Raw genomic sequence first — 123333 nt, 5'->3', positions numbered from 1 at the left:
CGACGAAGGAATCATTAGGGTGCATGCACGTGTAATGTGCCTCCTTGTTGCAGGACGGATTTCCACCGCTCTTTTATTTAGTGCTGCATCACTGAGACGACTTACCGAAGGCAAGTAAGCAGCCCCGCCCGAGCCATTATACTGATACGGGTCAACCAGTCGTTGCACTATCCCCTTCATGCTGAACGCCAAGCGAGGAAGTTACAACTTCCTCTTTTAAAGTCTTAGGTGTGACTCGACCAAGGATTGATCCTGGATCTACCGGTCCCGAGCAACGAATAGACGCTCTATCGAATTATGTGCTTGTCGGCCATGAAAAAGACAATTGTTTTTATTAGTGAACTCAAGTTCAACACTAGCTGTTCGCTGACCTAAATGGGGCTAATTATAATTTATACTTCTACCGTTGGCCTATGACTAAGTTATGTTTGAGTGAACATGGCACATTATCTGGCTAACCTTTTTTCAGAGATTCGAGCGCCAGGGTCCTCGCCGGGAGCTGGAGGTGATAAATAACATAGAGCTAAAGTTTAGAGAACTACAGAGCACTGGAACTGTTATATCTGAGGGCTAGACACATTTTGATTAGGCCTACATTCCAAAAAGAATTCATTACCTTTTAGCTATACTTGACATTTTTATGCCAAAATCTTCTTCAGTGCTTATTTCATCTGGGTTAAATTCGCTAAGTACTGGTAGCAGTATTAAATTATAAGTTATTATAGTTTACTATATTCTACTTCAAATACCGCATGTACATGTACCAGTACGTGTAGTATTTATTGTATGCCGTGTGCACTTCGTACTACTTGTCGGCCTATGTCATGTACTTGTGGGGTGTAGATTATTCATTTATTTACGGTATTTATTTATTTGGTTGGTGTTTCACGCCGTACTCAAGAATATTTCATTTATACGACGGCGGCCAGCATTTTGGTGGGAGGAAATCCTGCAGAACACGGGGGAAACCCACAACCATCTGCAGGTTGCTGAAGGCCCTTTCCACTTACTGCCGGAAAGGAGGCCAGCATGGGCTGGACTTAATTTAACTCACAGCAACCGCATATGGTGAGAGGCTCCTGGGTCATTACCTTGTGTTAGCGCACTGACCAGCGGGTGTAGATTAAATGTTTTGGAAAATATGCCAGGCATTTCAGTTGAAATGTATGTTTAGTACTCATAGCCGTGAACATCCAGGTTTCCTCGCAAGGACCAGGAGGCGATAAAAAACATGGAGCCGGCTAAATGGGCGAAATTCTGATTGTGGATTTATGAAGTTTAAAGTACTATATATCTATGGCAGTGAAACTAGCATATTTGAAGGTTCAGTCAGGCACATTATGATTATTTTTCCAGACTAAAATTCTTACCTAAAATTTATATTTCTCTTTTTTTTTTATGCTAAAATCTTCAATCTCAGTCACTCGGGTTTAAAGTTTGCTTTGTTTTCACCGCCACTACTATAGTCACGTGACCAAAGGGTGTGCTGATAATTGGCTCAGAGCTGCTATGACATCATTGCAAAACTGTGAATATAGGCTACATGTGGGATTAAGATAGACATCTATCTTAATCTACGTGTAGGTCTATAGGTCACATGTAAAGGGCATCACATGTCTAGCCCCAGGTGGCTATTTTAACTCCTCTATTTATACTTGGCAGAGTTTTATAAACTACAATATGCCAGTCATCTGTTGGCTGGATTGTACTATGTACCTGTAGGCCTACAAGCTCCAAAACGTGATGTAGGCTGATATTTTATTCAATAGTTCAGTGAAGGTAAAGTCGTCATTTTGAAGTTGTTTGATGAAAGTGAGGGGCCTTCACATCTTCTTGTCAGCAAGGTTGATACTTGCACTAGGCTTTGTTTATTTATTTATTTATTTGATTGGTGTTTTACGCCGTACTCAAGAATACCTCACTCATACGACGGCGACCAGAATTATGGTGGTTGGAAACCGGGCACAGCCCGGGGGAAAACTCACGACCCTCCGCAGATTGCTGCGGACATTCCCACATACGGCCGGAGAGGAAACCAGCATGAGCTGGACTTGAACTCACAGCGACCGCATTGGTGAGAGGCTCCTGGGTCATTACGCTGTGCTAGCGCGCTGACCAACTGAGCCACAGAGGCCAACTACTAGGCTTTGTAATCGTAGATGATGTTGGACACACAAATAACCAATAGAGGAAACTTGTTTCTCACCTGGGGCCGCTTGCACCCTTAAGTTGATTGTAACTCACTAAAATCTCCATCCTAGCCTAAGCTTCACACCCTCAACTCTCTCTTGCACCAACGAATTGTAGCTACGATAGTGTAACTTTCAGTCGCAAATTAATATCAGGACGACCCTGCTGTATATACTTACAATCTCCCCCCCACCCCAAATTAACGATAAGTACAAATACTTATCTTAGCCCAGGAAGAAAGTACTTTTCAACTCGTTTTGCAAAGATGTGCAATGTAACTGTCTCAAAAAAGATGTTATAGGCCAGGAAGAAAGTACTCTTCAACTCGTTTTGCAAAGATGTGCAATGTAACTGTCTCAAAAAGATGTTATGAGCCAGAACGAAAGTACTTCTCGATTCGATTTGCAAAGATGTGCAATGTAACTGTCTCAAAAAGATGTTATGAGCCAGAAAGAAAGTACTTCTCGATTCGATTTGCAAAGATGTGCAATGTAACTGTCTCAAAAAGATGTTATGAGCCAGGAAGAAAGATCTTCTCGATTCGATTTGCAAAGATATGCAAGGTAACTGTCTCAAAAAGATGTTATGAGCCAGGAAAAAAGTACTTCTCGATTCTATTTGCAAAGATATGCAATGTAACTGTCTCAAAAAGATCTTATAGGCCAGGAAGAAAGTACTCTTCGACTCGATTAGCAAAGATGTGTAATGTAACTGTCTCAAAAAGATGCTATGAGCATTTTTAGTTGTTAGTTGCTGAATCATTATGATGTAAAATTCCTTTGACATTGAAGATCAGAAAAGTTATTGACTGATACATTGTCCATTTACACATGCCGCCTTTATCTACAAGTCAAATTTAGCCTATGATTGTAACTTCAACAATTTACAATCACCTTACAATTCTTGTGTGCAAGCAGCACAACTTTATTTTTACATTTAACTGAAAACTCATTTGTAGGGTCTACACGCGATTGTCGCTGCATTCTCTTTCGAGCATGTCTTTGTGCAAGTGTGTCCAGGTATTCAAAACCCCTCAAGGAAACCATCTATCTATTCAAAAAAAAAACAAGGAAACCTTATTTCACCAGATTTTCACAAAACCTCAAGGAAACCTTCATCTCGCTAAGTTTTCACAAAACCTCCTGGAAATCATCGTCTAGCCAGGTTTTCACAAAACCTTATGGAAACCATTGTGTCTCACCAGGATACCACAAAACCTCAAGGAAACCATCTGTCACCAGGTTTTCACAGCCTCAAGAAAACGATCGTATCTCACCAAGTTTTCACAAAATTTCCAGGTAACCAAGTATCAAACCAAGGAAACCACTGTATCTCTTCACACATTCAAAAACCCTCACGAAAACCATCTCGTCAGGTATTAAACCAATCTTAAAGAGCTACTTTGGTGTCAAAACATTTGTCTTAAAAGCAAGGTAAATTGATAAAGACTGGGATAGTCTGAATTGCTGTCCTAAAGTGTGAAAATATTGCAGTGAATTAAAACCAATATTGTGCACTTCGTCACAGTGTATGGAAACAAAATATTTGTCCCTTCCACTTTGCATGGTGTGACGTCACCCACGAACACATGACGTCATCAATCGCTGACATATATCCACACATGACGCTGACCTTTCAAATGCTCTTGACGTCATCCCAGCATAAATGCCTTACTCAACATCACATCTGCCTGATTCAACGTCATACAGGGAATATTATCACGTCACATCAGGAAAATTTTACGGACACAGCTTAAGATTTTGTTTTTTAAGGAATCTTCAGTTATATGGGTTAGATAGTGTTATTCATCAAAATCCTATTGAAACATAGTGTTAAGCTTACTCCGTAGAATTTCTTTCATATTATTGTAATATTTCTACGCAATTTGTATTCTGAGCAGAGTGGCACTTTAAGGAACCGTTATATCTCATCGAAAAACGCATTGGCGGTAGAACAGCCGAAACTGCAAGAGCTGGATAAGAAAAAGCCAGCTTTGAATGTGTTGCATTCAGAGAACCAACATTTCATTCACAAGCAGAAGGTCACTAAATACCACACAAAACATTCTGTTAGTTTCCATAGTATATGTAGTGATACATGTAATGAATGTATGAATGAATGCATGTTTCGAGTTTAAAGGAGAAGAAAATTTTTTTAAATGACACGAAGGCTGAAAAGAGCACATTTTTTTTGTATCTGGTGGTGCCTGTTGCATAATTTTGCGATTTTTCCTCTCCATACACGTAAAGCCTGAAAACAGCAAGGCTAGCATAAATCGCGTCCTCCATCATTAAGACCCTGTAATTTCTTGTGGAGGTTGCCTCTCAGCCAATGCTGAAACTGCCGGCTTGTTCGTGTGAACTCGGAACCTACATCCAACATTCCGGTTTCCCGATCGTCAGGCGGAAAAATGAACTGTACTGTTTACTACCTTCTGGGAAGAAGAGTGTTACCGGAAATGTACGAACTGCACTACGGCGGTTTCCGACGGCAATTCTCCTAACACTTCCTGAAGACTTCAGGACTAGTTTAGGCAAAATGTAGTCGCCCACTGCAGATTTTGGCGCTGGCCTTATTTATAATTTATCAACTTAAGGTACATATTCGAATTTTTTTGTGACATGCACCTACGAGGAAATACATACGCTTTTCAATGGCATTTGATTGATATTTAAATTTTCTTCTCCTTTAACGTTGTGCTTAACAAATTTTCAGTCAAACCAGGAGTCGTCGTGATTAGATACGTGAAGAGGTCTTCTGCGACAGGGCGAGTCCATGCTGCCAAAGTGCTCCCGCCACTGAAGTATCATGCCAAAGACACCAGACAGCACAGCCCACCCATTATACTGACACTAGGTTAACCAGTACTATTTTCCTTCGTAACTGAGCACCAGCTAGGCAGCAACAAGTACCATTTTTAAAGTCTCTTGAATGTCCCAATCTGGGTTTGATCCCGGGTCTCCCGTTTTCGACGCGGATGCTCTAACCATTTACAAGCCGCTGTGGGGTACATGTAATACATTCAAGATCATCACAATGTACACTGGCATCACATCCGCACACTGGAGAAATTAGGTGAAACTATTCCTGCAATTGCACAATCTGCAGTCGGGTGTACAATTAAACAAAACGAAGAGAAAATCACCACCCTCTGCCAGGTGCCTGTGCATGTACTTGCCGACGATCATCCGACCACCACACAGGCAGACAAACACACAACCAGTGGAAGCTGAATTTGTGCAGTGCAAGCAGCCTCCTTGGGACAAGGTCTGACTGACAGCATCTTATTCAAATCTGAATTGAGGCCAACTAGTAATTCAGTCTGAGGTATATGTTCAAGAATACTTTTCGCACAAAAATTACCCAAAGAAAAAAGGATAAGTCAATACAACACAAAACAAATCAAGCTGTTTTTTGATATTTTTTTTTCTTTATTACACGACAGGTGTTCACAGTGCAATGTTAGCAGTTCATGAAGTTTACTGTGATTGTTTGGCTGCCAGTCTCCTGTCTCTCTCCTCAGCGATAGACAGCCGGACTCCCTTACCACGGGGCAGGGACACCCACGGTTTGCTTCCTTTCCCGATCACAAACACATAGCTCAATCTGGAAGACGGAAAAAAATCCGAACATCAAGATATTTAAAGATTTATGAAACGTCTTAATATGACAGATTACAATTACATTTTTCAGCCTTCTTTTTAAGGTGTACAAATAGTTTCCAACATAAGCCCTCACTCCCTCTTAGCTCTTCAAAACCTGGAACATGGAGCACAAATGCATTTCTCAGCTTACAATTAGTTTTGAAGATAGAACTTCATTAGCTTTTAGCTCTTCAAAAACTGTAGGAACTGGAATGCTAGGTATGCACTATATCAACAAAGATCTTGGGTACACAAAAGGAATTCATATTTATTTGACCATACTGGAATGTTTAGTATATTTTATACCTGATAAAACCAACCCCCCCCCCCCCCCCCCCCACCACCTCCTTTTTTTCTGTACACAGTAAATATTGCAAAGTTATTGTCAATGGTGACTGTGGCCAGCATTATGGCAGGACGAAACCAGGTCTGGGAAAAATTGTGGTCAGGCTTTCACACGTACAACAGGAGAGAAAGTTGGCATAAGCCAGACAACCTCACAGCAGTCTTATTGGTGACAGGCTCCTTGGTCTTTGTGCTGTGTTAGCATGCTAACAACCAGCTCATTGTCAATAAAACATTTGCACTTACCTGGTAGCAAATGAGTGTCCCAGACTGTCCTTGACATGAACAATGTCAAATGATCCTGGATGCCTCTCTCTGTGGGTGATAGTACCCACTCGTCCCAAGTTATGACCGCCAGTGATCATGCACAAGTTTCCTGAAAATGATGAATCATGGAAAGATTAGCTATAAATGATTCCGAATGGCTCAGCCATCAAACTGCACTTAACAATTAAACCATACAAACCTCTTCTGCATAAATTTGACAACGAATTACATTACACCGAATCTAGTGTATGATTTCTTTGATGCCTTTTCATAAGACTTGTAACAACATGAGCAAATACTAACTGGTGTTTTATGCCATACTTAATACTGCAACTGACCAGAAATTTGGTCCACGACTTAAGTTTCTAATTTTTCCTGATTGTGAGGGTTTTATATACCCAATGCGTCACAGATTCAGCACCAAAAATATTTCATGGTCATTATTTGCCTTTAAAAAGGCACATTTTTAGGGCAAAATGTCCAAAACAGTGACACAGGACTTGTCTACCATGACCTTGGGTGCAGGAAACCTTATACCTTACTATGTGATACCTTACTACATGCCCGGCATAAGTACTGTAGTAGTCTAAAAATCTCAACCGTAGCAACAGAAGTCAAAAAGATCATGTACACCTCCATAAATAAGTTTTTTTGGTTTTACACAAAATCTGCAATATAATTTTCACCTAAAATTTACTCCCAGAAACCTAATTCCCCAACCTTTTCACACAAGACAGAGCAACTTTCAGTGCAATTTATGCACATTTTTAATTTAATTTTGGCGACAGAACTACATTGGTCAGATTGGCCAGTTTCAGGGCCTCACAAAATGTACAACTGTACGAGTCAAATCAGAAGAATGTTTTCAGAATATGGCTTGAATAAACACCTTGCAAACAGTCTGAATTTAGTGTTGACCTGAAGAATCGGATAGTTAAATTGGCATCATGATTTTACCTGAATCGAACTTGATGAAGTCCTTGATTTTGCTTGTGGCAATGTCCAGGAGAACTGTGTCATTGACCTTGATCAGAGGGTCGGGATAACGGATGGTGCGCCCGTCGTGGGTGTACAGCAGGGGCACTCCCTTGGGGCCAGTCTGAACACGCCGAACTTTACACAGCTTGTACTGTAATAAACAGGCAAGAAAACAGTGTTAGTTTTCATGCTGAGGGAAGCCAATCAGTTCAGTTTTAAAGTATTTGAAGTGCTACCTGAGTCCTACACGAAACCAGGCAGAAGTATTAAAATGATATCCTATGGAAAAGAGTTAACAGTAGCACCATGGTTCAAAAAAGATTTACCATGAATAATAACATCTATCACCTGAAAATGAAGAGTCTTGAAAAACATCCATGTCAGTTTCCGAAAAATTTCCCTGATGTGATGTGATAATATTATGTTACAATAAATCTCACAGATATGACAAAGAGTAAGGCAGTTACGCTGGAGTGAAGTCATGCATGTTTGCAAGTATGAAGTCATTTGTGTCAGCCATGTCTTTCTGCAGGACATCACTTAACCCTGTTTTTAAGACATACAGGTCTCGATGCTAAAAAAAAAAACTCTAACTTATGCATGTTATATAAAGAACTTGATTGACTTTTAGTGGTGCCTTGAGGAATTCAGTGTATACCAAATACCTTTGGCTACATGTATCCGGGTCATATACAATCTCCTAACGATTCTTAGGCATTACATGTAGTTCAATGTTTCCTGAGGTCGTTAATAGAGTTAATGGGTAAAGACTACGTCACAGCCCAGGTCCCACAAACCTATGACTGGATAAATTTTTCAAGATTCACACATCATTTCACACCACCCATTTGCTCGACGTTGTCATTTTATTTTACACCTTATTCAAACCTTATTCACCTTATGACCCCCTAATGTTTATTAGGGGTCAAGGTCACCCACACAACCTCCTCCAAAAGCTATGACCTGAACCAGGAATACACAGGCTGTGCATCTGTAGCTGGGCTATTTAAACAGGGTCACCAGAGTTCCTTGTAAATGATATAGTAGGCCAAACTGAATCAACAGCTCAAGCAGTGGAAGAAATATTCTTCCATTATGTCCAATTTCCAAGAAATCTATATTTATCACTGAGGCCTTCATTGCCGAAGTCCACAACTTTTATCTGCCATAGGCTTCTGCTTGGACTATTATTCGGAAAATACCTTCAGCATTAGAGAGCTAGAGTAAATGTGTCGTTGCCTTGCCTTCCAGAAAATTCGCAACTTTTCAGATCAAAAAAAAAAACATAACACATAGTAAATGATTAACCAGAAGCTGGTTTTCTTCACATCGATGACTGAAACTCTGACATGGTGTAAATTCCCCATAATTTTGTCCAGAGCCTAAGTAGACCATTTTTATGGATTATGGTTAGACTTTGCTGGGCATTCTAATGGAAAATGCAAGTTTCAACGCCAAAAATAACATCTTATAACTTTCAGGTGCATATAAAAATGCACATATTAGGGTAAACATTTAGAGGATTTACAGTAATTAAATACTCAAAATTGAACGTTCACACAATGTATGAATGAAGAAGTCACAATTACCTTTGCCTCTTCTGGTTTTATTCTGTGAACTGTGAATCGTCCTTTCACGTCGTAGATCAATCTGAAGTTCTCTGCGGTCTTTTCAATGGTGATAACATCTGAAATAGATTCATTACCATCAGACACAATTCACAGTCTCATAAGAGTAGTTGATGAGTTTAATGGTAAATTGAGTTTACTAAGGTGTGTGCAATATTACATGTGAAATCCTTATTAAATGCAAACCTAATGCATGGGTACTATATGTATAGCCCAAGAGAATAATACATGGCCACGCTACACCCTGTTCGAGTCACATCTGCTCTAGCTCCAACTTTCCAATCACACCAGACAGGATGATTTTTCACATTTTCATTAATCTCTTAATCATGATCTGTCACGTTCATATTTAATGTTACCATGTCCATTGCAAACTAGATAGTAAGTATTACCACATGTAAATAGCTAGAACTGTATCCCTCAGTATGTATGCCAAATGCGTATGGTAAACTACATTTAGCGACCGTCTGGAAGGAGTTGATATTGGCACAAGTTTGACCACAAAATCTACAGACAGACACCATGGCTTCGAAATGTGCCAAGAATTTATGTATTTGATAAGCACTCAAGAATATTTGACATATACAACACTGGCCAGCATTACAGCGGGAGGAAACTGAGCAGAGAAAAAAGGAAAACCCACAACCATTCACAGCTTGCTGGCAGACAGTCCCACGTGCAGCAGGAGAGGAAGCCAGCTTTAGCTGGATTTGATTTCACAGCGACCTCATAGGTGAGAGGCTCCTGGATCATTGCGCCACACTGGTGTGCTTACCCTCCCTCCCCCCGCCTCCCCCCAGCCAGAATTAAAAAAATATCAATGTTTGTATGCTTGGAGACGACTTCTACCACTAAAGGGAGAGATGCTGATTACTTCTTTTCCATTTTGATACTGTTCTCATAAAGCAGCTTATTTCTACAACTCGTAGATTCAGATTTAGTTAACCTAATCTTAATGGTAAAGCATGCACATGAAGAAATTCATACAAACCAACAAAAAAACTAAAACATGGGAACAACTTTTGGGTAAAAACAATCATAATAAAAGGTATCCGTGTTTCTTACGAATGAAAATAGTTATTGCACTTTTGACTTCAGCCTGAATTTTTGAGGCCTCAAAATAGTCATGAAATTTTCCAGAAACCTCCAATATTAAATAGTGTCACTGTACAAGAAATTACCCATAAATCCACCAGGAAATCCCATATCAGTGCGGACCTTGCCGTCAACCTTGATCAGTCTCTGTTTCACAATCTTCTTCACCTCAGTGTAGGTCAGAGCATATTTTAGCCTGTTACGGAGGAACACAATCAAGGGAAGGCACTCCCTCAGCTTGTGTGGGCCAGTGCTTGCTCTAGGGGCCTGTAAAAACAGAATCAAAGCGGTGATTATCAAGTATCAAGGGTTGTTTTTTGGGGGTTTTTTTAAGGGTATACAATCGTCAAATTTTCCATTATTCAAATATATCACTCGCATGCTGACTATGATCCCAGAAGTGGTAACTCACATGTAAGAGGAGATTTAAAACTTTTTAGCCATAATTCAGTAATCATTTTTAAAGCAAAAATCTGTGATACTTACAAAAATTATGAGCAAAGGGAACACCACAAATACAGTTAAACAAAAAATTCTCAATACATGGAAATTAAACAGAAAAAAAAGCAACTGTTTCAACCTTTTTGTCTGCTCTATACATATGAAGTATGTATATAACGACCGTATAAAGAAGAATTTCCTCTTGGCAACAAACGTCCACAAATGTCACTTGTCAGACAAAGGTGGCTTCACAAGTGCCTTTTAGAATTTTTTCAACTCTGGGAAAACTGATCAAGGATTGAAGATATGACAGCCAAAACAAAATAATTTATTTCATTGGGCTTTAATTCAGTACTTTAGGCTTTTGAAAGTTTTTACTTCAACAACCACAGCTAGGCTTACAGGTGGAGGAAACCAAAAACCTGGAGGAAACCAAAGAACCTGGATAAAACCGAAGAACCTGGAGGAAATCAAAGAACCCAGAGTAAATAACTGCCTTTCACCTGGTACCTGAATCCCTCGTGAACTGAAGTCGCACACACATAAGTAGAATCGGAATTTGAATAACAGGTCATACATATGGGTAGATCCATCACGGCAAGAACGCAATCACCATACCTTCTCAATAATTACAAACGCATTTCAGAAACTGTATACCACAGTCCCTTGCCAGGTATGTTGTTTTAAGTAGTAAACTCTCTGCGGGGAGTAGGAGATTACCGGTAGTCGCCTCAGTGAGCCTCACCAAATTGGCAAGAGGGATCACATTTTTCCACACAGGACACAGAACATATATGTATGATTTTGCATCTGGAAATGATTTTCCTCCCATAATAAAAGTATAAAGCCTGTTTTAGCTAATTTAACGACATATATACATGGATGTACATGCACTACTAACTTGTCTTGAAATACCTGTGGTAATATGTTACAACTATCTTTTTTAATTAATCTAAAAAGTGTGTAGTCCTCTTCCCTCCTCACTGAGAGTCAGGTATCAGATTAATGTAATGTTAACGGCAAAGTAGACACATGGTCACTAAAGAACCTGTCTACCTACAAGTCGGGACACGCGAGCTTCAGGTGTTTCATCCACATCTGTAAGGCAACATTGTTAATTCAATAATAAAATGCATACCATCCACGTTCCATTCTTACATGGGCTCAAAAAAACAAAACAAGATGGTAGGAAGACTAACAATCATCGATTCAACACAATCCTGCGGATATAACACCTAATGCGACAGGGTGTTCAATGTTCCCCTGTAAATAACGCCACACAACCATCGACTTAACATCAAATATCGGATAGCATAGTTTATAAAACACTGCTAGGAAAAACGGCATGGTGGAAGTTTTGAGTAGAGAAATGGCAAAAAGATATTTTCACTATGTTGATGTCCCAGTATCAATGTTTTTGTCTTTCATTTTTCTTAAACAAGCGAGTATACTGAAAAATGAGTATACTGAAATCATGAGTTGCCGTGTACAAGTTGTCGGGAAAGTCTGGCCTTACAGGCGTATACTCCAGCTGGGCTAGCTGGCATGTCAATACGACCTGCTGTGAGCGCTTCGTGGGAGACTTCTGTGATCTACCCACTTACTTCCAGTGAGTCTCAATTAGCAAGTGTCTGCAATTATTTAGAAGGTACAGTAATACTTTAGCCGACTGAGCCTGCAAGGGCTAGGCCAGAGCAAAAAAGTATAAATTTAACCTATATTCTTTTCTATTTAAAAACATGTAAATTATGTCGCATTTTGAACACCATAAAGAGGGGCGTATAACTTAACATATAACTTGTGTAGAAAATGCCGTCACGTGATGTCCTCTTAAACACATACGAGGTTCGTAGTGAACACGTAACAGTACGTGGGGATGTATACAGATGCAATACAGAATTTCCTCTCTGATGAATTCAGGGCTATTAGTCCATGACTGTAGGAGAATTCTTGTGTCACCATGTATATGACAGAAAACTGAGCTATGTTTGTAAAGTCTTAAGTGTGTATTTTTTTTTTCAGAAGTCTGAACTTCACTTTCCTAGGATATCAGCTTCAGATATGGACGGGAGACGGGAGATATCCAATATTATATTTATTGATTTATTTGATTGGCGGCTGACGACTTCCATGAGGAGACGTATTTTGGCTTTAATTGATTCAATGGGTGCTCAAACACGCTACTAACGATCTGTCTTATGACATGATAGGACATTAGGTACACCTTTTTAAGGGAGTCCCTTTACTTGCATTTGTGTAATTTTTCAGATTTACCCCATGCCTTCTTTACTCGGCTTGACAGCAAGTGTAATATCCATATGGCTTTGAATTTTTGAACAGAACTTGGAAACTGGTTTATTGCAATATAATGCTTATCATGTTGATACTGTCTGTCTTTCTTTCTCTTTCTTGTGGTGCTGAACAAGGTTATACGTTTCTTTTGCCCGGTAGTTTAGTTCTAGAATTCTAGTGTCGAATTCTTTTCTGTATGGACTTCATGCTTTTACGTTTATCACAACGACCCTGTACTCCGGAGGAACTTTGTAAAAAAAAAAAACAACCACTTGGGGAACTACCGGTATTTAAAAAACACTGGACTATTAGAAATGAACACGGGAAGAACTATTTAAAAAAAAACACACTGGAGGAACTATATAAACCAAACTCGCTTTATTGTGGGATCGATAAGCCGTACCGCCAAATATTTATCTGATTTCTTAACGAAAGCATTACAAAAAGTATTTTTGAAAAAGTAATGCTGTGCCATGCTGAAAAAGTACTGCTGTGCAAATGTAAGCAATTCAGGCGTCAACTGTATGTGGATTCTTAAAATCTCTATATGTCTCACTGAGAGAACTAGACATTCAGATACACGTACAGTATAAGGATATCTCCACTTGGGATTTCTCCGTTCTCTATATTACTATTCCTCACACAGATTTAATTGTTAGAATTTCATCACCAATTATATCGGTGTTAATATATTTAATTGGCGTTTTACGCCGTACTCAAGAATATTTGACTTATACGTAGGTGGCCAGCATTATGGTGGGTGGAAAGACCTGGTTGCTCGCAGACCTTCCCACTTACGGCCGGAGAGGAAACCAGCATGAGCTAGACTTGAACTCACAGCGACTGCATTGGTGAGAGGCTTCTGGGTCATTACGACTGAGCCACGGAGGCCCCATCCAACTTAAAGCATAAACACCACAAATTACACATACTTATCCACCATAATTAAAGATCGTCAATCATATTTTGTCATCACATTTACACAATATTATTGTTACTTACAAAGACACCACCCAGTTTATCCAGCATCCAATGTTTGGGCGCCGTAAGGCGCTTCATATGCTTCCTCAGCCCTCGGTAACCCTGTCAAAAACAAAGCAATAAAATCATAAAACAGAACCTCTCCGCGTATACACACACGGCAACATATGATAACAAATGGCAGTCAAAGAGACTATAATGAACTAATTACGAGTTTTCTGGTGAAGCAGTTTAAACAACACTTTCTGCATTTTCCCTAGCCAACCTATCAGGGTTCAACATTGACAACTGCCGGATTGTCGGAGACAGAACAGGTCAGAATCAAATACGGGCTGGAAATTTTAAACTTGACTAATCCAAGTGGACAGATCAAATTGATGGAATAAATTTAATTTTACTTGTCCCAATCTTACTGAAAATGAAGTTATTGCAGTGATATATATGTACAGGTTCCTAGCTGATGCTCAAAGCGAACATCTGTATTGACAGACCCGGTATACATTTATCTGACAAGGGCAGCTAAATGAATCAGGCTTTTGAACGAAGCACACTCTGACTTGCTTTGGGGCCATCCTTGGCCAAACAAAATTTTGTCAAACCTAACGTCAGCGTAATCCCTGACTAATTGTGGCCATCCAAGATTAAATGGGTCACACCCATTGAAATTTTAGATAGTCAAGGAGTAGAGGCAGAGTATCATATGTACTACAAGTCACATTCGCATTTCAGGGTGCAGCGCCACCACACTCCCAACAAAAGAGCAGCTGTGGTCAAATTAGCAAATCAGTCACAGTCAGTGGCCTTTGAAGTTTGAGGTCGCAGCTGCTTTTCACAACTGATAAACTAGCAACATTTCAAATTAACATTTCCTATTTCCCCTTTGCTTTTTCTATAAGTTACCACGAATGTAGGCATGATTTCCAATGTAAAATTCCAATGAACAGATATTTAATGAAGTACGCGAGCCGGGTGCTTGTGTGCACTGCAAGATTCGGCAACATTTCTGTTAACAAAATGGTAGCTGTCTGAAATGTCAATGTGACATTTTATTTTGTTCTGTTAATCAATATCAAGTGCATGTCAAGTCTCGCTACCCCATTGCAACCCAAAGATCTAATGCATTTGAACTCCTAACTGGCATCTCAACTTATCCTACATGCATAGATTCCTATGGATATAGCGTACGTCGAGAACAACAAATGAATATCGTACGGGCTGAGAAGCCTGAGTTCGAATAGATGAGAGCTCCTTCGACTGCAACAGCAGTTGTGTTTGTGCATATGTGTATGCCTAGAGCTGATGCTTTAACAGTTACTCTGTTCAACAAGCAAAACTGCTTATCGCGTTCAGATTGGTTTTGAATCACTGAAGTAAAGTGCCACCAGTTGTCCGAATGTCCTCTCGTTCAGGAAAACATTACGTCTAAGAAAACGGATATTTCGGACCAACTCTAGAGCTTATTAAAATATTGCGTTTAGTGCAGACTGTAGGTCAGATCTAACCCATTTTACTTTGGGCTTCACAATAAATGTCTAACAACATGCTTGTTTAACACATATCTATCTATAAACTCAACACTATGATTTCAGTCAATCGGCAAAGATAACAGGCTCAAATTGCGTTAAACTGAAAGGGCCGTGTTCTGTTTTCTTCACAACAGCCATTGTGTGTTGAACAACATGTAAAAAGTGTAACGATTACGCTTGATTTTATTACTGACAACCACAGCCTAAACCCACCATCTTGGATAGCTAGCGGAAAAGGGCCCACGAAGGTTCACATAGGTTTTACTTCCGGGTGGATGGTATTCTCGATGTTACAAAGCTTCTAATTGGTTCATTCCAAAACAGCCGTCCAATAGAAATTCTTGTTATATATTTATGCTAACTGAGTCTGTTTCCCGACTTGACAGCTTCTCCTTCAGCATGGAAAGCGAAGATTTTGAAGAGTTGACAGACGAAAATACGACAGAGATGGACCAGAAACCACATGTAAGGAAACTCGAGGAGAGCACAAAGACCACGACGTCATTTAAAACTGTAGCTGAATTCCATTCAGACGATGAAACGGACGGAAATGTCAGTGACGAAAATGGGGGGTGAGTATAACTTAGTGATCCGCCGGTGCGTTTATGTTGTGATGGCCAGCACGTGTTGATTGTTGTCATTGATTCCGTTGGGCTACAGAGAGAACAGCAATCGTGTTAATGGCATTGGTTGACAAGATGCTATAATGCTCAGAGATACTACACGTGAAGCAGACAAACCTATCTAATAAATATGGCTGTCCTGAGGATACCCTACATTTTATTTTGCACACGAGACCAAAGTATATGCACACGGCACATGGTTCTTCTTTGGATAGATGCATTTTCCTACAGACAGGCCACATTACAAAAAAATCTTCAGTACACATTGCATTCGGTTTTGTTCTAGTTATAGTTCACACATTAAGATCTGTTCCCATCTTTGCAGTGATGAAGAGTGGTGTATTTGCCATCATTTGTTTTGGACTTCCATCAGTACTAATGCAAAACTGAAAGTGATATTTCATGGACTTACACAGCAAAGTTAGCTGAGAATGCAGTATTTTGGCAGGTAAATTTATAAAATGTCATAACCTCAGAATCAGATTTCAAATACATTGACTGTAATTTTCACAATGTTAGTCTTGATCTAGCACATTTAGTGTAGTGATGGATTAGACAAACTTGTGCACATACAAGCCTACACAATAAGATTGCAGAGGTTTTTGATGTCATTGCATAGTTCTGTGTTGGCCTCTATGTTTTTTTTAAATCAGGTAGTCACATCATACATGCATACCCACATTCATAGTGTCATAGGATATGCAGTGAACAGCCTACAGATGTCAAACCGAAGTTCTTGCTCACATGTTCTAGCTCTATGTGAAACATCAAGTCCTTTATGCCGATTCTGAGGCATTAGTGAGGTCTATCAATGCATATTCTAATTTTTTTACTGTAGCAGTTGTTCATATTGATTTTGTGAATTGTGTATCTAACTCCATGTATTTGAATTTCAGTTATGGTAAGTAAAATGTTTTTTTTCTTTTTTTACATTCTTTTCATTTTCTTATTGTGAAACTTTAATAGATAATATGTTACTAGAAGTCCTATAGTAATACTTAGTGGCTACCTTTCTCTAACAGAGCATTGATCTACTGTTATTAAATGATTCTTCTACTGTGTCCCTTGATCTGCCATCAACCTGCGGATGGACGTGGGTTTCCCCCAGGCTCTGTCCAGTTTCCTCTCACCATAATGCTGGCTGTCGTCGTATAAGTGAAATATTCTTGAGTACGGCGTAAAACACCAATCAAATAAACAAATACTGTGTCTCTTAGAGGAAGAAGCAGGGAGAAAAGAAAACTTTTCATATTCTTTGATATTATTTTTTAAATGTTTTGTTTTATATTACAGGTATATCCAACACACAATATCAGAGGATAAGATCATGATGCAGATACATCCAGGAGATAATCCCATGCCAGAAAACCCCACATGCACCATTACAATAGAGAGTCATGATCCCAAAACTCAGACTCTGGAGGTCAAAAGGTAAAAACAAAAACAAGAGATCAGGAATAAAAAGGATTTTCTTGTAGCCTGCCTACATTTACTTACTTTAAGGACTTTTGGAGCATTTTAAGGACTTGCGACACATATGTTAATATTAATGATATGTTGAATATGTTGTAATACATACATGTATTGACACCAAGTTGAAAGAAAATCATTCTGAGCAAGAACAATAGTTAAGAATGTCATAGAACAGAAATATGTTGTTTGTCTTGTTGTGATATACAACAATTAAGAGAATCAATACATGTGATATGCAGAGAAAGGCAATATGTATGTTATTGGGGCAGGACCTAGCCAAGGGGTACTTATGCATGTCTTCATATTATAAGAACAGGCAAAGTGTTGGTTCAACGGCAGCCTTGGAACGAAATCAGTGAGGTTAACTCGCCTCCATATTTAGAGCCATTTTACTTCCGGAAATTGGTTCCCAGACAAATCAACCTGGTATTACAACTAACAAGTAAATTGAACAAAAAAAGTGGATAGTTTTTCAATACAAAAGTTTTTTGTTTTTTTTAGTTTTTTAGAATGAAGAATTTCCTTCATTCACAGGCTAAAAAGCTCTAAGAAACCATCTTTGAGTTTCATGTGATACAATTTCTGTATCCACTTTCATAATGTCAACATTTGCACTTTATTTTTCCCACCAGGTTTATGTGCAATTATCAAGGCTGCAGTAGGAGTTATAGTACAGCAGGCAATTTGAAGACCCATCAAAAGACTCATAAAGGTAAATAACATAAATCATTTCTTCAGTGAGTATTTGTTGTTCACATTTTAATGACTGGTCTGTACTACATTTGATATTTTTATCGATTTGATTGGGGTCTAATGAATATTTCACTTACCCTGCATCAGTTTTTTGGGCGCCTGTGCCCCCTTGGGCCCAACACCCATGGTCAAAATGACACAAAAACATGGGAACATTATAGATCCTCTGGAAAGCTTCTTCTACATGTACTTCTGTTAACTCCACATGAAGTGAGAGTTCAAAACTCGTGTTTGACAGGAAGTTTGTGAAGTCGCTGCTTGTGAGGTCTTGGCGACAATAAGCACCCAACATTACACGTGGGCATCTGTGCCAGCTAACATCCATTATAGACCAGATGTCCAGAATCAATATTGTGTGCAGATCTCAATCGCACATGTTGAAAAATTTGGCCAGTTACTTGCATAAAAGTCGATGGCTTACCACAAGCACTCCGGTATCTCCATCGATAATTCTGACTGCTATGATAATTTGAAATTCCTTTTAGTATGGCGTTAAAACAGCATTTAAATCAAACTCGTATCCCTTGAGCACATGTATGTAAGAAATGAAAAAGCATTATGTAGATGTAGATTATATTTTTAAGGATCACTGGAATTTGTTTTTTTAACCTCGAGATGGTTTGTAAATCATCATTTGATGTCACAATTTGGTTGAAGTTAGTCAACACAGATAATGCTGTTTTAGTGTCTGTGCATTATTTTAAGCAGCACAAGTACTTAAACATTCTTTACTTTAGTTTACGTCATTACTTGTGTTTACACTCTCTTTGTACAAAAATTGTATTTTATATTTACCTAGCTCTACATATGTGTATTATACGCTTCTGTTACTCTGTATCTATCCCTGTTATCAGACCTGTAAGTGGGCTCCTGGCCTGTTGGCTCTGAATATTAATAAACCATCAACCATCAACAGTGACAATCAAGTGCAAATCAAATGCCTACTTTAGGACACAGATTAATTCTGCTTTAACGTAATACCAGACCATTATTGTCTTGTTTTAATGTATCTCGAAAAGTGCTAAAATGAACCAAGATTGAAAATGTTTCTTGTTGTCTCAAGCCTGCAAAATGACATGGACATAGTTCGGAAGTGACATCATACATGTAGGTGGCGCTATTTGTAGTAGGCCTAATACTGTGAAAGTGTCAAATAAGCGGAATCTTATGATTTTCCCAATCAGAGCAGAATATAGAAGTTTACTCAGTTGGGGAGAAAAAGTAAGGCAGGATATCTATTGAAGCAAAGATTTATTTAAACATTTTTACCATTTTGTCTGTCTGCGGTCCATATTTAATATCTCCCTGAAGATGTCAGGCACAAAGTCATAGATACTTGACACATTGTCAGGTGCCACTTAAATATTTATTTGCAGACTTGTTGTATAATCTGTAATGTTCACATGGTTACAGGTATACATGTACTGATGTACCTCAAAGTTTTATTTGCTGTGATGGTTTCTGCACAAATACTATTAAAGATTTTATTAACATACTATATATTGATATTTAATTACCTGTAGATATATACACATGTGTATTTTGATGTGCTCATGGATGTGATACAAATCTTGGTGAATCAAAATTCACAACAGTCAGTAGTATGCATGAAGGAGGACTGATGTTTAATCACATCACCAGGATCTCTTCACACCTGACCGTGGCATTCACGGCCATGTTACAGCATTGTAATGCTGGGCAATCTCATGCAGTTCAGCAAATTTCATGTGACTCTTTGTGAGATATGAAACTATAAATGGGCATGAGCATTGTTTCAACCTGAAAAGTAGAACTGAGAGGAGTCATGGGCTTTCGTTGAGTTGAGTTATTTATTTGATTGGTGTTTTATGCTGTACTCAAGAATATTTCACTTATATGACCCCGGCCAGCATTATAGTGGGAGGAAACACACGGCCATCTGCACGTTGCTGGCAGGCCTTCTCATGTAAGACCGGAGAGAAAGCCAGCATGGGCTGTCATTGAAGCCTGTCAAGTTGTTGCATAGGCGTAGATGGCCATGTGCTATTTTTATATCGTACGTTTGTATGCATCCATGTGCACTAATTGAACTGCTCTTTTTTATTACATGCATGCTTTATGTTTATTTATCTGCAAATTTTACATGATATTTTGATGTCAGTTTATCACTTATTCACTTTCTAATCTTTAACCATTGGGCACTGTATTCACGCCACATTAGCTTTTTTTCAGAATGTTGTAATTTGTAGTTCCTGCAAATTTGCACTTATTATCTAACATATCCCATCATACATTTGTCAAATCCGGCAATAATGGTATCATTTATTCATCTTGCATTTTGGATAGCTTTTTGTGTACCATCTAGTTATATACTGAACATCAAAATGGGCACTAATGTTTGAATGTCATACAAATGGTGAGGCAAACTGGTTCCAAAAATTAAAAAAAAAAAAAAAACATCTTGGAGAATGAGTGAATGATCGGCAAATTTTTCTGTTCATCTTTTGTCACGCGTATAGACCTTTGGTTTAAGAGAAGGAAAACTGCATAATTGGATGCTTTGCTGAAGTGCATAATGTATCCTGCATCATTATATGTTTCCAAGTGATAATCTTATTTTATTTTATTGGTGTTTTACGCCATTTTCAAGTGTCATACGACTGTGACCAACATTGTTGTGAGAGGAAGTCCGCTGACCATCCATAGTCCTAGTGATAAAAGGCACTTTTAGCTGAACAAAATATGAAACTAAACTGACCGCAATTCAGATTTTTCATATTATTTGGTAGAGTACATTTCGGGATGCATGTTTAAGCAGTCACTAAAGTCCAGACAATGAATTACTTCCCCGCCCCCCCCCCCCCACCCCCTCCCACCACCACCATCCAATACTCTTTAGGTTATTACACATCTATAAATTAAAACTAGGGCAGCTATGTATGTAATGGCAAGAAGTCCAAGGATTTGGAACCATTGTTCCAGTGGTCTGGTACAGTGCATATCCCGCACATATTTGTGGTATACATGTGTCTGTGCTGTAAACTAATATGTGGAAATTACATGCGATACATCTACATTTATAATGTACATAATAAATCACAAACAAAGAAGCCTGATATTTAAACCAGAACACACCTAAAGCACGTATTTGGGTTGCTCCTGACACTGAATGGATGTGACGAAAGTCAGCCCAGTGTGATTATATATGTCGCCTGCTGAGACCTACGGGTCAGCTTTGTTCAACAAGGAAATGGATCTATTTATTATTAATGTGCTGGCCTTTGTCCTCGTTTTCCTGGTACATGTGTCATGTCAGCCCAGGTTACCCCCCTGTCCCTCCTCCCCTAGTCCCTTCATTAGCCATGGCCATGGTGGTGTTTTTTGATAGGACGTGCTTTTTTGTCGGTGTCACCCCTTGAAGGGACTGTCTTACATGTCTGTGCTGTCTTTGTGACTCAGAAAAAGCATGTTCAAGTGAAAGAAAACAACGTGGGTTTGTGTTAATTTTGCTAATGAAGCAAATGTATTAATTAAAGAGGATTGTTTTGCTGGGACATAGACATTTTCATTAATTAGGCACTAGATGGACATTGACAAGCCATTGATACAGGTAGTTCATCTACAGGTAGTAAAGCTGTCATCAAGTCCTGCATCAAATGGCTGATGACTAAAACACACACATACATCTACAGTGCATGTGACCTGCTAATATACAGAAAAAGTGGGAAATATTGTACATAGAGATCTGTTTCAAATTCAGTGTTTTATTATTTTATTATATAACCCGTCTCCCTCTTTTTCTACATTTTTTTTTTACTCTCCGCTGACATTGTATTTATTTTTTGTGGATGTTTTGCTTTTTTGTTGCAATTATTTTGACAAGATAAACAATATTACTTCCCCACACATCTGCAAGAAAGCAAGCCTAGTTCTAATTGACTGGGAAGTCGGGCGATCTTAAGGTGTATGGCAAAGAGGGGTACTTTACTCCTGGCTCTCCTCTGCATCTCGAGAAACACATTTGTTATGTTTAATAGTGAAAAATATTATCTAATTCTGATTAGGGCATTTTAATGTCATTCAAATTATGGTAATAGGGTGAGTCATGATAAACACAGTGTTAGAATGTTTAGAATGAAAATGTGCATATAGAAACTAAGTTGTCAATGTCAATACGAATTGTTATGTATTGCACAAAATTCAACTCCACAAAATAAACAGAGCTGATTTCTCCAGCTTTTAATGGGTATACCGAGTTACCTCCCTTACATCAGTAATTGTATTCTTGTAGGGGTCCATGCTGGTATCCTAGAGGGACACCTCTTGAAATCGTTCGTATTATTATTTATTTATTTATTCATTTGATTGGTGTTTTACGCCGTACTCAAGAATATTTCACTTTTACAACGGCGGCCAACATTATGGTGGATGGAAACCGGGCAGAGCCCGGGGGAAACCCACTACCATCCGCAAGTTGCTGGAAGACCTTCTGTTGTGCATTTGTGTCTCATTTCATAGCCATAGCAAATGCACAATATGTTCCTGTTGTTTCTAGGTGTTATCATGCATGTAAATTGAACCGCTGTGGTGGCCTAGAGCATCTGTTTCAGAGTCCGGGAAACCTGGGATCAAACACTGGCTGAGTCATGCCTGACTTTAAAAATGGTACTTGTCGCTGGTACTCAGAGGTTAGAATGAGGAAACTGGACTGATTGGTGTCTTCGGCATGATGCTTCAGTGGTGTCTGCACTTTGGCGGGATGGACTTGGATGGACAAGAAAACACAGTATATGTGTCCACACCTAATGTCTCCTCCTCGTCATGTGACTGAAAAATGGTTAACTATGACATAAGACCCCAAGCGTACATACCATATATATATATATATATATATATATATATATATATATATATATATATATATATATATATCCGTATACATACATTGGATATATTTGAATGAGTATTTTTGTGTTTTCAGGGGAGTACACCTTCATCTGTGATACAGAAGGGTGTGGGAAAGCTTTCCTGACTTCCTACAGCCTGAAGATACATGTCAGGGTACACACCAAGGAGAAACCTTATAAGTGTGATGGCTGTGAGAAAACCTTCAACACACTGTACAGGTGAGTCTGTCCTTCGAATGGATCATGCCATAGTACACACCAAGGAGAAACCTTTCAAGTGTGATGGCTGTGAGAAAACCTTCAACACACTCTACAGGTGAGTCCGTCCATCAAATAGATCATGTCATAGTACACACCAAGGAGAAGCCTTTCAAGTGTGATGGCTGTCAGAAAACCTTCAACACACTCTACAGGTGAGTCTGTCCTTCAAATAGATCATGTCACAGTACAAACCAAGGAGAAACCTTTCAAGTGTGATGGTTGTGAGAAAACCTTCAACACACTCTACAGGTGAGTCTGTCCATCAAATAGATCATGTCATAGTACAAACCAAGGAGAAACCTTTCAAGTGTGATGGCTGTCAGAAAACTTTCAACACACTCTACAGGTGAGTCTGTCCATCAAATAGATCATGTCATAGTACAAACCAAGGAGAAACCTTTCAATTGTGATGGTTGTGAGAAAACCTTCAACACACTCTACAGGTGAGTCCGTCCATCAAATAGATCATGTCATAGTACAAACCAAGGTGAAACCTTTCAAGTGTGATGGCTGTGAGAAAACCTTCAACACACTCTAAAGGTGAGGCTGCCCATCAAGTAGATCGTGTCAGAGTACACACCAAGGAGAAACCTTTTAAGTCTGATGGCTGTGAGAAAACCTTCAACACACTCTAAAGGTGAGGCTGCCCATCAAGTAGATCGTGTCAGAGTACACACCAAGGAGAAACCTTTTAAGTCTGATGGCTGTGAGAAAACCTTCAACACACTCTAAAGGTGAGGCTGCCCATCAAGTAGATCGTGTCAGAGTACACACCAAGGAGAAACCTTTTAAGTCTGATGGCTGTGAGAAAACCTTCAACACACTCTACAGGTGAATTTGTCCATCAAATAGATGGTGTCAGAATACACACCAAGGAGAAACCTTTTAAGTCTGATGGCTGTGAGAAAACCTTCAACACACTCTACAGGTGAATTTGTCCATCAAATAGATGGTGTCAGAGTGCGTACCGAGACTGTACCTTAAAAGCACATGTAATACATACTATTTCAGAATGTGAATTTTTCATAACCAGTATACATGTACACCGTCCTGCAGAAATCTGGGTTGTTAACTACACTTAGGATACATGTACATGTACAATAGCATAGGCTGATACATTGCCAAAGAATTCATCTATCTGTCAATGGTAGATCATTCATGCCTGTTTGGATAGAGTTACCTATTTGAAATTCAAATGGTTCCAGGCCTTATTCCTATTCTTTGACAATTTATTTATGTACAAAATAATGATATTGACAGAAAAAGGCATAACAGCTGTGTAATATGACAGTTCCTGATATCCCACCCCACAGAATGCACCATGTTTTTTATTATAACAACAAAAAAAAACAGTGTACGTTTATTGTACCCTAATTGCTCAACCTTTCTGCGTATGAAAGATCAATTTTCGGTGCAATTTTTGCACAATTTTAATTTGATTTTGTGGACAAAACCACATTAGTTGAATTGGCCAGTTTCAGGGCTTTACAGAAGTGTAATTTTTATCAGTCAACATAGAGTAATGCCTTCAGAGTGCTTGAATAAACATCCTGCAAACATGCAAATAGGTTGAAGAATTACAGTAAATAGATCTCCAAATTTGTATGTCGATAGCAGAATTATAATTACCGTCTGGTTGTTTACAAGCAGACATCCAAGCCCTCATAAAGGGAGATAACTGCTGTGGAAGAAGCACACGTTTGTTGGATATTAAAACTTAAAGCCTTGCTGGTATTTAATGACAATGATAAACATAAAGCCTTCATGTATGTGATTAATTTTCAGCGAAAAGGTGGAGAACTAGTATTGAATGGATTTATTGTTTTGCTTTTACATGTAATTGGTAAAAAAAAGAGTGTGAGCCACTGAATGCCTTTGTAAGTTACAAAGTATCATGGGGACTCCATGGCTCACTTGGTTAGCGCGATAGCGCAGCGTAATGACCCAGGAGTCTCTCGCCAATGCAGTCGCTGTGAGTTCATGTCCAGCTCATGCTGGCTTCCTCTCCAGCCATATGTGGGAAGGTCTTCCGGCAACCTGCGGATGGTTGTGGGTTTCCTCCGGGCTGTGTCTGGTTTCCTCCCACCATAATGCTGGCTGTCGCCATATAAGTGAAATATTCTTGAGTACGGCATAAAACACCAATCAAATAAGTAAATAAATGCAAGGTATCATCTCATCTCACTGAAGGAATGTTCGTTGTGTTAAAATTGTACACTGAGCAGTCAACAACTCTTGTGTGTCCATTTCCACACTTGTGTGGCCATTTCCAGTCTTTTTGTAGAGGACTATTTGGCTTCCACCAAATAGTCTACAGTGTGTGTATCGGTATGTTACATGTGGGAAAGTTTGTCAGTAACTCACGAAAGGTTGTTTTTTTTATCCCACTCAGACTGACAACCATTGTATAAATGAATAACTTGTTTAATACTTGGAAGATTTATCTTAATGAAAAGTAAATTGATCTATGATTCTGAATTTCAGACTGCGAGCTCACCAAAGAATTCACACTGGCAATACCTTTAATTGTGATGCAAAGAGTTGTCAGAAGACTTTCACCACCCTTAGTGACCTACGCAAACACTCAAGAACACACACAGGGGAAAAGCCATACAGGTGTGTTTGTTTTTACCTGCTACTAAGCAACTGGTTTAGTTAGATTGGTTCTGTCAGTATTTTTTTTTTATTTACATAATATCTGCTGTAAGCAACATACTCTAAGAACGAGTTAGCAATAGGATTTAACTGTTTTAGATTTATTTCAAAAATTTAACTGTTTGTTGCCTTTGTCAGAATTTGTTACCAAAAGTGCAGCTTGTTTATGTCTGTGGCTCCCATTTAATAGCTAACCTGTACAGACGTACAAGTAGTTTGTGTGTATCTCCTAGCTCAAGCATTTTCATTCAAGCTAAAGCAAAGTTATGGTAAATATTAAGGGTGCTATCTTAACAAATATTTTGACCTCAGGTTTGCATTCATGTGAAAATAAATATTTATAAGAAAAAAATATTGGTTCTATATTTTAGTGGTATAATTGTGCAGTTAAGTTATTTTGTTATTTCCCCTGAAGGTGTAAAGAGTCAGATTGTGGGAAAGCCTTTGCAGCCAGTCATCATTTAAAAACACATCAAAGAACGCATACAGGTAAGACAATGCAGTGTATGTTGAGACTGAAAAGGCATCTAACCCTTGTTTCTTTATTTTATTGTGAAAACCAAGGCGGCAAGCAAAACATTGAACGATGATTTCATCAGGTACTAAATAGTTCATCTTTGTTTCTGTTGTTCTTCTGGTCATCGTGGTAAAAAAAGCAATTGATTCAGGGATTCGTAAACGTCGATTTTAGACCCTGGTATAATGGTGAATTTATATGTTTTACGTTGAACTGCAGTTGATTAAAAGAAGGCTCTTTGAATACAGTGTACAGTAAGTGCGAAAGTTATTTTCTTACATAGTGATAATCCATCCCCCGTTGTTTTAACCTCTGATCCAGATTATGTGGATTAGCATCACTACAGGAAACAATAAAGGATTATAGCCACTATGATAATCTGAAAATTAACTAGTGACTTTCCATGATTAATTACACGACAATTAATTCCAGTGAACCCATCTTTGAAGTAAGCCCGCGAAAATAAATTCCATCCAATAATAAATACTTTACATTATATTCCTCTGATCACAATAAGCTTTGTCTTTTTTGTGTGTGTAGGCCTATATATGACCTTGTTTATTTTCTTTGTAATATTTGTTAGTTTCTTTCTTCTAATATTTGTAACAACCAACAAGTGAAAATGCATGGTCTATAAGTTTCATTATAAGCCTCTAAGCAAGATAAGACTTATCTCTGTTTTTTGCACATGTTTACTTTTGATATAACGTTTGTTAGTTCCATTCTTTCCATTAATATAACAACCAACAACTGAACATGCATCACAAGGGTTTATAACTGTTATTTTACAATTATATATCTCTGATCATGATAATATACTTGTAGAAGGATATGTATGTACCAACAATAAAATCATGATCAGAAGTGAACCTCAAATGAAATTAAACTTTCTCTCTCTCATATATATATATATATACTTTGACCTTTGCAAAATTACCAATCCCTAGAGCAGAATTAAACTCAATACCAGGTTGTAGTTGGTTTTTATAATATAGGTAAACTCAATCTGGACCAGAAAAAACTCAATTTTGAGTTTCCGGTTGTAAAAATTTGGACTTCTATGAATGACAGTGATTTCATGTAGTATTGTGTGAAGTTCATTACCTTCCACCAATATTATGTAATTCACACAAGGAAAAGTTCACCAGCATAACTTGTTGGTGTACTCTTTAAGGTCTTCCACCTATAAAATACATGTACTAGCAGCCATCGAATAAGTGAAACATTCTTGAGTCTGGCAAGTTGAACAGCACAAAACAGGGAAAAAAATTAATATTCAAAACAGTTACAGTTTGAAAGAGTTAAATTCATCACAGAAAGCACCATATTTATTAAGAAAATTGTATTTTAGGTTAATTCATTTCTTTCTGATAATTTATTCATTGGTCACTATGCCATTTAAAAGAGGGGTGTGTACTTCGCATCTTTCCGTTTTGTTACACCTAAGCTTCTATCATGACCCTAGAAACAAAGTTTAAACACATGTTCGAAACATTATTCAGTAACTATTTAAACATCAAACAAATATTAAAAAATAAGTAATACATTTTTTCATTCATGTAGGTGAGAAGCCATATGCCTGCAGTCAGACTGGATGCTACAAGTCCTTCACCACACAGTACAGTCTTAAATCACATTTAAATCGGCATGAGAGAGACAACCATGGTAACACAGAGAAAGGAGACGGGCAGGACATGTCACCAGACAGAGGCGATGCAAAGATGTGCTCCCTACCTATCCCCAACAACACAGTGCTGTCAGCTACGGTTCCTCTAATGCCGCAAGGTGCTGTCCCTTCTGTACCAGTTACTGCTCAACTTGTAAGTATCTGTCCCAGTGTGCAAAGGGCTATTTGGGGAGTGAGGAGGGATGGGTGGTTGGAGATGCGATGGCTCAAACAGTTAAAGTGCCACTGACTGGCTTTTACGATATTAAAGGAATATTGTCTGATAGAAACTCACGGAATGTGCACATATTTTTTGTTTTAAATGGACTTCTTTCTTATGGATGTGTTTCGGTCATGACATGCAACTTTAGCCACTCCATGAACGAATGACTACTGTCATGTTCAGCATAGACCTTATACAACCTGGTGAGGTCAGATTTAAAACATAAGAGGCCGTAAGTGGGAAGGTCTGTCAGCAACCTGCAGATGGTCGTGGGTTCTGCCCGGTTTCCACCCAACATAATGCTGACTGCCATCGTATAAGTGAGATATTCTTGAGTACTGTGTAAAACACCAATCAAATAAATAAATAAATAAATAAAACGTAAGATAACTTACATTTATGGACTCCAGCTATCTCTTCAATTTGTCACTTCATTGTAAATTATATACATACATGTAATCTGTGTCATATAAGTGACTATTTAAGGCACTGGCTCACTTTCTGTCATGCTAATGATAAACGAAGTCACTGTTTATCTGGAGGTTGCCGGCAGAGGTTTCCAATTGTAACTGAGTATGATAGTAAACTACAGTCATTAAATCTGTCAATCAGTAATTGCATCAGGTAAGTTTTTAGTTTATGGGTCTGTAAAGCATCTTGTCCTGCATTGCCTGCAAGTAGACAAGCTACAATGAAAATTTTACACAGTTTGAAACAGTTTGCTTTAATTTTCTATACAATGCTTTAAAATGCCTTCCCTTTTTGCAGACGGCGTCGACGTTAGACGGGACTTGTCTTACTGCAGAACAGTTTCTCAACACTCTCACCAACACCTCACAAAGTCTCGAGCAAGTTCAGCCAATGACAGAAAACTTCCTCACCCTTAACTCTGACTCATACACAGGTGAGTGCAATACAAGGGCATCATTACTAAGATTAGTAAGCTGAAATTGCATAAAGCTACATGCACAGTTTTCCTAAGGCACGTATGACTAGTCCAGAAGTTGAGTAGCCTGCCGTCACTTCATGTGAAAGTTGTAGATTTACTGTGTCAGAATATCTGAAAACGTCTGAATGGGGTGTGGGTGGATGCTTGGGTAGGGTAGGGTGGGTGGGGTGGGATTCTTGCTTAGCTTGTCCTGCTTTCCCAGTAAGTTCATCAATGACATCATTTCCCGCCATTGATCAAAAATATGCATAAGAAAGAGGAGTAATTGATAGATATTAAATATTCCACAAAAATTTTTAAAAAATACAAAAAAAAAACATTATTGTGGCATAACCTTTTAACTATAGTTTTCTTAGAGTTCCTTTCATATATCCTTTAAAGGGTAAAACTTTCAGAATGACAAGTCATCATATTGGCAAGTTGCTTTACTCACATAGCCATGTGGACTTGAGTCGGGAGTGATGGCTCTTGAGCTTGGTGCTAACATTTATTGTTTATACTGTGATTTTGGAGACAACACTGTACTGACTGGATTGGCAAATTTCAGGGTATTCAATGCCTTCAGAAAATGTTTGAATAAACATGCTGCAAACATGTGAAAAAGAATTACAGTAATAAATTTTTAACACAGAAGCTGCGTGTCTCACATCTGCATGTGTTGTTGATTTCAGAGATGCCCAATGTTACAGAGATCATTCAACCAGTGATACCTATAGAGCAGGTGCAATCCTCAACCCATCCACCTCCCAACTCCACCCCAGTTGCCATGACAGTTCAACATGTCTATATCACCAACACTGGGGGCATCACACTGCCTGGAGAGCCTCTGCAAATAGTGATTCCTGGATTACCACAACAACAGTCTGTGTCGCTGACGGCAAATCGCACGCCGTTACAGACTGCGCCTGTTACACTACAGGACAACCAGGTAACCTTGCAAGGGAATGGCGTAACAGTTCAAGGTAACCAGGTTGCTATCCAAGGGAACCAGGTTTCTGTACAGCCCGGCAAAAGTCTTCAGGCATCTCTTCAGTCAACCGGGTCGAACACGACAACACTAACGGTACCCAACCCTCAGATGCAAATACTGTCCATAAATCCCGGTTCAATACCTGGGGCAGGCGACACATGTACATGCACTCTTGAGGCAGCAGATGAACAGTGCCCGATCGGGGTAGCGACAGGTAATCAGCCTTTTCAGACGGTTACCTTGGAGGTGCGTAATCCACCTGCGCAAGGAGTGACGTCGTTGGTGGCCCCTGATCTCCTGCAAACTGCTGCAGCGACCACAATTCAAACGAGCTCGCTACCAGACGACATGGAGAGCTGCCAGCCTGAGATCACACCGTGCTGCGAACTTGACGCGGTCATCAGCCCATTAGGCCCAACCCCAATGGAGATACCAACACCCACCAATACCTCCTCGGCCATCGCTGACCTGAAAGACTCTGCACTGTTGGACAGTGCCACAGACCTCCCTCCTTCTGCTAGTAGTGCTACCTCATCACGTCCCCTTCAGTTGGTCATTTTTTCTGGCTCTGCTGTTGAAGAGGAGGATTCGGGAAAATCAGAGCCTCCTACGTGTAGTGCCTCCCAGACATCATCCCAAATCTCCCTGAATGACTTTCTGGATATGTAACCCATATTACAAGGCCATGCATGTGCATTTTTTGTTGCCATGTTCAACAAAGTGTTTCCGTGACCAGTGTGCTGACCGTGTCAGATTCATGACTACACGGTTCATTTAAAAAGCCTGGAAAATCATTGGGGTTTAGTGGGTGGACCTGGAAAATTTATGGAATTGAGCACAAGCTTTGTATTGTAGACTGATCTATATTTATGCAGGAAGGCTTAAGAACTAAACTGAGCTTAAATCGTATATACAGTACATGTACATGTAGTTCACTGACTTTCTCTTGGAGAAATTTTTATTCCAGCAGCTTGGAAATTGCTTGATGCACTGCTGTGTTTGAAGAAGTTCAGCTAGTAGGTTTATTTTACATGGCTTGAAGCTTGTGCATGCTTAACTGGATAGTAGCCTGGAAAGTGCAAACTTTGGGCCTGAAAACGTTTGGAAAAAGCCTGGAAAATTGAAATCATTAAGGTGTGCGAACCCCTTTCTACTTCCCCATCTATCCAGACCAGCTGTAAATGCTCATTTGATGGGTTAAAAATGGAACATGCTCCATTCACTGTATGTTAACAGTCCGACATACATGTATTTATAGGATTGATGTTATCCAAAGAATGCAATTGCCAATGCAATTGCGGAAACACAGCTTTACTGGGCAGTGTATATTACCAGCTGGCAGCAGGCAAGTAGTGCTGTTTAGCCATAGCCAAGTTACATCTGCTGCAAACTCCTGAGCAGGTGGTTGGAAATAGAATTGACCCAGTTTGTATTTCATGCCTGCTATCAAAGACATCCATCATGACCTTCATCAGAGAAGTGAAATATTTTTGACCATACTGCATATTATGCAGAAATCAAAAAGCAAAAAGAAAAATCAAAGGCACCATCTTTGACACTCAAATCTGCATCAACAGTTAGTAAAATGCACAAATTTAGAATTACGTTGTACAATCAGTCATGTTGTAGAACTGTGTTTTTAGTATATGTGTTGAGGTTTTTTTGTAGCAATCTACAATTTAGTACTGTAAATTACACTGTTTAAAAACAGCTTTGCTCCTGGTGATATTTTACCCTGATGTGTCCAGTTCAACTGGTTCTGGTTTGTTTTGTGCTGTTCTACACCTACGTTTTGATTTTCATCTGTTTGTGTATATATATTGTTATCTATAGACCTGTATAGATGTTGATTTATTTATTCATGATTTATATGATTAAATCAGGCTGAAAAGACGTGAAACGAACTTGGCTGGTGAATCGCCATCCCTGCGGTATTGTTAGTCTGAAATGACCACTATTACAGTATTCAATTTGTTAAGTCTGTAAAATGTCTGAAAACTGTAGCAGACAGGGTCCATTTGAACGATATCCTCTTCACATTTAAGAGTATGTAGCTGTGATGGAAATGTAATGCTTGCCTCACTGGTTGCCATGGAAGTTAAGATCATATCAAAGTACCTGTAGACTGATAATTTTCCGTCTGGTATTACTCACATGAGTCATTCCCAGTCTACATATGTGACATTAACTTTCTCATCATGTCCAGACTGAAATCTGTCGCAGTTTTGTCTACTGTAAAAGCATTCTGCCTGCCAGTCTATTACACTCTCACATTCTTGTCCTCAACTTTCTTCTTTTATCCTTGGGACCGGTAGATCCAGGATCAATCCTTGATCGAGTCACACCTAAGACTTTAAAAGAGGAAGTTGTAACTTCCTCGCTTGGCGTTCAGCATGAAGGGGATAGTGCAACGACTGGTTGACCCGTATCAGTATAATGGCTCGGGCGGGGCGGCTTACTTGCCTTCGGTAAGTCGTCTCAGTGAAGCAGCACTAAATAAAAGAGCGGTGGAAATCTGTCCTGCAACAAGGAGGCACATTACATGCACCCTAATGATTCCTTCGTCGTCATATGACTGAAAAATTGTTTACTATGACGTTAAACCCCAAGCACTCACTCACTCTTTTATCCTTGGAAAACGAAAATGAAACTCTTTAAATGCCATGGCCATGGAAACTTAAAGATGATGATGATCTTGTTTTAGTTTATAAAATTTTCCCATAGTCTTTTTTTTTTATATAGAATTACATGTGTTCCAAGTTTCAGGTGAATTCATTATTGTTTTTGTGTGTTTTTTGGGGATTTTTTGTCTTGAATACATGCATGTACATGTATTGAAAAACAGACCTTGTGAAGAGAAATGCATCCCAGTGCTCTGAAACTGCGCTGAGGTTAGATTGTTTAATGTTTCAGAAGTTCTGTTTCGTATGCATTTGTGTTCTTTTTTAATTCAGCTATATTCCAATTAGCTTACTTTTATTATTACATTTTGTCTTCCCACTGTTAAAAGGAAGGAAAATACTACTCTGAAATTTGACAGATGAAAGACATTTAAACACTGTTCATGGTAGTAGTTACAGTTATCTTTTTGGAACTTAGTAAAATGCATTTGAAACTTTGGATTCTACATGTACTGTTGCATTTTCTGACCATACAGGGATGATGATGCACAGACTGTCAGATTTCATCATTCAAAATACATACATACATAAAAGTTTATAAATGCATTCACAGAAAGGGCCTTAAAACGAGCTACATGGGAATTTCAAGCCAAAAATATAGATGTGACCTCGCTAATACCCTTTTGGTCACCACAAACCACCGTAGATTCTGGATGTGATGTCACTGATACCCTTGTGGTCACCACTGACCACTGTAGATTCTGGATGTGATGTCACTGATACCTTTGTGGTCACCACAGACCACCGTAGATTCTGGATGTGATGTCACTGATACCCTCTTGGTCACCACAGACCAACATAGATTCTAGATGTGACATCACTGATACCCTTTTGGTCACCACAGACCAACATAGATTCTGGATGTGACATCACTGATACCCTTGTGGTCACCACAGATCACCGTAGATTTTGGATGTGATGTCACTGATACCCTTGTGGTCACCACAGACCACCGTAGTTTCTGGATGTGATGTCACTGATACCTTTGTGGTCACCACAGACCACCGTAGATTCTGGATGTGACGTCACTGAAACCCTCTGAGTCACCACAGACCACCGTAGATTCTGATGTTTTAAACCATTTTACTTGTTTGTAAAAATTCTACGAAAAGAATGAATCCAACTATTTTCCTGAACTTTTCCTGACTGTTTTCTTTGAATATACATTTTTAATGGGTGGTGAATGTATGGACAAGGGATGTTAGGGACGTGCGTACATGTAATTTTGAAAATATAATACATAATTTTGCTGGGTTTTCCTAAGCTGTAGGCTAATACAGCCAGTCTGATTGTTCTTGCTGGCTTACATGCACTAGCTATAACAGCATTTAGAAGTCACATACATGTTTTATGAGATACTTGTTTCATATATGTGTTATGAGATACTTGTCACATGACTTCGTTACCTGTACTCATTTTACCTAATTCTTAAAAGTTCTCAGAAAGATGTTTTACGGTTTTTCTTTTGAAAGGTAGGATGATTTCCTATTGGAGTTTAGGCACTAGAAGTAATATTTTAGTGACATTTAAAAACAATTTTTTTCTCCTCTTTATGCAGATTTTAGGGGTAAAACACTGGTGACATGTGTACTGTTGAGATGTAAGGGAATGGACATTGTTAATGACACATTGTTGATATCCAGGTAATTTTATCATATCACAGATTGACCCATTCACAGGACCAAAATGCGATTCAAAAAACTGACTTCAATATGTTGACTTTCAGTAAGGCTCAAATTCATAGATCCTCGTTTATCATTTTTTTTTTCTGTGTAGAGGTCCCTCATCATATTCATGTATGACAGTTCCGTTTGTTAACCTGATATTCTGTAAATCTTCAACCTTTTCAACCACTAAAGCCCTATTTTTGCAGTGCAGTTTATGCATGCAGTTATTATGGCAATGATGCCAAAATTGATTTGTTTGTGTCAGTTAAGATTCAAGCTTCCAAAAAACAGTGCAGATTATTTCCCTGCACCCCATAGTTCTCGCAGAATGTTCCAAAATTATTGATTGCAGACACGCTTGAAAAGGTTGAAGAATTAGGGTAGACCATGATGCACTATATGACCACAAACACATGTAAGTTTGTTTTCTACTAACATGACTGTCTTTGTAATGTATATTTAATATTAGTGATCTCATCATCTGTAATACATATATACATGTGTGTGTAGTTTTGATTAACAGAAATGCAATGGTGGGATATAAAACTCAGTTCGGATTAGCACACTCATCAGCACGGTTTCTCATTTGAAGTCATTATCATTAGACACCAGCCATTTGTAACATTGGCTTCTGGAAATGTATAGAGTATGTAATTAGTCCAGCCGAAATCATGTGTTGTCACCAAAGTGAGCCTTGAGCTTTATTGGAGCAACCATTATAACCAGATGCCTCACACTCGCACAGCTGCAACCAATCCCCCCTTTTATCTCCCCAGTCCACAAATTTATTTGCAGCAATTAAAGATCAAGAGTGATGAACTAACTCTTGTTACATCCATGTTTTGAGACTTATCTTTTTTTCCCTCATGTATATATGGGTTATAATGCACATGTTAGTGATAACTGTGTGATGATAAGTTGAATGATATTTGCATATGCTCACCTGTGTAATTGTCATTGGTTCAGGATTTTAATACATCTTTTATGTGTTCAGAGTAGGCCTAGGGTACATGCAGTTTTTGACCAGTTGTTAATAATGCAATTATCAGTGGACCAAAGTAAATTTGCCAAATGCCATTCAGGGCCCAGTTTCACGAACCTCGCTTAGTGTTACGAGGGTGGCAAATACCACGACGACATAGTGCCAACAGTACTGGATATCGTGGTAGTTAAGTGAACGTAACATTAAGAGTGCTTCGTGTAATTGGGCCCAGGTCTTTAAGCCTATTGAAGCTGAAATACTGCAAAAAAAGAAAAACCCAATGAATTTTTGCTAGTAGTTTAGAACAGCCCTGGCCTGTGCTCATGTTACTATTCAAATTCCGTAATAATTTATTAAACAGGTCCCATTTTTCAAACTTTAGCATCATTTTAAAGACAGAATCTTCATTCTGAGAAAGAGTTGATAGCAAATGTGGATTTTTTTTGTTTGCCAAAAAGCTCTGGTTTATTCTCTCTTCAGTGAAACATTGTTGAAATTGTCAGATCACCAACTATACAATTGTGTCGTTATTATAATTTTTAAAGTCGGAAAACTTTGTGAATGTGAGAAGCCCTTTCTTTGTATTTTGGGAAAATGGCAATACGGAAGTACGATATACTGTAGCACAATGGCAGACTTTTGGCAAAGGTTTTGTCGAAAGGATTTCCTCTGTAAATATGCATCATTGAGCAAAGATTGGATTTCTTACCTGAAGCGAAACATACAGATAGAATAATATGTGTAACACACACATGCATGTAATTCAAGGTTCCACGAATCCTTCAGAGGCTGTTAAAGTTGATTGTAATTACCATCACAGGCTGTTAAAGTTGATTGTAACTACCATCACAGGTTGTTAAAATTGATTGTAACTACCATCACAGGCTGTTAAAATTGATTGTAACTACCATCACAGGCTGTTAAAGTTGATTGTAACTACCATCACAGGTTGTTAAAGTTGTTTGTAACTACCATCACAGGCTGTTAAAGTTGTTTGTAACTTCCATGGCAACATACAGTGTCCATTGTCATGGAATAAATACAGGGATTAAGTCGTAAAGAAGCACTTGCCGTTCACAAATATAAACGCCTTTTTCATTTTCTTTCTTCTTCAGTCCATAATACATCAATATTTGTGATAAATTTAGCCACTGCCAATCCATATTTGTGATTAAATGTTGTCATTTCAGAATAGGAATTGAAAATTTTCTAGCTGTCACCTGGAGACATCTCTTAGTACTGATTTCATTCAGTCATATTTTACCAAATAATAATTTTTTGTACTTCTATACTTCTATTCTTATGAGCTTTGGGTTTGATATTTGATATTAATTATTTCGTTTGGTGGCAATGTATCCATTGCCTTGTGTAATCTGCTGCTGTTGACTGCGTAGATAAAAGAGGAACTTATTCTGGCAGTAATGGATAAAATAGGCCATTTAAGGCACATATTTATTCATTATCCGTTTTCTCATGGTTAAACACCGATGTTTTTTTCTTTGCCATTGAATTCATGACTTTTTTTTTTTACTATCTATACTCCCTACTCAAAATATTCACTCTCATATTTCATTTAAAAAGAAAAAAAAGACTTGCTTTACCCTGCCATAATTCTACAACAGGGAAGCTGTTTATATAAAGTTTACAGAAATGGGATTTGTATTTTGTATGGATAATGGCCTTGTACATGTATGATGCTTGTGTGACCTTATGATTACGCTGAGTTTCAGCTGAATTGTGCTACGTGTATTTTATGATAATCTGTACAAAACAAAAGTTCCCCTCAAAGCATTAAGTGAATTTTATCATGTGTTTATCATTTAATGTGCTTAAAAATCTTTATTTCTTTATTTTGTATTTTTTTGTTTTTTTTTTTAAATTGTAGCTTGTCAAACTTGCGATATGGCATTAGAGTTTGTTATAGCTATCATATGTTGAGTATGATAGCATGTACAGCCGAGTTTTACTGTAGATGTCCTGCAGCCGTTAGTATTATAACCTAGTTATGTAATAACAAGGAACAAGGGCTGTTTTTGGGTGGCAAGAGAAACGTTGGACAAGCTAGGGAGGTTAAGTGTAACAGTGCCCAGCCAACACAATGGGTTATGGAAAATCTGGATGAGAGGAGTTATGATTAGGTCATCAAAGTTATGATGTGCTTGTCGGTTACGAGAAAGCAGAAGAGGCTGTCACTGGGCTGTTGTACTTGACCAGCATAAAAATGTTGCAAGCTGTCTACATGTATTTGGGAGACCAATGTGTATCAGAAAAAATATTTATTTACTGTAGGTGTCTACTGTGTAGGCGCTTGAAATGAAGTGTCCATTTTCACACACAATAAACAAACTGATTTCATATGTAAAGCTGAAGCCGTTGTTTTGTCCTGTCTGAAAAAAAATATGGCTATAATAAGCGAAACAGCCTTGAAAACTTAAATAAGGGCGTGGGAGCGTGTGAGTTAAGACAACATGGTTTTAAACCGAATGTCCCACACATTGGTTACGGATGTCCATTCTTTCTGTGATGTCATGACGTCAGCTGAATGGAATGAAACGTAACGTCACGAGAAGAGGTGGTGGGACATTCGTTGGATCCATCTATTGCTAAACATTCTAGAACACTGGTGCTAATATGGTCTTAAAGATAAGCTCATAACATCAGCGGGTATACCTCAACAGGCTTTCACCTCACGGTGAAAGCCTGCTAAGGTATACCCGCTGATGTTATGAGCGTGTCTTAAAGAGGGAGTTTGTGAATTACCCTGCTCCTATACTGTTTGTTGTGCTCGGTGACAATGAGCGGATAATGTCCATCAGGCAATTTTGCGCAGTCAGTTGTTCATTGAAGACCACTAGCCTAACACCAATAGGTTTGCATGTCTGAATGTATACTACTTAAAGGAAAAGACCTAAAAATTGAAGTAGGCATCACTTAATAGACCACTTAAAACTATGCATAAATATACTTACATTTATTTTTTTAGATTTTTGTGAAGAGAGGTAAAGGGCGGTCAGTCGTTTGATTTCTAAGGTGGGCTTTATGGACCATCCTATAAGAGTGTAGGAACTCTGACGTCACAAGACGTTTTTCCAAATGTATATCACGGCACTAAATGTTAGAATAACTCTTTTTTACCCATGACTAAAATATTACTGAAACAATGTTCACAAAAATTCCTTCCTGGTCAGTGGGGTGACGTCAGAGTTCCTAGATACCGTCAGTACGGCTCATAAAGCCCATCGTAGAATTCAAATATTTGAATGCCTTTCAACACTGTTCAGAAAATCTAAAATTACGCATAGCTTTCATTTGTGTGTATGGTGAACCTTACTTCATACTTTAGCTTTCTTTTACTTTGAGAAAGTTTGTTGATAACTTGCCAAAGGTTGGTGGTTCATGCCAGACACACCGGTTTACTCCGGTAAACTTGCTACCATAGTGAAAGGAGAATTTTGTAATGTCCTGTTTAAGCTGGCTTCCTCTCCGGTCATACACAGGATGCTCTGAAAACAGCCTGCGGGTTGTCGTGGGTTTCCCCTGGACTCTGACCGTTTCCCTCAAACCATAATTTTGGCCGCCGTTGTAAAAGTGTAATATTTATGAGTACGGTATAAAACACCAATCAGATGAATAGTTAAATAAATAAATCAACGTCCAACTGATGTCGAAAATCACGTTCGAATGGTTCGTTATCCTTCAGAATGGGCATATTAAACTAAACTTGGCGGTCGCAGTGACAACAATGTCCAATAACTCTGATAAATATTGTTGGTTATAATCAAATAGAAGACTGAAGAGCCATTGGAAGCTAGGCCCTTGCAGGCGATTCCATATTTCTCATCTCACCTTTAATTGTTACATGGAAGTAACATGGAAATTTGAATTTAAGAACAAAACTGCACGCTGTGCAGTTGAAAATATACAACTACTGACTCGTGATACGTTATATAAATATTACTTAAAAATATAAATGTATTCTTTGTGAATCATTTCATTTCTGATACCTTCATCGGATTCGAACTTCTGAGGTACTATGGAGTATGGAAAAGTTAACTTACATAAATGTATATTCCAAGCATTGACTACATAAGTGGAATTAATTTCGATGAAAAAAAATTTTGCCTTCTTTTTGAACGTATATGCGTATTTAGTCAGTGAGGCATGTAGGCACAAACAAATTATACGAAGTCTGGTTTAATGTGTTTAGGGTGAGTAATTGCTATGACATTATTTGCCGCCCCGTTTGGATCTATATATGCATACGCTCCTACTGAGGTTGTTTTTTTTTTCTTTGTGTCATGTTTACCCGTGACGTACCCGCCAGGGTCACATGTACAGAATAATACACGTGACGGATATCCTATAACTCTATGTCGCTTTTAAAATCACAGTTATTCATCGATATGTTGAAAATTGCAGCAATAAATTTGTTTTATTTTAATATAATTAATCGCCAATTAATCGCTTGATGATACTATCAAAACCGTTATTTATTAAATTTAACACAAACACTGCCGAGCGATGCTAGAAAGTATATCCTGTTATACTGCAGTAGAGTCAGTGAGTGTTTGCGGTTTAATGTCGTACTTAACAACATTTCAGTCATATGACGACGAAGAAGTCCTTAGAATGCATGTGATGTGCCTCCTTGTTTTGCAGAAGGGATTTCCACCGTTCTTCTATCTAGTGCTGCTTCACTGAGACGATTTACCGCAGGCAAGTAAGGTGCCTCGCCCGAGCCACTCACTATCCCCTTAAAGCTAAACGCCAAGCGGGTGTGATCCGACCCAGGATTGAACCTGAATCTACCGCCCCCGAAGTGGACGCTCTACCGCCTGAGCCATCTGGCGCGGTGTATTGCAGTGGGTAATCCTGTCATAGCAGCAGATTATTCTGTTAAATATACTACATATATTCTGTTTAACATAAAAGTTGTATCAGATTATAACAGGACGTTGTTTTGAATACGACAGAGCTTTATGTGGTAATGACAGTTAAGAATACATTCTAGCAACACCTGGATTTTCTGTTAAACTTTAAAAATTATTTTTTTTGGTTTAATATGTGAATCTCATGGCATAAAAAAAGTACATGTGATATGTTTTCTGCTAATAAATACTCATTTAATTTGTTCAGGTAGTGATGCTTGAATGTGTTGTAATTGCAGCAGATTATTCTGTTAAATATAACACTCATATTCTATTAATTTAACATAAATGTTCCATTAGACTAACTGGATGTCGTGTTGAATATGATAGAATATTGTGTTAAAATAACAGAATTGATTTTATCATTACTCAGACAACAGTTAGAATATCTGTTAAATAAAAACAGATTAATTTTTGAGGTGGTTTTGAGGTGGAGTGAGGGTGGTTTATTCTGGGCTCTACTTTTCTCTGTACCCATAAAACTGCATAATTGCTTTTGTAGAAGGGAAAATTTCTTGAGTCTGCTGATAGCTCAATTAAAATTAAAATTACTACAACAACTGATGTAGGCCTAAGGGGACAATCCCCTTTTACATACACGGATTAAAATTCTAAATAAGCACCTAGAGTTTAGTTGTTTGTTTGGAAGTCCAAATGGACAGAATACACGCTCGCATGCTATTAAATGTCCGATGAGTAATTGTTGTTTAGATGACTATATAGAATAACAACGTGTGCTTAATTTATTCCTGGAAACGGTCCGAGTTAACCGATCAGGTGCGTCACTGTTGTATATTTATGAAGAACGTGAGAGTCCTTACAGATTTCAACCGGAAGTAATCACAGATTTATTTAGTCGTTTTAATTAAACAGTCAAGCTGCGTTGTTAAGTGGAGTATCTTCTATGTCTATATAGTAAGTTGATCAGCAGACAAATCGAAGTGTACCTAATGGAATTACACATACATGTACACCGACACACCCCATTACCGTGAATGAAGGAACGCACAAAGTCGACGGCAGTAAACGCGTTATATTTAACTCAGCTAAATATAGACTTAAATGTACATATATAAAATTGTTTTGAATATTTGAAAGTGTTTACACCTTTCTCTTTGAAATCCTGTTTTATGTTTTTAAGTATAATTTGTGAGGACGATTAAGCTGAATACGTGGTACATGCGTTTAGGTAAGTAACATGGTCAGATGACGAACTGAAGCGTACCTTAATGGAAATATACTTGCACCAGTACCCGTGTCATCCTCATACATATGCAGGGACGAGTGAAATCGACGATGAAAACGGATTGTATTTAACTCAACTAAATACAGATATAAATGTACATCTGTAGAATTACCCGTGGCATTTTTGAGAATATTTACACCTCTCTCGCCGAAATCCTATTTTATATTTTTTAAGTATAATATATAAACAGGAATAAAAGTGACAGCACCCACGACCATCGGCAGGCTACTGGAAGACCTTCCCACGTACTGTCGGAGAGGATATATGGTGATAGTTTCGAATCTTATTCCTGGTACATGTCTTTACGATATTCCTGCAACGAATGTATATAACATTCCTTATATATAGGGCTTGATCTTCTTGAGAATCATTCACTGAGAACAATGTTTCCTTGTTGGTTTGCAGGGATGTACCACGTGTTTATATTCTGTATTAGATATGCATTATGTTTATACTTTTATAGGGGTATGTATCTACGTCATTTATATAATGGTATTCACAACGCGTGAATAAATGCCCACATAATCTTAACATCAGCCATTCTCGACAAGAAATTTATTTATTTGATTGGTGCTTTACAATGTACTCAAGAATATTCAATTATGGTGGGAGGCGACGGGGCAAGGAACGGACGAAAATTTCGGTTATCCGCATGTTGCTGGAAGACCTTCCCACGTACGGCTGGAGGGGAAGCCAGCATGAGCTGGACTTGAACTCACAGCGAACGGTTTGGTGAGATGCTCCTGGGTCTTTAAACTGAAAGAAAAGAAGTGTCAGTGGTAAGACTACTGAAAAAACTGTACCGGTACCATTATTTATTTACTTATGTTTATTTTTTATTTTTTTATTTTATTTATTTATTTTGTTTTTTTTTTGTGGATAATTTCGAATTTCTTTTTTGCCTGAATGCATTTAAATTAATACTTGTTATTTTGTGAGGAAAAATTTGACGAATTAACAAAGTGATGTAACTCATGTGTATCGTGTAGAGTTGGATGGATCATCGGAGAAAACCCACCGCCCTTAGTCAATAACCTGCATGGTAGGATCCTCATTTAAGCCCGGCGTACAAACCACTTGGAGCTGTAATCGAACTCGCCACCTCGCTTGTGAAGGCTTTGGCTGTCAGAGCGAGGCGCTTCATACAACACATTGATTTACTGATAATCCACAAAACTGCATATAATTAATAAAACCGTTAACACGACTAAATTCCATTAGATAGAATCAATGTGTCTAACGATCCATCGGTCGTATAATGAAAAAGCAAATAATCTGATCTGATAACGCACCTTGAATACCAGCTTATTTACGGACTTCGCCACATATACTCAAAACAAAACCACATTCCAAATCCACAGCATTTTGACAATAACCTGTCCTGTTTAGCGTTTCTGGTATTTCAGCACATTTACACCAGCACATAGTTCAGACCATCATATAACAAACTATATTTGAACACGCATTCAAATTAGAATCTGAAGAATTTAACAAACTTCTTCGGCAGGAATGTTTGAATTAGCGATGAACAAATTGTAAATGTGTAAAATATAAAATATAATATGGCTTTAGTAAATATAAGGCCTATACATCAATAGCTGTATATATATAGAGATATGGATATATATATATATAGTCTATATCTTTAGCATGTAAATGCGTCCGAATTACACGCCGATATGCATCTGAGCGAGCTATAGCTTTATAATGAATGATATAGCGACGTAAGGAAGTCATGTACTTATAATTGGAGACAACTGACTCATTGTCTATGCAAATGGACTGAGCGACCTGCTCAGGACATGTAAAAGTCTCGCAGACAAACAGAAACCTTACTGTTCATTGACCGCTGTTTGCACCTGCTCGGTCACAGTACACCCGAGGGTGTCCTCTAATATTAACTAAAGCACAGTGATGCTGTGGTCTGTCGTTGGGTAGAGGACGTAAGGATCCGGAGAGGAATCCGCGGAGACCCATCTCTATTGAAGTACGTCCCTAGCCTCAGGTATTGTAACTGTATTTATCTGTGTATGACTCTCAGTCACTATATATATATATGGTGTTTACGCTACACTCAAGATTTTCAGGGTGGGGGAAACCAGACAATGTCACAGCGTGTCTAGTAGTGCCTATGTAGAAATGTCAGACTTGCCATTATCTATAAGCCTGTTGGGAACTTCTCTGCGCATTAATCGCAGCTACCGTACATAAGGATTGTCGTGTATAGATTACATTGCAATTTATTAATATATACATATTAAAGCTTTATATATTAAACTTTAAGACATTATCAAAAGATCTTACCAATAACCTGCCACTTCCTGTGAAGCCTTATAATTGAGACTGTCGTAACTTATCAGCCAACATGACGTCGTGTTCAAGAACTATTCGTGCACACTTACCTATATGTATGAACAACACGCATGCCCAAGCTTGTCTAATTTGCATACCTACTGTATACATGTATAGGTAAAGGCCGAATAATAATCTTAAGAATATTCATGTAATTCAATTGATTCATGGATGACATAATGTATTCTCTTTGTTGCGCTAATTGTAATGTTAATTGTTTCGTGCAAACGCATTGTTAATACAAACCGCATACGAATGAATGCATTATGGTTAGTTTAACCCCACCTTGTGGCGTTTCAGCCATGTACCGTGGCCACACTCGTATACTTATATTGCAGATATGGATATAGCCTGTTGTTATTGTATACATTGAGATGACATGGCAGGAGATAACCCTTGGATAATTAAACAAGCGTTAAAACTACATGTATCAACAAATGTTGCATGCCAGAAATATGAAAGATGAAAATATATAGCAGAAAGACATGACCACGGTTGTCGCATTGTTGTTCCCGATGTTGACCTTTGCATATATTTTAGCACAATTCAGATGGAAACACTTTTTGGACAATGTATTGTAATTTTACATTTCGCTACATACAATTTCCAATGATATTTCCAAAGTGCTTTCAAGCGAAGTTATAAATATCATACATATATACGTACATACATAAGCCTAATTATATATCACATATGTGAAAGTAAATTTTTGAAAACAACTCCGTCAGCAGATGTTATGCTTGTCTGTAATACACATACAATACTATAGCTGCATTCCATTGTCAACTTATGCGATTTCCGTTATACATGTATGTGGCAATTTACCACCGTCATTGTTCTTGTTTTACTCTATATATACAATCTTTGGATCAATATAACAAATAGATCAGTCTTATACTGTAGTCTTTTACATGTAAAACGTTATACTTGTCTTTTTCACATGATATATTATATTCAGACTTATGAATAGCACATTTATATACAATGTAGTATGCTTCAAAGTCTGATTACAAAAATAATTGCATGATAATGCTCGCAATGCATTTGTCATCCATATCAGAGAGAAAATTTGCATACCATGTAGTATTTTAAATCTTCCTTTCATCGTGACAGTGGAACTATGGTATGGAACTTATACGAATAAGCATGAACTTGAATACATTGATAGAGAATCCGACTAAATGACTCACTGTGGGGGTGGGAGGTATAGGTGGGGTAAGCTGTAATAAGACAGACACTACCACGTTTAGCAGCTTGTCTGGTCGTATTACTGGCTCCAGGTTAGTTATTGCTTGTCCACAGGCCTATCATTTGCACCATTTTTTGTTTGTTTTTTTTTTTTTTTTAAGTATTATTATGCCAGAATCAGCTTATGTGGTCATTTTGTCTTGCCATCAGTTATTGGCGTAAAGTTCCAGAGACATGAAATATAATTAAGATGTTCAGCATGGAGAGAAATATCAGAGCAGCGAAGACAGTGTAATAGTTGGCAAATGGTCACACGTAACCGATGAAATACAGTCCATGTCAAATTACCTCAGGCTGTCTCTTATATAATCCATTTTTTACGTCCATTATTACCATCTGACTTTCACTAAATCTTCAAACTCTCCCTAAACGCGATTTAATTATTCGATTGATTTTTTTTTACAACGTCCTCGGGAATTGCTCACTTACACGTTAGGTGTATGAGTGACAAAAACTAATGAGTGCCCGGATTAATATAGTCCTTGGCCAGCTACCTGAGTCATCATTCTACTGTAACTTCATCTGTTGTGAACCGACGGGCTGCGATGGTACCACTTTAGGCCACTGAACCAGCAAAGGTGCCGTACCTATAGTATCAGATTGTTTGTGATTGCTTTCATGCATGGTTATCCTTGCTCCAATATTTACAACAGTTTACCATGACAGTTAGTTATTTTCCAGTCGGTATCTCCGGTTGGTCAGTGTTTCAGTTTCGTCAGGATAATGTTCCCAGAATAATGGCCCGTTGCATGATTGTGCGTGTTCCTAGGTTGACCAGTGCCCTGGTTTGCCTATGTTGCAGGTTCGTTATTCTTTTCACCTTTTTCCAGGTTGGCCAGTGTCTTGGTATGTTTGTGGATGCGCAAATATCTTTTTGTTCATCAGTGTTTTAGGGCAGACACATGACTCTGGTATGTCAATGTTTCAGACTTGCCAACGTTCCTAAATTCTCCGTCCTTCCCAGATGTGCCGATGTCACGGTGTTTATTAGTGCACCCACTTTGGGTAATATCCTCAAGTTTCCCAGTGTTATCGGATGTACCATTGTCACCAGCTTTGTTGATGTTTCCAGGTTGACCAATATGCCCGGGTTTGTCAGTATTCTCTGTTTGCCGTTGTCTCAGATTATAGCACTCTTGGGTTGGTCAATTGTCACAGATTTTCCGAATGTTCCCAGATTTGCCATTATTCCAAATTTCCTGTTGACTTTAAATTAGTCATGCAGTTTATCAGTGTTTCTAACCTGGCCCGTGGTGCTAGTGTTGCCAGCGTTTTACATCAATTACTATGAATGCGTTTTTTCCCCGATTTTACATGGATTTTGTGAGTTTGAATTCGTTATAAACCCTGGTTTTGTCAAAGAATTGGCAAATGTAATGGTTAATACACTTCTCCAGTGTATCTGTGCTTCGTGTCGTGTTTTCTTGAGGCACCTACAAGTGTAAGTATATGAGGCATACACTCGCATTTAAAATGAGACTATATGTATCCTCCAATCAACCATGTACTTCTTCCACTCGACAAATTCGAAGCCGGGCGGAATACATGTTTTTTGTTTTTGCATAGATGTATGACTGGACATGGTTTTTGGAGGTTCTTTACTTAGAAGCGGTCTCTCTACAATGTTTTGGTGAAACATCCTTTAGTGTTACACTTAAGAACAACTTCGATCGTTCTTACCGTTTAACATTTTGCTGCCATGCCGAACGGTTACTTAGCGAAAATTATACCTTTTTATAAGTCACTTATTACCTCTTCCATGTATATGTTTCTAAGGTACACATGAAACAGAGGCTATCATTTAATATGCAGCGTAGGCCTACGACAGATCGACTTAACTGATGCCTGCCATATTTTTACCTGTGCAAATCGCCATATCTGCGTCAGTAATAAATATGTATGTTTCCCAGCTATTTCAGGATGGCTGTAATTGCATGATTAAACGCGAATTATAAATACTCTGATTGTTTGTGGAGGAATACACTATATACGGCAAACACATGTTGTTTTCATAATACGCCCCCCCCCCCCCCCACCGCCCGTAGTGAATATGCATCAAGTCTCCAAGCACGTCATCCACGCTTCGTCGAATATCCTCCAAAATGCACATTTGTTTTACGGATTGGAACCTATGACACACCGTGCGATTTTATGATCTTAACCTGTTTACTGTTTTGAGGTAATTAATGGTGTCAAGGCATTTGCTTAACGTCAAGGCACAGTAGAGAATTTGGTCGACAGTTTTCGTCAAATGCCTATTAATAAATGAACTCTTCAAATGTCATCGATATACTGGTTAATACTCTTAGTGATACACTGTTTATTATTATTTTTTCTAATTATAATCCAGGTAAGTATTTTCTACGAGAATTGGCCGTTTTGACCAGTGTACGTACAAAAGCCATTTTTATACATGAAAGATTTAGCAGCAGCTGCAATTTAAATAAATAACAATGACATACGGAGCTCGTTTGTAAAGGGCCATTGCAGAGTGACCTTGAGTGTACGAGGCCGAAACCCTGACCGGAGATCACCATAAATCCCGCTAAACGTTGTCCTCGTTGGCCCAAAACAACAAAGGTCTTTACAATTTTCCCAACCAACGGAGATTTCGTTTACCAGTTGGATTTATCGGCCCGATGACTCGGAAGAGCGTCCGCTTCAATATCCAGGAAGTTGTATCTTTCTCACTTGGCGTTCAGCATTAAGGGGATGGTGTAACTACTGGTTGACCCGTATCAGTATAATGTCTCGGGTGGGGCCGCTTACTTGTCTTGGGTAAGTCGTCTCAGTGACGCAGCACTATATAAAAGACCAGTGGAAATCTGTCCTGCAACAAGGAGGCACATTGCACGTACTTGCACTGCACGGATTCCTTCGTCGTCATATGACTGAAAAACTGAGCACTCACTCAGTCACCAATTTGACTGAATCTTACCCTTTTTTACATTTTCTTCATTTTGGAATTAAGCAGACCAAGCCACGTGAGTTGACACCTGTTTATATATATATATATATATATGTGTGTCAGAAATTATAGATCTAATAAGTTGTAGTTAACATCACAGCATTTATTAAAACTCATTGTGCTTAATCCGTATTATATGCTTCTATTTGAGCATTAACATGAACAGTTAGAATAAAACCCGATTCTGATTTTACCAGTTATGTACGTGTGATTGTCAGGTGTCACAGAAGCTGTGTTTGATGTACGTCTTTAATTATATTATATATGAACATCGCATACCATAATACACAAATTTAAAGATAATCTACACATATTGTTTTCTTTACGTCTTACTTTACAAATATCGAGTCGTGGTTTTTGCGTATAGAAGAAAATATAATTGAATCATTTTTTAAGTCAGCAAGGCACGTACACGTATAACGCCCAAACTCAAACAGGAAAACATAGAAATCACATTTCTTTTGTAATGTATCCAAGAAAACCCAACTGAACTACATATATATTGATATTTATAACGCAGGCGGAAGTGTGATATTTGGTTTTTACAAGCATCTAATGTTACAATACCTTCGGGCGCATACGTGATCCACGCAAATGCACCTGTTCATTAAAACAATATAACCTGGCGTCACTTGTTATACGGATATCTATCTAGCTTTCTTGCATGCCTTCGACTCCAGGATATAAAAGATATGCACCGCCCTGAAATGTCATTTCCGGGATTAAAATGTCTATAGGCCATATGATTGTATAAGATTCGTCTTGTCTGATACCAGGAAAATGGCATCGCCTCAGTAATCCCTGGTTTTCTTTCAATGTGATTAGGTCAGTGACGGAAAGGTTGCATTGTGGTGCCATTGTGGTGGCATTAAGATTTTGTCTGCATTGTTCTGCATTGTTATTCAGATGATCTTTTTTGATGAGAGACTCCTGGGTCATTACGCTGTGCTAGCGCGCTAACCGACTGAGGCACGGAGGCCCCCAGATGATCTTTTCGAAATCGTTATAAAATATATTATTGACAAATGGTCTGGTAGAAATTCCAGAAGAAATTGTTGACAGACGTACTTGCAGAACTAATTACAGAAAAAAATATTTTCTTCAAGAAATTATTGCAGAAGATATTATCGACACATGCTTTTGAAGAAATTACGGTACGAGAAATTAAGATACAGAAATGCAGATGAACTTACTAATAAAATTAGAAATGACTAATAATGAGGAAACAGAGAGATGCTCTCATGGAAGTTGCAGTATTATAGACGATTTTATAGAGTGGAGCTCGTGTAGAAATTTACTGTGTTGTACTGAGGAAGCAGAGAGAAGTTCAAGTAAAAAGCGCCAAAGGATTAAGAATAATGATATTACAGATAGACAATCGACCGCTATAGATAGGAATAGTTTGAAGATTGAGTTGAGAAATTCTTCTCGAACACAAATTCAATATGCAGTGTGTTTAATTTGGCGTCAATTTTAGACGACATTATGCTTATGGAATAAACCCAGAGATCCAGCTAGATGACGAAAGGAACACATTAACATTTATATCAGCCGTTTTTATCATTTAAAACCATTAACTTCTTTCCAGCTGTAGAAAACAGGCTTGAGAGAAAGGACCTAGTCCAGACAGGTTCCATAACAAGGTGGAAATTTCTAAATCTCCACACATTTCCCTAAATTTCCGAATCAGAAGTATAAATCTTGGTCGAAGCGCCCATAAAGCGTTATTTGGCTATAGATAGAGATAGTAATAACGCGTCGAAAAAGCACTCTCGAAAAAAAGGTCAATTTTTAGCTCAAACAAGGCACTCTTGATTAATTTACTGTATTTACTGAAAGTATCAGGTATGTATTTCTACGTGCTGTCAAAGTCTTGTTTTGATTAACGTTTGTCTTCATATGTAAAACATAAACTTTATAATATGATCAGTTTTGCCATATTTTAGAAAGTTTAAAATCCGTTTTTAGGCAGAAATTTGTATGGCATCCTTCATGGTGCAGTGGACTAACGAAGCTCCTGTGTAGAGAATGGGTACCACCTAGAGTAAGGGTTCGAATATTTGTGATTCTAGTTCTGTATCTTCCGAAAATACTTTTGACGGTATATAGATATAGGCCAGTTTGTATTAAAGAAGTGTTTTCATGAATTAGAATGGATAATTGTTAAGACATGCTAATATGTTACATCTATCGAAACCGTAAGAGAATCCTGCTTGAGGGCACAAGTGGCCGTTCAACATTATCTCGACGTGTTATATGTAATATGTAGCGGAATTATAAGGTTGAAAATTACGTTGGTTATTTACTTATTTTTTTTAATTGGTACGTAACGATGTACTCAATACTTTTTTCATAAAGTTACATTTTTGACAAAATAACGAGGACAACCAGGACTATTTTAGAGAGGCTCATTAAACAAGCAGTCAATAATAGTACACGTTTTTGTTTGTATATGTAGATTACATTGCTTGATGTACTTCCAACATGTACATTTGTTGATAAATGAGTTTCCGAAGCTCTTATCTGTTCCACACGTGATCATGTTTGTAATTACATATTTTTTTATTACCTGTGCAAACGTACGTGGTTGTATTTTGATAATGAATAGAGAGACAAACATTCTTTTATTGTTTTAATAAAGAAATCTCTCTCTCTCTCCTAATTGTTTTTAGCACATGCCATGTCTGCTTGTTTATTAATTTGTGGCCTTTTAATCGTGTGATTGATTTTTTTTTTATTTTCTTCCACTTTTTGGTCATTGGCCAATTCTTTTTGTGCGCAATCTATTTCTGGATGTCACTTGTCTTCCATTAACACACTGACCTACATAAATACATATATGTCACTCTTTGTGGAGCTTCTGTGACAATCAGTCAACAATGCTCGAATTGTCATCTCACTGCTCTGTCTCATGTTTGCTGAAGACCATTGCTTACCATCAATATGGCGTGTAATTCTGTAAATTACATATAATAAAGTTCATCAGTAGCGTGGCTATGGTTTCCTCCGCACATAAAAGTCACTGTCATCGTATTAGAGTAAAATTCTTACATATAGCGTTAAACAACAATGGAATAAATAAATATTAATATATGTTGCAGAAATGGCGACCACCAAGATAGTATACAGCTGCATTGCCAGAGGATCAACAATCCTTTGCAGCTACCAGACTGCGCCGACGCAGTGTAGCACGGAAGCGGAAGCTGCAGTTGTCCTTGACCTTATGATCCCTGACCGAAGGCTGAAGAGACATGGCCGCTGTACATTCCATACACCAAAGTAATTATTGATTCTAGCAATAGTAATTATATTTGAATAAGTAGTTGAAATGACCCACAAATGATACATGTAAAACTATATGAATGGAACTCAGACTTCAAACTACCTTGTTTTGACAGGCAACCTTACTTTGCCAGTACCCTATATTTTAAAATTTCCATAGGAATTTCATATGTAACGACATTATATCCACATCAGGTTAACAAAATCACTGATGGATTTCTTATTATAATGAGAATACGACATTCTAATTTGAAATTTTCCTGTTTTTTCCATGCAATTTTCAGAAAAGAAAAGTGGTATTCATCAATCAAAAAAAAACAACATTATGACAAACCATAGACCCTTAAAAATAAAAAATAAAAAAAGTATTGTTCATTAAAGGAAATCCCTGCTCGCTGCATCCCGAGTGAAGCAGACCGAAGTAGGACACTTCCACAACAGCCCACTGAAAACCAATAATTGTTTTTCCCACATGACAAACACTAATAAATCACACCTATGCTAACGTTTCAAGTGACAGACCAATTATGTCTGAACAATGTATACTTTTCCTCAGACAAATCGAACAGACGCATGCTAGGATTAAATCAATGTTTATAGGCCTATTGGTTACCATAACAAGTTTCCTGTCCGTCACTATTTAAGCTCTTTATCTCCAGAATAAATTTAGACAGAATCACCTCTTCCTTCCGATACGACCCTAACAACACAATTTTGCTCTTTTCCTATATCCAAGAATTCCTTGTTACCTGCAATCTCACTCTCAATATAATTATTTTTACTTACTTTCTTTTCACAATCCATGTATACGTGCCCCTTCTTTCCACAGTTATACTTTCTACTGTGTGGTCAGGAAAGGCATGGTTTACATGTGTGCCTCAAATCCGGAGAGCGAAAAGAGAACGAACTACCTCTTTCTGTCAGATGTAAATATGATTTCTTTCCATGTACTTTGTTATTTTACTTGGTTTTCAAACCAACCAAACTGTCCGTCGATTAATTATTATAGGCTTGGCTTAGAGAACAGGTTTGGTACCCTGCATGTGATAGAAGGTGGTTGTTTTTATATAAACTTCTTTATATACACAGTTTAATAAACGCCTTCATTGGAATTTGTAACGAACTATAACTGTTTAGTCCATCGGCTCGTTTGTTACTTACTCAATTTTTAGAAAAGAATTTAGAATTAATCTCTTCAACCTCAAATCATTTGGTGGTCAAGTAGTCTGTAAGAAATAACTAAAAAGCCAGATCGTTTCCAAAATCACAATTTCATAATCTCTCCCTCCATATGCCTATATATATCTTCACGAATTGACGAAGAGTGTATAGATTTGTGGGTCTATTTTCAGGAAAAGAAAACTTTCATGCAGGCGGGTTTAATGGACAAGGTCTCTGAGGCCACGTCACACTCTTTGGACGCTGTCTTTAGGAACCAGCTGGCTCAACTAACGGTATAATTACTTTTTTTTACACTAAAAAAATTAATCTGTTAATTTTACCAGAAAGTCTGTTGTTTGAGTGACACTAGAATACATTCTCTTATTATAATATAATACTGTGTCATATTCAACATAATATTCCGTTAATTTCCTAGAATCTTTATGCTGAAATAATAGAATGTGCGTGTTGTATTTAATACAATACTCTGTTGCAATAGCCGAATACTTTCTATCATCATTCAGGAAACAGACTTTCTATTAACAGATTATCTTTTTAGTGTAACGGCTCATGACTGCCCCAATCCGTAGAGTGAGTTGTCCCGAAAGTTCCAGGGTCAATCCTGGGTCGGGTCATACCTGAGACCTTAAAAGAGGAAGTTGCAACTTCCTCGCTTGACGTTCAGCATGAAGGGGATAGTGCAACGACTGGTTGACCCGTATCAGTATAATGGCTTGGGCGGGGCGGTTTACTTGCCTTCGGTAAGTCCCCTCAGTGAAGCAGCACTAGATAAAAGAACGGTGGAAATTCCCCCTCCTACAAGGAGGCACATTACATGCACCCTAATGATTCCTTCGTGGTCATATGACTGAAAAAATGTTAATTACGACGTTAAGCTCCAAGCACTCACTCACTCCAAATCCAGCTCTTGCTGATGGTTTAATTGGTGCATTGATTAAAGGGATTTAAGGGGAATACAGTCGATTGGCTAATAGTGGAGATTTTGTATCCCGTTAAAGGGACACCCAATCTACGCCCATTGGCTACGAGAATTTCCTGGGCTACAGGATGCATCCTTGGTCACGCTTGAATAAATGATTAGTACCTTAAATTAACAATATATATACAACAGCCTTAACCTGGACTTGCCTGTCTCTCACACCAGCTTATCAGCGACGATTTTATGTTGTAGAAAAATACGTAGAGTGGTTTATCCTGTCATCTTCATTTCGTTTCCTCCGGACATCATCCTGACGATCGCTGTATACGTGAAATATTCTAAATTGGGTGTGGCCCAGAACGCCTATCGAATAAATGAATGAATGAATCCTTTCACAAAATTTTGTAAAACAAATTTCTGTTAACTTTTTTGGCGAAAATGACATTGTTTGGGTTATAACGTACGCCATAAGACGACGCGATTTACGAGAAAGGTTACGAAAATATGATCAGTGCTGAGCGAGGCAAGAAGAGGCATCATTTTTAATCTACACTGATTAAAGTGTCAATTTTAAACGAAATGTTTTCATTAGTATTTGTTGACTTGTTCTGTTCACAGCTGAAACATTTCAGTATCGGCCCAAGCTTGGAAATACTGCAATCTGATCTTCACGAGGTGAAGATAACAATCGGTCAGAATTTCGACAAATTGATGGCAAGAGGGGAGAATTTGGATTACCTTACAGCGAAGGCAAAGGACTTGGAATCGGCGGTAAGCACAATAAAACTGTCAACTATGTCCACTAAGTAAAAACATGACAAGTCTGCATCAGCCGGTATTTTTGCAATATTCCATTTATATACGCAAACCCTTAATTTATTGCACAGAAAAGAGAATTTTTTAAAATTTTACTGACAAACAAAACTTGATAAGACATGAAAATATAAGAAAGCAGATATTCTGAAACTTTAGCTGGTGGCAAATGAGTCTAAACATTACACAGAAATTTCACGTTGTGAGCATGCTTTTACCGACGTCTTACATAAAGGTGTTCCATAGTAAAAGTGTGAGACGGTCGTCGCAATGATAGTCGTTCCTGTGTTTTGCTAAACTTGTTCTTCACACTGAAGTAACAACGAAATAGGCATGTATAATACAAGGACTTTATTTAGACGAAATTATTCATGGTTGTAAATCTATGCGCCGAAACAGACATTCGTATCCCTGGGGTCAACTAGGTTCCGTTACAGGTTAATAATCGCATGGCCAATTCCCAAAACGACGTAGAATATCAGTTATCGATAACAAAACATGCAAAGTCGCTTACAAATTAAAAGATACTAATATGCAAATATGAACAGCAGGCCTGGCCTAAGAGAAAATAACTGTCGAGCTGTTTTCCATTCTCCTGGAAATCATTAAGACCGATATTCCGGCAATGATGTGGATCCAGTCGGCTTTGCCTTATTGTTGTCTTTAGACGTGTTGCTCTGATCGGAACAAGAACCACTTCTGTCCCAACATAGCATGCTTATGACGATGTGTAAGGTGCGGCGATTAGCGCAGTACGCCAGAAAGATGAACACACCTTGACTTGCGGTGAGTACAATGAAGGTATACCAAAGAATGTCGGAACGAAGAATTTCCGCCATTATCCCGAATACCCAGGTAAATCCGAACAGCGCGGCCAGCTTTATGTAAATGTATACGTAACGCTTGTTGGTCACGTGGGCAACCTCTTTCATGTCCGGGACAGATCGGATTGCTAAAACTGTCAAAATGAAGAAAATGGCGTTAGCGATAAGTGTAATGATCAACGGGGAGGCAAAGAATACGGCGATACAATGGGGTCGTTAATGAAGCACACGTCACCACCGTAGCCCATGTCGAGCTTCGGATCAGATAATACGCGATACATCCACTGACAATGCAGGTCGGCATCAAAATGCAGAACAGCAGTATCTGAGGAATCGAGAGGGACGTCGGTTCTTCCTGTGGTGGGCATAGGGCGTAATTTGGTAAATACCCTGTACATGTGATATGCGGATGTAGTCATCCAAGAGAACGTGGGCCATCCAAAAGAAATGGGTTAAGACAACCGAACGCTTTGCAAACCGTGGAATTCTCTGTTCGATTGGCGCCAACCAGGAACGAGGAGCTGAGACAAAAAGATGTGGAATACTAACGCTGAAGTGTTCATCACCCGGAACAGGTCCTTAAGTCGTTTTATGCAAGTGGTATGTCAAAAATGTCAGAAACAAACAAAGCAAAGACAAAGAGGTACATACAAGGGAGACTATAGACATGGCTACGTTTTGGACGGGAGTCACCTTGGCAAGTGGAGCCCACGCTTTGTCCCGCTGTTCAAGAGCCAACTCACTTCGGATGACTGAAATGTCATCGAGGCAGATTCGAGCAGTTACGCCACAGCGCACAATCCGACTCATATTTACCTTGATCGTTTGGAGTTATTGATTGTTATCGAGCTAGTTTCTTTTGTCGAGGGTAAAATTGTCTCTCGCGAGGTTATACTGCAAGAACGGACACCCTGGGCCCACTGTAGCCATAGTCGGGCGACATAACGAAGTCAGGCATCTGTGGTCGAGATTGGTGGTTGATTGTTTTATTTCTCGTCCGCTCGTCACAACATTGGATGATAAAATCTCTTGTGGGCAAAATTCTGGCGTGGAAGACAGGCTGACATCTTCTCCCCGCCATGGATAGCTCTGCTCCATGGACATGAATTTCCAGAGCGTCTCTTCTAAGGCTTGTAGAGTCTGGTTTGACAAAGTGATTATTTCCACGTGGATTAAAATCTTGTCTGGTTGCAAACTATGTTGCATTCCATTGCGTTGTAGAAAATTCATTATCATCGAACTTATAATTAATGGGTAAAACTCAACGAGCCTTTCTTTCAATAGATTCAAGTACTGTGTATGATCAAAATAGGACAGAAAATCTTCAGATCCATTTAACTGATTTAAGACGACATCGAATTTAAACCCCAAACCTGTTGTGGCAGTGAAATGAATGTTGCATCCGCTGTCTCCAAGTACCCTGCGATCCGGACATTCAATGTTGCGACATGTCATCTGCGAAAAAAAAAAAAATAAAAACAGCAGCTTTATAAAGGTACTATATTTAATTTATGTATTTAGTGTTAGAGCCATGCAAAAAATACACAAGCAAGAGATATGCAGACAGAGCATACATATATGTTTTCTGTGTCTGACTGCCTACCCGATTAATTTTCGGAAAATCTTCATCATACATTGTCGTACCAAAAATTGGTGATATACAGAGGACACGAAAGTGAGGTCATGTATGCAATCACACTGTATACAGGTTGCTATACTTTGTAGCCTCCGTGCTACATGGTCGTCTACATGTGCTTGGTGCTACATGGTCATCCCACACGTGGCGGTTTCAACGTCCTACACGGTCGTCCCACATGTGACGGGTGCTACGTGCTTCAGCGTCGTCCTTACATGTGGTGGGCGGTCCGTGCTACACGGTCGTCCCACATGTGACGGGTGGTCCGTGCTATATTGTCGTCCCACATACTGTGTGTTCTCCCTGCTACATGGCCACTACATCTATCCAAAATATATCTCTTTGGTTACACTACACATCCATTTCCATCTCTTAAACTAATATGAACAGAACTAAAGCTGAAAAATAAAGCTGGAGTGCTTACGGAGAAGGGATCGTATGCCTGAGTGGTGTTGCAGTCGGTTGGTGTTCGGTGCAGAACTCTGGCTGATGGTGCAGGGGGAGGATTGAACGCCAATAAAACGCTCATAGGATGTGGTAAATGCCTGGCGCAACTCGACTGCATCCTACCTTCCTCGTGAGTTCGATTCCATTGCAAACAGCACAAAATATATTTCGGTAAGACACGTACTTGGTCGAGGATCCATAATAGTGAACAGTGTGGTTGTACATTCCACACAGTGTCTCTATTCTCGAATCGTACGACAACCAATTCCCTGTCATGTTACACACCTGTCCATGGGCGCGACACGACATTTTCTTAGTGCAACAACCTGGTGGAGGGTTGGTAACTATCTGACACAGGCTTTCCTGATTTAAAACAACTGCCACAGGTCCTCGGTGGTTTTTACACTTGACAAGTCAGTCATATTTTCACAGATGACCTCATGCCCGCCAACTTTCAGCGAGTAGAACACCGTGGCATAAAGCGCAATATTTATTCCTGTAGGTGATACCTTGAGAGATGCTGGACACAGGTGTTGCCTGGTCCCTGTTTCGAGATGTCAGGATCGTGGCATTTCTCAAGGACCTGTTTTGTTCTTGTTGATGTGGTGAGATGGGCATCGAGTAATCATCATTGCACTGTCTGCTGGACCCCAATTAGTCCAGGCGCCGTTCAGACAAGATACAGACTCTACCAGAGAGGATGGCACCATGGGCGAGTTCCTTAAACAGTATGTCTGGACAACAGTCCCCCAAAATAGTGGCACATTTCGTCGCAACGGGCAAAGACTGCATTCGAAAGAGCAAAGATGCTCGTCACCAATTAAGAGTTCTGTTACAAAAGTAATCTGATTCACACACAAAATCGGTGACGCTCCGCACCAAGAACTGGTTGGAACTGTTCTCTCCAAACACATACACGTCATTGTTGCTTGGGACCGACGTCGTCTTCCTCCGATGTCCTGTGAATTAACGTTAACTGATTCAGTCGTAGAGCTACCAGTTTCATGCGGTAGACCTAAAAATGTTGCTGGAGAAGTTATTTGACCGTTAGCAAATCCAAGAAAAACAGTCATACTGAAAACTATCGCTGCAACAGTCAAACGGTCTAACCGAAAACTGAGCCATAGCACCCCCAAAACTCGCGTGTTTTTAACAGAAGAACGCCTTGATACTTTTATACTTGATCAATTTGATGATCCATTTGGAACTGTTGGTTGACTTGTCGTTAAAGGATTTCTCATGGGTACAACCATGCGCTCACGTTAACTAATTGTTGACATGGAAGTCACTGATCCATCCTCTTTGTGTCGTTTATAACAATTACCATAATGCATATGATTCACGAGTTGATGGGTACACTGGGACTGGATCTGAGGCATCACTAGTTAAATATTCATTTGGGAAATGTGTGAAGTGATTAAGGGAAAGATTAGGTCGCATTATATTAGAGCTAAATATACGTTCACGCGGCTATCAACGCGAACTGATGGCGTTATGGGACATTAGGGTTATTAGGTTCGAAGCAATTCGGTAGCGTCAAAGCAAATAAATACAAACAGAAATAAAGGATTAATAGGTCTACATGTATATATTAACCCTTACTTAGGAATTGCGGATATATAGGCCTATTATTTTGGAAGGCAGAACAATTTTGGATGAATTGAATACCAACTTTTTCTGTTAGACTTCAATGTAAACTGATATGCTTCTATATTTTGACCGCTCCTTAAATAAGAGTTGAAAAATGGTAAAACTTAAAGTGGAAACTGAGTAAAATGATGATGTTTTATAGGTTGATTGTTTTTTCTTATTTGATTCTTATTTGTTTAAATACATGCACTTTCATAAGTTGGAGGTTACTTTTACGGGTGGGGGATGCGAAATGATCTGGGTTAAACAAAGGCATCCAAATTATTTCGAACACTGAAATACATAATGCTGTACACAAAAAATATTTCAATGGGTAAGATCATAAAGGCGTAAAACTTTGCAAAAGACAAATCATCAATTGAGATGCATGAAATCAAGTGTCTCTCTTTTTATTCCTGTGATTTATTTGATAACAGTGTATAATACGTTATTTTAAGAATATTTAACTCGTACAACTACTTTCAGATTTATTGGCAGGGTGCACCTGAGAGCACATGTCGCCAATACTTTAGATACCGCGAGCCGGTTCCATTTAACCCGAAATGAAAGGAAAGAACGAACATTCAGTTTCCAAAGATTAAACATGTTTAGAATGTATAATCATGGTATCTATATGTAGCACGGTCTGTACGTTCACAGATAAACTACAGATCCTCCTACATGTATGAAGCTTGGTTAAGAAACGCCATTCGTAAGACATTTAATTGTCTCAGTTATCCCGTCGAAATTTCTGCATATAATTATGTTATTGTTTCGGACGTACAGTATATAGCATCATGAAAAATTAAAACCATAGCGTAGATGAATTAACTTTTCATAGGTTTCTTAAACATTTTCAGTCTATTCTATATAAGATGCTTTGATGCTAAGCCGGACATTTTTAATCAGCAAGTTTAATAAGGTACATATGTTGGTATATAGACATGTACTATTATACTATGTTCTTGTTCTCCTACACCACAATGCAAAATACTACCAATGTTTCTCTATTAACTATTGTTACATGCTTGTAACTCAGTATAATACCTCAGTTCAGTTTCCGTACTAAATATTTGATCTTATTTTTTTTCTGTTTCAGGCCGAATCCTTCAAAGTGACAAGTAATAACTTAGAGAAACACGGCTGTTGTAGTTTTTACCGCTGGCGTATTTTAGCTGGAGTTATCGCAGGCATTGTGTTATTTGTCGTGATAATGTTTGTTCTCTGGCTCACTGGTGTGATAAGAGACGGGCCCCTTCCCTGGGAACCTGAACTCCCACCAATTATTCCCTTGTTCCCACCCGCACCCCCATCTGAAAATAATTAGTGCTCATCCCAGAAGTATACAATTTGTATTAACAACCTATGGGAACATAGCCCTGTTACAAATAAGATGCCCTTTTTACGCAAGGGCAAATAACCCAATCCCTTGAAAAGCAATGCACCCCAAAACTGTGCGTGTAGTCCTTTGTACACTTTGTCATTTCCCCCAGCCTCCATGCATTCCAGTTTCAGTTATAGTGTATGTACTGTATTTCTTAGCTGAGACACCTTAATCGTTACACTTCAGGCTGTAAATTGTTGACAGATTTGATCATATGTAACACTTCTGGCTCCGGCTGAATCAGTTTAAGTTTGTTTACGTAAACTAAGAAACTTAACAGAAAGTATGTAGTCTGGGATGCTAGAATGTATTCTGTACAATATAACTCAGATATCCTATTAATTCAAAGTAAAGATTTAGTAGACTAACAGGATATTATGTTGAATATAACAGAATATTGTGTTATAACAACAGAATTCATTCTATAGCATCACTCAGACCAACAAACTTTGTGGAATATTAACAGATTAATATTTTGGAGAGTAATCTCGCCCAAGGAAATGTTCATCGGGGAATTGCTTGGACCATGTGTTAATATAAGACCATTATCCTGCTGTGCTTGGTGTTTTGATGAAATCTTGGTAAGAAGGAATGTCCATCAGTTACTTGCTTGTATCAGGTGTTAATACGGCCATTGGTTTATCATAACAAATGTTAAGTATCGATAAAGCTTTTTTGGCAATTCTGAAAATACCGGTATATCATTCACAGTTAACTGAATGTATCATGTGGTAATACGTTACATATTACCATAATGGACGTGGTGTTTTGACCAAATTATGTGCACTGCCATTTCTGATAATCCATCCTGACGAAACTTTCATTTGGAAAATTGCTTTGTAAATCGGATCATTATTTTATCATATATTGTGTGTAGGGTTTTGATGAAAAATTGCCGTGATAGATGAAACATCGGTATATCGGAGTTAGTAGGAAGATTTGAGCAATTTTGAAAATCTCCCAATCAGAAATATCCATTGATTAATGATTAAGTGCCATGTTAATATGGTGCATAAATTATCACACTGGATAAATATAGCGTTATGACAAAATTACGTCCACTGACAATTGTGGAAGGTTTGTTTAGAAAAAAATATTTATCGCATAATTTTGTGTGTTAATGTAGGTTCATTGTTTCTTGCCTGTTGTCTTGAAGGTTTGCTGAGGACATTTTACATCTCTGAAAACTACGTAAAAAGGGATGCCTAAATCAGTTAACTGCTTATATGCTCTTCATAGAATCATTGTTTTATCATAATAGGTAAAGAGTTTTGATGATGTCTTGGTTTTTGGCAACTCTGAAAATGTCCATACGCTAACTGCTTATATCATGTGTTTCATGATCATTGTCTTGTCGTTTCACAAGAAATGTTCATCGGCTAATTGCTAGTATTACATATTAACATGATTATTGTTTTGTCATCATTTGTTGTACAAATGGATTTACAGATCTTTGCCGGAGCAAAAATTCTTCATAATCCGACAGAATTTTCTTCGCTTTTAGCATTCATGCATTCGTTGCTCGACATGTAACATTTGAAGAAGGCAAGTTCGGGATCTTACGGTTTCGTAACAATGAAGTCTTACTTGAAAATTATTTAGCTTCATTCAAAAAAGTAGAATTTGCGTTCTCATCAGATTAAAAGGAGCGTGACCACCGATCTAGTATATGCACAGATGTTTGCTAATGTTGTTCCATTGTACAAATTCACAATTCTAATTCTACTTTTTTACACCTAAAAGCACCGTTATATCGGTCTGGCGAGAACGGTAAAAAAAACGAACCCACATTGTCTGTTTACGTTTACTGTTCTTATTATCATTTTTTGTACATGTGCATTTCACATACTGTATTTCAAAGTAATAAGTATTGGATTTTAACATAATTAACAGATGTATATATATATATATATATATATATATATATATATATATATATATATATATATATATATATATATATAGTATGGAATGCTTTAGTGAAATTGTTGTCTATTTATATCTAACCAACATGCTCTCAGGTATACATGTATTACTGATCAAGGGGGCGTCGTAGCCAAGGTGGTTAGCACGCCAGCGCAGCGCAATGACCCCACAGCCCCGAACCAATGCGATCGCTGTGAGTTCAATGCCCGCTCATTCTGGCTTCCTCTCCGGCCGTGCGTGGGAAGGTATTCCACCAACATGTGGATGGTAGAGGTTTTCTCCTGGGCTCTGTCCGGTTTTCTCCAAACATAATGCTGACCGCCGTCGTATAAATGAAATATATCTTAGCACGGCGTATAACACCAATTAACTAAATAAATTACTGACTAAATTGGAACATGCTACTCGTTATTATGCTCTGTATATAACTATGAAATAAAAAGCTCATTTGTGATACAAATTATCCATATTAAACATATACTAGTGTTATTGTCTAATGATTCTTCCTTGGAATTAAAATACGATTCATGTATTTCATACATTTTATGTCGTACTCAAGAATTTCTCCTTTAGGCCTGTCAGGCTTATGCGTGCAAGAAACCGGGATGACGGAGACAACCACATCATAACGTGAAGCGGTCAGTTGGAGCAGGAAGTGTCGCCAATGACATTATGAAGTGTAAAACCCTACAGGATATTGAGTAAAACAGGTGCAGGTGTGATAACTGGCAAATGGTCACATGTAACCAGTAAAGACGTACAGCATAGAGAGTAAAACCAGAGCAGCGACGGCAGTGTGATAGTTGGCAAATGGTCACACTTTATCGGTGACATACACTCATTTGACCACAGTTAGGGTTTTATTCCAACTGTTAACGTATATGATCAAAAAGTTGCAGCATTCACATCCCAGAACACCATCACTTAAGCAGAATTTGGCAAAAAAGACATACAGTGATGTTAGTTGCAATTCACTAGACGTCACTACACATTTGCACGGTCTAAATGTACGGTCTACCATGCTTAAAAAGGTTTAAAATGGTTTTTAACAGATATATACACACTAAACTATAATCAGACTTTGTGGATCCATGGTAACTTCGTATACAATGTTTTGATTTTCTCACGTATCATGTACTCCGTGGTCTGAATGCAACAAGGAATCTCATCCCGGATGACAAAGGATTGGTACAACCCTTTCTAACTGTACCAATTTCACCAAAGGCACATGGAGCTTATAAAATGATATTCCTGATGGCAGTCCTTAAGTTTTTTCTGATAAGAAATAAATCGAACTTCACAAACAAAATTTCTGAACTGGCCCTATAAGGTGGGTGGATCAGAATCAAGCAAAATATGTCACTTGAAAAAAGCTGGACTTTTGGTGAAATACAGTATATAATGATGGTGATTGGCCTTATGGGTCAAGAAAGGACAGCTTCAGCTGAGCATAAATATGCATTTATTTATTTATTTGATTGGAGTTTTACGCCGTACTCAAGAATATTTCAATTATATGACGACGGCCAGCATTATGGTGGGCGGAAACCGGACAGAGCACGGGGGAAACCCACGACCATCCGCAGGTTGGTGGGAGACTTTTTAACTTACGGCCAGAGAGGAAGCCAGCATGAGCTGGACTTGAACTCACAGCGACTGCTTTAGTGAGAGGCTCCTGGGTCATTACGCCATAAGACGACGCGATTTACGAGAAAGGTTATGAAAATATGATCAGTGCTGAGCGAGGCAAGAAGAGGCATCATTTTTAATCTAAACTGATTGAAGCATAAACTTCAAACGAAAGGTTTTCATTAGTATTTGTTGACTTGCTCGGGTTTACAGCTGAAACATTTCAATATTGGCCCAAGCTTGGAAATACTGTAATCTGATCTTCACGAGGTGAAGATAACAATCGGTCAAAAGGCAAGAGGGGAGAATTTGAATTACCTTACAGCGAAGGCCAAGGACTTGGAATCGGCGGTAAGCGCAATAAAACTATCAGCCATGTTTCTGTCGGTTTTTCGACAAATGTCCTATTTTTTGCGCGGCGTCGAAGTGTCCACTAAGTAAAAACATGACAAGTCTGCAGCAGCCGGTATTTTTGCAATATTCCATTTATATACGCAAACCCTTAATTTATTGCACAGTAAAGTGAATTTTCTGAATTTCACTGACAAACGAAAATTGATATGACATGGAAATATAAGAAAGCAGATATTCTGAAGATTTAGTCAGTGGCAAATGAATCTGAACATTACAAAGAAATTTCTCGTCGTGCTACATGCTTTTGGGTCTTACATAAAGGTGTTCCATAGTAATAGTGCGGGACGATCGTCGCAAATCCGGAGTGTTTTGCTAAACTTGCTTTTGCGTCTTACATGAAGGTGTTCCATAGTAATAGTGCGGGGACGGTCGTCGCAATAATAGTCGTTCCTGTGTTTTGCTAAACTTGTGCTTCACATTGAAGTAACAACAAAATAGGCATGTACAATACAAGGACAAATCCGGAGTGTTTTGCTAAACTTGCTTTTGCGTCTTACATGAAGGTGTTCCATAGTAATAGTGCGGGACGGTCGTCGCAATAATAGTCGTTCCTGTGTTTTGCTAAACTTGTGCTTCACATTGAAGTAACAACAAAATAGGCATGTACAATACAAGGACAAATCCGGAGTGTTTTGCTAAACTTGCTTTTGCGTCTTACATGAAGGTGTTCCATAGTAATAGTGCGGGACGGTCGTCGCAATGATAGTCGTTCCTGTGTTTTGCTAAACTTGTGCTTCACATTGAAGTAACAACGAAATAAGCATGTACAATACAAGGACTTCGTTTAGACGAAACTATTCATGGTTGTAAATCAATGCGTTGAAACAGACATTCGTATACAAGGCGTCAACCAATAAGGACGTTCCAGGTCAATAATCGCAATGCTCATTCCCAAAACGACGTATAACACAAACCACCAAAGAACCAAGAAACTATACAAGGTATGAAATTAGGACGGAATCATGCAAAGAGAAGCAGTCCACAGTTTTCAATGATGTTGGAAAGACCCGAGGTGTTCTCTAGGTGACTGAGTAAAATCAGAATTCCAATCATGTACTATACATGCATGCTAGAATTAGTTGTCGATAACAAAATATACAAAATCGCTTATAAATTAAAAGATATACTAAAAGTCAAGTATGAAGAGCAGGTCTGTCCTAAGAGAAAATAACTGTCGAGCAGTTTTTCACTCTCCTTGTGCCCATTTTAGCTTTTATATATACAAACCACTTGTTTTATGGCGACTAACAGATCACTCGCCTGAATTTAACAACAGCCAAAACCAAGGTAAGAGTCTGTAATCACTCAGTTTTTGCAGCCCAGGTGAATTACTAATCATTAAGGCCGACATGCCGGCAATGATGTGGATCCAGTCGGCTTTGCCTTATTGTTGTCTTTAGACGTGTTGCTCCGATCGGAACAAGAGCCACTTCTGTCCCAACATAGCATACTTTTGACGATGTTTAAGGTGCGGCGATTAGCGCAGTACGCCAGAAAGATGAACACACCTTGACTTGCGGTGAGTACAATGAAGGTATACCAAAGAATGTCGGAACGAAGAATTTCCGCCATTATCCCGAATACCCAGGTAAATCCAAACAGCGCGGCCAACTTTATGTAAATGTATACGTAACGCTTGTTGGTCATGTGGGCAACCTCTTTCATGTCCGGGACAGATCGGATTGCTAAAACTGTCAAAATGAAGAAAATGGCGTTAGCGATAAGTGTAACGATCAACGGGGAGGCAAAGAATACGGCGATACCAATGGGGTCGTTAATGAAGCACACGTCACCACCGTATCCCATATCGATTCCATCGCTTCGGATCAGATAATACGCGATACATCCACTGACAACGCAGGTCGGCATCAAAATGCAGAACAGGCAGTATCTGAGGAATCGAGAGACGTCGGTTCTTCCTGTGGTGGGCATAGGGCGTAATTTGGTAAATACCCTGTACATGTGATATGCGGATGTAGCCATCCAAGAGAACGTGGCCATCCAAAAGAAATGGGTTAAGACACCGAACGCTTTGCAAACCGTGGAATTCTCTGTTCGACTGGCGCCAACCAGGAAGAGCAGCTGAGACAAAAAGATGTGGAATACTAACGCTGAAGTGTTCATTCCCGGAACGGTCTTAAGTCGTTTTATGCAAGTGTATGTCAAGAATGTCAGAAACAAACAAAGCAAAGACAAGGAGGTACATACAAGGGAGACTATAGACATGGCTACGTTTTGGACGGGATTCACCTTGGCAAGTGGAGCCCACGCTTTGTCCCGCTCTTCAAGAGCCAACTCTCTTCGGATGACTGAAATTTCATCGAGGCAGATTCGAACAGTTACGCCACAGCGCACAATCCGACTCATATTTACTTTGATCGTTTTGGAGTTATTGATTGTTATCGAGCTAGTTTCTTTGTCGAGGGTAAAATTGTCTCTCGAGAGGTTATACTGCAAGAACGGACACCCTGGGCCCACTGTAGCCATGGTCGCACGACATAACAAAGTCTCGCATCTGTGGTTGAGATTGATGGTCGATTGCGTTATTTCTAGTCCGCTCGTCACAACATTGGATGATAAAATCTCTTGTGGGCAAAATTCCGGCCTTGAAGACAGGCTGACATCTTCTCCCCGCCATGGATAGCTCTGCTCCATGGACACGAATTTCCAGAGCGTCTCTTCTATGGATTGCAGAGCCTGGTTAGACAAAGTGATTATTTCCACGTGGATTAAAATCTTGTCTGGTTGCGAGCTATGTTGCATTCCATTGCGTTGTAGAAAAGTCATAATCATCGAACTTATAATTAATGGGTAAAACTCAACGAGCCTTTCTTGCAATAGATCGGAGTACTGTGTGGGATCGAAGTAGGACAGAAAATCTTCAGATCCATTTAACTGATTTAAGACGACATCGAATTTAAACCCCAAACCTGTTGTGGCAGTGAAATGAATGTTGCATCCGCTGTCTCCAAGTACCCTGAGATCCGGACATTCAATGTTGCGACATGTCATCTGCGAAAAAAACAGAAAAATTCAACAGCTGTTTTATAAAGGTACTGTATTTAATTTATGTATTTAGTGTTAGAGACATGGGGAAAAATACACTAGCAACAAATAAACAGACAGAACATGCGAACATATCCGATTAATTTTCAAAAAATCTTTAACGTACATCTTCTTACCAAAAATTAGTCATACACACAGGACACGAAATTGAGGCTATGTATGCAATAACACTATGTACGATGCTACATGGTCGTCCCACGTGGTGGACGCTCCGTGCTACATGGTCGTCCAGAATGTGGTGGGCGCTCCGTGCTACATGGTCGTCCTACATGTGGTGGGCACTCCGTGCTACATGGTCTTCCTATATGTGGTGGGTGGTCCGTGCTACATGGTCTTTCTATGTGTGGAGGATGATCCGTGCTACATGGTCGTCCCACATGTGACGGCTGCTCCGTGCTACATGGTCTTCCTATATGTGGTGGGTGGTCCGTGCTACATGGTCGTCCTACATGTGCTGGATGCTCCGTGCTACATTTGTTGTCTGTCCCACATGTGGTGGGTGCTCCCTGCTACATGACCACTACATCTATCCCAAATATATCCCTGTGGTTACCGACTCCATTTAGCAATATGCACTACACATCCATTTCAATTCTCTTAAACTAATATGAACAGAACTAAAGAAGGTTGAATAAAACATGAAAAAATAAAGCTGAAGTGCTTACGGAGAAGGGATCGTATGCCTGGGTGGTGTTGCAGTCGGTTGGAGTTCGGTGCAGAACTCTGGCTGATGGGGCAGGGGGAGGATTGAACGCCAATAAAACGCTCATGGGATGTGCAAATTGTCCTGACTCTATTCGATGGCATTGTACCGTCTTCGTGAGTTCGATACCATTGCAAACAGCACAAAATATATTTCGGTAAGACGCGTGCGTGGACGAAAATCCATAATAGTGAACAGTGTGGTTGTACATTCCACACAGTGTCTCTATTCTCGAATCGTACGACAACCAATTCCCTGTCATGTTACACCTGTCCATGGGCGCGACACTACATTTTCTTAGTGCGACACCTGGCGGAGGATAGGTGTCTATCTGACACATACTTTCTCCATTTAAAACTAACTGCCACAGGTCCTCGGTGGTCTTTACACTTGACAAGTCAGTCATATTTTCACAGATGACCTCATGTCGCCAACTTCCAACGTCTAGGACACCGTGGCATAAAGCGCAATATTTATTCCTGTAGGTGATACCTTGAGAGATGCTGGACACAGGTGTTGCCTGGTCCCTGTTACGGATGTCAGGGTCGTGGCACTTCTTAACGAATGTTTCGTTCTGGTTGATGTCGTGAGATGGGCATCGAGTAATCATCATTGCACCATCTGCCTGGCCCCACGTAGTCCAGGCGCCGTTAAGACAAGATACAGACTCTACCGGAGAGGATGGCACCACGGGCGAGTCCTTAAACAGTACATCTGGGCAACAGTCCCCAAAATAGTGGCACATTTCGTCGCAACGGCAAAGACTGCATTCCAAAAAGCAAAGATGCTCGTCACCAATTAAAGTTCTGTTACAAAAGTAATCTGATTCACACACAAAATCGGTGACGCTCCGCACCAAGAACTGGTTGGAACTGCTCTCTCCAAACACATACACGTCATTGTTGCTTGGGACCGATGTCGTCTTCTCCGATGTCTGTGAATTAACGTTAACTGATTCAGTCGTAGAGCTACCAGTTTCATGCGGTAGACCTAAAAATGTTTCTGTTATTATTAAAAAAGTTATTCGACCGTTAGCAAATCTAAAGAAAACAGTCATACTGAAAACTATCGCTGCAACAGTCAAACGGTCTAACCAAAACTCGGCCATAGCACCCTAAAACTCGTCTGTTTTTAACGGAAGAAGATCTAATTTACACCTGATCAGTTTGATGATCCATTTGGAACTGTTGGCTGACTTGTCGTTAAAGGATTTCTCGTGGGTACAACCATGCCTTCAGGTTAACTAGTTGTTGACATGGAAGTCACTGATCCATCCTCTTTGCGTCGTTTATAACCATAATGCATATGATTCATGAATTTCCACATGACATATCATGCAATATTGTTTTATCTTCATAAAGTGGAACGGTGACCTCATTCTTTTGAGGTCTATGCCCGAATCTCGCTGCGACAGGTAAAACAGTGTAATGATAACGTACCGCAACGAGCACGATTTGAAAATTGTACGTCAAAAGTAATAAATCATTGAACCTGAGCCCTAGTTAATTCATTAGGACATTAGTGTTTATCAAAACTGCTAGCAAGACTGGGACTAGATCTGAGGCATCGCTAGATAAATGGTCATTTGGGGAATGTGTAAAGTGATTAGGGGAAAGGTTAGGCCGCATTATATGAGAGCTATGCTTATGTGCACGCGGACTATCAACGCGAATTGATGGCGCCATGGAACATTGGGGTTATTGGGTTAGAAACCATCCTGTTAATAAAGCAAATAGCTACACCGAAGAAATAAAGGATTAACAGGTCTACATCCATATGTATTAAGCCTTACTTAGGAATTGTGGATTTATAGGGCTAATTATTACATTGGAAGGCGGAAACTACTTTGGATAAATGTAATAAAGCTGTAAACTAACCTTTTTCTGTTAGACTTAATTGTAAACTGATATGCTTCTATATTTTGACCGCTCCTTAAATAAGAGTTGAAAAATGGTAAAACTTAAAGTGGAAACTGAGTAAAATGATGATGTTTTATAGATTGACTGTTTTTTCTTATTTGGTTCTTATTTGTTTAAATACATGCACTTTCATAAGTTGGCGGTTACTTTTACGGGTGGGGGATGCGAAATGATCTGGGTTAAACAACGGCATCCAAATTATTTCGAACACTGAAATACACAATGCTGTACACAAAAAATATTTCAATGGGTAAGATCATAAAGGCGTAAAACTTTGCAAAAGACAAATCATCAATTGAGATGCATGAAATCAATTGTCTCTCTATTTATTCATGTGATTTGTTTGGTAACAGTGTATAACGAACATTCAGTTTCCAAAGATTAAACATGCTTAAAATGTATAATCATTGTATCTATATGTAGCACGCTCTGTACGTTCATAGATAAACTACAGATCCTCCTACACATATGAAGCTTGGTTAAGAAATGCCATTCGTAAGACATTTAATTGTCTAAGTTATTCCGTCGAAATTCCTGCATATAATTATGTTATTGTTTCGGACGTACAGTATATAGCATCATGAAAAATTAAAACTTACGTACTTTTACAAGTAAACACGAACAAAATTGTGAATAATTAAAACCATAGCGTAGATGGGTTAACTTTTCTTAGGTTTTCTTAAACATTTTCGATCTATTACATACAAGACTGTTGTCTACTTATATATAACTAACATGCTGTCAGGTATACATGTATTACTGATCAAGGGGGCGTCGTAGCCAAGGTGGTTAGCACGCCAGCGCAGCGCAATGACCCCACAGCCTCCAACCAATGCGATCACTGTGAGTTCAATGCCAGCTCATTCTGGCTTCCTCTCCGGCCGTGCGTGGGAAGGTATTCCAGCAACATGTGGATGGTAGAGGGTTCCCCAGGGCTCTGTCCGGTTTTCTCCAAAGTTGGTCGCATTTTATTTTTTTTTTTAACTTTGGAATCATTTAAAACTGTAAATAATACAGGAAGGTACTAAATTATTTAGTAAAGGCAAAAATTTGAGCTATTTTTGTTAAATACAGAAAATTTGATTTCAACAGCGAATATAAATTTCTTGCCCAAAATCTCCTCCATAGCTGTAGTCAAAGTTGACACTATGGAATTGGTACCCTTGATGCCCAAAACAGTGAAAAAGAGGTAACATTTACTTGGTTTATTTACACTTTGTACAGAGTAAAAAACAAAACAAAACAAAAACAAACAGGCCTACGTACAATATTGAGGTGACTGGACTTTAATGTGACCTGGTATACAATATTCTCAACTTCTCAAGTATCATGCACTCTGTGGTCTGAACGCAACAGGGAATCTCATCCAGGATGACAAAGGACTGGTACAACCCTTTCTATCTGTACCAATTTCACTTATGTCAGAATAAGGAGAAATTTTCTCACTATATTTCAGCTAAATTTTGGCCTATAAAAATGCACTTTCAAAAGCACATGGAGCTTATAAAATTATATTCTTGACGGCAGTCCTTAAGTTTTTTTCTGATAAGAAATAAATCAAACTTCGCAAACAAATTTTTCTGGAGTGGAGCTATAAGGTGAATGGATAAGAATCAAGCAAAATGTTTCACTTTTAAAAAAAAGCTAAACTTTTGGTGAAATACAGCACATGATGATGGTGATTGGTTTTATGGGTCAGCAAGGGGCAGTTTCAGCTGAGTATAAATATATATTTATTTATTTATTTATTTGATTGCAGGTTTACGCCGTACAAATATTCCACTTATACAACGGCGGCCAGCATTATGGTGGGCGGAAAGCGGGCAGAGGCCGGGGGAAACCCATGACCATCAGCAGGTTGCTGGTAGAGCTTCCCACTTATGGCCGGAGAGGAAGCCAGCATGAGCTGCACTTGAACTCACAGCGACCGCATTGGTGAGAGGCTCCTGGGTCATTGCACTGTGCTAGAACGCTAACCAACTGAGCCACGGAGGCCCCCCACCCCCCCACCCATAAACATACAGTACAATCATGTAATTGAGACCACAAGGTCCTTTCCATTACAATGACACATATACATATGCATGTATTCTACATGACTACAGTGATTTTCATGATGACAAAGGTACAAATCCTTAATCTGTCAGCATCTGTTTTTGATGACATGAAACTTCACCATCAATGTTCCTTGATGACATGATGCAAGCTTCAATAGGCACATTCTTCACTTGGTCCTGATTGGTTGATTATTGATTAACCCCACGTTCAAGAATATTTCAAATTATATGATGAATATCTGTTTGACAAGCTGTCATCATGTACAGACAAGCTGCCTTAGGATGGTGCTAACACCCCTACAGTCGCCGTCAACCTATTCGTGTCACCTTGACCTCCTGTGACCAGGGACTGAATGGGAATCTACATATTCCCTCTCCCAGGCCAGGAGAGGTTTAACTTGTATGCCTCGTGGTTTGGAGTCCCATACCTTAGTCACTGAGCTAAATCTCCCTTTGCTTCTGGCAATCATAGCACATATGCATATATACATGCCCTGTGACTCACAGTACATGATGAGAGGAGGTCTGTAAGTCATATTGCTATAGAGATGTCTCTGTTTCCATTTTGACTGTCCCATGCAATTTGGGCTTAACCAGCGTGACACTCAGTCCCAGTATTTGATGACACCATCCCAACCACATGTGGCTACTTTAGACGTCTCGTGGGGATGCCACAGTACCCCAATACACACATCATCATGTGCCTTGAACTTTGTGTACAGTTTTGTGGTTTTCCAGTCCCAAACATACAGCTTGCCATCAGCATCACCTGAGATAATGTAACTGAAACAGATGCAAAACAACGGATAAGAAAACAGGTCTGTTAACACACTATTTCCGTTTCAAGACAAATCAGGTGGAATCATTAAAATGGTACGAAGGACAAAGCATATAAACCAGATCTAATACAATGCTCCAACAGAATTTACAATGAATACTACTGGTTCACCCCAAGAATTAAACAGTCCTCAAAAACAAAATTTTTGTCAGTTTCTGTAAAATTTGTCTGGTGTGACATGATAATATGCCTTGTTAAGTTATGACATTAAGTAAGGCAGTTATGCTAGAATGACACCATGAATTCTTGCCTAAACCATAGAATAATTTCATTTCCATACGATTCTCTGTAATAGTTTTAATACACTAAATTTTTCACAACTTCCCAGCATAACTCAAGATTATCTTGATCTCTATCATTTGTCCCTGCTCTTGAAACTCAGAGGATCTGACACCGGCTTAGCTCTTTTATGCTAATTCAGAAATAAGTTTATCATGGCTAATTTAGACACAGGTTCAAAACTGTACCCTAGAAAAAATCCCATAAGGAAAAATGAGTAAACCTATACATCATTGCACAAGAGAAAACATTTCTATTACAAATAGTCCAGAAATGTATACGTAGACTACAAAACATAATCATGGAGGGAAATGAGAAAAATTGTATATACCCTAAATGACCAAAAATTTTGTCCACAAAAGTGCATTTTTAGAGGCAAATATATGTCACGAAATATTATTTTTGCTGCTGAAACTTATAATTTTCCAGTAGAATATCGTCTTGTGTTCCAAGCAAAGCTCAAAACACCTTTCTAAACTCAACAGAACTCTCCAGTTATTCCACGTATAGAATTAAAATCATGTCATAAAAGTGCAGGAAACTACATGTAATTATAGCCACAATGATAAGAAATTATCTGTCAAACAAAGGTGTTATACCTTCATTATTCATTTACGTACCTCATATCTGGGGAAAAGTCCACTGTGCATGCGTAACCAGCCACCTGTAAAGAATTAATGCACTGTTATAAAAGGCCCATGTTATCATTTCAAAAATAAACACTTTGCACTTGTTAGGTAAACTGGTGAAAGAAAATCAAAGAAAATCAAAGAAAACAACAAATCACTTATATTTTCACAGGCCAGTGCATAACTCTGAGATAACTTTCATTGAATAACCACACATGCATCATTAGGTTACCTAAATTCCTCAACCATTTTGCATACGAAAGAGTAATTTTCAGTGCAATTTATACACTCGTTGGATGTGCCAGTTTCAGGGCTTCACAAAGGGCACAATTTTATCAGTCAACACAGAATAATGACTTCAAAATATACTTGAAACAATACCTTGCGAAACATACAAAAAGGTTAAAGAATTACAATTATATAAAATTCTTAGTGAAACTAAAAATGCATAGAAATGCCCTGGGAGTATAACTTTCTTCAGTTCCATATAGTGACAACATATACTAAAACATGTTCTTTTAAAATTACATGTCTAACATGACTAAGACAAAGACGGAGGTGTTAAAGACAACAGGGACAAATACAGAAGCACAATTCAAAGATGGTCATACTTACGTAGTAATGCTAATCTTCAACTTGCGAATAATGTTTACGTGCTTGAATTTCATAAATTTTCTAAGTTGAAAGTATTATCTTGAACGCCTGAAAACCACACTGTCACTGCAGTCAAAGCTTAACACCATCTTACAAAGAAATATTAAGCTGAAATATCAATGTTTACTTTCTGTTTCCCTTTTTTCACTTACCATATGCCCTGTGAATCGCTTTTTTCTCATAAATTTGAATCTGTTTAGGACATTAAATATGCAGATTTGGTTATCCATGGATTGGCAGGCCAACCACTTTCCTGTGGAGAAGAGAGCATGTGGTTGAGTGCTTGCTGCCTTATCTGTACAGCAGGATTATTTTTAAAGAAACTGTCTACTTCATAATACATGTATTTTATTTAAGCAATTTCTCAAATGTCACTAATATAAAAAGGGCATTTTGGAATGTCAAACGCACTACCATACTTAAATGATTCTTCATCAGAGGAACATAAAGAGAAACACAGAGCAATATAATAGGCTGCCTCACCATTACACAAACTGCATTTCATTCCTTTTTCAAAGTGTTTTTTCACATCTTTTTTTGAAATCCAGAATTTATGTAAATTACAAAGCCTGACTTCCATGGTCTGTTTTTATACACTGTATTCTTCATTTATTTCAATACTTTACAAGATTTTCAAATTACTGGTCCTTCTTTCGTAATATGCAAATTTTAATCTGATGTAATAACCGTACCATTGTGGGAAAGAGTGACAGCAGGCATGGAGTGCATACTCGGGTCAGCAATGTACTTAAAATCAACAGGTATGTCCCTGAAACAGAAAAGCAGCACATTTGAACTTTTTACAGCATAACTGGCTTATATTATGAAATGCAGACAAAAAAGACAATAGTTTGAAGTTGAGTATAAGTACTGTCTTTCAATCAGTCAACAAAGGTGACAATAATATTACATCTGCTATGTAAACTGATTTGTATAAGAAATAAATCATTCAAGTAAACCTGAGACGATCTAAGATGAAATAATTCCCAACGCCCCACCAAAATACCCAACAAGATAAAATATCAGAGATAACAACAGAGGATAGCATTTCTCCACCGTGTTACTGTGTTGTTGTTATTTCATTAATTTGTTATAAACACATCTTAATTAACCAAAATTGCAAATATGAATAAAAACTTACTTCCCTCCTTGCTATTCAGCTTTTAATTGTTTATTTATTTGATAACTATTTAGTGCCATACTCAATTTATCACAAACATGTATAAGATGGCAGTCAAGTTTATTACTGCAGTGCCCCCCCAAAAACTGCTTTACTTCAACATGTACCTAACAAACCAACTGACTAAGCCACAACCAAACTTGAGGGAATTGGATTTGTTTGCCTGCAATCTCACTGGTCATGGAAAGATTGGCTGTGATGAAAAGAATGCTTTAGCTGAATGAGAAGGTTTAATGCAAGATGACTGGTTTAATGTAAGATGATTGGTTTAATGTAAGATGACTGGTTTAATGTAAGATGAATCTCACCATTCCCAAACTCTCAAACTCTTATCATCAGACGTCGTGACAAATCTCCTGTTTTGGTCAACAAACGTGATAGTGTTCACTGCCCCCAGATGTCTGTCATATTCCTGTACCACTTCCCCTGTGCGAGTGTCCCACTAAGTAAACAAGAAACACACATGCACGAATAATGTCCGCATACATCGGATCAAGGGCAATAACTCACAGTGGTGGGTTATTGCAACACACTGTATTTATCTCCCTTCAATTAACAATTAATTTTTCCTTTACACTCCTTGGGAAAAATTTCTCGTGTAAGCAACATTTTATGATACATTTATTTATTTCATTGGTCTTTTACACCGTACTCAAGTATATGTCACTTATACAACAGCGACCAGCATTATGGTGGGAGGAAAACAGACAGGGCCCAGGATAAACCAACAAGAATCTGCAGGTTGCTTTGCTGGCAGACCTTCCACATACGGCCGAAGAGGAACCTGGACTTGAATTCACAGTGACCACACTGGTGAGAGACTCCTGGGTCATTGCACTGCACTGGCGTGCTAACCACCTTGGCCACAGAGGGCCCCCATTATGATAAAAGCTTATTCTTTATAGACTTAATGATGTAAAAAAAAGTGTCTTTTAACCGAGATTGACTGCTTTACTTACACAAACAATTTTTTTGTCTGATGTTCCTGCTACAAACAAATGCTGCTTGTCATCATCTGGGTTAAATTTGACGCAGTATGGTACTTTTCTGCTGGTGAATCTTGATATACATTCCCCTGGGAATAGAAAGAAATAAAAACAATGGGATGACTGAATGCAAACAACCATTCTGGACAAAGGACCTTACACCAACAAGCGTGCAAAATGTCTTATTTTTAAATTATTTTTCTCCTCTTTTTTTTTTACAGGTATCATTTTTCTTATTTTCAGGACATCTGGTCTGCTCTTTTTATTCAACGTACATGTAACTGTAACATGAATATTTTCGTTTCTTTTTTAATCACATGGTCAGTTCATTTAATGAACAACATAAGTAATGTTTGTCTTAACATTTCTCAAAAATCGATGTAATTTGTTTCTCTTAACACTATTACCATCTGTCCTAAAAATTAGAAGAATTGTATTAGATATTAATTCATTTATTTATTTATTTGATGGGTGTTTTACGTTTAGCGCCATACTCAGGAATATTTCACTTATACGCTGGTGGCCAGCATCATGGTGGGAGGAGACCAAGCAGAACCCGTAAGATATTACCCATTAATAAACATGGATTATCATAGTTTTATTTAAAACAGAACAGAAGAATTTTTCGCTCACAAGGCAGTGGTTAGGTTAGTTTTCAATGGAAACCTGGCAGATCCACGTGAAATCCTGTGAAACTAATGTGAACAGGGATCTGGAGGCGTCAGTCACCAACAAGGAAAACTATCACATTTGCCGTATCTTGACTTAAGGCTGCACTCATGCCATCCAGAGCCAGGATCGAACATGATATCACCGATCACGGGATAATCATCTCTAAGAAGATCCCATTAGATAGATCAGCCAGCAAGAGCTCTTGTTTCTAGATGAGAACTTGTTTAATTAATAAATACCTGTTTCTGTATCCCATAATTTACAATATCTGTCGTAGCCACAGCTGAGGAACTGCTTGCCGTCATTGTTGAAACTGACATCTCTGACAGCTTGCTTATGACCCAGATATGTGCGAACACATCGCCTGTCATTATACACTTCCCAGATCTACAGGACATCAAAACATGTCAATATGAAAACTTGCTAAGAAAAATAATGATGCAACTATAATTTCACTACATGCAACTACTATTTTAGAATAGAATTTCTGAAATGTTTGAAATTACATGTCTTTGGACAGTGAAAGAATGCATCTGCATAACCTGTGTTTGTATTTCATTATGAAATGCATTTATAAAAGCATTCTATCTTTCTACATGTACCAGGACTTGAAGGTATAAATCTTATTTAGACACCATCTTTGGAAAATCTATAGAAAAAGTGAATCACAGTAAAAACAGTGGAAACCTTAATAAACTCGGCGTCACTTCAAGACAGCTAAAACTTCTTGCACAGGAAAAGTCTACCTCATTGTAGCTACTCCTGAGAAAACCCACCTTTATCTTGGAGTCCATACTACAAGAGAGCAGTAGATGTGCAGACCCGGGGAACCAGCGTATGGCTGCCACTCCTTTAGTGTGCCCTGACCAGGTGTGGATGAGCTTTTTAGGCAGGAAGCACTTCTCAGGAGGATCCTCAGACTTCAGGTTAACACCAACATCCTGAGGAATATGCAGGAATGATCTGCCTTGGTAGTCGTAGGCATCTTTAACTGGGAAGATAGAAATGGTGAAATCTTCATGAGACTGTACAGTAAATTTGTAGTTTTTACGTCACTTCAGAAATTAAGAATGTGTTTGATGTATTTCTAGGTAAACACTACCATGCTGTGTTAGTAAGTTAATCTCTGCTCATGCCAGTGTAATGTGCTAACAAAAGCTAATTCATCAGAATTTCATGTGTTAAGAATATTAATAAATGTTCCATACCATTCTTGGTAACCTTACTGTGTAAGGCAAATTCGTCATGTGTATTTGTGTCTAGTACTGTATATTGTATAGTGTACTGTGTATCCAGGTTTTAACCTGGCTGCAGTACTACACCACAGGAAACTTTTCCATGTGCCCTTACAGTGTAATGTAGTCCTTCCTATGTATTCAGGACTTTATTAACCTGGCCGTAGTACTACACCATAGGGAACTTTTCCATGTACCCTTACAGTGTAATGTAGGCCTTCCTATGTATTCAGGACTTTATTAACCTGGCTGTAGTACAACACCACAGGAAACTTTTCCATGTGCCCTTACAGTGTAATGTAGGCCTTCCTATGTATTCAGGACTTTATTAACCTGGCTGTAGTACTACACCATAGGGAACTTTTCCATGTACCCTTACAATGTAATGTAGGCCTTCCTATGTATTCAGGATTTTATTAACCTAATTGTAGTACTACACCGCAGGAAACTAGACCTCGTTGTAGTACTTACTGTGTAAAGTGGTTTTCTCCTCAGCAGGCTTCTCCTCCACTTGTTTGCTTGTTTTACTTCTCTTTGCCAAGATTTCATCAAGCTCTTTCTTTTGTTCCTGTTATATTACAAAAACAATTCAAATGTACAGTATTCCCTTAAAAGAAGTCAAGAAAATCACACACATGTGTTAAACATTGATAATTTTGGAAGAAAACAATCAAATTTTCAGTGATGAAGACTTGTTTTGAGAGCACTCTTACTTTTACTTCTACACTATGTTCCAAAAATTTTCATTCATATGACAGCAGTGAACTTTATTGGAAGAGGAAGCAGAGAGCTGGTAGTAAACCACTACCCTCTGGCAAGTTACTCACAAACTTTCCCAGTGTGTATTCTTCACACTTATGCAGATTATGCAGAATCGTCGACTGCTAAGAGCCACCATGATCCCCCCCCCCAACACCACAAACAACAAGAGCTGGTAAATTTAGAAATTCCCTTTCCAAGGATGGCTTTGAACCCACAAACCATGGGCTACATGGTTGCAGTTGCATTTCCTAACATCTCAGAACCTGATCCTGCTCACCAACTCTTTAAACTTTACAGAGTCAGAGTCAAGGAAATGACCCTGATATTCATTTTACAAAGCAATATTTCATCTTCAGTAAATGACCTAACATTTTGCCCCCAAGAGTGTGTTTTACATGCAAATAAATGTAGTAAATTCTTACATTTCATGCTGAAACATTTTCCCAGGGGGACATGACATTAACTTCCAAACAAACTTCAAAATCATTCTTTTTAAGATCAGCAGAGCACTTAGAATTGGGTAAAAATGTTCAACTTAATTGTAGGCGAAATCTTGGGTTATTAACCATTAGTATCTTTACCTCATCTGGTTTCATTGTAGTTTTCTCATCCACAAACTTGCCCCAAGGCCCCAGGTAACCCTCAATGTCACTGGCATCAGGATTCTTCAGCCTCTTCCTCTTATCTCCAGGTCGGTCTTTTGACGCTTCAAAGACCGTCAGACCTTTCAAAATTAACAGCATTGTAATTATCACAATGTATCTGTGAAGCTGAGGTTTTAATTCTACCCAGTACAGCCTCCATGATCAGACAATTTCTGGAAACTTTAATAAATTGCCTTTTATACTCATTTTTTTTTTTTACTATAACCCGAAGTACTCTACCTGTCATTCACACTGAATAAAAAGTTCCACAAAACCACACCAAATGTATACATGTACATGGATCCACAAAGTATCCCACATAGAGTTTAAAAAGTATGCCTGTTCATTTTTGTGTGGCTGCTTAACCAAAATATTGCAATTCCAAGTAAGCGTTGAGAAAATCAAAAGTGCTGCCACGTTTTAACCAACCATGCGTCAATAATATCCATGACAAAAGAACGCCCCTGTTTCCATTGACGTAACCTAAACGCTGTTTTGACTTGCACCCATGAGTGTTGGGTACGAGTAAGCGAGGGGTTCAGGTTTCTCTGACATTGTGTATCTCATGGTGTCGAAAGATTTCAAGATTACAATGTCAATTAAAGACTTACCAACGATCATTGTGGCAATTTAGGTCTGTTTCAAGACCTCTTTCAAAGTAGCTACAGCCAATTTATTTGTTGTCTTCTGTTTAAGCTAAAGTTGATTTTAAATTCCATGGAAAGATATTTGCATATTGCCTGCTGCCATGGTAGATGCGTGTAAAATCAACTCAATAATAAGTCTACATACATTACAGCTTTGAACAACCTGGACCATAACAAATGATTCATCTCTACTGCATCAACGTAATCAGTGACGCATTTTCAAAAATATGACAAAACATCAAAGTCTTTTCTTACAAAAAGTTACAAGTAACTTCAGAAATAGAAAATACCTTTTGCGTCTTCTGCCTTTGTTACGTCGCCAACAACTTTTTCATTTCCTACACTGTCAACACTTGGGTCCATAGCATAGCCTAATCAGAAATAGAAGTAACACATATCTTCAGTGCCATTCAGCGCAAACACTCATACATATGCAACAGTTTCATTTAATATCAATGCAATTATATATTAACTACGCATTATATTGCTGATCATTATTCATATCGTAACAGGGAGATTCAAATATCAACCATACAAAATTCCAGATTTAACTTTGCATATGATATCTATGAACGGTACCCGACTAAAACAATAAATACTGTCTGTCTGTCCACAAAGCAACAAAAAGGAGAGAGAAGAAAGTCTGGTATGTCAGAACAAAAAGAAATCAATTTATAATTTGCCTCAAAAATGAATTTTGATGAATATCTTAAAATCGAAATATATTTATTTTCTGGAAGGAATGCTGCCTTCTCAACAAACCTCAAAAATCCTTTCTAAAGTAAACAGAACTCACAGAATACAGTAAAATTCTTGGGTCAAATTTTGGGTCATCAACCAGAAGACATTCTCACCATAGCTGGTAAACGTTCGTCTTTGTGTCTCAAATGTGAAAGCATTCACATGAGCTGGTTCCACAAAACCGGCCAAACTATTCCGGCTGGCTGAGAATTGCTGCGTCTTGAACGGATGCTCTGGTCCAACCTAAAACACAAGTTTACAGTGCAATACTTTAGTTTAATGTGCTTTTTATGTTTTAAGTGCTTAATTTCATTTTATTTATTTATTTATTTGATTGGTGTTTTACGCTGTTTTCAAGAATATTTCACTTATTTGACGGCAGCCAGCATTATGTTGGGAGGAAACCGGGCAGAGCCCAGGGGAAACCCAAAACCATCCACCATCAGCAGGTTGCTGGTAGACCTTCCCACATACGGCTGGAGAGGAAGTCAGCATGAGCTGGATTTGAACTCACAGCGACCGCATTGGTGAGAGACTCCTGGGTCATTACGCTGCGCTGGCGTGCTAACCAACTGAGCCACAGAGGCCCCCGCTTAATTTCATAGACAAGCTGTCAATACTAATCAGCAAATGTCGCCCACTGTTCAAAACATTTCATTTCATAGTGTTTCCTAACAACACATGCTGTAAGACAGCCCAGAAGTTTAGGATCATGTGATCACCTTAGCATGGGTGAAAACAAAATGGCCACCATGTATCGAAGCACAGGGAAAATGACCATGTTTGCACCTCTTGTCAGTAACCATTACACGTGGGCGTACAAAAAAAAAACATCACATAAGCCCTTCGGAAATACTATCTAAAAAGCTCAAAATTATACAAATCCTGTGAATATGCTAATATCACTGACAACGATTCATAAATAGGCATTTTTGTATGCTATAAAATTAGGTGAATAATCGTTTTAGCCCACTGTCTGCTACTAGGGAGATCACATGGTTTCCGGGCCATTTTACAGAATAAGCATTAACAGTACTGGTACATAATACATACACAAGTTTACAATTATGCCGTTAAGAGATACATACGGAGAGAGATTGTAGTTTTTCTTTGCTTCAATTCCTTATTTGTGTTTTACAATGCAAAATCCCCAAAACTTACATTCTTGATGTTACAACAGGAAAATACACCGTACATGTAAGTAAAGACAGGTTGTTTCTTGGAAAGATAACAGCATCTTGTTAAGTTTTACGGAGTAATGAAAAATTTGTTGAATGCTGATTGTCATTGACCAGCATGGGCTTAAATATGTTAAGGACCACTTTGTCTAGAGTCAGACTGCTATTACATAACCTGCTTCTGTACTGTTGGATTTCTTTACTTATAATGTTTTATTTTTTGGTTCAGTTAAGGTAGGTCATAAATTATAGGATACTGCTGCTGTATTCAGGGCGTTCATTTAGAACTGGAGACGGAGGTCAGAGTTCAAAAGCAGGTGGCTGAATTGAAGTAATTATGTCACAATTACTATTGATTTAAAAAGTAAGAATATTCAAAGTAGGAGGCTACAGGGATGGCAGTAGACAGCTGTCTGCAGCCTGCTACTTGCCCTTTTTGAACACCCTGTGTATTTCACTTCAAAAAGATTAGCCCATACAAATGCCCTTCTAGATCAGAGCTAAAAGCACAGAGAGGGCTAAAAATTACACTTTTGATGCCATCACTTAAGTTTTTCTGATGAGTAATTAATCAAACTTCACAAAAAAATCTTATGTGGCCCTAAAGGATTGATGAATCAATCAGAATGAAGCAAAATGTCTAAACCCCAAACATTAGGTGAAATACAGTAGCTTTTTCATCCTGGCTAATGTTTAAATCAATGTAACTAAGGTGGTTTTTGACCCAATGCAGATACATTTTTGCTGTTGTGTTTGGTCTGTTACCTGTGGTGCAAACAGATCGTCATATTTAGGGTTATATTTCACTTCTTTTGTGTCAACAGCCAAAGGTCTCGAATCTCCAAGGTTCTGAAAAATTAAAAAAAAAAAAAAAAAATAATAATAACAATAATTCAGTTGAAACATTTGTATGATACACATTTTTAATTTAACTGGCAAATATGATTTTTTTAAAAATGTTTGTTTGGTTAAGGTTAACATCACTTTCAACAATGTTTTGGCCATTTCATGTGGTGTTTTTTATTGTAATGCTGCCTCACTGGAATGCCATACAAGAATACCAAAAACGCCTCCTCATCTAATTGTGGTATATATTTATCTAACCAGACCAGCCAGTGCTCAAATTAGCCACAGAATTTCAGGGATTTAAGACTGTAGTTATAGATGTATGACTTAAATCGTAATTGAACCCTGCCCCTCTTACTTTTGAGGCAGACATTCTCCCAAATGACCAATGTGATGCAGTCATAAAAATGAAGCATGGCAGTAAGGGATACTCAGTCAGATCTGAAACCTTCACTGTGCAAACTGTATCCAATCTAAATTTCCTGTCAATAGGCTGAATCAGCATTTCAGTTGTTTTGAGAATTCACACAGACTGAAGTGGTGAATCTCGCAAACTAACGTGGATAAAAGACCTCATTTTATGGCAATGGTTAGATTGAATATAGATCTTGCATAATTCGATCTGTCAGCTCTAGGACCTGGTGCCATGGACAAGTATCATAAAAAGTTGTTTAAGAAGTTAGCTCACGAGAGCCTCCACCTGCAGTTATCTCCAGCTGATGCTTGCAAGGCGAAGCATATCACTAGACTGAGATACATCGGACACAGAAAAGGACAGGAACTGCAGACAGCCAAGTCATGCAGCTGACAACAGTATGTTGAGGACAGCACACTGAGAATGGAGGATTGCAGGGTAAGACAATGTTTGCATATAGGGCTATGTTTCCACATAAAAATGTATAGAGCCCAATAGAACTAGGTTGCTCCTTCCACCCAACCATCAGTCAACTGAATAATTTTGGTCTATAGAAAGAATTTCAAAAAGAACATACCGTGTATTTGGCCAACAAGGTAAACAACAAGAGAAAATGTGGTTCTGGTAATGAACTACAATGAGCAGAAAGTAGAAAGACATCCAAAGCAATGCGTACATCAGATTCATGGGGTGCCTAGTTTTCGTAAACATCGTCTAAGATACGCACTTTTCACAACAAGAAAAACTAACCGTTGAAACAACTTCAGGGGCTGAGTTTAAAGAAATCTTAGCCACTATTGAATTGGATTTGTCTACTGGTTTAAGATGAGCACAAAAATCTTCTGATGTGGCTGCCGTGTCATCTTCGGAATCGTTCGAGTCCGAATTGTATCCTTGCAACGACAACATCGCCGCCATTGTTGTGAAGACAGTTGCGTGTGGAAAATGCACGTTATTGGTCTAAATAAAAGCACGATTTTAATACCGAAAATTTCGGATTAAAATTCATGTCAATATTTTCTCGAAATTTGATGTTCGTCTTCATTTCGCTTCATTTTTCGCAAAACCCGATTCGTTGTTGAAGGGGTCAGTACGCCATGTTTGATCCAACTTCCTCTTTTGATGTGGATTAGCAGACAACAACATCAACATATACAGTTTTTGGCCGCAGTTTAGGCAAATATGTGATTTTTCTGCAGTTATCGTCTTTGAGGTAAGTCAGTGCTGCTAGTGTCAGTCGTCAAACTACCTCCCAGAGATTCAGTGTAATGGTTTTTGCGCCCAATGTTCACGCTCATTTTGACGGGAGTGACCTCATTTTGGTATGCCCGGTTTTACAGTCACTTCTCGTTGCAATGGACTGATGCGTTAGGTGTGCATTAGTTCTGATTTCGTTTTGCACTAGCCTAGCCCAGGATATACTTTGTGTTGTTTTTTGTTTGCTGTGGGACAACGAAATATAGTCTGTATCTATCGTTCATCTTATTTTTCCAGCCAAAATAATTTTAGATGGAGGGATGTGTTTACTTCTTCTTGTCATATTAAAGTTGGGCAAGTGTAGGTTTCTATATGTGAAAAATGTTAGATGCATTTGCCATCCTTGCTTACTGCCATCCTTACTTATTGCAGCTAGAAGAGGAACGTTTTAATAAACTTACAGTAAAACTTTTAGTGCGGTTATGTGTGGATAGCTAGCTGGACTGAACAGTTATGGGGGCCTCCGTGGCTTAGTCGGTTAGCGCGCTAGCGCAGCATAATGACCCAGGAGCCTCTCACCAATGCGGTCGCTGTGAGTTCAAGTCCAGCTCATGCTGGCTTCCTCTCCGGCCATAAGTTGGAAGGTCTGGCAAAAAACCTGCGGATGGTCTTGGGTTTCCCCCGGGCTGTGCCCGGTTTCCACCCACCATAATGCTGGCCGCCGTCGTATAAGTGAAATATTGTTGAGTACGGCGTAAAACACCAATCAAATAAATAAATAAATAAATCAACAGTTATGATGTGACCTACTGTCCGGCTAGCTGTTCTAACATGTGAATATGCCAAAGTCATGTATTTTTATTACAGAAAACTAGACTTGTCATGGGTAGCTTGTCATTCCCATAACCGCGGTTGAGTAACTTTAGTACTGATATGCCTTTTTGTGTCTAGATTATATACTCACTCTGACTGTATATAAAGATATAGGAAGCATGATGTGATATGCAACCAGGTGCTTACTTGCTTCATCATCAGTCAGTGCAAGGGCCTTCATAGACTGATGGTTAGCGTGCTAGCGCAGCACAGTGGCCCAGGAGCCTCTCACCAATGCAGTCACTGTGAGTTCAAGTCAAGCTCAAGTTGGCCTCCTCTCCGGTTTGCAAGCAACCTGCAGATGGTGGTGGCTTCCCTCCATGCTCTGCCCACTGTTATGGGTTCCAGTGGTATAAATGAAGAATAATAAATGAAATAAATAGATACAATAAATAGGTCAGTCAGGTTGCTCAAGCAGAATTTATAACAGTGTAACATTGCTGATTTGGTATGTAATTTTTGACATGGAGTTTTCAGATGTTATAAGAAATCTGCAATACACTATTATATGGTCTATTGAGGAAATATCGTCATTCATTTCATACCTGACATCTAATATTGATGATATACAGTGTGATAAAAACTTAATTAAAAAATCAACTGCTCAGAGTCAGTATCAGAGAATATTTAAAGGTTCTCACAGTATATGCATGACCAAGAGGGAGAACTTATCATGTATAGCAGTACTGTCTTAGATCACAAGTGTGTTCACTTATTACTTAAAAGTTTATTAACTAACACTAAAGAACAAGAATGAAATGGATTAGGGAGTCTAAATACATGCACAATGCTGTCAAGATCAGTGTACGCGTATAAGTTTGAGGTTTTGCTTACTTTCCATTTCTTTCCTTCTCTTTGCTTTTCTCGATAATATCACCAGGTCACTTGCACAAAACCCAAGATACTCAGAATATCGCTATAGTCAGCTCCAGATTTTGCAAAATTTAAGACATAATTGAAATAAGTATGAAATTTTTTCCACATCCTAGAAACTTAAGTTTTGATTTTGGGCATTGAGCTCACTTTCATCACCTACAAGATACAGTGTACATTATATATGCTTGCTGTGCTGGTAGTCCAGTAGTTACATGTACCATATACATGTATGTGCACATGCTGCTGCAATGACTTAGATATACTGTAACTGAACTGCAGTATATGCAACATGTAATTAATAATGATTTGCTACCATACATATATGTATCATACATTATACTATCAAACATATTAAATGTTTATGTGTCCTCATCATCAGATAATGACTGCTGTGCCTATGCTTATGATGAAGATAAGGCATTATGTTTATTGTAAGCTGTCGCCACAAGTTTGAAAATCTTGTCTATGTAATAGGGTAAGCCAGCACTATTCTACCTGCATCAGGATAGGTATGTAGGTGAGAAAGCTGTATAAATACCTGTCACTGTTTTATTTACTGTGAGTCATGCAGGAAGGTGGGTGATATATGTATATATGCCTGAGTGTCCCTTTGTCAGCTGATAACTCGGTGTGTTTGACATATTTTTAATACTGACATGAGACACTCCTCATGGTCTGTGGCAGACCAGTCACCTAGATTATACACTGAACATATGTGTACTGGTACTGTATTTCTACGACCTGTACACATGTGTATTTCAGCATTCTCAAATAACATTACTACATAAGTCAAGTGAAAATAGTACTACTGAAATCAGATAAGAAAGATACAGAACTGATACTCAGAATGAGACGCACTTCTTATGTGTGTAGTTTCTTTAAGGTTGAACACATGGGTTCATTTATTCCTTTGATTGAAGTTCAAAGCCATTCTGAAAAAGTTTTTGCTGATGTGATGCTAGTATAAAGGTTTATGAGTCTAGGAAACTGAACAAAACCTTGGAAATACTTGTACTATCACACCGTTGTCAGACTTTCGGACATAAAGTTACATAAGAGTAAGTGAGACATGGACAAACGCACAGTCATTTTGTTAAAGAGCTATATATATATATATATATACAGGTATATGCAGGCAAGCCAACTCAAGCTTTAATCTGGAAACCTTAGAAAAAAGTGACTTAGAAAATTGCATACATGTACTTAAATTTCTACAAATATTGTACACCTGCTGTAATTTCTACAAATATTGTAAATGTACTGTAATTTTTGTAAAGTGAACAGTTCATTTTAGCACATCTATGTGGTACTATTCACAATCTGCACAGCTAATGTCGTGTCTGTGATGTACTTGTCCTTGTTAATCATTATCAGTAAATAACGTAATGACGAGAATAATGGCATGTTAAGTAACATATCTCAGAGTAATCATTTTACATGCATAATGGCTTTGCTATCCTAATTGTTGTTGTCATGCAATGCTGGATTTGACATTGTAACATGGTATTGTGTACATTAAAGTGATACTCAATGTATTGTAAATTATACTTGATATAACAATATGAAGATATTCATTGTACATGTAGGTTCATTGTAATAATTTGAAAACCCATTTTCCTTTTCTTTTTTTTTTTTTTGTTTTAAATCGTGCATGTAGATTCATGAGGCTAAATTGTAAATATTTAGTTGTTTGTCTGCGACTTCAGTGTTAGTAATTTGCATATAGAAGCCTGATATGTGGAACTGGTTCCTACAGTGAGATTGTCTTACATATTGTCCTGAAAAGGTTTGACAAATCTCATACATGTACGTGTAAGCACTTCTGAAAACAGCTTTTCTTGTAGACACACCGTAAATTTTCAAGCTTTTCGACCCTCCTACGGAAACCTCTTTTCTAGTGGAATTTATGGATACAATTATTATGAAAGTGACATCAAAAAATGATTTGTTTGTGTCACTTAAGATGCAAGCTTCATAAAAGTGTGCAAATTATTTTTCTACATGGCATAGTTCTCTCAAAATGCTTCAAAATATTGGTCAGAGTGGTGGTTGAAAAGGTGAAACAATCAGGGTATTTACAGGGTATGGTATGTAATTTGTGATGTATGAAAAGATCTTAATGGAGTCAGAAAATGCATTGTAAGTTGATTGTGTAGTTTTGTAATGTATTACACATAATATACATTTACCTCAAATTGCAGCTGTAGAAGGTTGGTGCTTTTTTTTTTCCACAATGTCTCACCACAAAACACAAACAGCAGTTTGTGGATTGCATGCATTTGTATACACTATATGACAAGATATGAAAATGATTGCGCATTTCATATGTGTGAAGACTGGTTTGCTCAGATTATTTAGGTCATGTGCACCAAGATGCCTGTAACTATTTTTAAAAAAGCAGCCTAAAACAATTGTCAAGTCTCTTTTGGGGATTTTTTCTGAACATAACAAAAAAAAGTTTTGTTTATTAGCCATGGATGACAAAAACATTCAGAGGTACATTGTACCTGTTGCTGTTGCCTTTATGCAAAAGTAACATGTATGTGTCACTGGAGGTATAATGTTTTACTAGAAATGAACTGGTTTAAATGTCACATGAATCTGCTGCACTTGACATTTCTCAGCACAGATATATGTAAGTGTATGGGAATTCAGGTGTTTTGTTTGCCCTAGCAGGACGACATGTAGGCACATTTAGGGTATTGATAAGCATGGCTGAGTTTGTATCTATCCTGCCCATGAGCGTGCCCTGAAATAGCAATCTGTATCACTGAAATTTCAGTTTGTCTCTCTTCATAGTTTTCATGTTATTAGCCGAGGCCTTTGGCATTTTGTGACATGGCAAAAAAACTGTTTTGATCTAGCTGTGTTGCAGGTTGTTAGCCTTTGGTATACAGTTATGATTAATACAATTACTGGTCTACCTAAGTAGAAAGATGGTCATGACTGGAAGCTTTCGAGTTTGTCACAAAGTGTTAGCTGAATCCCAGCCTCGGACAGGGAATCCCAGTGTTAAACAAGGCAATAAACAGTCAGAAGCAAGATACATAAACTTTGTGGTTCACTTGAATGACTGCAACAAGCATGATACACATACATGTTAATATGATGCTGTAAACATATGTTTAGCGGGGCCTTCATGGCCCAGGGGATAGCACGCCTGCATGGCGCAATGACCCAGGAGCCTCTCACCAATGCGGCCGCTGTGAGTTCAAGTCCAGCTTATGCTGTCTTCCTCTCTGGCCATGAGTGGGAAGATCTGTCATCAACGTGTGGATGGTTGTGGTTTTTTCTCCCACCTTAATGCTGGCTGCCTTCGTGTAAGCAAAATATTCTTGAGTGCGGTGTAAAACTCTGATGAAAATAATAAATACATGTACATGTAAATATATGTAGCTGTCTGTGCTTGTGAAAAACTGTGTAGTTATCAATTACTTACAAATTGCAGGTGTGTTTTTTTTTAATAACTACATTAACAAATTCAGCCACATGTCCAGTATAAAGCATCTTTTAGCTGCTCTGTTTTATTTATTCGTATAGTACTAATACAGTGCTGCTTTGGAATTCTTCTGTGTACCGCAAGACATATATGTACATGTAGGTAAACTGGCTCAAAATACCTAAATGTATATCTGTTCATTCAGAAATAGCTGTGGTCAAGTAGAAAAAAGGTGATAATCTTTTACTGGACTGCAGCCAAAACTATGTGGTGGACGCGGTTGTCATTTTTATGATACGCCTCTAAAAACATGTAAAAGTTGCAAAGCTTGTGTACAGACACAGAACTCTTATGTCTTTAGAGACAAGAAATTCTGCATGTTGACATTCATTATCATCTCATGGGTAACAGCTGTAAATGTGACAGCTAGTGAACACTAATATGTTCGTACATTTTTTATATGTAGCTTGATTCTTTGGTGAAGTAATCTACATGTAGATCTATTTTAATGAGATTAACCCCTTAAAAGCATATGACAACTCTGTTGCCTCTGACAAAAGGAAGTAATATACAAAACTGAAATCCAAAAAGTTTGGATGTTTTGATGAAAAGACATTTTTTGCAGTTATTCTTTCATCGTTATCAAGGCTGAAGAAGAAAGAGGAATATCTAATTTTTAACATATTTGTCACTTGCATCCTTTTGTCAGAGGATGGCAGAACTATTTAAATGTCCCATTTTTCTATTTTTAGCTGTTTTATGAGACCTATCTTGGCTTTGTATTGCACTTAAATGTACCTGCTCTACCTTTTCGCATATGAAAGAGTACCTTTCAGTACAATTTATGCACATTTTAAAGTTGAGTTTGGAGACAAAACTACATTGGTTGGATTGGCTAGTTTAAGGGCTTCATGAAAAGTGTAATTTTGTCCGTCTACATGGAACGGAATCTTCAGAATATGCTTGAATAAAAACCGTGCAAACATGCAAAAAGGCTGAGGAATTACAGTACATGTAACTCTCAGTCTGCAATGAGCAGTGCAAAGAAAATAATATCATCTACTACATGTATGTATAAAGCTAGTCATTCAGAAAGAAAAAGATTATTGAGTGGATAACCTCAAATACATGTATATAAAGACTGTAGCAAGAGATGTCATTGGCTCATGCCAGCAGATTGTGTCTGTGGAAATGCTAAGTTCCAGGCTTCCATGCTAAGACTTCACTCTGTGTAACAGTAGATAGGAGAGACATGTAGATAGATAGACTACAGGATACATACATACATACATACACCAGTAGGTCCGGGTGTGCGTTCAGTGAAGACTAAACCATTCCTGTTTGAAAGTAGATTAGGGGAGTTGAGTCATACAGTTTTGTAATTATATTCTAATTGCCTGGTGATGTAAACGTAGCCTTATGCATAATTACACAGACTTTTATTGTAGTAGATGTTGGCATGACATACAGTAGGTGCTTTTTTGGTATTTTTGATATTTGTGATATCTCTGCAATCTGGTGGATATGTACATATATATTGTAATTACATAACTGTTAATAACAGTAATATTGTTACTTGTGTGTTTTCTGGATATACATGAAGACATAGCACAGATTCCAGTGTTTTTCTCAATGATAAGGGGACACATCGGGCAATGCAGTGCTGTGAACCGTCTTCAGTAGTACATGTATGAAAGTTGCTGTCGGAATAAACTTGAGACTGCTTTTTGGATTTTACAAATGTGCAGGTAAGGTTCACCGTTGATAATATAATAAACTGTACACCCTAATCCCTCAGCCTTTATGTCTGCGTAAAAGAGCAACTTTCAGTGCAATTTTTGCACATTTTTAATTTGATTTTGGAACAAAACTACACACATGTAGGTTGGATTGTCCAGTTTCAGGGCTTCACAAAAAAGTAGAATTTTATCTGTCAACATGGAATAGTGCCTTCAGAGTATGTTTGACTTAACACCTTGCAAATATGTAAAAAGGTTGAAGAATTACAGTGTCTGTAAGGTTGCATGTAAGAAGCAATGTAACTGCAAGTCCTGTCATGCCTCTTGTGAGATATTTGTCTTGGAGAAGTACATGTATATTGGTGATCTGTAAGAATTTGAAGCTTACGCAAATTGCTTTACGTACATGTACATAGGCAGGATGAGGTTATTCTTTTACCATAATGAAACGTTGGTTTAGAAGGCACATCTACAATGGGTAAGCTTTCAATATTGATTGCTCCAAATAATGAAATTAAAAAAATGCACATAAGCAAAAGAAAAAAAAGAAGGTTTATGAAGATTGTGTCCAAATTAGGATAATAAAATCTTTAACTGTTTTCACATGTTTTCTGCGATAAAAAAACATTGGTTTCTTGTCACTCCCTTGAGCATTTCCTTAGACGTCCATAACACGTTTACATGGAGGGGATGTGATGGTGAGTGCTGTCTTCAATGTTTCATTCTTTGACCTTCACTTGCTGCCTTATGTGCTGGTTCCAGACATCTGTTTCTGAAAAGTATCTTTCTTAAATCAATCACAGTTAAAACTGAACCTCCACCATCCTATACTCAGTAGTGCTGTGGGCTGTCAGCCATTCCCCCAAGGCCTGGGCTCATCTCGCCTGACTTAGGGCTATAAAGTCAGCTTGTGAGTATGTGAGGAACACGAGTCAGGAGGTGAAACACTATATTCTGTTAAAACACAGCTCTGGTCAACATCTGCAGCACTACCACAAACACTCAGTAAAGAAACCTTTTTTTTTTTTTTGTCTTTGCAAGCAAGATGAGGCGTTTTGAAAAAAATGTTTGTGAGGTCAGGATGTACATTTGGCGTCAGCAGGGACTGTTGTTTTTTGGGTCGTATCTTGAGATATCTACGTGTATGTCATATACAGATATTTAAACCATACTGTACATGTACTTAATCATTGGAATATTTGTTTAGATACATGTATGATGTAATTCTTGTTTGGGCCAAGTTTAGAGCTTCTTTCACATATATATATATACATGTATGTATATGCACTGTATAGTAAAGATAGGAAAACAGTGACAAAATGTTGTATTGTAACCGTGGACTTTTTCATTGGCTGCTTGGGGCTTGGATAGTTGTTCAGTGTATAGTGTACACATCTCCTGTACATGTGCATGTAAAGTGATTAATACATGTAGCGTATATGTGTACATAGTATTCATTATATTTATTTATTTTATTTGATTGGTGTTGTACGCCGCACTCAAGAATATTTCACTTATACGACAGCGGCGGCCAGCATTATGGTGGGTGGAAACCGAGCAGAGCCCAGGGGAAACCCACGACCATCCGTAGGTTGCTGGCAGACCTTTCCACGTACTATTCATTATATATTGTAGGCTTGTAAGATTACATGTACACTTTTTTGTAATGCATATTTACCACTCCTGTTACCCTACCCAGTCAGCGTTATTTTATGTCAGAATTTAAATTATCTGCTTCTGGGTGATTTAAGGTCATTCCTGTAAACATTACTTTTTTTTATTCAGGTAAAGGTCAAGGAATTGCTGTTAAACAATATTGGATACTAAAGCTGTGGCTACAACCTAGCCTCTTGGCTTTCCTGCCTGACAAGAACAAATAGCCTGTGTCAACAGTTAATCCTCTTAGCCAATCCAAACTTAGAACACCATGACTGCTTTCAAACTTAGTCCAGTCAGGGTAGAGGATTTCATATGGTCCATGCCTGTCCTTGTTTGGTTAATCTTGTCACTCTGTCATGGATGTCGAAGTTAATTAAATAAGGTCAGGCTAAAGGAAAAGAGATGATTTCTAGCTCAGTTTTATGTTGATATGTTAAGAGCCTGCAAGTGCGATTTTCTTGTCGTAGTTATATGTACAGTGGTTTGTGGAGAACATGATGAGCCCCAGGGGTTTTATTTGTAATTAGATAACATTTATGTAGCATGAAAACTTTAAAACAGGCAAGATGCACTACTGCTACATTTGTTTATTTATTTGATTAGTGTTTCACGCCGTACTCAAGAATATTTCACCTCCGCGACATTTGCCAGCATTGTGATGGGAGGAAATGGGGCATAGTCCGAGGGGAAACCCATAGGTTGCTGGCAGACCTTCACACCTATAACATGAGCCAACATGAGCTAAAAGCACCAACTAAAATTGTAAACTTCCAGAGCGATTAAGACAGTTGTGATGTATTTGAACAGTAGATGTTGTAGGAGGTCCCCAAGGAAGTATATGCTCATGTTAGTGGCCAAAGGCACGTTAACAAAAATCTGTCCAAAGCTTGTCATTTTTGAAACGCTTAAAAACACCAACTGATATTATAAAATTCCAAAGCAATTGAGACATTGATGATGTGCGTGAAATGCAGGTGTTGTACAAGATCACCAAGATGTGCAATCAGTGGGTGCATGAGTTTAAACGTGAATGTGTACAGTCCAGGTTTCTGGTGTTCCGATTGGTGTACTGTACTGTAGCACTTGCTAAGAAGCAAGCAATCTGGAGGACTTCCTGGATGAAGACCCTTCCTATGTGACAGAAAACTTAAGTGAGGATCAACTTGTCTAACACTGCTTTTGTTCACTTTACTGGCTAGACTGTTTAAACCTGTTCTGTTCTGTTACATCAGACAGCTTACTATTTCAGCTGTACAGAATGTAAATTAAGGGTGGCTTGACATTTTAAAAATTTTTTTTCTGTATTGATGTGTACAGAAGTGCTGATTCAGAGTAAACCTGATAAAGATATCCTCTGTTTTGTACCTGTACATGTACATGTATAGTATATGCATTTTGTGTTTATATTCAAAAGGACCTGCAGATGGCTCTGCCCGGTTTCCTCCCACCATAATGCTGGCTGCCGTTGTGTAAGTGAAATATTCTTGAGTACAGCGTAAAACAACAATCAAATAAATAAATAAATTCAAAAGGAAGCAGTTAAGGGTTACTAATAACCAGGCAGTATAAGACTAGTCAATTGAAATGACCCTCAAAAGGTCATGTGGCTCTGGATCACAAAGCAAAAATAGCCTGTTTAAGGCTTTATGAATCTAACATTCTAATACCTGATCTTAAGAGAAGAAATTTTATACTTGTACAGTATGTAAACTTTCAATTAATGCTCAAAGTTGAAAATTTCATATTTTCATAGAACGTTCTGTTAAAGACAGCATATTTTTGTGTTTGTATATGTAGGTATCACACTGTGCATGTACTTAGAACTACTGGTAAAGACTTGGGCAAAATTTGTGCTGGCTGGAGTTTTGATCCAGCACCCTGAACTTGTATGTTTGCTAGGAATAATTTTGCTGAGCTTACACACATTATTTTAAAAGATTTTCAGCTCAGCTTTAATTCAACAGGTAGTAGGATTAGTTAAAAGAACCAGTTTTTTGTGTTGCAGTATGTAACCAGTCTAGTTTTAATTCGTTTGTAGAAAGAGAGAATGGCACAAATAGAGAGTGGATTTCAGGTTCTTCATCCACAAGTACAAGGTCAGATATTCCTATAGATATACATTGAGGCCCTGCAGGGTTTATACAGAACCAGACATTTGCCTCCTTTTATATGCTCCATCTTTTCATCCATTGATTTTATTACAGTAGCCATCAGCACTGTCTCTGATCTTAGGGAAGAAAAGAATCTTGAGGAGGAATTGGTTTTGGATTAGAGGCAGATTCCCATGACGGCTATGAAGTTGTCAGTACCATTCGCAATGACTCTGAGATCGTGTTTGAAATGTTATAACACTTCCTTTCTGCTTGAATGCCGACCAGCCTTGGGCAAATTTGCTTATCCTGAACTAAATCATTCTGTAAATACGATGTAGACCGAAATGAAAAAGCATGTCTCATTTTTACATATTAGTCTTTTGGCCCACAAGTAGTATTATGACTTTGTCTGTCCATCTGTCTGTTAGTCTTGATTTTCTTGTATCCATTTACATTACATACATGTCCATGTATGAGCATACAAAATAGTATTGTTCCATGCCGGCAATGTGGAAGCTTGCTCTCATTGCTAGTGGTAAAACCTGATAAGAAAGGGTGTCTTCAAGCTGAATCAGTTGATAATGATGCCTTGTTGTATGAATTATTCATGTTTGCCATACATATACTGACCGTCAAATCCTGATCACATTGGGCTCCCTTCCTAAAGACTGAGCAAGTTCATTGTAATTTCATTAAATTGAGTAACCTGTTAACTCCATGGGGTAATGTAGATATTGCTAGTTCCATGGACTTTAACTGACGAAGTCAGCAAGTTCTCATAATGCTTATGATATGTAAGCAGAGTGGCTTATGGTTTATATATTACTGTGGGCATTGTACTATTATAGTGTAGGAAATGTCAAGATAACCATTAAGGCTTCTGTGTTAGTCACCCTTGGGTTCACACACATTTCCGGTACACTGGGCTTTTTATGCCAGTCCCTCAGTAGCCATTCAGTGTGGCTGATCACTTGATTCTGCAAGTGATGTGTAGAGAGATTTATTCATTTCCTGCTCTCTCAAGTCGTCCATGGGAAGGACTGCCAGCAGCCTTCGGATGGTCATGGGTGTCCACCAGGTTCTTTCCAGTATCCTCCCACCCAAATACTGACCCTTGTATATGTGAAATATACTTTCATCAGTATGGTGTACAAAACTGATCAAATAAATAAATCTTTCATTCCCTGTCTGCAATGGTGGCTCATGATTGTGTTTATTAGTAGATATGTTATGCCCTTTTTTAACAGCACAACTATTTTATTTGTACTCAGTGAGACAACTTGATGTATTAAATGCATACAGTACAGGTTGTGCATATGATCCAGCCTTAATTTGACCTAAAAGTTTCTAACATTGTCTGATGCTGAGAGTTCTGAAAAGATGCCTTAAGGTTTGTTTGGAAGGTACAAAGATATCCTACTAGAAATATGTGAGTTTCATTGCAAAAAGAATAATTCTTTTTTTACCCGTATTTGATCCTAAAAATGTGTTTTATGATGTGAATTTATAGCGTATATACAGTATGTATTTTCATTACAACGTTTTTGACATTGGAAACATGTTGTGCAGTAAAATACAGTTAGATGGCTCTATTTTTCCAACCTGCAGATGGTCAAGTGTTTCTCCTGGAACACTGCCCTTTCTCTTCTTCACCATAAAGCTGATCGCCGTCATTTAAGTGAAATATTCTTGAGTACCAGTATGGCGTAAAACATCAATCAGAAAATTCAAAATAAAAATTTTTTCTCCACAACAGGCTGACGTGCCAAAAGTAGACACATTTTTCAGTTAGATGCTTGTGGGAATGGAGCTACATGTATAAGTGTATGTGCAGCTGCTGCTATATTATATGCACTTGTATGTATCATGCATACATGTACATATATTTGCATGGTTGGATAAATGTCCATATCCATGTTACTGTACATGTATAAACTAAGGGGAGCAAATACATGTGGCAGCTCAGGATACACTTGAAGCTGGTTCCAGACTGCACTTGACTTTGTAGTATAACATCCTTGTAGTGGTGCCCATCCAAGAGATGTGTTTTTGTTTTTTTAAGGTATCACGTGTCATTTTATCTGTACAGGCAGCACTTTAGTTAAGTTTTAATGAAGCGTCAGTTATTCAGCTTGATAAGCTGTAGATATTAACGAGGAAGTTGTACATGTCAGAGTTGTACATGTAATTTGAGTCAATTAAAGTTAATAAGACTGCATGTAAATGTAACACCAAGGTTGGTACTTGTATTAAGACATTTAATGTTCAGGTATAAATGTATTTTGAGCTGATTTGTTATTCACATTTATTGATCACTCAAGGTATACATGTATGTACATGTATAGTTAGATGATCCACTGAATGGCTCAGTTAATCAATCAGTGTAATGATGTGAATCACAGTTTAATACAGTTCAATCTTTCGAAATTGCCAGGATCAAACTTTAATGGTGACATTGTGACCAAGCATGTAAAGAAATTTTATGAAATGCTGTTCAAAAAGACGTTTACTGAGAGCTTTGAAGTGTGCGAACTTTTTATTTGTACATCATCATATTTGGGCACCCAAACATTGTTTGAAACTGAAATTGCTCTAGATGTGGCCCTGATTGCCCCTAATTAATGTAAAATAAAACCTAAAACGGAAAACTGCAGTTTGAAACCCCAGGGTGTGAATCTTCCTGTGATCTTGTGGTACCAGAAGAAGGTAGAAATTGACCAGCTGTCCAGCCAGCAGTAATTTTCTCTAAGGCTGTTCCATGGTGAATACACAGCACTGATGACAATCATCCGGCCACTTAACAGCGATAAGCGTCTCACTTTTTTTTATAAAGGTATAATGAATAATAAGCTATAAGGTCTCCAGCATTAAGCTCGCCATGGTTGGCTGCTGTTTTGTCAGAGGACAACTTCAATGTCAGACATGAAGCTGTTCAGGGAGGCATGCTAAGTGCTGCTTTAACAGTTTGTAGCTAACATGTAGCTAATTGTGATAATAGTTTCAAGGTTTTTGTTGTTTGTAATGATGCGGTATGAATCATAAGGACATGCAGATCAGCATGTGTGTACGGAATGAACTAAATAAGTGGGTCAGTCCAGGGTATGCTGGGGTTTACCAGTAGGTACATGTAGGTTATGTCTTGCCTTTGAACTCATTATGGCAGGTTAATTTGCTCAGTAATAAAAAAAATTAATTCTATTTTACGTAGACTGTTTGACCACAGATTATGAAAAGAACTCTGATGGCGGGCTGAAGTAATATGTAGCTACTTAAACAAACTGCAAATGGTTTGTTTGCTGTGTAACTTCGTATGTATATGTACATGTCTACAGGTGCATGTACATGTAGCCATTGTTCGTTATGTGAATATGCACATACCTTAGTTCTTCTAAAATTTGGGACAGATATTAGTAGTGTTGAGAGTAGAATATTATATTTCTTTATCAGCCTTTTGGAAAAGTAAAGATATGAGGGTTTTTCTCATTCGATGGTCTAACCATGTGAGAAAAAAGAAACTCAATCTTCCTGATAGAATTACATATATATTGGCTGAAATGAGCAGACCAGGTGTCTGCTCAATTTTAGGGTACACATGTAGGCTGCACATAAGGTACACATGGAGGCTAGTGAGTGTTCAAACTACAACATCTGTTTTTGGTGATATTACATGTACATACATGTATAAGCATTATGTAAATGGTACATGCTTTCTATTAGCATGCAGGCTAGCATCTAGCCAATTTTCTTGTATATGCACATGGATGTTTACTCCTATTCATTCTGTAAAATAAGTAGACTTCCTCTCAGGTCTCCGGCAACCTGCGGATGGTCATGGGTTTCCCCCCCAAGCAGTGCTCAGTTTCCTCCCACCATAATGCTGGCTGCCGTCATACATGTGAAATATTCTTGAGTATGGCGTAAAGCGCCAGTCAAATAAGTAAAATAAGTAGACACTGTACGGCTGACATGACACCTCCATGTATTTGCTTAGCACAGTCAAAAATCCTACTTGTACATGTATATTGAAACTTTTACATATCTCTGCCTCATGTGCAGCCAGAGGTGTTTATGCATGTACATGTACACATATCTGCTAGCTTCTGTCTCTAATTACATGCGAATATCATGGGCTGACCTGTTTAGAAAATGAATTATGGTGGTGTGAATTAAGCAGGTTTCTGTCATGGCTTGAAATGCTGATTGTAAATGAGAGTAGCTATACATGTAGATGTATCTATACAGTTCAAGGTTCAAAATGTTTTTTGTTTTTATTTAATGCTATTAAAATGGTATTCTGAACTCAGCGGAGTGAGGACCTCAACAGAAATTAAGGTCAACAATCCTCTGAAATGTATTAGATTCCTTATATAGGTAATATAAATCAACATGGAAGTAGATAAAGTACTACAAACACTCAGTGATGTGTTCAGAAATTGTGAATATTTCCATGATACAAAGTCATCTTTGTGATCACCTGGGCTCAATTGGAGGTCATGCTGTTTATTTTGAGTTCTTAAAAATGAGTGAATGACAAAACATTTTGACCCCTGCAGTACATGGACACTAGTTCATATACATATAGACACATTCATGGACACACTGTAGATCCCTGTGCATGTACTTCTATATCCAGCACAGTGCAGTCAAGCTAAGGTCTCTAGCAATGTTCATGTAATTAGGACGGGAGCCAGTCAAGCCCTGTCACAATAATAGGTCTTTTGTGAAGGCTGCCGTGATGCTTTTGAAGGTAAAGTGGCTAAGCGATAACCCACTTAACTTCAGCCTCTCAAGGGTGGCTTTGTCCCAGCTAAACTGATCATTGCAAATCTCTCCACCCATCACTTGATCATCTCTCACATGCATACTGTGTGTATATGTAACTGTTTATTGGCAGTTTGTATTTTCCTGTCATATTCCATTGCACAGTTAGGCTGAGGAGGAGGTGGTGTTGTTCTCGACCTATAAGAACTTCTTTAAGAAAGATGCATATCAAATTCTGCCAGTTGCCACACTTTTCCCAGACCTTTAGAACTCGGAGATCAAAACCAGCTCCTGTCTCACTTGCTGGTGCTTTAAGTGGGAAGGTCTGCCAGCAACCTGCAGATGGCCGTGGGTTTTCCTCTGCCCGGTTTCCTCCCACTATAGTGCTGACCGGCATCGTATAAGTGAAATATTCTTGAGTATGGTGTAAACACCAATCAAGTAAATAAATAAATAAATAAGTCAGGAATTAAATTGTAGCAATCAGAATTGCTACAGTGTTTTTTAAAATTTTCTTTTTTTTTTTGATTAAGTGAATACCTGCATGTATGTGCGTGTTTATTTTCTGAGAAAAAATTTTATAGGACTCTGACTGCCAAACTTTATTGTAATGGTGAATTTATGTTAACAAGCCAGTACTACATGCTTGCATTGTACAGTGAGTTCATAATGTTGTGAGCGCCATGTCTGTATTAGTGAACATCAAAATATGCTAACATATTGAGATGACAGATTTGGCTTTCAATAGCAAATTCATTGTCAATAGCTGTACGACTCTATGACATTGACATTATTATTATTGTTCAGTAGTGTAGCAGATATATACATGTACATTGTGTAGAAGTACCTCGACATGTAAAGTGGATTCGCTTTAATAGGTTATGCCAGGTCATGTTAAGTGTCATCATGGTGAATAGACTGATCTGTGTGTACAGTTATATGTACATATTGTTATGTGACAGTCTGAGGTGTGGAAGCTGTTACATTCTGATCCGTATTGATGTTTGTAAACAGTCACATTTAGGATGAATCACTTCTCGATACACTACATGTAACTAGTGCTGTATCCAATTACGTTTCAAAATGATTGCAGATTTCTGGTATTTGTATCAACTGTAATAAGGGGTGTGATGCATGGGCTTCTGAAATAATAGCAACAAGAGCCTGTCCAGTTGAATAATTTAGAAGGAATGCTTACATTACTGAAATGTAATAACTGTATATGTACATATATGTATAAACCAAGTAAGTTGAATGTTTCATTGTCTCAAGGTTGTGGCATTCCACTGATAAATGTTTGATTGTTTCAAGGTTGTTGCAATCCTCTGATACATGGTTCATTGTTCTAAGGTTGTTTCCTTCCCCTGATTCATCATTGATTGTTTCAAGGTTGTTGCATTCCCCTGATTCATCATTGATTGTTTCATATGTAAGGTTGTTGCATTCTTCTGATTCTGGTTTGATTGTTTTGAGATTGTTACATTCCCCTCAATCATCTTTAATTGTTTCAAGGCTGTTACATTCTCCTGACTCCTGTTTGATTGTTTCTAGGTTGCTACATTCTCGTGATTCATGTTTGATTGTTTCTAGGTTGCTACATTCCCGTGATTCATGTTTGATTGTTCCTACATTGCTACATTCCCGTGATTCATGTTTGATTGTTTCTACATTGCTACATTCCCGTGATTCATGTTTGATTGTTTCTACGTTGCTACATTCCCGTGATTCATGTTTGATTGTTTCTACGTTGCTACATTCCCCTGATTCATGTTTGATTGTTTCTAGGTTACTACATTCCCCTGATTCATAGTTGATTGTTTCAAGGTTGAAATGCTCCCTTAAATCACTGGATTGATTGTTTCAAGGCTCTTACATTGGTTTCTGAAAATGGATAACCAACTACTTCATGGTCCTTAAATGCGTAATTTATAAGCTCTCTACAGTACATGGATATTTTTGAAGTAATGAGGTTACATCTATACCATTTAAGTATGCACATGCAGGTGCATACATGTACAAGTTGTAAGTGTGTTGGGTGTTTGAAAAGCTGTTATAATGTTGTTTCATGTCCATGTATATTCAGCCTAGAGACTAGACATTTTTAACATATTTCTAGGACAGGTAGGTGTAGGTTCAAAGATATACTACAACTTGACTTGTTTGTAATGTGCTCTGGTTCAGATAACATCGGATTAGTATCACTTGAGATGCATATTATGTTACAGCATAAGCCTTTAAATGAAATAAAACCTAATCCAGGAGGGCTGTGTCACCTGGTCGGGAACCTCTCTAGAAACATTTGTGTATGTATGACTGTATACTTGACATATCTTGAGAACAGTGTAGATTATGGTGGAGAAGTTGAGAGATTGACCCTATATGACAACAGGTCTGTCTCCACTTGACCGGGATTTGAATACCAGATTTACATGTAACAAGACCTGATAGTTTATTCTTCACCTACAGTATAGTTTCCTGTACTCGTACATCTACAAGTACATGAATAAACCTTTTAGAACATTATATTTATATGTGGCGTGAAAAACCAAATCAGATTAACACAGATCTGAAGGTTCAAGGACTCTTCTAAAATAAGCTTTTATTGTTTATGGTTTATTTTTCAGTTATGCAGATTCTGTGAGCAGTAATCATAAAATGTTCCCTGTTTTGTGAGGCAGGCGTAAGACAGCATAAATTCCATCTAAAGCATACATTGGGTAGACTAAGCATTTTTTTGTTACGTTCACATGTAAAGTAGTAACATTCAGCTTGGTACATGTATATTTGGATGCATGTAGGTATATACTGACGCATCAGCTGCAGTTGTTACGTGTACATCTATATCAGGCAGAAAAGTGAGGAAGAGATGGCTTGTCACCTTTCAACTGGTCTTCAACCCTGTGATATCATCTTGCATTGTAATCTACATGTAGGCCCTTATAGCATCGTGTGTGTGTTTACAAGACACTGTGTTCTCCTTGATTGTACTTCTGGTCCTACAGACTGTGTCTCATCAATATTGCATGTCCTACTCCAACTATCGCAATTCATTTTGGCGAGTATATAGTGTAGAGATCAATGATACTACCAGGTCATAACCTACGCCTTTCTTGAACAGTACTTCACCTATGCCAGGCTGTGCAATCATAATATAGACCTTGATAGCCCATGAAAATACAACTAAATGTTTATGTCACATGTTGATATGGACTGAACAAAATACATTGAGCTGCAGACTTATTCAAGCATGAAAACCAGGTCGCACTGGCTCACTTCTCCCTGGCGGGCCTTGATATGAGTGTAACTAAGGGTAAATTTAACTCCCAGTAAATGTGTGTGTGTGTGTGTGAAGACCTAATGTTACAGATATCTATACAGTATGTTTTGCTTATATGTGAAGGACGACTTCATGTTACATTCCTAAATTTAATCTTTGGACAGATCTACATGTGTACATCTGCTTGTATTAATTTTATAGGGAATGGAAGTGGACCTGTCCATTTACAGAAAAATTGCTTTGAAAATGGATACATCCTTGAGGCTGGATAATTACTTCATTTCTTATGAATGGTTATACATGTTGCGATATGTCCACGTACATTCTACATGTACATGTACTTGTATATTGTGTAGCGATATGTCCACGTACATTCTACATGTACATGTACTTGTATATTGTGTAGCGATATGTCCACGTACATTCTACATGTACATGTATATTGTGTAGCGATATGTCCACGTACATTCTACATGTACATGTACTTGTATATTGTGTAGCGATATGTCCACGTACATTCTACATGTACATGTACTTGTATATTGTGTAGAATGTACGTGGACATTCTACATGTACTTGTATATTGTGTAGCGATATGTCCACGTACATTCTACTTGTACATGTACTTGCATATTGTGTAGCGATATGTCCACGTACATTCTACTTGTACATGTACTTGTACATTGTATACACCCGTCATACACGTCCGCACTTGATCACGTGACCTAAAATCTACCATGATTAGAATTAAGGAGAGCATTATTGACGAGCTTGTCTTAGAGGACAACTTCAGGTAACTAATACACGGACATGTACATGTATTAATATGAGCTCTTCAGCTTTTATAAGTCTGTACACAACAAGATTTGCCTTGTGGATTTGCTATAATGGACATGTTTTGGTTTGCATCATGTACATGTATCGTAACATGTTCAGACGATTTACATTCTAATTGAGGAAGTATTTTTTCATTTTGTTTAATTAGTATTCTACATGATAGTCATTTGAGTGACAAGTAAAGATTTTTCAGTGGAGGAAAATCTCCTGACTTTAAAGCCGGAACAAAACCAGCGAGATTCAGATTTGAACCTGCCTCATTGTTGGTAAGTGGATATTGAGGTACAGCGAGATCATCTATTCAGCTGTACAAGACAGTAGGGATGTTTCAAGTTCCAACTCTTATGTTGTGGAAGGAAAAGACAGTCCTGTATCATGTGACTTTACCGATCACTTGTTTCACCATATACCAGAAATGATCTCTCCTTCAGAAACTTTTCAAGCTCACAAATGTTGGGCTCCCTAGTTTTCTTCATCGGGTGACAAAAATTTTTATAGTAAATTGTTATGGTAAAGGTGATGCCACAATAGCCGCCCAACATTATTTGCAGCTAGTTCACAGGATACTGTAGGTTTTTTGCTCATTTAGTCCGAACAGGAAACTCATCTTATTGTGGAGCCTAGGGCACTGTGGCTATGATAACCTTCGTGTTGATGTATTTATTTATTTGATTCATACCGACTAGCATAGTTGGTAGAGTGTCCGCTTTAGGAGCGGTAGATCCAGGATCAATCCTGGGTCGAGTCACACCTAAGACTTTAAAAGAGGAAGTTGTACCTTCCACACTTGGTGTTGGGCATGAAGGGGATAGTGCAATGACTGGTTGACCCGTATCAGCGGCTTACTTGCCTTCAGTAAGGCGTCTCAGTGAAGCGGCACTAGATAAAAGAGCGGTGGAAATCCGTCCTGCGACAAAGAGGCACATTACATACACCCAAAGGATTCCTTCGTCGTCATATCACTGAAAAATTGTTGAGTACGATGTTAAACCCCAAGCACTCACTCACTCACTCACTATTTGATTCATGCTTTGTGCCGTACTCAAGACTGTTTCATTTATAGGACGTCGGCCAGCATTATGGCGGGATGAAACTGGGCTCTAACCCACGACCATCAGTAGATTGCTGGCAGACCTTCCCGCTTACAGCAGGACAGAAAGCCAACACGGGCTCTTGTTGATGTTGATACCTATATGTACATGTGTATGACCTAGTATGTTGATAACCGTCTCTGAGGTTGGAATGTCAAGACTGAGAAGTTAAAGATAAATTATCAACATATGTGTCAAATATCACAGGGAGACAGGGGTACCTTGTCTAATATACATGGTGTAGTTACAGACCCATCCGAAAATAGGCCATTCTCCCTATGAAAGAACAACCCTGGGCTTTACTTTCACCTGTAACAGAGCCTTATGAATGGCCTCTGTTACAAGCTATTGTTCTGCTCACAGCAGGAGGTGTCTCTCTCTCTCTCTCTCTCTGCCTACTCACCAACACCAACTAGATGTGGACATGCACAGTTTATAGAGTCTCTCTAGATCGAGTATAGAGAGAGTAACCCAGGGATTGCCAGTATTCCCACACCCCAGGGACTTTCTTCACAGTTAAACATACTGAGGCTGTGGCCATTAGAATACAAATGTGTAAATGTCACTAGCGCCATTGGGGATAGGCAAGATGCCACTTACAGGAATATTATTGGATGTGCCCAGGCTTTGACATACATGTACATGTAGTGTAGGGTTCACAAAATCTCCATGAATCCTGTGTTAAATTAAACCCGAATATGCCTTAAGTTACCCATACCATAGAAGTAGAGCTGTGGCTGTTGGGTTTTTTTTTTTTGGAAAATTCCCATTCTCTCGTTTGCCTTGAATGTACATGTACATGTACCTATATGTATGTACATGTCAGTGTGCTTTTAGATACATGTGTGTCATGGTAGGTCGCCAAAATAATTGACATTATGATTGTGCCTGTCTTTTTATTGACAAATGGCTCATGTTTATGATGCATGCGTTGTACTAAATGACATGTACATCCATGTATGTTGCACATGATATTTAGAGGATTTATCAGGGGTAACTGTGCACTTTGAGTATGAGAAGTGTATGCAAGTTACATAGAAGTACCCAGTCAAGTTTTTATGGTTCTGCGTGCAGATGCAAATGTGCACTTGATGTGATATGTATGTGCGCATATGTACGATACAGACACATTGCAAGTTGTCTGACCATGTGAGGCTGGTATTGTACGGGTGCGTGTAGTGTTTCAGTGCCCTGGGGCGGTGCTCATAAAGTGCGTGTGTAATGATCAGGAAATGATGCTGTCTCCCAGGATGCTCTTCATCTCTCATGGGTCTATCCTATCACCCTTGTCCACTCGCTGGTACAATATCGTCGCAATCAGCCAGCTCGGTACCAGCTCTCTAGTCAAAGAACTGACACATCTCTTCACTACAGCTCCAGTTAGCTACGGGATAACCGACTCACGGACCAGTTATGTTAAGTGGCCATTATCTTCACTGGACAGCCGGCAGTGGTCAGATTTGATAACTGACCACCCCGAGCAGCTGCGCGGACATGTAAAGCGTTTATGTTCGACTTGCATGTGCTGACCAGTGGGCAGCCTCTGCATGCACATGAAAATGCTTTCCCATTAATCCCGGGCCGCTGTAGTGTGTTTGCCGAGAACATCAAACATTATACCATTTATGATTTGTGTAGTCGCAGATTCACGCAAAATTTAAGATGTGTGGTTTCCTGCACACATCAGTCTGACTGATTTGTGGAGGATTTATCAACTATAGAAGGGTTACATGTGCTATCATGACCTTGTCAGAACATTGGAGTCCTGTTTAATATCAAGGGGCTGGTGTAGCTTTCAGTACTCAAGTATGGCTGACTAAAGAAGATCATGCTGCCCCTCTATAGTGCAGATGTGGGCAGATATAAAACCATTGTCATATACACATCTACATATACATGTGTGTATGCATCACCTTGTTTACTTTGGGAAACAGAAAGCAGATCGTCTGTCTTCAGATAAGGAAATGTATGGTGTGAAAGCTACATTGTAGGTAAAGTGCTTCAGTGGCAATATTTGTTTATTTGTGCATTCTGTGGTTATTTCGTAAACATATTATTTTCTCATTGAAACAGATAGGTACCGGCATTTGATTGGCACATGATGGTCGGTTGGCCAACTCGTAGGTTACTATGAAGATACGTGTGTATACATGTATACAAATATACTGTACATGCACGCAGATGTGCAAGCTGTGGGTGGGTGCTACTGTTACAAGTTTATTGGAAGTCAGTCACTTATAGGGCAAAGTACTTCCTGACATTTACTGATAGTTCCACATATACATCCACAGTCATATGCTCCAGCAACTCGTTACATGTGCACTTGTTTCTGTCATGTTTTGCACCGCTTGACCCATGTTGAAATGTTCTGTGTTAAGAGTATGGTGGACATACAGGTACAATTTACAGTACTCCTACATTACTTAGGCAAATGATACGTGTATGCTGTATGCGAATTAAATTCCCCAAAAATAAAGTTACTGTAAGAAGTTGGGCCTGTAAAAATGCATTTTCAGAAGCACACGAATACCATAAAATGGTAATATGATAACAGATTTTTCTGTTATGAAATTAATTAACAAATGGTGGATGAACTAATCAGAATCAGGGAAAATGTGTGACTTGAAAAAAGCTAAGCTTTACGGGAAATACAATGCATGTATACAAGTATATTCGTTTTTTTGAAGGAAGGGGAACACCTTTGTTTGTTGGAAATTTTTGTAAATTTTATTCTGTACATGTCAAGTACATATTTTTGACTTTCTGTATTTCTAAATTTATGCTTGTAAAATGCAATTCACCATACGTTGTTCATGAAAAAAAAATTATATGTATTGCAAAAATAGCGTCTATAGTTTAAGGTTATAGTTAATACATTTGCATTGGGTTGCAATATTGCACTGTATATGACTCGATCACACGGAAATAAGAAGTGTTATTAAATGGGTGATAATAAACTAATAAATTGAGCTTACAATTTCATGTGCAAGAAAGAAATGAGAAAATTTCTCATCTGTTTCCTGTTGTGAACTGGTTGCCATATTAAGATCGAATTTCTGTATAGTTGCATGTGCATGTACAAGACCACTGCAAACTTCACACTGTGACATTCATTTGTATTCAGAAAATTTGGCCATACCAGTAAATCTTGGGTCATAGTAACTCACCCAACATCCCACCCCTGCCCACTTTGTCATATCATCATCACTAACTTGCCTTCACCTAGCCCATTAAGATTCCTCGCAGTCCCCCAAACCTAACAACTGACATGCACCCAATGGATTTCAGATGTCTGGCTCCTCCAGCCTTGAATGTTCAATAATGAGAGAAGTCTGGGAACCAGGACTACCAAAGATCTATTTTTGCCGGCATTGTGTAATTCTGTGTAATGTTAAAGAGGGACATGTGTGATTTTGGGATTTTATGGCTTCTGTAGAATGGAATTCACCTCACACGGTGGTGGGTGTATACATGCACATGTTCATTTGCATTCAGCATTTGAACATTTGCATGCTGCATTTGAACACTTGCAATACAGCTATTGTGATTATAATGTGACTGACTGAATACACCCATGGTGTTATCGCCATTAGTGCAGTCAGCAGGCTTAACAAAGCATTGAGAACTCTCACTTTTTTATATGGGCTTACTTCACATTATATTTTTCTGGATGATACTGTTGTATATGTACAGTACAAGTACATGTACAGCTAACCTATCAACATTTAAGTTGAATCTATCAATATTCCCCATAATTTGGGTGTTGTTTTTTTTCTTTTTTGAAGGTGTGATTTAATGTGAGCACCATTAAAGAGTATCAAAATGTTCTTGCATGTCACCCTGTCAAAGTAAACATACATGTGCATGTACTTGTGTACATGTAGATGTGGAGTTTAAATGTTGTCAGTTGCCAACTCCAGAATTGGTTGAATACTCCTGCATTTTAATATATTCTGACTTTTCAGTACTGATACTAAGTCGGTTGTGTTTGGTTTTCATTACATTTGAATGCAGTACACACAGAACTGAAAGCCTTCAGGAACCATTAATGATCACCTGTATGTGAATTGCATTTTCAGTCTTACATTACATGTACGTACATGTAGGCCTACATGATGTAACATCCTTTTAACCATCGATTATGTCATTGGATCTGATAGTTTAAGTGTTTCATGTGTACAGATCAGCTAGACATGATCTGATATTTAATAAGTTTTTTATACTCAGTTTGACTCACATGTGCATAAAATCTGACAGGTCCATAAAGCTTATGTTTATCCCTTCCTGAAATGTGAGGATAAAGTCCAGTGGAATAGCCCATGTTTAGCGATGACATGCTAGTACCTTTTGAAATCTCAGGATCAATCAATTATGGAGAAGTAATCAATTAAACATGTTAAACCATTGCTCTTTAACAGATTTCCTCTGGGAGGAGATATTTTTAACTTGCTTGTCAGTGAATCGGATCCACAACATGCTACATGTATCTTGGTGTTGTTTGCACATGTATCAGCAGTACTCCTGACATTTTGACAAGCTGGAATTTCACTGGATGGATAGATTTTGTTATGTTCGAAAGTAAAGTTTAATTTAATAGTGTGGATGGGTTGTTGCCACGTTTTTAGGATTTATCTAATGTACATGTAGGCCACAAGATATGAGTTCAGCTCCAGCCTTGATCAGGAAATCCTTGAAATTTCCTGGTGTTCGCAGTTGACAGCGCAGGAATTTATAGCGTCTAATGTTTAGAGATCCTCTGTCTTCCACTAATTTAACAATACAAACATATCAGTGCACCTGCCTTGCCACAAGAGGACAGGGTATATATGTATGTACACACACCTAATGACTCCGCTTAGTTATATGACTGAAAACGTGTTTATAATTACAATGTTAAACCCCAAGCATTCGTTCATTCTTTCATTCACAAATATTGATCTTATAGGGGAAACTTTATTCCTCATTTAAATTGTTGACTTCTCCCACATTACATGGCTAATGTTCGGTGATAAAATCTGAATGCCATATTGAATACATGTGATATACATTGTATGATGAGTGTTAGCCATACATGCATACATGTACCCTACATCTTCTAAAACTTCAGACACCTGGTCTGCTCATTTTAGCCAATATATATGTAATTCTAGGAGGAGTTTTTTTTTTTTTTCATGTGCTTAGATCATCTAATGAACAACATACTCATATCTTTAATTTTTCAAAAGGCTGGTAAAGTAATGTAAATCACTTTCAACACTACTAATATCTCGGGACCGGTAGATCCAGGATCAAGCCTTGATCGAGTCACACCTAAGACTTTAAAAGAGGAAGTTGTAACTTCCTCGCTTGGCATTCAGCATGAAGGGGATAGTGCAACGACTGGTTGACCCGTATCAGTATAATGGCTCGGACGGGGCGGATTACTTGCCTTCGGTAAGTCGTCTCAGTGAAGCAGCACTAAATAAAAGAGGGTTGGAAATCCGTCCTGCAACAAGGAGGCACATTACACGTACATGCACCCTAATGATTCCTTCGTCGTCATATGACTGAAAAATTGTTGAGTACGACGTTAAACCCCAAGCACTCACTCACTCACTCACTACTAATATCTGTCCCATATTTTGGAATAGACTTATGCAGTGGATATACATGTAGGTGTAATACTGGATATTAATTCTAAGCCAAACCTTTATAATGTCATGGTTTTCAGTGAATAATTACATGTACACTGTACCAGTATATGTGTCAACTAAAATTCTGAGTGACAAAGAAAATGAAAATCTGAAATTTTTCTTCAGTGAAACTTTTGAAAGTATGTACAGGTGTGTGTGCAACAGCAACTTGGTGAAAAATTTGGAGGTCCCATCCATGACTGTAATGAATCATGTGTTGTAATAATGCATGTTGTAATAATATATGTTGTGATAATGTATGTTGTAATAATGCATGTTGTAATACAGGAGAGGCTTGTGTACAAGCACATTTTATACAATACTAGTACCACTCATTGTTCGAAAGATACTGAGTTTCTTAATAGCCTGACACCGCTTGTGGGTATGGCGTGTTAGCTGGAAGATTCTCTTGTAGATGTTGTAATGCACTCACACTATGCTTCTTGCGCTTAGGTAGACATGTCATGTACATGTATTTGCTAAGCCTATTTTGGATATATAAATTATTGTACAATGAAAGCGGTCAAACTATCACATGGTGTATGATGCTTATATATATATATACATCTATACAAGGGCAGATAACTGTACAGGACAAGGCCAGGACTTCAACACAGAGATTTAAATAATAATCTGTGTGTGTGTTTTATTGAGCAGCCAGGAACATGTGCACCAACACTGAACATGAGTTTAGATTTACCTGCTGAAGTCATGTCTGTGATACAGTATATGCGAATGGAATATTTACATAGTAAATCACAATACCTGGTACATTTACATAGCATTCAGACTGTCTTGTGATCAGAATCTGGTGGATAAAATACATTGAAGTAAAGCTTTGTGTATAAGATGTACCTTGTCTGCCCAGTTGTCCTACATAGATAACCGACATGTAGGTAGTAATGTGTGCATTTATATCATTCATTATAAAACGGAAATCCTGTTTTAAAAACTGAAATTGAAAATAATTGCAGTAAACTAGAAGAGTTCTTTGTTTACATCATTTATGAGTTCAGGTGTTGGAATTCAGTGGATTATGAAAAAATAAAAAACGAAAACAATTAGAACAAATCTAGGGTGAAGAGTACATGTAGACTTGTAGTACAGGTGTGACTGTGGATCTTATTTTGAATAATTATTGTTGAATAATGCTCTCATGAGGATGTCAGTTTCCTGGGTTGTGAAAACAGAAATCCCCTTGAGTAAAACGAACAGCGTTACACATATCTCCTTATGAGAGGAGTGAATCAAAAATTCATGTTGTCTATAATGAAGGACAGTGTTGTTTTTATATTTTTAATGTGTACTGGGAGTAAAAATGTATTTGTTATTCACTGTATCATTTCTGGATACACTCTCTTTATAAGAAAGCTGTGTATTCACCTGTACATGATCAGGCTGTGTGCTAACACCTAGGTACACATAATTTTGGACCATGCCTTTAAGCCCCTGTGTGGGTGTAATGACAAATCTGCGTGCACCATGAGTAAAGGATGTGTCAGATGTACAAGTACCTGGGTGTCGCGTTGGCTATAGCCGTAAGGAGAGAGAGCGCCAGTGTCAGATTGACCCCACAGCAGAAGAGATGTACATGTGCACCCAGACATAATAAAATCCAGCACAATGTTGAATAACTTCACTTCACAGATCACAAACTGAACATAGACATTGCACAGCTGGAGAGTAAAGTCACACATGTACTCCATGTGTCAGTTCTTCTTGACTCAGTCTTTTGGGGGTTTTGCATCATGAAGCTGCAGGAGAAAAAAAGGTGTTTGTTTTGGATTTTCAAAGAGAATTACATGTACATATAAGTTGGAAAATGTTACAAACGCATAAAAACGAGCACCACATGTGTTGATAATTTAAAGTTCCTTGGAAGTCAGCTATTAACTTGTATACATGTAGGTAGATGTACATGTATGTACAAGTCATTTGTGGGTATAGATGTATTGATGTTGGTGTAAAGGTATATCAGCAGGAAGAGATTTTATGCTGTGCATGTACCTGGTTTTTTTACACCTGTATGCCATTAGGACATGTATAATTCACTAAATAATAAAAATGAATTTGATAATAATAATAATGCTGATAGAGATAAAATATTGCACCCTGATCTTTCCTTGAATTAGAATGGTATATAAATACAGTGTACAGTATTTATTACTAAGGTACTTGCTTTATGTATGGAAAGTAAACACTATAAAGATATGTATTAAGAAACAAGGTCATATAATGTATCAACAAAAAAAACAATTCCATCTTAATTAAATTGATCAAGATGCCCACAGGTGTGTGTAGAAATAAAATACTCATTTAATTTTACTTATACAAGGTAATTTTTTTTTTCTGTTCTCATATCTTAAGCTGTCACTTTATATATGACTGAAACACATGTATTGCTGAGGTGGCCTTAAACATTAATCGTCCATTTCTTAGACATGAAAGTTTGAAGGATTTATGAAACATAATGTTTTTTGTTATCTTTATTAAATTTATGACATGTATCGTTACAAACAACGCCTTCTCTTTAAGATGCAAAAATTGTTGAAAAATAAAACTTTATCCACTTGTGACAATCAGCCTGACAGTTTATGAGTAGGTTGTGAGCACTGTCAAAACACCTGTTATGGAAGGGGGGATGAACGTTTGCTGATCTGCACTTAGGAATTATTTTGACTTGTCACTGTCAGAAATTTGTTACTACTGCTGGAAATATACGTATAATATTATTATTAACAGCAAATTTTGCAGAAAAATGAAAAATAGTGCTGAGTTTCTTTTATATTCCTTTTTGTAAAATTGGGTTAAATATGGAACGTTGACTTCTGTATCATCATTTCTCAGTTACGTTTCATTAATCATTTTAATGGTTCACTGTTACAATAATACTTGAGAGAGGTTACAGTGTGCATGTGTATTTCTCCATGCACAAATCTATGTACATTTGTAATCAATACTTCTCTGTACACATGTCACCTCAGCTTCTCTCTTTTTGAACCACACTGTCTTGTGATTTGACTTGACCTGTCTAACAGTATCGATACGAACTTTGAATTTCTGATATCAGCATAACCAGGAAGTACTTGTATGTGACAAGCACATGTATGTATGTATGAAGCTGTTGGACTGTGCACATTTTTGCATACATGTATCAGATCTCATTTATTTCAGTTATGCTCCCTTTTGTTAACCAGAGTTCCGCCTTGGCGTAAAGTTGGATCGTCATCTTGCACCTGCTGCAGGTGTGTTCATGTATATCATGTACAGACATGTACTGGAAATGTGTTGTCATAGATTAGAATACATGTATTTTGTAGGTCTATGCAACAGGTGGAGTTTTGCAATAGCTTTGTGAAACCATTGTCTCAACTTATCAGTGCTATTCTAGCCTGGCATATTTATCAAATCTGGGTGCTTTTATTGTGTATTATTTATTTCTTTATTTGCGTGTATTTATGTGATTAGTGTTTCATACTGTACTGAACAAAAATTTAACTTATGATATGATGTTATTCAAGATAGGCAGATTTATCAAATCTGGGTGCTTTTATTATTTATATATTTACATGTATTTATTTGATTGTTGTTTCACGCAATACTCAAGAATATTTAACTTGTACAATATGCGAAATTATGGTGGGAGAAATTAGGGGAAACCTATGAACGTCCACAAGATTTTTGCAGACCTTCCCATCTACATGTACATGTACCACTGGAGAGAAAGTCAGCATGAGCTGGACGTTTCAGGATCAAGGTGCTGCACCAGCATGCTAATCACCCAGCGCCGTTATGTTCTATGTTACATGCACACATGTAACATAGATGTATGTACGCTGTGCTTCTGTTTCATGTGGACTGAAACAAAATAAGTTATTCATATACTACATATGTGTGTACATTTTCTATGTTTTATTTTAACTTTGCCATTATATTACGTTATATGTAGTTTTTGCTGTATGTCTACTGTGTAAAGTTTGCGCCATGTGTAAAGGAGTTGCCTCCCTTTGCTCGTTTTTGTAGACCTGTGAATCATGCCGCTAATCAAACGCCTCATCGAGCCTGTCTACGTAAGTAAGGTGAAGGTGAGCAGTAACGTCCAGAATGAGTTAGAATGTGTGAACAATCACACGCTGGCGAACATTACTCGCCAGCTCAGCAGTCTCAGCAAACAGGCCGATGACATGTTTTCGGAACTCTGTAGGGAGGCAGCTAGTTGCTACAACAGAACCATCCGTCTACAACAACGAGTAGAGCACTTAGGGGCAAGGGTTACCCAGCTGGATGCAACAGTAGAAGAAGGTAGGTAACTGCACCATGCAACATTTAGCTCACTGCGCCTTGTAACATGTAAGGTCACTGCACCATGCTCTATTTTCCTGTAGGTCTGTGCAACATGGAAAATAAAGCTAACTGCACAATACAACATGTAGGGCACTGCACCATGGAACGTTAAAGTCACTGCACTATGCAACATTTGGGTGACTGCACCATGCAACATTTAGATCACTGCACCGTGCAACATGAACTTCACTGCTAAGTCACTGCACCATTCAACTTGTCAAAATATTAAGATATTCAAACTTAACCAAGTTTATCAGAATTAAAGAAGGATTATCATAAAGATTTGGGAATGAGCAGATATTATGGGAATAAGGTATACACATTATACACTGTAGATCTCTAGAATCTCCCAAAGCAGACATTGCCATATGAGTGAATACATGTACAGGTATAAAATAGACTGTAGAGCCAGATGTACCTTATTGCATTTTTATGTATGTTTACCTGAATCAAAACCTAGCTAATACGTACATTGGTGTCATACTAGTTTATTTATTTATTCATTTCTTTCTTTTTTTTCTTTTCATTTGTGTGTGTGTGTGTGTATATATATATAATTACTTGTAGGTCAGAACTGAGTTATTGAAAATTTCATGATCTTGTGAGAACATATATAATGGACATATGACATGTGAAATAATGATTTACTGCTTTGCCTGGTTTTCAGTATCACTAACAGACATCAACCAGCGTAAGCCGTACAAGAGTCATGCGGAAAAGGACCAACAGGTGGTGTCTAGGAAGACAATACCATGTGCAATTGTAGAAACCTACACAAGCTGTGACCCTCCTCCAGCCCTCGATAAGCTGGATGTCTACAGGTGCGTTTTCATAAAATATCAAGATTTGAACATGCCCATGAACATAAATCAATTTTTAATTCGTCTTAAAGAACAAGATTTTTAACAGATAGCAAAGATTGTTATCCGTTGACGTGCAATTGTTGGTGGTATTTCTGTAGCCATGTCTGTCTGTCCGTCCGTTCGACGAATTTCCCTCCATTGTTTCATTATCAAATTACCTTATGCTGTTGCTAGTGGCTGTTGTAAAAGCCACAACATAAATACCAACATACTATGCTGACTTCATTTTCACTGTCTTGATATCTTACAACTGCTACTGTTTTTTGAAGTGCCTGTGCAACCAGTATTTTGAAATATTCTGGGTTGTGGAGTATTACTCACAGTTTCATGAAGCTTGTGTCTTTAATGACACAAACTAATAATTTTTAGCATCATTTTCTTAATATTTATTTATTTGATTGGTGTTTTATGCCGTGCTCAAGAATATTTCACTTATACGACGGTGGTCAGCATTATGGTGGGTGGAAACCGGGCACAGCCCGGGGGAAACCCACGACCATCCGCAGGTTGCTGTGGGACCGTCCCACGTACGGCCGGAGAGGAAGCCAGCATGAGCTCGACTTGAACTCAGACCGACCGCATTGGTGAGAGACTCCTGGGTCATTATGCTGCGCTAGCGCGCTAACCAACTGAGCCACAGAGGCCCCCATTTTCTTAATAATTGTATGCATAAATTCCACTGAAAAAAGTGAGTGATTGGGGTTTAACGTCATACTTCTGAAAAAGGGCTTTAGTGGTTGAAAAGATTTACAGTATGTGTGGTGAAGTCATGTATAATTGTGCCATGTAAAAGACAGCAAGGGCAATGTTGTGGGGTTTTTTTGAAGCTGATTGATTTATTTGCTTATTTTTCTGTTTTCAGGGATGATGGGAAGAGTTGTATGAAATATTACACTGACCCTGGGTATTTCTTCGAGCTGTGGTATTATGACATACAGAAGGATATGGAAAAGCAGAAAAATGAATTACGAAATAAAAAGAAAAAGGTGAGTGGTATGTGTGGCTTGATGTCTGTTGTGTATGTCAACAATTCAAAAGTCGAGAGATCCTGGTATCAAACCCGAGTCAGGTCATACCAAAAGCCATCACGTGCCGACCACTTTCTGGGCGAAATTAAGTTTTTTTTTTTTTCAACTGAAATTAGGGTGGGGGGGGGGGTGTTTTGGCAAACCAGTTTTAATGCTGAAATTGAGTATTTTTGTATGTTACTGTACTTCATTGATTGAAATAATTATCACTGCCTGTCTATGAACTCAAGCTGTCCTCATACGGCTAGTTGATAATGCAAACTGATAATCGGCACACATTACAGTGTGGTCATGCATTAACGGCTTATGGAATACTTGTTGTCACTCTCAGTTTGTAAATGCAAATGTCAAAAATGATGAACAAAACAGTCTTTGAACAAAAAACACGCTTTTGTAGAGAATGGATGTCGCTGGAAAAATGTTCATATCGAGCAATGAAGGTTTTAATTTTGCTTCTATGAGCTAATTATCAAACTTCAGACTCCCGAGAACAAAACCTGGAGGCAAACTGCATGCTTGCCTTGAATGGAGCTGAAGATAGGAAACCAGCAAGACCGCGTGCGCTCACATTCAGTCACTCGTGCAATGCTAATGTCCAAAAGAATAATGTGAAGCCCAAATAGGTCAAATTATTCAGGAGGGCTGATTTGGCATAGAGCAAAGAAGCTTAGCTTACTTAGTCTCGTGTTTAATTTCATGCGCCTCTCAGCCACCAAAATTTGCCTTCTTAAATTTAATCAACACAGAGGGTCATGAGGATTTCCAGGAAAGGAAGATAACTTGTAACGCAAACAGGCTACTTCACAGAACTTTGGATATGTTCATATTGAGTTTATGTGAAATTTTGAATACTTCTTTTAAAAAACAACCTCAAATTGAATAAATATAACCCAAAGTCAGTCGACAGACAGAATACCGGATGACCCCTATGAACTCCTACGTTTTGAGTGCTTATGGTTTGTCTATAGTCTATAAAACTGTCAATACATGTATGTCATTTTCAGCTCTTACTGTTTTAGCTACAGCTTTAAATCAAAAGGTTTATCATGGCTCGGGGCAGTCAGTTAAGGGCACTTCGGTTTCCTCCATTCACAAACCTGGCCTATAAGTAAGAACTTTCTGATCATCATTCGTGGCATTAAACACCGGTCAGGTCAATAAATAAATGTATGATATATATCATTGTAATAAGTGTCATATATGTGTGTGTGTGTTTGTGTTGTTCAGAGACCAAGAGGAAGTCGTGCAGAGCCAAAACAAGTCAAACCAGTTAAAACAAAAAAAGAAGAATACCAGAAATGGGCCATGGGTCAGGAGTTTCGCACCGATTATGAGACACCTAATATACATGGAGAGCCAGGCCAGCATCGGCCCAGTAGTCTGGAAATCGGTGCCCCCACAGGTATGACGCATCATCCTGAACTGATGGCACCGAAGGCGGTCAACCATCAACGAGATCCTCGGCAGATGAACGGCCCTGTACAGACGCCAACGGCTCAGCGCGAGTCTCACCAACCTTCACCGGTCAAAAACCACAGCCCCTACCAGAGCAATCAACCTCAGTACACGCACTATGATGCCGCACGTAGCCCTCAGGGACAGGCTGTTATATACTCCCCCGATGGGCGGCGCATGGTTCAGAAACAACCGGGCACCCCAAGCCGGCCGGCAAATGCCCCACCCCCTCCCCCAGCATTGAACCAGCGACACGAGAGTCCGTCAACGCGGGAAACGCTTCCACCCCCTCCTCCTCCACCACCTATGGAGATGGGGAACCAGAACAGCCATTACCCTGGTCACATGGCAAACTCTCCTCCGCACCACCCCCAGCAGCAGGTACATCGTGGAGGCACCCCAGTGAGCTCACCAGCCCGACACAACACCCCGAGGACCATGTCACCCAGGGATTCGCCCCTCAGGCAGACAGCCATCTCTTCCAGTCCACAGAACCACACCCCGGATAGCGTTGATCTTCCCCCTCCACCCCCTCCCCCGCCTCAAACATCACACACACCAGACACCCCCATCAGCTCAGACTCCATGCCCCCACCCCCGTCCCCACCCCCATTCGATCACACAGCCGCCCACCCACCCCCGCTGGCACCATCTCCACCACCACCCCCTCCCCCACCTCCACCCCCACCCCAGTTTACAGACAAGGTAGACCCAATCCCAAACGGCCATGTAGTGGGGCTAGGAGATGGCAGCTCTATTTCCTCCAATGTGAGCTCGATGACGGCATCTTCGGGGCGCTCTGTAGAGCCTAATATGCCCACTGTTAACCCTGCTGAAGAGCGCAGTGCACTACTGGCCGAAATCAGGAAAGGCACATGTGAGTACACTCTATTGTCAGTAGCATCAATTGTGACTTTAGTTCTTTATTAACACAGCTCCTCTTCAGCTTAAGATGTGTATGGGGCTTGTGCTGATTTCACTGACATACATGTTAGGTAAAAATGTAAGTAGACCATTAAACATGAATCAGACAAATAGGTAAGATGCATACAGTGTATTTGAATTAGATGTATGAAAATAAAGATAACTACTGCTTTAAATCTTCAACTAAAAACAGTTGAAATGGACCGGTGAACTACATGTACATTAACATGTATGCTACAAGTATTTTTTGTCCAAAATCATTTACAAGTCCTTTTCATCTGCAATATGAGGAATATTTTCTATCGTCATACCTGCAATACCAGGTACATGTATTTAGTTCTGAAGTATGTGTAGTTAAATTTTTTCACAGCGAAATGACCCAGGAGTCTCTCACCAATGCGGTCGCTCTAAGTTCAAGTCCAGCTCATGCTGGCTTCCTGTCTGGCTGTACATGTACATGGGACGGTCTATCTGCAACCTGCAGATGGTCGTGGGTTTCCCCCGCTGTCGTATAAGTCGTGAAATATTCTTGAGTGCGGCGCAAAACACCAATCAAATAAATAAATAGATTTAAATTTTAACACATTCCTGCCAATACCACACTGGATACAAGTAACTCAAGTTTTTTTTTTTTTAAACAGTTGAATTCTTGCACCACCCAACAGCACACAAAGGCTTAAGAAGGTTAAGAAAATGTAAACCCTATTTAAAGTTTTTGAATATACCATATATAAGTCAGTCAGGTTGTAAATATTTGTCTGAAGGTTGCAAGTACACGTACATGATTATGGTCAGAATTTTGGTCACTTTTCTTCTCGGTAATTTTGAGCTGCATTGTTTCCTTCTAGGGAAATTGAAAACTGTGGAAGAGAAAACTAAAGAGGAGAAGAAGCGTCCAACTGATAGGTTTGATGTACAAGCCATCATGGACAAGGCATTTGAGATCCGGAGAAAAGCTCTGGAGAATAGCGATAGTGAAGAGGAGTCAGATGAAAACGACTGGGAGGCTTAGTGATTGACGCCAATGTCCATGCCCACTGTAGACGGGCAGGACAGTTGTGGCTCATCTTTGTAAGTGAATTCCTTGTGAATAGCTCATGCAGTTAAAGGTGTACGGCAAACACACAAGACTAAAGACAGAATGCTGGAAAATATTTTGATCAGCACTACAAATATATACATGTAGCAGTGCTGATGGAGTTGCTGCGAGCCGTGGAACTGCCAGGAGGTATGGATTTGTCCGAGAGAGGCAATCTATGGACATGTTTGCACATGTATTATGTGGGGAAAACCTCCAGCACAACATGTGTGTACAGATGTAACTCTTTGTTATAATCCTCAAGGTAAATCTTCCAAACAAAAAGCACTTTATTTTTGTGTTAATAAATCTGCACAATATTCTGTTAGAAATGACATAGAAAAGTGGGCATTGCAGGGAAATGGGATCACAGTGGTGAGTTAGGCTTCTGTCTTTGTAGATGATTATACACAAGGGCTGTGTATGTGATTGTCTGATTGTAATTCTACGTTTCGTAAACCTTTACTTGGCATGGAGTGTATGAGATTAGCCTCATTGGTTTTCATGTGTAAATTTGAAGTCTTCATTTAAACGCCTGAACTTCGTATGAATGCCTCCTCAAGAAGAATCAGTTAGCTTATGCATATTGAACTACAAGATTAGGTATCGTAAACAGACACCTTATGCACTTGATTGACGAGATACTGCTTAACAATTTAAACTAAAATATGAAGTACTGTCATCCTTATAAATGTACATTCCCGTGGAATAAGTGTTATCCTGTCATAGGATGTCAGAGGATCCACCTGGTTGAACGATTATTCTCTTGACTGATTCAACGAGTAGGATTCTCCAGGACATTTATAGGATGAGAGGAAAATGTTATCCAAGGTCTGATAGATATTAGCTTAAAGTCTAACCACCATAATGCTGGCCACCGTCGTATAAGTGAAATATTCTTGAGTACGGTGTAAAGGACCAGTCAAATAAATAAATCAATCAAATAAAGTTTAATGATTGCAATCTGATTGTACAGCACCAGCTTGAGTGTTGAGCTCAAAGTCCAGTTCACTTGTCCAAAATGTGAAATACTGGATTTTGGAGTCGTGCAGTAGTGTAGCACCAGCTGAGTGATTCCGCTTTGTGGCCTATTACGTTCATGGGATATAAAAACCCTTGCATCACAGTTTGAAAGCACTGTCAATTTAATCTCCAATTAAAACCTTTTCCTGTAGATCTGATGTCAATTTATGTGATTAAGTGGCAGTTGACAGCATCACACGAGTGGAAGAAAATTTTTACAGCTTTAATGTGGAGAATATCATTTGTTAACAATATTAAGATAGGAACATCTTGATTTGTATAAGCCTATCTTGCCACAGTTTTTTTTTTTTTAAGTTTCTTTTAACATAGATTTCTGTAATTTTTGCCAGTTGATGAAATATGATCTTGTTTTAAGTTCTCCATTTTGTATCTGACACTTTCATCTCCCCTCTGTGGAAGGTAGTTAATATGTTTATTATTTCCTTGTTTGCAGTCTTTCAGATGTGCTAATGTTAGTAAACTGAGACAAGCACCAGTTATGTGCGTTTGTGATCAGAGTATTAAGGTCAGTAAGATGGCAAGTCGTGTGTCAATTCTCAGACTTCATGATTATTTCCATGGACGTCTTCAGTTTTACTAACAGTTTTGGTGTCCAGCTGACTTCTGGACAGTGATTGTTGAAGAAGATGTTGTTCAAAGATTTTGCACAAAACGTGTGCGGTGAAAAAATTTTTTTCAAATGATAACCTGGTTCTTATAGGATCAGTTGTTAATTTATTGAAAACGTGAAATGGAGGAAGGCATTTTGAAACATCAGAATTTCATTATCAGGATCTTGTACACAGGCCCACAGTTGTCATTGGTGAAAGGGAAAGAAGTTTTTTTATAAGACTGGGTTATTTCCCTTGCTCCCGCTTTGTGTTTTTTTTTTTTTTTTTTTTTTGATTGGTGTTTTACGCCGTACTCAAGAATATTTCACGTCGTATAAGACGGCGGCCAGCATTATGGTGGGTGGAAACCGGGCAGAGCCCGGGGGAAACCCACGACCATCCGCAGGTTGCTGGCAGACCTTCCCACTTACGGCCGGAGAGGAAGCCAGCATGAGCTGGACTTGAACTCACAGCGACCGCATTGGTGAGAGGCTTCTGGGTCATTACGCTGCGCTAGCGCGC

The 123333-nt window shown here is 38.4% G+C and overlaps 5 protein-coding genes and 1 non-coding gene across 9 annotated transcripts; 3 read left to right on the top strand and 3 right to left on the bottom strand.

Annotated features, from left to right (window-relative positions):
- Window positions 1-5598: 5598 nt before the first annotated feature.
- Window positions 5599-15639, bottom strand: LOC135481720 (small ribosomal subunit protein eS4-like). Its single transcript, XM_064761384.1, has 7 exons — window positions 15601-15639; window positions 13883-13963; window positions 10234-10414; window positions 9014-9111; window positions 7404-7575; window positions 6426-6555; window positions 5599-5796 (listed from the first exon to the last, which is right to left on the bottom strand). The coding sequence occupies exons 1-7, from the start codon at window positions 15601-15603 to the stop codon at window positions 5670-5672; spliced, it is 792 nt and encodes a 263-aa protein (XP_064617454.1). The 5' UTR covers window positions 15604-15639; the 3' UTR covers window positions 5599-5669.
- Window positions 9462-9595, bottom strand: LOC135462229 (small nucleolar RNA SNORA16B/SNORA16A family). Its single transcript, XR_010443448.1, has one exon. It is a non-coding gene; the product is annotated as a small nucleolar RNA SNORA16B/SNORA16A family (small nucleolar RNA).
- Window positions 15636-31635, top strand: LOC135481719 (metal regulatory transcription factor 1-like). 2 transcript variants are annotated; one of them, XM_064761382.1, is made up of 9 exons: window positions 15636-15959; window positions 17304-17441; window positions 18116-18195; window positions 23197-23341; window positions 25868-25999; window positions 26454-26527; window positions 28119-28375; window positions 29213-29348; window positions 30065-31635. In XM_064761382.1, the coding sequence occupies exons 1-9, from the start codon at window positions 15742-15744 to the stop codon at window positions 31030-31032; spliced, it is 2148 nt and encodes a 715-aa protein (XP_064617452.1). In that variant the 5' UTR covers window positions 15636-15741; the 3' UTR covers window positions 31033-31635. The 2 variants fall into 2 exon arrangements, with proteins under 2 accessions (XP_064617452.1, XP_064617453.1); XM_064761383.1 differs by lacking the exon at window positions 15636-15959 and adding an exon at window positions 16343-16458.
- Window positions 31636-51538: 19903 nt separating this feature from the next.
- LOC135462560 (uncharacterized) lies at window positions 51539-60494 on the top strand. The gene is made up of 5 exons (XM_064739788.1): window positions 51539-51714; window positions 52547-52643; window positions 53070-53171; window positions 54437-54589; window positions 60267-60494. The coding sequence occupies exons 1-5, from the start codon at window positions 51539-51541 to the stop codon at window positions 60492-60494; spliced, it is 756 nt and encodes a 251-aa protein (XP_064595858.1).
- Window positions 60495-72267: 11773 nt separating this feature from the next.
- Window positions 72268-86786, bottom strand: LOC135481377 (pre-mRNA-processing factor 17-like). 2 transcript variants are annotated; one of them, XM_064761216.1, is made up of 14 exons: window positions 86189-86786; window positions 83476-83559; window positions 81646-81775; window positions 81082-81162; window positions 80082-80224; window positions 79210-79306; window positions 78280-78494; window positions 77743-77890; window positions 76805-76920; window positions 76154-76287; window positions 75358-75434; window positions 74818-74918; window positions 74003-74046; window positions 72268-73048 (listed from the first exon to the last, which is right to left on the bottom strand). In XM_064761216.1, exons 1-14 carry the CDS (start codon window positions 86198-86200, stop codon window positions 72871-72873), a joined length of 1560 nt encoding a protein of 519 aa, XP_064617286.1. In that variant the 5' UTR covers window positions 86201-86786; the 3' UTR covers window positions 72268-72870. The 2 variants fall into 2 exon arrangements, with proteins under 2 accessions (XP_064617286.1, XP_064617278.1); XM_064761208.1 differs by lacking the exon at window positions 86189-86786 and adding an exon at window positions 84722-84889.
- LOC135481365 (actin-binding protein WASF2-like) lies at window positions 85076-123078 on the top strand. Of its 2 annotated transcripts, none has more exons than XM_064761194.1 (6): window positions 85076-85184; window positions 115509-115787; window positions 116497-116650; window positions 117555-117678; window positions 118948-120052; window positions 120948-123078. In XM_064761194.1, exons 2-6 carry the CDS (start codon window positions 115520-115522, stop codon window positions 121109-121111), a joined length of 1815 nt encoding a protein of 604 aa, XP_064617264.1. In that variant the 5' UTR covers window positions 85076-85184; window positions 115509-115519; the 3' UTR covers window positions 121112-123078. The 2 variants fall into 2 exon arrangements, with proteins under 2 accessions (XP_064617264.1, XP_064617272.1); XM_064761202.1 differs by lacking the exon at window positions 85076-85184 and adding an exon at window positions 91439-92104.
- The last annotated feature ends 255 nt before the right edge of the window (window positions 123079-123333 follow it).

The sequence above is a fragment of the Liolophura sinensis genome, chromosome 1 (genome assembly GCF_032854445.1).
Source record: "Liolophura sinensis isolate JHLJ2023 chromosome 1, CUHK_Ljap_v2, whole genome shotgun sequence".
In the NCBI taxonomy this organism is placed as follows: domain Eukaryota; kingdom Metazoa; phylum Mollusca; class Polyplacophora; order Chitonida; family Chitonidae; genus Liolophura; species Liolophura sinensis.
This window is presented reverse-complemented; position numbering and strand designations above follow the sequence as displayed.

Excerpts from the sequence above, each read along its gene's own strand:
- LOC135481365 (XM_064761194.1), top strand. The coding sequence starts at position 115,520 with ATGCCGCTAATCAAACGCCTCATCGAGCCTGTCTACGTAAGTAAGGTG. Across the intron at positions 115,788-116,496 it reads GGATGCAACAGTAGAAGAAG|TATCACTAACAGACATCAAC; the intron begins GTAGGTAACTGC and ends CCTGGTTTTCAG. Across the intron at positions 116,651-117,554 it reads GATAAGCTGGATGTCTACAG|GGATGATGGGAAGAGTTGTA; the intron begins GTGCGTTTTCAT and ends TTCTGTTTTCAG.
- LOC135481719 (XM_064761382.1), top strand. The coding sequence starts at position 15,742 with ATGCTAACTGAGTCTGTTTCCCGACTTGACAGCTTCTCCTTCAGCATG. Across the intron at positions 23,342-25,867 it reads ACCTTCAACACACTGTACAG|ACTGCGAGCTCACCAAAGAA; the intron begins GTGAGTCTGTCC and ends TCTGAATTTCAG. Across the intron at positions 29,349-30,064 it reads TAACTCTGACTCATACACAG|AGATGCCCAATGTTACAGAG; the intron begins GTGAGTGCAATA and ends TGTTGATTTCAG.
- LOC135481720 (XM_064761384.1), bottom strand. Across the intron at positions 9,112-10,233 it reads ATTTCCTGGTGGATTTATGG|ATGTTATCACCATTGAAAAG; the intron begins GTAATTTCTTGT and ends AATCTATTTCAG. Across the intron at positions 6,556-7,403 it reads CTTCATCAAGTTCGATTCAG|GAAACTTGTGCATGATCACT; the intron begins GTAAAATCATGA and ends CATCATTTTCAG.
- LOC135481377 (XM_064761208.1), bottom strand. The coding sequence starts at position 84,889 with ATGGCGGCGATGTTGTCGTTGCAAGGATACAATTCGGACTCGAACGAT. Across the intron at positions 80,225-81,081 it reads AAAGGCAGAAGACGCAAAAG|GTCTGACGGTCTTTGAAGCG; the intron begins GTATTTTCTATT and ends TAATTTTGAAAG. Across the intron at positions 75,435-76,153 it reads AGTTTGAGAGTTTGGGAATG|GGACATACCTGTTGATTTTA; the intron begins GTGAGATTCATC and ends TTTCTGTTTCAG.
- LOC135462560 (XM_064739788.1), top strand. The coding sequence starts at position 51,539 with ATGGCGACCACCAAGATAGTATACAGCTGCATTGCCAGAGGATCAACA. Across the intron at positions 51,715-52,546 it reads TGTACATTCCATACACCAAA|TTATACTTTCTACTGTGTGG; the intron begins GTAATTATTGAT and ends TTCTTTCCACAG. Across the intron at positions 52,644-53,069 it reads ACTACCTCTTTCTGTCAGAT|GAAAAGAAAACTTTCATGCA; the intron begins GTAAATATGATT and ends GTCTATTTTCAG.